Below are 144,179 nucleotides of genomic sequence, written 5' to 3'. Positions count from 1 at the left end.
TAATCAGATTCATAAAACCGTGCGTACTCACACTGCCGCGTAATTCCCCGTTTCAAAATCCCAATAATCTTGAAATAGTACGCACATGCATGAGCCTCTCATACTCTGCCCCCTTAACTCCCACAATTAACCATAGATGGCTAATGAAACGCCCTTAATGAATATCGCTATGCATGTAAATGTGCTTGTCATTCCATTGTCTGTGTGAGAAAATGGCAAAGCCGGAGCGAGACGATAAAGAGACATTTCCCCGGTGGCCTCAGTTTGGGTATCACCGGCCAAAAAAAAGTTTGTTGAGTGGCCTTATGAGCAACTCACCGCAACTCATGAGCCCATAATGACAGTTCACTGCAAATAGACTAAAGCAACAAATAAATGATTAAGGCCTGGTTGTTCCTCTGGGATTTTAGCCTATTAGAAGTCTGTGTAATTTGATATGGAGCGTAAAGAATTGATTAAGTGTAATTAAAACATTTTCCTTTATTTCACTTGCTTTGCCATCAGTCGCCATTTCACAGTGCGTCAGACGTGTGTGTACGTGTTTCGTAGAGATACACACATCCTCACATCAAGTTTGTTTTTTATAAATCTCAACGTTTGTGCGGAAAGTATCGTACGCGTATGTAACATCCTTTTTGTGCGTGCACAGCGTCTCTAAATGAGGTCCCTGGTCACAAATGATGATGTGGCAAGTCATTTACGGATACTCAAAATTTGCTGGTGTGATGGTGAAAATTTGCCTCACATCCTAGATGCTTGTCTGATTTTATGACCCAGATAATTAACACCCAAGTGATGTCAGACTGTAGATTTGCGTCAACTGCGCCAACTAATTCTAACTAGTTCTAGTTCATTACTGTCTTGCTCACATTCGTCTTACATTAAGTCTGCTGCGTTTCAGGCTCCAAGACAGGAACAGGAACAGTCATCATTCAGGTGGAGGACGTCAACGATCACGTCCCAGTGCTCCCCACCAGCGACATGGTGGTGTGTGAGAAGGACGGGGAGCTCGGCTCTGTGCTGGCTGTGGCTGAAGACAAAGACCAGACTCCCTTTTCCGCCCCCTTCAGCTTCTCTGTGGCGGAGGACCACGATGGCAAATGGGCTGTGAAGCCGTTTAATGGTAGATGATTATGATGTGATTGCTCTCGCTGCCTCTTTACCCATTTGATCTACCTTTTTCTCAGTGTGTGCCTTTTTAAATGAAATGAGAAAAGGGTGTCAAGTATTTGATAGGGAAACAGCGTTATGGTACAGTTTAAATCATCATAATGAACAGTTATTCCCATCTGTCCTGAAATATTAACTTCAATACCAAAGTACTCTGCGCAGCATAACTTTGCTATTACTTGCAGACACTGAAGGCTGTTCATAATATTTGCCTGGGCTTGTTTCCTCCTCAGACACGGCAGCTACGCTGGAGCAGACCAAAGAGCTTCCTACAGGGATATACACGGTTCCCTTGGTGGTGAAAGATCTGCAGGGCTCTGGTAAAACGCAGACGGTGACGGTGAGGATCTGCCAGTGCAGGAATGGAGCCTGCTTGGACAAGTCAAGCTCCGTGTCATTAGGGCCGCTGGCTTTACTGGCCATGCTGCTGCCTCTGGTCCTGCTCCTGCTGCTCTGTGAGTCCCAACTGCTTCACTCTCGCCAGCAGGATTGTGCATACTGTCTAGATCAGTGGTTCTCAACGTGGGGTCCGGGGACCACCAGGGCTCCTTGAGGGGGTTCCAGGGGGTCCCCAGCAAATTGATGAATTGTTCACCAATTCACCATTACTTCATTTACAAGAAGTGAACACAATTAGAGAATGTAGAAGAATGATTATTTTGATCATAGTTATCTCTCTACCTACAATACAGACAGTCATGGGATTCTGGACAAAATCGTATCTAGCAATAAAAATATTCTCAGATTTGGGTCTGAGAGACAAAAATCTCATCAAATGGGGGTCCGAGGCTCTAATGTGGACTAAATTAGGGGTCCTTGATATGAAAAAGGTTGAGAATCACTGGTCTATATTACGAGAAGCCTGTAAAGAGACAGAAGAATTTTTTGAACATGTGTAAAAGTACAGGAGGAATGCTGCAAAGTTGAAGGTTTTATTGAGGTTTCCCCATTGTCACTGAATTAGTGTATTGCAGGCCTGAAATTGTGATTTGATCTTACTCTTGTGATGCCTGCCACACGTACAGTACTGTTTATTATGAAAATGCACTTCTATTGAACTCATTTCAAACATGATGCTTGCTTCTCTATCGCAGGTATACTGCTTGCCTTTTTCTGTGTGACAAAGCGCGAGAAGAGGGAGCTTGAAGATATGGGAGACAGTGGTGGCATCTTGCTCAAATCAAACACCGAGGCCCCGGGGGAAGAAGTGGTAAGTGTCTAATAATAATGAAAGTGTTGCCTGGCCAGATTTTTCATCCTTACTTTTTTGCTTAATGTATTTGATTGTTTTGTTTGATTGTCTGTTTTTTTTTTTGTTTGTCTCTGTAGGATTCAAATCTCATCATTGTTCCCACTACTGGCATTGAACAAGTGAAGGGCTCGGTGAAGGGTTCTGTGCTGAATGCAGGATGGCTGGGGAACAAGAGCTCAAGCACGATCGGAGGCCTCAGCACTCAGGAGAATGGGCTGTGCAGGTCCAGCGGCGTCATGGTGACCGATGCGCACAACGACTACTTTGCTGGCCAGTACGATGGTAGCCAGTATGCTACTGGACAGTTTGGTGGGGGTCAGTTTGTCGGCAGCAGTCAGGCTTTTGACAGCAGACTCTTCCAAAACTCATCCGTTCATGGCGTCTGGCAAACAAACGGCCGCTATTTGGAGCAGGTAATGTTGTTTCAGGATTGTTTTTAACATATTGTGTTTTGCATATTGTTTTAACCAAACTAAGTTACGGTGAACCAAAGCTATAGTGTTTGCCTGATTACTCAGTTACCATAGTTGCAGAAATGTATGCATGAAAAGAAATAAATCTGGGGCAGGGCGATAGTGGAGGTTAGCACACAATTTGAGAGTGGCAGAATTGTGTTGTAAATGTGTCCAGATGAGCACACTTTTCATTCTCTGAGGTTTAATAACTTCTTTCCTATCTGTAAAAGCTTAGGCAATTCTCATGTGTAATGTAATCTCTTATTGTCTAAACCACAATGGTCTCGACTGTAAACTTTAATATTGCTCAACTTGTTGGTGACTTATTTGTCTGTTCGCTATGTAATATCCGCCAGTCATATCCTGAGCAATTCTGCAATATCACATGGTGCACAGTATCTCCCCTCCCATCGGTCAGTTTCCCAGGCTTAACTCCACAAGGGCTAATAACATGCTTCCTCTCCCCTCCACTTTGTCTTTGCAGAAGTTGGTCTATCTTGGGACGGAGGGGGAGGGACGCTACGCAGATGACATCCTCCACTCGTACGGCTTCGAGGGCGAGGGCTCCGCAGCTGGCTCTGTGGGATGCTGCAGTGACCAGGACAACAACGACAACCTCGACTTCCTAAACACACTGGGGCCAAAGTTCAGAACTCTAGCAGAGGTCTGCACAAAAACATAAACAATGAAGCTCAAAAAATGGTGTTTATTTTGATTGTACAGGGTGTACAGAGGCTTGCTGGATTCTTAATGCTTGGTAGGACACTGAGAAGGAAGGAGAAAATGAACAAAACAGGTTTTGTAAGAGTCTGAACACTGTACTGCTCTTGTTTTTTTGTTTTTTTTGGTAAAAGCTCTTTGCACTGAAAACTATGTAGCTGTACATATGTTGTGTTGTGTGTTACCTGTTGTTATTTGCTTTATGATTCTTTGTTTTGCAGGTTAATATTGGTTATTTGTACTGATACGGTAAAGGGCTACATGGTTTATTATAAATTAGTAAACATCTTTGGGTGTTTTGGGTATTGTATGTTCCCAGTGGTCAGTGGATTATACCATTTTGCATGTGTGCCTTTTTAATTTGTCGCCTAAATTTGAATAAGTTGGAACATGTACACTTGCCATTTAACAGTGATTTTACAACTCCATGTATGTACAACTCCAAATCCTATTTGGCATGGAAACACATACATTGTATGATGTTGCCTGTTGACTGGGTGTAGTCATGGCCCTCAGGGTCACTGAAGTGACTGAGACAGTCTGACATTAATCTTGTGAGTCAGCGGAAGGGTGTGACTGGGAGGAGTGAGGTGTGATCCACATCGCCTGCAACTGTCTGAACTCTAAACACTTGACTTCCCAGAAAAAAAGTGTTCATCTAGATTAGAATCTCAGTGAACCTGTTCTCGAGACTTTAGCGCCCAAAGTTATGCACACCTGGCATTCCTGTTTCAGAGTTGTGTTCTCTCATGTCTTGGTCATTGGAGAATGTTGGTTCACTTCGTTTGCGGTACTGTGGCAATGGTAAAGGTGCTTACTTTTAGACTCTAGTTTAATTTTACAGCAACACAATTCTTCAACCCTACTACAGTGTAATTCTTTGTGATCATGTCTGTTTCTTCCTCCAGAAAACATAGTAGTGCAACAACAAAAGTAATTGTTATTGCACAAATCATGAGCATTTTAATGTTAATTGTATCTCAAAAATGCACTTAAAGGCTTTTCATACAAGTTGGTTTTAGTGTGTACAAACACTGTACAAATATGTTTTTTTATAAAGAGTAATTTGTAAAATAAAAATAAGAGAGCTTTCTTCTGCTGTTTTTGACTTTGCCTTGTGTTCCCTTAAGAACAGACAGAGAAAGTGTTACTCATGCAGCTCAGTCTGTTTGCACTCTGGTGAATGATTCACTGGGTGTGGTTCTCTGTAGACTTGCACAATACCGAGGGTGTCATGTGCCAACCTGTTCACCCTCTAGCTAATATGTAGCTCCACTCATTGGCAGACCGCGACAGTGCACTTCACCACACAGTATTGTGGTTTGTCAATAATTATCCAATCTAATCCGTGCCGACAGTATACCTGTGGCTCTCAAGTTTAATTGTTATAATCTCTTAGACAGCATCCCAAGTTCAGACTGCACGGCAAGGTTATTATCTATAGTTTCTTTTTTCTTTTTTTCCCTTAGCCTTCCTCTTTCAAACTGTTGATCTCACAGTGACAGTAAGTTCACTTGGGGGCCCAATCAACGTCACTTTGAATAAATGATTCATAACATTGGATTTAGAATGGTGAGATTCTGTAGATAACAAGATTAGCTGCATTATGCACAGACAGCCATAAATAAGTAATACACTATAACAAATGCGTTGAAACCCAAACTCAAATTCAAATCGTAAAATCTTATTAGGCTTAGGAAGATTATAGATTATTGAGCCTATAGTTAATATAGAAAAGGCATTGGTGTTCACGAACAATGCCAATCCACAGTGTTTTCGCTTAGATGACATGCAAATCATGTATCAATTTGATGAATTGAAATCTGAAGCTGAAAATATGATTAGAGGCTCCAGAAAGGACCATCTGTCATGTGATTGTGGTGACGAGTATCAAAGATGACAGCGGTAAGCGGGAAAAGGAAATTAAATCTCAGAATGAAGCTGGTCTCTCGCTATGATCAAACATTGAAATCTTGTTAAAAATACAACAATATTATCTGCTCAGATTACAATAATACTGTCACAATTATGGGAGGATGTGAACGAGCTGTGAACATCAAGGGTTTGTTGCTCAAAATCCCACTGGGGCCAATTAGGAGTATCTTGAAAAGTCACTCAACTCAAAATAATGAAAATAAGCAGTTAACCTAAATATCTAAAGAAGGCACTCCAAGCACAGGCTACAGTTCTATAACTCATATTGCAGCCATGAATAGTTTTTGATGTCACTGTTCTCTACAGAAATAAATGTTCTTTGTATAACTAGTATTCTAGAAACCCACAAATCAAAAGTACAGCTATAATGATGCATATTATTAGATATTTCTGGAACCAGTTACATTTGTGATGCATTATATATATATTTATCATGGGTCTGGTACTGTATATCTCATGTTGCTCTTTCAGTTGTGGGTGTGGGAGTTCGTCCTTGTTACAAATCCATGACTAATGAATAGGACACATAATGACCTATTGACACCTTGCAGTCAGGGTTATTTGGACAGTAAAATCATTATTTTATCGCATTTTATTTTATTACCACTGAATGGGTGTAAAATGTACCATATAAGCTCAAAATGAAGGTGAGAGTTTAATATGAGAGCAACTTCTTACTGTCCTGACTTCACACATATTTTCATTCTGCAACTTAGTTACAGAATACACAAAAAAACATTGCTGTAATGTCTAAGAGCGACTGCACATGCTCGACTTCCCCAACAGCTGTGCGCTATAGGAGCTGCGTGACAAAAATACTTTTCCAGCAATTAAAACGACAACAAGCCAGAACTTTAGAGCGTTTCTTTAAAGGATCATGAAGTACAACCTCATGTGAGGCAATGGCACTGATAAGCCACGTAATTTAATAGAGCACTTTGTCTGTCCACTCTTATCGCTGCTGCTTGAGCCATCACTTCCAGTCACTTCTTTAAAGATGCAATTAATTCTAAAGCAGTAGCGTGAAATTAATTTATTGCTTGTAATTAGTTTTCGGCATACTGTGAAAACAATCTCTCCAGATAGGGTGTTTTCGCCCTCCACCAGAGAGTCTGAGGGCGCTTGGCTCCATCTGAGTTCAATATGGAGTGGTTCATTCAGCTGCCAAGAACGTGGAGCACACTTGAGGGCCGCAGTATAACTTCTTAACCCCCTGTTGGCTTTGGCCTTAGAATTTATGGTTGAAAATGACAAGCGCACTCCCACACGGCTGTTTAGTTGCTCATAAAATACATGAAAACAGTCATTTACTGTATATCAGTTCTGCACAGGGAAAGCACAAACCCACACCAAGTCTTCAGTTTGGTTTGTCAATAATTCAATCAGTGAATGTCAGTTTCCCAGTGGCAGCTCACATTCAAATTATTGGGATGTGTGGAATTATGAATGTTTTATATTGATTTTATATTGATTCAATGACTCACATGTCACTACACCATTCTGTCACGTATGGTTCATTTCTTCATAGTTCTTCATAGCGAGACGTTATGGATACAAGGTGTTGTAACTTTCAGGGGCACTAGGTGTCACACTTACCTCTCATCTGCGCTCGGCTCTGTTCTTCGGAGGTGGCTGGGGGGCATATTTTTAGAAGGTGGCTGATTTCAGTCAAGACACTTCCTCTGTCTCTCACGAGTGTAACTGAACACCTGAAATCACTTCAATTAAGATGTGGAGGCACGACAGCGCCGTTAAAAAGGAGTGATGTGACAGGCTGTGACAGAAGCCCCATCATGTTTGGATGTGGCATATGCTAGACTGTACAGTTATCACATGCTCTCAGTGCCCTTCATTAATGCTTAGTGTCACTTCTCTAACAAGGTCAGGCTTCTCATTGTGTGTGTGTTGCTTCACCTCCGTGTTCATTATAACTGGTGTGAGAGTCTAACTCACCTCCAGCTCTCTGGTGCCAATACACTGTATGTGGGTGTGACTGATGCATCATGGGCTACAGCTATCAACAAATTCATATGCAGAACTGAGGTTTATTTAAAAACTCTCACTTTTAGTGATCGGGATATTTAGACGGCTCTATAAGATTATTGTATTTTATACTTTTCTCTCCTCCCCGCAACATTAATCTCAGAGAATTTAGAGAGTGTTTAAAGAGGGATTATGTGATGCTCTTGTCATTTAAATGGAACGTTATTTCATTTAAAATAAACAAAGACACTGGATAACAAATAATAATTTTATTTCAAAGGCTGTAGCGACGCACAGATTCCTGGTATCCATATCACATCGTTTTGATATACAGGTATCTGGGAAATCAACTATTAGTGAAGTTGTAACATGATTAAGAGAGAAAAAAAAAAGTATTCTTTTAATCATGTTACAACCTCATATGATATGCCTCACTGTGCTGCGATCATCATAACATCTACTCTCACCTTTTGGGAGAATATGCCCTTAAATTACTTGAACATTAATTATTTAAGAGCTTAAATTTCCTGTTAAATAATTTGTTTGGGCCATCGTGTTCCTCTCAGGAGTTGCAGTCTACATCTTCCACGCTCCTTTTAAACGTGCAGCTTACATATTAATTAGATCAATCTGTTTAGCAGCGGAAAGCCCCAGTTAGAGATCTGTGTCTTAATTAGTCAAAAGGATTCAAGTGATAAACAGTCTAAAGAATATGTGTACACATTGTAAATTAATACATTCAATTCATTGGCACTGTAAGCATATTCCAGTAGAATACCTAGGCACAGTCCAAATATGCATTTCTTATATTTTTCTTCTCTCATTTGTTTTTCGAGATAAATACTTAAAGCTATTCAAAATCAATCAGACTGACTATAGTGGGGTTAAAAACAGCATGCAAAAGATTAATAACCATTAATAGCTTTCTAAAACCATGATCATATGTTTTACAACTATAGTTACTTTTTGGTATTGATGTCTGACCATTACCGGACAGGGCGCCATCCTTTCGAAAAGACTAATGTGTGGGATGACCTTCATAAGCATTGCCTGAATAAACATGTCATTTCTCTCCCTGGATTTAAATGATGAGGCTGTGTGGGTTTTACTGAACAGAGGCCACATTTCAGTAGTAATCTATAACAGTGGACACAAGGACAAGAGTGACGCAGATGGTAAAAGCATAGAAGGGGAAGTGAGAGGATGCATTGACACTGTTTAAACATTACATTTTCTACATGAAATGGTTGTTGACATTCATTTTTCCTCTAAACAGCTAATGGCATAACATAAATGGTACAGGAAATTGTGTATGTGTGTGTGTATGTAGTAGTAGTCACGGTATGTGTTAGTGAGTGAATGTATGTGTGCATGTGAATCTTCGGCCGTCTCTGAACAGTCACAAGAAATGAGTTTTTAAACGCCCCCTTGGTCTTATTTCTCCTGCAGTGATGAGAATGAAACACGCAGGACCATGCTGCTCCATTCATCAAACGTGCGCCTCACCGCCAAATCTCAACCATGGCAACAGCCCGGTGAGCGAAAAGCCTCCGACTCATTACCGCTTCGAAGGAATGGATGAGGTTGACCACTGCTGCGGCCATTCATCTCCGCATTCGCACCTCTGAACCAGCTCGCATGGCTGTTTTAGGTGTGCGGTTGACATCCGTTTATCTTTGTTGAGCAGAACTTTTGTAGTATAATAAACGAGAGATCGGGCTGCAGCACATGCTAGAATCATACAGCCGGTCCCATGTTCATTATCCTCAACCAGGCTTCCACTACAGATCACACTTTTTGTTAGGCGGTGTTGCTTTGAAGAATCTTCTGAGAGGAAATCTCAGCATGTCGTATAGCCTTACAGGTGTGAGGCTGAGAGCTGGATCAGTTCTACAACTGTGTCAAAGCACAGCGCAGCATAATCTGTTTAATGAACACACTCTCGGAGAGGAAAAGAAAAAAAAAACAGTCGCAAACAGAGCGAGCTAGAATATGCGAGAGACTGATTCCTGATTACAGACCAGAGGTGCGATCTGAGAGAGGTGTTGCTGGTGTGAGAGAGCCTTCCGAGACAGAAAAAAGTGTTTATTACAAGCGTCTCTGTCTGACTTGGTGTCTCAGAGTGACACGGTTGCTTGTCAGAAAGCACCGCACATTAGCACACTCGCCCCGTGACAGTCAGTGTCATCTGAATGAAATGGAAATAGAGGACCTGACAAAGTGTTTTCCTCTGTAGTTATCATAATCAAAGTGAGCCCTCCACAAATCTCGCTCTCATGTTTCACCAACTGCTAGAATTTCACAGTTGAACAGTCAGCAGTCAACACGCAAGGATCAGCAGAATGAGAGTTGCCTGAGTAGAAAGAAAGAGAGAGAGAGACGGGGATAGATAGACTGAGGGAGGGGGGTAAACAGGTAGATTAAGAGCATAAAGAAGAGAGGCACACCGCCTGGCACACTCGCACACACACACACACATACTCACACACTGAGAGAGAGGTGGGAGGTGTGGGACAACTTTGATGAGGGTGTTTGTGAGTTGATTTGGGGGACTGATGGAGGGCGTTCAGTCTGTGCAGAGAGGGAGGCTCACTCTGGCTCTCAGTGTGTAACCCCTGCAGTGAGGATCTATAAGGCAGATCAGACCGCCTCCTGTGTGGGCCCCTGCTTTTACCTCTCTGCCACTCTCTGGGGCTGGGCTATTGAGAAAGAAGGGGGGGGGGGGAGACTTCACCAGACTACAAAACACAATCTCACACAGGGGTTATGCCCTGATAAGCACGCAGTCTGGAATTTAATTGGCCAACTGTATATTTGACTTCGGGGGATGTTTTGACACTGTAGGTGTGTGTTAAAAACAAGCTAAAGGTTGAAGCTGTAGATACACAGTGTACAACCCAATCCCCCCCACCTCAGTGTGCTCAATGACCATAACAAAGAAATTTGCATGTTGATGAGATTACTTGGGAATTTTTGATGCCAAGAGTAACTGTTCAAATTCAAGTTCGTAAACGAGGATTGGTTGGATACGGTGAGCATACCCATTTTTAACGAAACACTATTTTCTTCTGTGTTTTTGGACGAGGATTCAATGCTTACTCCATATATTCTGCAGAAATTGTGTTGTAAATCATTCAGTAAAGGTCTGTATTGGCAGTTCCCAGTGGGATGGAATATCTACCAAAATGCATACATTGCATGTATGAGAGGGCACGTAAGAATGCAACTTCATTATCTTTGAATAAATGTACCGACGGTGGTGGTGAAAAATCCAATACTGCACAGCAGCAAATCTCTCTCTAAGCTCTGTGACCACTTTATTGTTTATTTATACCAAAGTCTAGAGAAGTTAAACCTCACCGACACCCCTTACATGTCGATCCCTTTCATGTTCTAAGACTGAGCTCAAAAGACATTTTTTTATATCCACCAGCACTGATGCTAGGGGAATACATTTCATCGATTTGCTGTCAGGCTTGGATCAACACAGTCCTATCAGGAGGCTTGGTACATAACAACACTGCCAGTGGACGGTAAGCAGAGCACAAGTAGGCCAGCAAATGATGATGTGTACTGTGGAAAATAGGGGGGTTGAACCCGCGTCTCATGCAGCTTGCTCAAAAGAAGTAGTATTGGACTACGTCTGCTGTGCTCCGCTGAGTGTTGAGTTCACTTGGCTTGCGTTCCCAGACAATCAGCAGCCTCGCGATAGATATCAGTGAACACCTGATTCAACTGAGTTAGTAAATTGGATAATCAATACAATATGAACTGAATCAGAGCAATGCACTGTACTTTTACAGATCTATCTTGTGTTCCATAATGCAAGTTGTAGCATCTACCAACAGCTGCGCTCCAAAATTGCACTGCACTATGCTGTATAATTTAAACCACATGTGGTCAACATTTTCTATCATTTTAAAGTAAAACTCAGTCCTGACTGCCAGGCAATGATTCAGTTCAGTGGAAAATTACTTTTAGGGGTTTGCACTCAAAAGACGACTGTAGATCTGCAGATGCAAATGATTTGAAATTAAATGATTTGAACGCATTTTGCATTTATAGTCGTCTTTTGAGTGCATACCCCTAAAATTCTCTATTTTACATATATGTTTCTTGAGCACAGAGAAGCACTATTTTTCTAAAAAGGATTCAGTTCAGTCTTACCCATTGTCACAATTTTGCCATAATGTGTCATTTTTAACAACTCCTGCACACAATACACACTTCTTTCACCGAACAGGCAACATTGACCTATTTTTTCTAAATGTGGGCTCAACTGTTCCCCGGCTTCTCGTCTTGCTGCGCGAGTTCATCTGTCTGTGACAAACTTCACGCTACGTCTTTCCCCTTAACTCAGGGCGAGGCTCCTTCTCCCCGGTCTTCCACCCACCAAAACCACCTCTTCCTCTTCTCTCATTGATTGCGACCCTGACATCCCAGAAATCACTCCATCTATTGTGAGTGGCAGGTAGAGGAATGATGGTGGAGGGGAAATCGATGTAGGTACATTTGGCAGTCATTCCTATTCCCCTAACCTTTCATCCTCTCCACCCAGAGGTCAAAGCGAAGCCCCATCATCAGTGATCCCTACACTTTGGAATGGATTGCTGCATTTTTTATTTAACTCAATATGAGAGGTCTCCGGACAGTATACGGGAGCTCTACATTATTGTGGCTAATTTTGCAGTATTGGAAAATCAGAAAAATGCCATTTGTGAATTGTTATAATGAGGTGAGAACTAAAATCATTTTGAAACAATCTGTCCTTCTGTTAATTGCGGTACACCTCCTGTAAACAAACGATTAGTCACCGTGTTAAAATTATTTCTAGACATGGTGATGATGCACTTACAAAGCACTGTCAAACCTCGGCAGGGACTCATTTCATATGTACATCATGATAAACCCGTATTGACTAGAAGAGCTCCTATGCATCCTGTAAAATGCAGGCCTAACAGAATGACCAACAACTGGGGAGTGTGACCTTTCAACGGCCACTGTACAGAGAGATGAATCCCTCCAAGATTGAATGAATGTATTACCTAGCCTCTGTGATTAATTACTGACAGGGCCTACAGCAAATCGCTGCCACAGATGACAGCTCGTGTGATAAGATTCTTTATCATCGACCTCCATCACCCCCAGCGTAAGCCACACGGATCACACAACCCAGGTTTGGACCCCCTTTCATGGCAGGCAAAGCTAGTTGGCAATAAAGGGGGCCATTGTTGCTAAATAACGTAAGCCTTAATAATAATAAGTAATGAGAATTGTTATTTATAGTGCACCTATCAAAACAGTGTTACAAAGTGCTTTACAGGGTAAAAAATGAAAGCAATGATAAAAAACATAAATGTGAACAAATAGATAGAAAAAGAAAAAAATAATAAAAATATTTCCCAATGTGATGAATCTGATTTTAACACTAACAGAGTGGGCATACAAATAATAACTTCAGACTTATCTGCATTTAGTTGTAAGAAGTACAGAGGCACCCAGGTATGAATATCCAGAAAACCATCATGTAAAATAACCAACTGCTTGATATCGCTTGGGCTTACCAAGAGGTAGAGCTGGGTGTCAACAGCAGGACGAAAGAAACTAATATGTTTGCGATTATATGGTTCAACGGTAGTATATAGAGAAAGGTATGGCACCCAGAATAGACCCTTGGGGGACACCGCAAGGTAACATGACCTGGACTCCCCAGTAGTAACAGAGAAAGGTCTATCCCACAGATAAAAGGAAAACCAGTCTAGAGCAGTACCAGAAATGCTGACCCAGTGTTTGAGACATTTAGGCAAGTAGGAGAGAATGATTAGTCGCCTTCAGCCCTCAGACAACAAAGCATCTCTTTTGAAAGCCAACATTCTTTCGGTTGTACAGTATATAGTCAATGTAAATCATGGAGTTTGAATATTATACATCACCTCACCTGAAGGTACACGTACAATTATCCTGTGTGTTTAATTAGGAATGCACACAATGCACAAACATACAGTCTCTAGATAATGACACTTGAAAACATTGCTCATTTGAAAACACAAGACAGATTATTCATCTGAATGATTACTGGATAGCTTAACATTATCAAATAAAGTAAAGAGGCCCTAATGTGTTCTTACATACAATGCCAGTGACATAGTAAATGGAAAATTTAGGCAGCATGCCAGCCTAAATATACCTGTTTGGGGTTTTATGAATGATGTTTGTGCCTCTGTGGAGTTAGACGACAAATGGTTGAAAAAAATACTGGGTCCCTAAGCAACAACAGCATAGCGAGGCACAATGGGACTGAGTCCGTAGGCAGTAAGTAGCCACAACAATAGTGAATGGGGCAGATGAAGGTTGCATGTAATTACACCTACCCTCAGGCTTAATTAGGTCACCCTTAAGTGAGCATTGTGTGTGTGTGCGTGCATGCATGTGTGTGTGTGTGTGTGTGTGTGTGCTAACCACCTCCCTGCAGACCAGAAGAGCACGTCCATGAGTCACAAGGTCAGGATGAATATACAGTAGGCTGAAAAGTGCCTCTCTTCCCAGATGAGGAAAAAAACCTAATAGAACATAATTATGGAATCTCAGTTAAAAGGTTAGGTCAGTTCACTCAGAATTAATAGCGCTTATACCAGTTGCAGAGAGGCTGTAATGCACTGCAAAAAATATCCACCCCAACAAGTTATTTAATCTAGTAATGTGTCTTAAAGTTTTATTTTTCTTAAAAGAAGTGAAAGAAATCTGACAATGGGGTGAGATAATTTCACTAATTTCCAAATCAACTTTCAAGAATGTTCTTGAATCATACACATCATACATTTTCCTATACTCTTGATACTAGAACTTATTTTTTGCCTTGTTTCAAAATACTGACACTTTCTATATTCCATTCAAGAACCAGTGGGAACAAATGAAATTATTTCACTTTCTTTAAGAAAAATACCATATTACGATGGACATTTGCAGTGTTCAAGTCTTGCTAGACTTCCCTACATGCTAAAGCTGAGAGCCAGTGAGTGCTAACTGTTTAGTAACCGTTCACTGTGTCTCTGTCCTCACCATGGCAACCAATTAACTTAAGGCTTACTGTAAGAGACCAGCTGGGGCCAAAAGGCCTTAAGCATCATCTGATGACTATTCAATTTGTACGGCACGGAACATGAAGTGCACAACATATACGACAGTGGCCTGGGACCTTTGTCACATGTCATCCCCCAATCTCTCCTATCTCTGTCTACTTTGAACTATCTAATTAAATGAAAATTCATCTTAAATAAACAAAACAAAGCAAAACCTAAATGTAAATAAATTTCATGTGGCATGTTTGAAGGAAATTGTTTGTGAAACGTGAAATATATGAAAATTGTGAAATGAGTAGGCTACACTGTTGGTGATAAAATGAACAGCCACAGATTGCATTGTTTGGATTAATGTCTGAAATTTTCAATCGCTTGATTAGGAGACTGGTGAGTGTGTAACCCTAACCTAGACCCTAACAAGTGGGATGCATTAATGATGTAGTTAGTTATATAATGTTATATAATCCTTTGAATTGCTGTTTATTTCACTGGAAATTTGGTTTGTGTTTGCACAAACCCCAATAGAGTGAATGGTCAAGAAATCCCTCAGGTCCTAATGTTTTAATGGACGTTCTGGTGCAGAAGCTGTTAGAATGTTGTGGGTACATCTTTTCTCATATTCTCCTTCTACAGTATTGTATTGCTGTATTGTATCACTCTATACTCATGGAGAGTTTAGAGTTTTCCACTCCTGCATGCCAGGCATCATTCACAGGTTTAGATATTCACAGCTATTCATTCCAGAAAATCATTCTATACAAACTTGAATAATATACATTATACACAATAACGAATAGAATATAAACAAAATCTTTATAAGCTCGAAGTGATTCATGAAGGATATTTTAATGAAAATATTATAGCTACTGTATACAGTATGTGCATTAACAAGAGCAGTCTGAAAAATGACCCATTGCTCCTAACATGTTTTCACATAAGGTTTCTCATGTTAGCGGGCTACACTTAACGTCACATACCAGTGAGATTAAAACTTTTTTTCTTTTGACCCACCACCTACTTGGGATTCAGTGGTAGCCAAAATATTGACCATTTTCAGATACTGTCATCACAGAGGAATGGCTAGAGCTACTCATTTAATCATTCTGAAATTATTCCAAGGTGACATTACTGCCTGCATTCCACATGTTATGCTGTTTTTTCTTCAGCTGCTTCCATTTTTCATTGTCATTTTAAACCGTCAACCTTTTGTCCTGCTCTCTCTCTCCCTCTCGCTCGCTGTGTCCTTGATACAGATACCTACTGCTTCTGTCTGAGGAAACCATTATTACCATGCGTGGCTGTTTGCTGAAAGAAAGAAAAAAAGAGAAAAGCTAATGATGTTGGCTTGAGCTCAGAGCTAATTAAAATTCTATAAATATGGTGGAGGTAGGTGGTGTGATGGATGTAGTGTGTCAGAAGTCCGGTGAGCGGGGGGGGGGGGGGGTGCAGGGAGGTGTCCGGACGATCGATACTGGCATACTGAACGCATGACACTGCATATGCATTTAATGAACCAACAGTTTTATCTGTTAATTACACGCCGGGACACACCTTAACATTCCTCACACTGCGCTAAACCTTCCTGCCCGTCCAGATAATGCCCGGCTATTTCACACAACAAATCTGCAAACGGTGGGCACATTCCTCTATTTTTTCCTCGCGCGCTTTATCTCTCCCTCTCCTGCCTGGGCTTTCATTTGCTGCAGGTAATTCTCCATGCAACACACTCTACGCTGTATCAGTAAATGTAATGCATTTCTTCTTTTGTCCTTTGTCCGCCTAGTTTAGAGTAGCGTCGGCATTCACTCTGCAGCCATTGTGTCTCAGAAAATGGCTGCGGCTTGCCAATGCACTGAGAAAATTGTACAGGCAGGTAGCGGGGGTTGGGGTTAATTGGTCTATGTTGGTAAGTTAAGATTTAAAACTGTAGTAAAACTTTATTCTTTGAACGCCCAACTTCACCGCACACTGTCCACATTGTATTGGGGATACTCGTGCAAAACTCAAACTGAATAATGCCTGTCAGCCTGTCTGCAGCTTGAGCCAAGATCACAATGAGATAATGGCTGGTAGTGGAGTGGTAAAGTATCTCCTGTCATTCCAACGCTTATATTACACCATGGTAATTCTCCCATTCAGGGAAGTTTCTGCCATTCCAGCTTATGGCTTTAAGAAATCCTGTAGTGTAAGCTGTGGTATAATCCCTCATTACAGGAAGAAGTCTTATGCGGTGGTGAATTATTTTGAGGGTTAAGCTTTGAATATTATCTCCCACAAAGTAGTCTGTTGTGGGGTGGAGAGGTAATATTGGATGCAGTAATGTAATTTACTGTGTGCATTATGAATAACGAATGGAGGTGAACAGTACATAATACATAACATTAACCTTTGCTCTAGTTTGCTCATTTCCTGTCACTCATGGTCTAACCCCAACCTTTGCATGTCATGCATCTCATCGGCGATGAAGTTGCCACCGCTGCCTACAGAGCCAGTGAAGTCTCTTTCTTTGCAACCACTCAACACTTGCTGTTCACTCCATTCTGCAACTCACTGTCTTTATTTCACTTTGAAATCACATACAGTACCATAGATGCACACAGACACACCGCAGACACACACCTCATTACACCAAGTCTGGATAAGTTCAGGTTTCTTGAGTTGGGAGAGGTAAAGTGAGGTGCACAGGGACATTGGGACAGTGACTCAGCTTTGTGCTATATAAGCCTTGGCTGTAGTCAAAGACCAGGAGGCCTGGTGTTGGTGATAAGTTACTATTCTTACTGCAATTCTTTCAACATATCTGCTTTGTCTCCCTGGCTTAGATTACCAGAGGAGTATCTTGACAGCTGCCAGAATTCCCTCACGTATGATATGAAAGCTTTCTTCGAGTTTTACATCAGCACATACTGGGCTGCAGCAGAATCCTAATCAGACTACATCAAGACATTTTTCATTTATCATTGAATCTCTCTCTGTACAGTAGGTATGCTGGGATAGGCTCCAGCCCCCCTGTGACCCTGAATAGGAATAAACGAGTATAAGAAAATGAATGAATGAATCTCTGCTGTTTTATCTGAGGTTTTCTTTTGCTTTATATTTTATACAGTGTGAGTTGTTAAATCATATAACCATCCAACACTGCTCCCCAACACTCGTAATGTATATTTAAATAATGCAATGTGTTTGATGTCAGAGAATGATGGGCATATTTGAAAGAGATTCGAGATTTTATTTTATTTGACTTTATTTTATTTCATCTTCAGGAGCTTTTTTTTTTTTTCTTTGGTGAAAAAGTTTGTTCAGGACATGAGGAAATCTCTGAAACCATCCACATAGAACATCCATCTCTCCCCCTCACACACACACACACACACACACACACACTCACAAATAGTACTGTGACCTCTGGGCCATTAGGGCGGCCTCTTGAAGCTCCTTCTAAAGCTCTCACCAACCCTCTTCCCATAAGAACAGTTGTGTTTATTTTTAACTCTAGCAGCTGTATCTTCTCTTGTCTTTTCTCCTCTTTGCTACACCAGACATGTGTTCTCAGACCGAGGGAGCAAAGCAAACATTCCTCAGCTTGATCTACTCCTAAAATGCAGCGAGAAAACTGTGATAAATTGGCTTTGTGACATGCCCAACATCCCAGCCTATAAAGTGTGTGAGTGTGTGTGTGTGTGTGTGTGTGTGTGTGTATGGGGGGGTTGTATCTACATTTTAAAGCAGTAGGACTTGTTTCTCTGACAGTTATTTCCAATGGCGCCATTAAAGCTATGGTCTTGAGAAGCTGTTCATGATGTCAGCTTGTTCAGTTTGTTCATTTCCTTTCTCCCTCCTGCCATCATGTTCCTGGAAGCCAGCTCAAAATGGTGGTCAGTGGAGTTGATAATGGATACAGCAGGCAACCTGCAGAAAAAAGAATGGGATAAGTGCCAAAGCAGGCTGACTGCACTCCATTATCTGTGAATGTGGTCCAAATTAAAATCTAATTTAAGGTGGCACCTAGATAAGAAAGTGTGTTTCATTTCTTCAATTCGCACAACTATTCCATTCCATTAGACATGTAATTTGTGCTCATCAGACACTGGGTGAAATTGGCGCCCCAAAGGAGAGCTTTTTTCACTTAAAGTAATTAGTCCTGGAGAACAGGGATGAGCAAGCATGCCTGCAGAGGCGCATGCAATTTAGTTAAGTTTTGATGACAAATATTGATTCCATTGTTTGTACCTTTAAAATATTGGAGAAGGTAAAGACAAAATCTCTGTCAGAGACAACTGATTCACTCTAACAAAGAAATGCCAGTGGCTGAACACAACAAGTGCAAAACCAGTACTATTTTTTCTTCTTCTTCCTTTCAGGTTTTTGCATTACACGTGTCGGCTCTCCCCACTCCCCTGCCTCCTTTCTGTGCCATTTGAAACCTCTCACAGTTGACACTGACAAAGTGTAAAGCCTTCAGGTGACGCTGCACTGTTGGTGTCACTGTAGGGACACACAGATAAAAGGTAGTTGAGTATAGAGCCAAATCAGTGAGATCCGCAGACTTTGTTGCATGTTTATTCGAGTCGAGTCCTGCTGTGATGACCTGACTGTTGCCTGCTCTCTTACTAAGGCTTGTTAGACTGCCTCACCCTGTGGACGAGCCCGCTCCTGCCCATTTACAGCTATCCAGAGGCTGGCCAGGCAGGGTGGCCACGGTGGGTGGTGGTGGGTTGATTTTCTCCTCTGTTCTCAACCCACCAGCACCGACTCTGATTGGCATGATTGTGCTCTACTCTGTATGAGGCTTCATTGATCAGGCCCTGTGACTCATGATATAAACAGGGAGAAAAAAAACCTCAGATCGACCAGTGAACCTTACAAATATGCTTGATTAGCCTGGGAGAACGACAGGGACTTGTTCTCTCAACAGAGGGATTGTGGTGAAGATTAGTTGTGACTGTGCTCTGCAACTTCTTTCATTCCTCTAAAACGATTACAGAAACTGATGTTGAAATTTCAAATTAAAATAAGTGAATGGATTTCACGTGTAGCATTTTTACTGAATATGACCAAAATTGCACATGGATTTTTTAGAGATGCATATAGGGATTTGAAACATATGACCCTGAAGTACAGCATGGCTATAGACAAGAAGAATTTTGCTATATTCATATACAGCAGTTTCAAGGGTTCAGATATAGTACATTCATTGGATATTTATGGAATGAATACCAAGTCTACACAAACTAAAACGAGACCTTTATCGAAAACATCATTCCAAAAACAATCCTTGAGGCAAAAGGCCAATGGCAACAGAACCGCAGTCTCTCACATTCCAAGAATGCTCATCGCTTTTTCACTTGAATGTGTTATTTGTTGTTTGTGAAGGCCAAATATGATGTTCTCCACTAAGTGCAAAGGGCATTGCACTGCAGGTAGAGAAATTCATAAGTTTTCCAACAGACAAACATTCCTAACCACTGACTTGAAGCAAAATGGTTTTGGCCTTGTTGGTCAAAAGCAAATAATAAATGATAAAAGATTCTTGCTGTGATAACACTTTTACTTTGGATACATATGGCCATATTAACCAACAAACACTTTTCTCATTACTCAGAAGTAGCCACAACTAGTAATTAACCAGCACAAATACTCATTACCCACTAATGGACAGCATCATCAGTACACTCAAGAGTGGCCGTCCTCTGGGTGGACTGTGGTGTGTGTTGGACTGACTGAGTCTCTACATGACTAGGGGAGTGCAGGAGTGCTGCGCCAGCTGGGATTGATGCACTGGGAGAAAGAGATGCGGCCTGTCGCCGCAGCGCTGATCACTGAAGAGGGTAGCGAGTGGGATGGCCGGCCACAGTGAGCAATGTGCTCAGATAACACACCCTGTCAGCCCGGGCCGCCCTGCCAGCTTGATTAGACTATGCCCATCAAGAGGAGACACAGTCTGCACCCCAGAGGCCCCGGCTAACACACGGACACGACTCTGCGGAACAGGTCAGGGGTGCACGCTGCCGCCTTTTACCATTACTGTTCACTACAGGTTTGTGTCAAAGGATACTGACACAGACAGGCAGAAGCGGTAAGATTTAAACTCCGTCTGTGGCACCGGAGCTGCGAGTGTGTGCCAGTTGGTCTGTGAATCTTTCAGACCCACTGTGCTGCTGATGAATCTCTGCTCAGCCTCCTGACTAGGGAGCGCTCCATCTACCGTGCCACACCTGCAGAAGAAGATATTCTCAAATCCATTTCCTTCTCACCCACGTTGATGTTAAAGAGTAGCCTACATCGCTCCCTGTAGAATCTCACATGATGCCTGAACCTGTGCTGGGAGGCCTGACCCAGATATGGCAACCCAGCGTCACACAGCAGCCAGCGATATCAGTAAAGCTCAACTTGCTTGCAGACACAGATAGCTCTTTCTTTTCCTGTTTCTCCTTCCCCACCCCCCCCACCCCCTCCCTCTCCCCCTTTAAAAAAGTGTAACGCCACACAAAAAGCTCTCAAGGGGAATAAGGACGAGAAGTTTGCTGAAAGAGTTGGTCCATTTGAAGAAAAGTGTGCAAGCATACACTACACAGTGAGGCAGCGGAGATATTGCTCCAGTTGTTCAGCAAATTTGTTTTCAAGCAATATATAATTATGGTAATTATGATACTGTTAGGGAAAACCTTTGGGAGAATAACAATAGTTTTAATCAACAGCATTGCTTTTAAGTGTTTAAGTCTCTTAGGTAAAAATTTGCGGTTCTGTCTAAGTACAGCATTATGCGTCTATCTACAGTGATATTCCTAACATTTCAATAGGGTTTCATCAGATCATTGCACACAGTTTCCATGTTTTCTCTATCTAACAGCTCAGAATGCAAATCAAATTTCTGTGAGAAAAATAATAAATACTGTCTGACAATATGAGACCTTTGGATCTGAGCAAACAAAAATGCCACCTTTTGGTCTGTGAACTCAAATGACACCAGGCTGCTCTTTTTGAGTTTCTCTTTTTTTTTTTTTGAGTCGGGGCAGTTCATCGAATCCATGATGAATGACCTTTGGAGAGCTTCCCTGTTCCAACACCACAGAACCTTTTTGTCCTTGAGGCCAGTTGCACAAAGAAAGAGAAAAAAAAAAAAAATGAAAAGAGACTCTCTGAAGTCAGCACCAGCGAATCCAACCCGGGCCACTCAGAATGAGAAATGCTATGGGTAAGTACGGGCTCATTTATCAGCATTAAGTCAAATAAGGAAGAGATAGAAGAGAGAAGTGGGGGAGCGGGCCGGTGGGTGGGGGAGATAGTGTGGGCTCGGTACACATCAGTAGGACAGCGGCGTTTAAAAGAGACATCACCAGATAATGACTTCATCCTCTTCATCTTGACTAAGTGTATAGTGTCTTGTGCCACCCCCCTGAGCTACCGACCGGCTTTTCTAATACTTCAAAAGTAGACAAAGGAGAAAATTACTGAAATGCTTAAGTACTATGTACACCGAAGCAAGATAGATTTTCGGAGTAATAATGTTTCTGTAAGTTTCTCCCTGCTGATTTCATTTTATCAGATGGTCTGTATTTACAAAATTAGAATAAACTCTAGCAATCAAAACACCAAAGAGGATTTCTTATGTCTTGCTAACACACAGGTTTCTCTCTCTCTCTGTCTCTCTCTTCCTTTCTCTGTCTCTCTCTCTCTCTCTCTCACACACACACACGGCTGCACACACACACACATACCGGTCCTCCGCAACAATGGAGGGACTGTCATTGATAGTGGCCGTGACAGATTTGCCAGTGGGCGATGGGCGTGGGTGAGTTGATGTAGTGTGTGGGTGGCCAAGATTTAGTACACACTCAAGCTCACTGCGGTGAGACATGATGGCACTGCTGGTGGTACAAAACTGTCGACATCTAATTAAAATCAGTAATGGATCATGGCATTTCTACCTCTTCAACTAGCCTTTGTTGTTGCTTTTGTCATAGTTATGATTTATCACTTCAGCAAGAAAAACACCAAGAAAAAGGAGAGTTTTTTCAAGAGTTGTTTGCTTAGGGCAGAGGTTCTAACCAAGTCTCTGATTTGTACCCAGTAAGCTTCTTAAAAAGTTCTTTTGATATTTGATTTTATATTTTGCCCCGGCACCTATTGCTCGCTCAGCCGTCCCGTTGGGGGATCCCTCCTTGCGACGGCCCGCCCAAGGTTTCTTCCATTTTGTTTCCTACCAAGGTTTTTTCTCAGGAGTTTTTTCCTTGTATGCAATGAGGGTCTAAGGCTGGTGGTGATGGGTAGGTTAGGCTATGTAGAATAGGTAGGCTGTTTGTCTTGCTAAAATCTGCTCTTCTTCATCTGCTTTTCTCTATGTTGGTCCTATATCATTTTGTTCTACAACTGATTGTTGATCAGTTAGATCTAGCTAGGCTCATTCTCTGTAAAGTCCTCTGAGACATGCTTGTGATAAAGGGCTATATAGGGTTAGGGTTAGCGGGTTGCTGTTATATGGAGATAAATATCGTCGCTGTTAGGTGAAAACCTTTTATCTCCAAAATGTCTACTTTTCAGGAATCAAGTACCAAGCACCATGTATTTTTGAGTTTATGAACTGGGGTTTCAAAGGGTTTCAAAAGCCCAAGGGTCGCATAATTTTCTCAAGAGGAACATGTAATCCTTCGATTGAAGTTAAAACATGAAAATCACCAAAACTGGAGTTACGAGGTTTTTACATGACAACAGTAATATCTTATAGTTCCGCGATGATGCAAGGTCAACTCTCCTTTGTGCCTGTGATGGAGGTGGCTCTCTGCTGGCTGGGGTTCCTGACACCATCATGCCAACGTTTATTCCCCTGCTCAGGACGACAGTCACCTCTCCGCCCTGCGGGGCTGCTTGTGGAGAAGACACAGAGAATAAATCACTGCTGGCAAACCCAGAGACATGGGAAGGCTGTTGACAAGTTCAACAGGGCACTGAGGTGCTGTCCAGACAGGGGGTCAAAGGTCAAAGCTTCACTGCTGGGTGAGTAGGTCAACTCGTGAATAGGTAGACTACTTGGTTCATAATGCTTGTGCACTGGCACCACTAACTGTAACACAGCTGTATTGTAACATACAATAGTGTGAAATCGTTTCATAAGCAGTGGTGGGCAACAGCTACAAGGAAATTACCACCACTGCAATATAACATAGGAAATAATCTTTTTTCTCTTTAAACCACAAACAAATATAGTATGGGACCCCATATTAGAACCAATACAGGAATTAATACAGGGACATATTATGTATATGCATTTGATATTTACTATCTTACTATGATAAATTATTTATTATCTTACTATGATAAAAGCACTAATTTGATGACCTAACCCTAACCACACACACACACACACACACACACACACACAGAAACTTAGAGCACTAATCAAGCAAGCAATGTACCAAAAGTAAAGTGGTGAAAAGTTAGACAGAGAGGGAACAAAGTGGTTCTAGTGCATTAGTATTCAATTCCTGCGTGGTGCTCATGTGTACCTTGGGTTAAGCAATGTACTATTTCTCTGTTAGGAGAAGCACTTTGCGTTGCCTCATAATATGAGTACAGTTTCTTCAAATTATCGCAAAATGATAAACAGCACTACCCCAGTGATGACACAATGGGGGTGTTATTATGGCTTTATTTTGACAAATTATAAACAGTGGATTAGAGCTTCCAGGTCCATTTGATCATTAAGTTCTGCCTTTAGACAATAGCTTAAAAGGTTTCACAGATAACAGCACATTTCCTCGAATATTCCAATGATAGCAATTACCAAGGCCTGTTTGTTTAAAAAGCCCCCCACTCTCTATCTGCAATCGGAGCAATAGCAGCAACTATAAAGCTACAAACGCTGCCCAGACATTTGTTATTAAAGCAAAGGGAAAGCCTTGCACAAACCTTTCCAGCCAAAGAAGGGATTTCAATCAGGGCCCTAATGAAAGTGTTTGAAAACGAATTCCTGGTCTGCAGTGAGACATGCATCTTCCTTCTAGTCTAATACCTGGATTACCATTTTTGAGACAAGGTATTTTTTTCTTATCAGCATGAGACAATGGGAGATAATTACGTGCCATAGCACTCCACATTCTTCAACTACTTCAATCAATATCAGTTATGTTGTGATGAGTAAACAATGCGCCTGTTTAGAAAATAGGGAGAGCGTCATGGGTGTCATTGCAGGTGGAAACATAATTCATTCCAAACTGTTAATAAAAACGCAGTGGTATGTCACAATATCAATTTCAAATCAGTCAGTGGGTGCTGTTGAGGCAGCCAGACACACTTCCCTATGCAATCTGTCTCTTTTATAAACATTACTACAGTGTTTGATAACTAGTCTGAGGTTTGAGGTGATATAAAGATAGGAGGTATTCACCCTTGAGAAAGAGATGAGACCGATGGCTTCAGAAAAACATCAAAATGATTTACTTTGGTAAACAATTGTTATTTTAATGTTGTCAATCTAACTGTAGGAATTACAGGTTAGAAAAGAATCTTGTCAGAGATTTTCTAAAATGGAGGAGATTCACCACTCTGTATACTGTGTAAATCCCAACATTTCCAAATACCATAGCTTGCATGGCTTTCTGACAATTTTAATAGATTTTTTTTTTCTAACACATCTTCCCTAGCACTATATATCTAACCAACTATTTTGTAAATAATTTTCAGTTTATTTTATTTCACATGAATATGATATTTTAATACTATCTATAAGGACACTGTTTAGAAAATTAAAGACACACACACACACACACACACACACACACACACACATTCCTCCACCCCCCAATCTCACCAATCTTAATGTAGTTTCCCTCCTGCTTCATCCCCTTTGATCAGGTCATCGCAAACATAATCTGGTCTTTCTCCAGCCTGACCTTTGACCTTCTGTCTCTCTGATATTCCTTCCTCTGCCTCAGCAGCCGTCACTAAATCTTTGGATTCTGAGCACGTGTCCTCTGGCTGTTATCTATTAGATGAGTTACTGTGGGATCACTAATACATTCAGACTTGAACATAGGAGTTTTTGATTAGTAGTGACCTTATTAATTCATGATCAATTTGTTATCTTGCTATGTGCATGAGCCTACCAAGTCTGCTCAATATCACCTTTGCTGAAGAAAAAAATACACCAGTGTCAATTCAGTAAAACTTTATTTGAAACCTGGTCAATAACACATGCTTATCACCTGAATCATAGTTTAATCAGTGATGCACAGCACATTCAGGAATTTTTATGACACTTGTGACATAGCAATAATACTGGGTAGCAATTTACTGAGTAAAAACATCCTTCTGGTAATTTATTACTTAATCTTTGGACTTGGATAAAGGGTTGCTTCATCTACGGCTATTAAATCATATGAAAGCTGACATGAGGCTTAGATTATTATTCATATATGTGCCATGTAGCTGTCACTGAAGAAGCTCTTTTAGATCGTATGAATATGTTATGTACCCATTTTCAATTAAAGGGACAGTTTTTTTGACCGGGAGTATTACTTGAATATGTCTTTTCAGCGGGTATATGTCATTTCAGAATCCCTTTTAAATGGGATTCTGAAAGTCTATAGAATATAACTTAATATAATGTGTTCTATTCATTCAGTATCCACTTTATTAGGTACACCAAGGTAGGACTGGATAAGACCCGCTTTTACCTTCTTTTACAGCCTAAATTCTTCAAGGCGTGGATTCAATTAGGTGCTGGAAACGTCCCACAGGGTCCGTGCAGGGCAAGACGCGGCTTGTGCAGATTTTTCGGCGGCACATTCATGCTGCGAAACATCCCGTTCCACCTCAACCCGAAGGTGCTCTATTGCATTGCTGGGGACCGTGCATTGGAGTAAATTAAAGTCACTGTCATGTTCCTGAAACTATCTTGAGATTATGCGAGCTTCGTGACATGTCGCGTTATCCTAGCGCAGTATATCCGTTTTGAAAAAAAGGTAGACTGGGACCATGAAAGGATACACTTTGTCAGCAGTAATGTTTAGGTATGCTGTGGCATTCAAACGATGCTCAGTTGGCAGTAAAGGGGCCTAATGTGTGCCAAGAAAACATTCCCCACACCACTACACCACCAGCAGCAGCAGCAGCCTGTACTGTTGACACCAGGCAGGATGGACCCATGGATTCATGCTGTTTCTGCTGAATTCTGATCCTGGAATCAGCATGTCATGAAAGAATCTGGGTCAGATCAGACAATGTTGTTTTTTTTTGACTCTTCATTCGTCTAGTTTTCTAGTTGACAGGAGCGGCATGGACCAGCATGGTCTTCTCCTGCTGTAGCCCATCCCTTTAAAGATTTGCCTAGTTGTGTGTTAGTTCTGAGATGCCTTTCTGCACCGTGGTACTGAGCTGTTATGTTCATACTTGTGGTCCGCCTGTCTGCTTGAATGAGTCTTGCTATTCTCATCTGACTTCTCTCATCAACAAGGCATTTTTTGCCCACAGTTAATGCACCTCTCTCTCAATAAACTCTAGACACTGTATAATGCATGAAAATCCCAGGAGGTCTTCTGGTCACAGCTTTTCCGAGAGGCTGGAGGCGTGTCTGGCACAAATATTCCATGTTCAAATTGCTTAGCTCATGTCTTGCCCATTCTAACATTTAGCCGAGCAGTAACTGAACCTCTCTACCCTGTCTGCATGCTTTATACTTATGCTTTATTTATGCATGACTCACTGTCTGGAGCAGCGAACTGTTTGCGTAAACAACTTGCCCTATACAGCTGTGCCTAATAAAGTGGATACTGACTGTATGTTTGTCTCTTTAAGTTTGCTTGTGATTTGACACCAAGGCCTTTACAGGTAGAGACCATAAAACAATAAATATTAGCCTACTTTACCCTTTATCACAGTCATTTCTATTGCTTGAGTGGTTAAATTAACTCCATTCAAAGCTCTTTAGACACACAATCATTTTCAATTGCCTATCATGTTGCATTTACCATCCACTGTATTGCCCTTGAATATGCTTATTTTCTCAAATGTCAAAGATTGCAATAAATGATGTGTTGAATTTGTAATGAGACTAAATGTGAATATCCAATCTGCTCATATGATAATCAAGTACAAACCTTGGCAGAGGCACATTATAAAATGAGGGATTCAACCAAAAAGTGGATTTGCTCTTGGTTATCATTAAAAATGGCCTTTTCCATGAACCTTGATTATAATTACTCTACAGTGACACAAGGGCCAGTTCTCAGTGCATGAACCTCCTACCAGGTCCGTCCATTTCTAAACTAGACCACTGGGGGCACTGGCACAACATAAGATGTACCACCACTATAAACATGCACAGACATCAGAGAAGCTGTGTAACTGAAACTGCACACACTTTTAATGCACAAATCCTCATGTGTTCTACTTATAAAGCCCACTCAGCCAAATATGAAATCCACTGGTGGTCCATCTAAAGCACACACATCTCTCAAGTTTGTATGAGAGGAAATTTTTGGAGAGAAAGAGAGAGAAACGATAGAGATTTTCTCCCTTCAGAATATGTTTCAAATTATCCAACAATGTGCAGGAGAATACTAAGGAGAAGCAGGGCATCTGAGGATATCCGACATGAAAGGAAAAATTTATCCCACCCAAATCATCCATGCTTCATTAAGCTGTTCTGCAAAGAAGAAACCTGCAAACTCAAATGGTGTCACTTCATCCAAGTCTGATGTATTCCACATTGCCAATTAATGTTCTCCTAAAAATGTTTCTTTTCTCAAACTAGCAAGAAGCTAAGCGTGGGCCAAAAACGGTGCATCAAGATGCTTCATATTGTCACAAAGCATTTCCCATATTGTATTGCTTGTGTGGGTTTATATGACTTGAAAATGTGTTTCTTTAAAATTGAATCCAGCGGCAGCCAAGCAGGAAGATTACTGTGAGTATAAGTGACAGGTGACATGTGCCAAATCACCAAGTGAGTGAAACTGAGTCTCAGTCCCTGTTAACCAAGCGCAAAGTTTGGGAATTCACAGTGGAGCCGTTAAATAGATTGCTTAGACATTCAAGACTTCTGAAAATCTAAGCAGGAATGCATCCATGTGCAGGGAGTGGAAAAGCAGGAACAGTCAGCCAAAAAACCTCCTTCTATCCAAAAACACATCCAGAACAACCTTGGTATGGGCAAAGACATTAACATAAACACTGATAATGACTTCTCACTGAGAAACGGGGGCCCACAACATGTTTTCCACAATAGCTACACCATCCAATTATCTACAGATGTTAACTTCACAGAGTGCTGGTTCAACACATCTGTTTGTTGGTGGGAGATCTCATTAGAACAAGCCTGTTTTAAACCCTGCCATCAAGCACTGCTTGGCACATTTTATTACAGTGTGTTGAGCATTTACAACAAACATTCCTGACTGTTGTAAAAGTTTGAGACCTTGGACTCGATGACTCCGAACAGTCAGTAAAATTCTTCTCAGCACCGAGATAAAAGCCCAACAATTTGGTTTCACTGTCAACTATACCTTTGTCTTTGTCTGAGAGTTTTGTGTCTCAATCTAAAATAGCCACAAAGATGTTTTTCATATATATTCTATGTGAATAGCCCACTGCCCATGTACTGATAATATACATTACTTGTTTGTAAAGATATGTGAGGCTGAGTATAGTTATGACTGTGAGCATGAAATCCAACAAAGCACAAAGCAGCTAAGTGGGCTCAGTGCAGTACACTGTAACTGTAACTAAACTTGTAACTAAGATTCAGATATTCCACAAGTACTTCAGTCTACATCTAGGCTACTGTATGTGCAGATGCCAGGATGTTAATATAAAAACTGCAATGATTTTTAACTTAAAATTCAAAGTGTGCAGAGGTTCTCCAAAGTCAATTAAATTCAGTGTCAATCAACATCTCTAAAAAAAAATATTTATATATATATTTAAGTCCCATCCAATGATTGGCTATGTGACATGAAAGCAATTTTCCTGAGAAATTCTTATTTTACACTTTCCTACAGGAGTTGGTGATAAGCAACATGTTTGGTTATTGTTGATGGCTGACATAGTGCAACACTGCAGTACAATATGATGCTAAAAAAGATGCAGTAACATGTACATGTAAATGTGTTGGATACAGTAATGTACACAATAGTAAAACACCTTCACATGAATTTACTGGTAGAAATTAACCAATGTTCCGTAAAACCAACAGCGAGTTTTCACAATGTGGAAGACCCCATTAGAACTTTGTCTGCTCTACCCATTACTGAACAGTGTCAGCACCTGAAATGTGAGACGGGGTTGCCTGTCCCCTGTGGAAACCGCTCAACACCGGGGTTTCTTTGAAAATATACCTCTCACCCAAATTACAGAAATTGCAAAGTAGACATTTCCAACCGTCAAGGACACAGTAGGAGCGTGTGTGTGAAACCTCTTTTATTTCATTATACCATCAGGACATGCGATGTCAAGCGGAGGTCCCATGCTGATAATATAATTGGCTTCTTGTATGGCAGAAGCAAAAGCATGACATTGTGCTCCCCATGAGAAAGACGAGGATATTGGAAGGGGGGGAGGAAAACGTTGTTGATTTGCACATGTGCATAGATTTGTGACAAGTTACAGTATTAGCAAGTAATTACGTCTACACCAATAAAATAAGCAAGAGTAAACAGTGAAAGAACGGTTTGCAGACTGTACTTGTTTATTCAGAAACACTTGGGATATGTCAATTTAAGAGTTCTTCTCAACTTCCTGGTGAGCAGACACTAACAGTGCCTTGGAGACGCCACACTGCATTTTTACAGTCCCATATTGCACACAGTCAAAACTCTGGCCCCTCAGGTTAGCAGCATAAATCACTGTTGAGTTGGAGGTTTGTGATGAATTTACATACTCAGTTTGCAAACGGTGCCCTCCATAAGGGTCTTGTGGGCATGGAGGCAGCGAAAACATGACCTTTAAAAGCTGCTTTGTCGAGCAATCCGTTCCTGCACACACTGCAGTACCCAGCCTCCATGTCCCCTGTAGAATTAGGTTGATTGAGCGTGGCCTAAATTGGATCAACCATATCTCGCATGCTGGAGCCCAGGGCCCGTTAAATGGGCTGGACTATGAGGCAAAACAAGCACTTGACTATTGGTTGGCGGGACAGTCTCCAATCCAACCATGTTTGACTGGGAGATTTATAAAGCCATGGGTCTGTGTTATTGACTGATGTTTATTGGTGTGCTGTTTGTTGCAGATCATGCTTGAATTGGACAGAGGTCAGAAGTCATTGATGACCTAGGTGCCCTACCATATCTAGAATCTGTAACTATCATTAATCACTCCAAACAACTCTGCTTATTCAAATTTATATGGCAGCATAGTCCATAAGTAACATAAATAAACAACATTTCAATCCATATTCAAATCCTTTCTTGGCAAATCTGCATTCAAATGTTTCCTCAAATATAGCTCGCTGTATAAGCAGAATTAGCTGATGTTTATGTTAATGCGATTGAAGAAATCACACTTCCCACTGGCAATGGACATCCACTGGACAAGTGTAGACAGCATTGGTGTATCAAAAGCTCTCAGCATAAGCACCCTCAAGACTGTGACTGAGTCACATTACATGAAAGAGAGCCAAATTTACAATCTCACTTGGTGTCACCCTAACAACTCTCCCACCTCTGCACGCATCAAAAAAAAACTCTCACCCTCCCCAAATGTGGCCGCTGTAGAAGCTATTAGTATCAATCAGATCTCAGTGGAGGAGGCCATTTGAGAGAAAATGAGGCACAAATCAGCTCTGCAAAATAGAATTGATGTGAAATATTGAGACTTATCGCGGCTCCTCAATGCCGCCCCACCTCCCTTTTTCTGTCTCTCTCTTGTTCTCCTCTCTCTCTCTCTTTCTCGCCTCTCACTCCACTCCCCAGTGTGTCCCTGTGCAGTGTGCTTGGGCTGGGGATGGGAAGCACTGGGTTGGGCAGACAGACAGTTGCACAGCTGGGGGCTAATGCAGAGGGGGATGGCTGATGATCCAGGCTGCAGATGGAGATGTGCCACGGGAGATTAATCCCCAGCACAGTCAGAGGGCTCCTGAGATTTTAATTATGCCCCAAAAAGGAGAGAAACAAGAAAAAAGTAAGACACACTGTCTCATTAATCATTTATAACCAACAACAGAGCAACGCTTTTTATTTTAGCTGAGGGACTGTCATTTCCCAACTGTACAGGACTTCTGACAGACCTGTCCTCACTGTGAGGCAAGATTGGTGGAGGGTAATGGTGTAATGGTGCCATACAATATACTAACGATTAGAGGGGCAGCAGGGGGAAGGGAAGGGAAGGGGAGAATAAGACTGTTGAGTTTAAGCATTATGAGGAGAATGCATACACCACAGGAGAGAGCAATCTGGTGTATGAGGGAAACGGATGCACATGGGCCGTCCTGTTGCTCTCAGGCCGCAGCTAACTTCCTTACGACGTTACCAGTCTCTCTTAATGACTGTATGAATTCCTAATTCAAAAATGACTCCTCCCGTTTTACAACCTGTTGACAGCAGAGACAGACACGTATGTAAAAGCTGACATCTAAACACATGTAATTTAGAAGGGAATATATGAATGTTTAACCATATTTTATCCCACTTTGTTGTGTCTATTGGAAAGGCGGTACTGAGGTCCCAGAGAGGCGTGGGAGTTCCTTCATTAGTTCACTTAATAATGAATTCTGGCAGAGGTAAATTCTGTAAAAAATATCTATTTGAGCCCTTGGCTGGCATTGATTACTCATCCAGTTGTTAGGGAATGTATCAGAGGGCCACTCAGCAATGAAGCAAAGAGAGGATCAGAGCAGCCGCTGGCATTCATGGACCTAAATGAAATTTATAGCTACATTATCACAGTTCTTAAAGATAGTGCATAAACTCTTTTACTTCTAAACTGCATTGATTTTTGCTTGAAATAAAATTCTGCACTAATGATGCTTAACAGATGGTGAGATCTGTGTGTAATATACAGTGCATAATTTAATTTGCAGAGCATAATTTCATATACAAGAGTGTACATGAGTGACTAATTATATTCCTAGTAATTGCTTCCACTGTATGGAGTCTGACTATATATTAAGTAAATGCAAAATGCTTTGAATTGTAAAGGCACTGGCAATATACTGAAATGGGCTGTACCCACTGCTCATCCCCTAGTGGTGTGCTATTTGGCATAGGTTTGTGAAACTAAATTGTAATTCCATGAGGAATAAATGCATGAATAAGTGCTATTTTTATACTAGTAATTTGTAATATTCGGAAGAAGCTTTCAAGTACAAATGAGCTCATTTTTTTCCCCATTGAGAAGTCACTGAAACTACTGCGCTGAGAAATGATCTTAGCATGCCTTTATTCTTTGAGAGGCTATTTGAAGCTATTCAGTTGTATCTATTTGGTCAATTACCAATAACAATTACCCTAATTGTGTTAATAAACCATCAAAATGTATCGGAGATATGCCACATTGTAGAGCGTGTGGGTTGATTGCTTAACAGCCTTCTGCATGATTTATTCCAAAGGGCAATCATGGCAATCATGCAGTAATGGACTGAGGACAAATAGACAAATAATGAGACAAAGAAATCAATAAATAAGAAATGTTAATAAAATGGGCATGAAATGAACACGCACCCACACACCCTCACACACACACCCCCTCCCACACACACACACACACACACACACACACACATGCATACAGAGCAGAGACACATGCACACTCACTGGAAGAAAAAAAAAAAAACCTCCTGACTTGATGATGACTTTTGAGTTGAGCTGGCAGGCTGCCCTATACATTCAGCAATCTGACATGCAGACTGGCTGTGCCAAACAAAAAGAAGCTGTTAGCTGGCCTGACTCATGCAGTTACACATCTCAGCCTAATGGGGGCCACCATTATTCTGCTTGAAAAGAAGGAGTGAGGCACCGGAAGGTGTGTTGACATTAGAGATACCATGTGAACAAGTCATGACTACCGTCAGCCTCTCAACAAAGAATGGAAGCTTTGGTCAGGTTCACTCACAGTTTTGTCAGCAAACTTTGGATAGCACATACTTTTAGCAGTCTTGAAAAAGAAAAGAGAGGGAAAAAAAACAGCTCTGAGGATAAGCCTACAGTATATACTGTAAAACCAAAGACAAATAATCCATGTCTGGGTGTTTTCCAGGAAGTAAAAGTAATGGGAGTTCATGGGGACTTTAAAGCCCCTGCATGTAGAATATTTGCCTCAATATATCATTCTCACATTAATTTTGATAACATAGTATAATGGCTGTAGAAATATTAGACCATCACAGTGAAATCTGGTTAATGTGTTGCTCTCTATGTGTTTATTTGTCCCCAACTACGATTTGGCACGAAGATATATGGTACAAAGATAGAACCTCAAACAAAACAGAAAGAGGACTCACTTTGAATTGCTCTGCTTGCTTGTATGGACGCCTGCAGATGCTGTCCAGCCCCATGTATTGTCAAGAAGAATGGATCCACTCTACTAGATTGCTACGCTCTGGTAGTTTAACTGCCTTTCAGTATCAGAGCATAGTAGCCTGTTAGCCAAAATATTTTGTTGGCATTGCCCAAACTTAATAAATTACACATCTAAATTAAAAAACTGCTTTGCTAACTGAATGTAGTTGTCACTGAAATATTGACCAGCAAAAATGGACGAGCAAATATCACTAAATATGAGGCTGACTGACCTGAATTTCCTGATGCATACGTCTAACTCGCCTCCTTACACAAGTCTATGTGTAAGTTTAAGTGCAATTCGTCTTTGCTACAGTGACGTAAAACACTGCTAATAAGGGACTCAAGGAGTCACCAAGGTCATCCAGTTTCAAATTCTACGGCAGTGAGATTCAAAACTTCTACACAGGGTTCATGTCTGGCCTGGAAAAACATGAAAATCGAATTTGAAATCCTTGAGGCTCCACAGATCATTTATACGTCTGTAACTTGCTCGACTGCTCTGTTGACAAATCATTCGAGGACTTCTATGAACCTACTCAACCTGGTGCAGTAGCATCCAGACCAGCGCTCCAGTCATGCAGCACGCTGTGGCAGGCAGAGCTGAATAGAGACTTTACTGGACCTGACCTCAGGCCAGGATTAGACCAGAGAGATGCTGCTTTGAATGCCTCGTGCAAAGCAAACGGAAAGGAAAGGAAAGGAAAGGAAATAAAAATTATCTAAATAAATGAAGCCAAAGGAGAGGAGAGGAGAGGAGAGGAGAGGAGAGGAGGCAGATCCAGATCCAGAGGTTTGATTGAGTGTTTGAGACTGAGAAGAAATCAAAGTGTGGTAAGAGTCAAAAGGCTAAGAGAAAGATTCGTGACCGAGTTGTATCATTGTCACAAGTGATTAGAATTCTTTAAGCACTTGATTAACAAATATCAAGCAAACAATCATACAATGACAGGAGATATAAAAATATAGACCTATATTTAATTTGATGGAATGGATAATCATAAATGATATTAAGTGTATAGCTGCTTATCAAGTCAATTTAATTGCTTTAATTGCTTTAATTGTCTTAGCATGTTAGCAAGTGAGCTGTGACAGGTGGGGAAGAACTACAAATTAAAGTTTTCCAGTAACTGACACTTCTAATGAACATGATAAGATGCTTGCCAAGAAATATTGCGCTACAACAAAATGAGATTCTTCAGATTTTTGACACTCCAATTGGCACAAAGTGAAAGCAGAAGTGGTCTAACTGGTTTGCATAAGGGTATCAAAGCACAGCAGCAGGAAGCATGTTTTTTCCCTCTCGCTTTGCCACGCTCTCTGATGTTACATGTAAAGGTAGCAGCTATTAATTTGACTGGTTGGAATGATAAAGAGCAGAGGACTCTGACTGGTTAAAGTGAAGCACCAGAATATAAATTGGTCTAGGTGATAAGATCAAGAGCAAACCGATTGGCCAGAAAGATAAGGTAAAGGGCCACTTGATTGGATGGAATGATGAGTTTGCGGTGGGAGCTGCCAGAGGTGATGGAGTGCTGTGTTGTGTATGATGGGGGGGGATGCGTCACCTGCCCCGGCTTCACTCTCCACGGGGAAAAAAACATTACTTTGATCGATTCCTTCTTGGTATTGGCTCTCTTGTTTCCCTGTCTCCGAGGGAACGGTGCTAGAGGTGGGAGGTGGTAAAGAAAGATGGCATTGTTGGTTAAACACAGTGTTGGCTGAGGGCTGCTATTTAACACACTGTTGTGTAAAAGATGCGTTTGCCATGAGGACCGTGATGGGGCCATTATGCCGTCTCCATTTTATCTTCATCGGCATTATGCCATCAGCGCTGTCATGACTATCATTATTATCATCTTCATCATTACCATCAAAGTTGTTGTCAGCTCATTTTGAAACATTATAGATGAAATACATTTCTCTTTTATGGTAATCTCCCCACATTGTGTTGCATTTACTACACAATGTACAACACAGTATTTACACATGTGAAATACTCAACGTTCTGTTGTTCATATTTACTGCATGTGTACCTTGAATTCGAAAAGGATAAAAAGGCAACTGATTGCAGGTACATCTCACAGATAATAACGCAGCACAGAGTGGTGCCCAAGCAAGCACCATGTAAAAGCCTTAAAAGGCGAGGTATTGCGAGGGAGTATTAGACAAGGCCAGCATATTCTCCAGCTGAAACAAAAAAGGAAAACAAAGCATTCCTACAACTGGGTCAGGCAGACTCACCCTACCATTGAAAATGAGTCACTGGCAGAACTGACAAAAGAAACTATTCAGAAAAAAGGTCTATTCAGATGTACACTATAATTTATAGGTCTGAGAATTACATTTAATTAGGCTTGTGACTTATGCTTGAGTAGCATCACCTGAATGTTACTCAAGTGCTTTAGTACCCCACATTAACTTTCTCTTCATTTTCTTGCTGCCATCTTTCATTGTTGTACAAAATATATATATATATATATATATATTTTGCATTTGTATTTAGCACCATCTCCCTTCATCTCCTGCACTATGAAGGGACTTCAAACGAGGCTTGGCACTCACCGAATCTTGCTTGGTTATATGAACAGTGAAATCCCTTATATCACTTGTGGTCGTATCCTCTGCTCATGATCTTTGTGGTGCGGGGGCTCATTGGTCTCCACTATTTCCAGTACCAATGGCCTGCCTCTGTGGGATGGTGAAAGCAATCTGTGCGGCCCAAAAGACCTGAGGACATCGGTTTGAACAATACTCCACCGCTGCTTGCTCCCAAAGCTCTCTGGTGAGAACCAGCCACAAACACATCATGTTATACAGTAGCCCAAAAGCAATTCCCTCCAATTGTCGAAATCTAGTGTACATTACTTTGTGTGTGTGTGTGTGTGTGTATGTGTGCGTGTGTGTCCCTGTTCTCCTGTGTGTCCCTTTGTGTTGTCAGTACCCCACAGAGTTCTGTGCTGCAGCATTTTGTAAAATGTTTTTTTTGGTTGCTGTATGCAGATGAGTGCCGCTTCTTGCTCTAAATGTCTGTTTTTCATCATTCCATCAAAATGGGAACGTCAAGGAAGGCATTTGTAGACAGGATGCAATTGTCTCGCTCCTCATACTATATGTTGATGAGAGAATTTCTCTGCTTAGGTGCGCGGGTGTGCTTTCACATGCTTTCATCACAGCATGTGGATTCCTGTGGGCCCCTCTGCTTTATTTTTCCTTGGGTAAATACACAGGTTTGCTGTTTATCTGTACTATCAACATCTGGCACCTATTACAGAGGAATGGGAGCGCAAGCTTGGATTATTGGGATTACTGGAGGATTGGTAGAAGGACAGGATTCATAGCCTGGTTAATAATAGCAAACCTTCCTTTTACCCACATAACACCAGATAGGCAGACCTGCAGGCCCTCCCTACATAATAAAAGTCTGAGCCTACCCCCACTTTTGGAATACAGTACATGAGAAAAATCCTCCAGCAATCTCCTGTGAAGCCGCTTCTCCACCAGTCCCCCAAGCGAACACGCACACACACACACACTCACACTCACACACATACACTCAAACGTTTGTACGTGAATGTGTGCACATCAGCTCACGCACAGACATACACACACAGACACTCAAACGCTCACGCACACACGCACACACATACTCTTTAACGTATACACAAACAAAACACACAATACCACTCAAATAAAACAAAGACCTCGTTCTTTGTTAAGCACACGAACAGCTTGTACACCTTTCTGTGCCATTATTACCGTTCTGCCAGTCTGCCTGTCGGCGTGTCAGCCTCTGTATCCACTACTTTGTGTATCTGCGTTTGTGTTAAGTGTGTGTATACGTGCCATTCCTCAAGGCAGATATAAAAGGACCGCTAATCCAGAGCGACAGAGGAATAAACACAATCCCTAATCTCATTTATCCCTCACAATATCATTCAATTATACCCCACCGCTGAATATGGCACCGCGCACAGAGGGAGCGGCAGCAAAGGTAACAATCTCTTTCTCTCCTAAAAGAAAGTCAGAGCTCTGTGAAACGCGGTAATGAAACACCGCGCACAAGCAGACAGACGGGCAGCTCTACACAGAAGAGGGCTGCCATGCTGCTTTATGACCATGAGAACATGGCAGTCGTTCCCCACCGGTACTTGGCGGTATCACTGGAGAGGAATGTAGTTACTGTTATCAAGGGAGGCGGGGGAGACCAGCGGTAGAGACGAGTACTCCGGGCGGCGGGGCTCTGTTGGAGGGTAAGCACTGAAAACAGGACTGCGGTGGAGAGGGATGGGAGTGAGAAAGAAAAATGAAGAGGAGATGTAAAGGAGAGGAGAGAAGGGGAATACAGAGAGGGAGAGGGGAGAGGAGAGGAGAGGAGAGGAGAGGAGAGGAGAGAGGAGAGGAGAAAATGTAGAGAGAGCTGCACAGATACATGCAGTACTAAGTGACCCAGTTTAACAGCCTAAAGCCTGCTACCTATTATCACAGGGGAAGCCTGTTTTTCTCCTGCAGCTTCGGCATGGAGGACAGACCCGCTCTGATATCAGTGTGACAGCTACAGGGCTGCTGCCTGCTCATTGATTTAGGGGTTGTGTTTTCATCCTGTTCATTAGAGCTTTCTAAGCGGTTGGAGCGCTAGTAGGTTTGTGACATCTCTGCTAGTCACATCAAAGGGTTGGGCAAGGGAGGGGGGGGGGGGGGTGCGAATGGTGAGAGAGTGGTGTGGAGCAGCTGGAGGTATGGGGGCGTAAGGTTGGAGTTGGTTGCACACACACACACACACACACACACACACAAAATAGATGAACAAGCATTCACATACAAGTTCAAGTACAAGTTTGTTTATTTCTACAGCCCTTTATCGCAAGCATGTCTCAAAGGACTGTACAGAGACTGAGCCTAGCTAGATCTAACTGATCAACAATCAACCATTGAACAGAATGATATAGGATAAACATCAGGAAGAGCAAGACACACAAAAACAGATTACAGCAAGAAATAACTACCTATTCCACATAGCCTAACCTACCCGGCACCACCAGCCTTAGACCCTCAGTGCATACAAGGAAAAACTCCCATGAAAAAAGCTTGTTAGGACAAAAAATGGAAGGAACCTTGGGCGGGCCGTGTCACCGAGGGATCCCCAGTGACAAGAACATGGGCAATGACAATGACAAGAGAAAAACAAGAGAAAAACAAGAGAAAAACAGAAAAAACAGAAGGACAGATGAGGCAGAAAGAGGCAACATGCCACAGAAGCAAGGGCAGAACTCGCGATTCATACACACTCTCTCTCTCTCTTTCTCTCTCTCTCTCTCTCTCTCTTTCTCTCATTCACCTAAAACCCAAAAAACAGGTACGCACGTCCTCCTCTCGGGCCGACGGGGACTTTCGGACACAGTCGCAGCCGGCACAAGTACCCGTTCTGCTTCTTGGACCTTGTTCTCCCCCGTTTCCCCCCCCTGTAAAGCAAATGTTAGTTTTAGAAGTTAGTTTGATCAGGCCAACATTCTGTGTGCGGGGCGTGGAACATGGAGGAGCTAGTTTGATGTATGGCACCAGATGCCCGCTGCCAGATGTTGTACAGGCTGACGTGCAGGTCTGGCATGAGCCTGCTTTTCGGGGCTGGCCATGAACTAATTAATCTACTCCCGCCCTGGTTCCACAGAAGGTCACTCCGAAAATATGCGACTTGTATTTGAGAATATCTGATTGTGCGTGTGTGTGAGTGTTTTCATGTGTTTCTCAGAAAATCTTTTTATGTCTGAGAATGTGTGTATTTCTGAGCACGGGACCGCTATTGATACACGCTTGTAAGAGCATATGCCAAGTATCTTCTTTGTGGGAGTATATTATGGCCGAGGAGCTGTCTGCCGATGAGAGGATAAATGGAAACAAGATGTGCTGGCCCCTCGCTCCTTTGAAGGTGTTCCACATCATACCTCTGAATCTGCGGAGGGTAGGAGTACTACCATAAAAGGACACACTGTTTACCTTAACCTGCCAGCGTCTGCTCGCCAGATGTTCCAAAGTTTTTCTTTCATCTCCTCACACAAACCTTATTTTTATTTTTATAGCAAGTTCACTTACTCCACATTTTGCACTGATGGGAAAGAAGAAAAGTCAACTTTCTTGTGCTGGAGGGAGGAAAGGACTAAGTTTGAACATTGTTTCATTTGCCTTGGAAAGCTTGCTGGGATTGAGCGGATTTGGGTGGAGGGGCAGACAAGGATCACCGGTCTCTCCTGCTGCCTCGCAGCACCAATGAAGACATCGATACCACGAAGAGACTATAAGGGCTGAGACCTATAAACATGGCCTCCATTAAGTCCTCAGCTTTGACAAACTCACCTACACATGTTGGACTTTCTCTCAAAGTCACTGTTATTCTAACAGAAGTGTTTCCTTCGGGGTACTTACCAGCTGATTGCTGATTGACTGCTAATAGCCCTTTTTAAAGTAATTTTCCTTGCTTTTAGCGCATGAGGAGACATTGTGAAAAGGAAGTGGGAAATGAATGTGAATATACAGTATCAATAGCACATTTATCACTTGACTTAAACAAGAATAGCTGGTAACACTTTACAATAAGGTACACAAAAACGTGCGTAGTTATCAAGGAACGAGTAAGGAACAAATCAGGAACGAAATTCTGTACTTCTCCAATGTTGGCTAAAAGTTAGTCTCCGAGCTACTTTTGGTAGCTAGGTTAGCTAAAATCCATGCTATCGCGATTTTCCAGCCAAGGTAAAGTGGGACAGATTAACAGTTACATTAACAGTGTGATTTAAAGTATGTATATAAAACGATTAAGTACAATTACTGGGCTTTGCTATTGAAACTGTTGAATCCTATGAAACATGATCATGACAGTGAGGGGAGGAACACAATGCTTTGCTCTTAAGCGTTGCTCTTGACTGTCTTCTCATATTTCTGAGTCGGAAATTATTTCACTACTGTTTTAGTCAACTGTTAAAAGCCCAACTCATGTATTCATGGATCTGATGCATTCACTACGTCTGAGGCGTTTATTAATCCATTTTAGGGATGACCACATACAGAGATATGACATCAGTGTTTGCTAAAGGAATATTCTATCCAGTCTAGAGCCTAAGCTAAAGTAATTCAGTAAGTGTTTCAAAGTGAATACTGTGACACATCAATTTACACTGTATGTGCTGTGTGTATACATGTCTTTGTATTGCAGAGGTGGATGGAGACCGACAAGAGCAGATGAGTGTGGATGAGGATCATTGCAGAGCAGATTGTTGAGGACCATGAGGGAAAGGACGTGGAGGAAGAAGACCGGCTGGATGCAGACTACGATGAGATGAGCCCACAGAACTTGAATGGATAGAGCAGTCATTCCCATTAAAATCAACATTCCCGGATGGTCAGAGCAGCGGACATTTTTATGTGTACCATTAAGTTTTTCAGCAAGGACCAAAGCAGTGGAAACCTGGCGGAGGCTACTTACAGCTGAAATAAGTTGTCACTCATGCCACAACTAGGTGTTGGTCTTTTACCAGTTGCTGCTGTCTTTTTAATTAGGTCAAAATTTTGACATCTGTGTATCTACTGCAGACATTTTAACTCCGGAACTGTTCTGCTTTATGACAGTTCAGTGTTTTGCAAGTTTATGGTTGTTTTTACATTTGAATGATGGCACGTGTAGATGTTGTCGTGTTTGTGTTTAAAAAGGCTAAGACTCAATACACTTTGTTTTTTATCTCTGTTGTCTGTAAAATGGGTGTTATTTTGTTTTTAAAATTTGTGTAGGTGATTGTTAATACGATTTTTATTAAATTTGATATTACATTGCATAAAAATGTTCATCTATACTGTGTATTAGTCATGTACTTGTCTGTTCTCAATTAGACTTGACAATTGGTATTATAAAGTAATGACTTAGTAACCAAATAGTTCACAATTTAGCCAGCTCACAATTTACAGCATTAAACTGCATTATTTTGGTGAGGACCAGTTGGTGCTTTATTCTGTTAATAAGGTGATGCTCAACTTTACTTGAGGACACAGAAATGGTAACTAATGGTAAGATAATCTTGAAGTAATGATGCATACCCATGAACAACTCTAGTAGTTATTTGTTAGTTAGGTAGGGTGATGCCCTACTTTACTTGAGGGGACAGAAATGGTAACTAATGGTAAGATAATCATGAAGAAATAATGCATTCCCTAGTAACAACTCAGTATGATGCACTACTTTACTTGAGGGGACACAAAAATAGTAACTAATATGGGGGTAATAAGGAAGTAATGATTTGTTATTGTTTACATGCCATTTAGTACCTTATTCAGAGCTAATCAGGAATGATACATTAAGTAAGTGGTCATTATGTGCGTTCACAGATATCCAGGAACTAATCATTAGATACTGGTTCATTAACATGGTATCTAATAGTCTGTTCTTAAGTAACTTGTCATTACTTGAGTCATTCAGGAACTGCTAGTGAACTATTTGTTAACTAGCAGTTCGTTCCTGATTTGTTCCTTACTCGTTCCTTGGTAACTACGCACGTTTTTGTGTACCTTATTGTAAAGTGTTACCGAATAGCTCCTGTATTAACATTCCATTTTGTTTTCAATATAGAAAATAGCTTATAGTATAACATCTCTTTAGTAGATAATTTAGCACTTACAATACCACCTACATTTTAAAAGTATAGGGTAGCCGTCCATTTTGTGCCAGCAGTGTCACCATCCCCTAAAAGGTGGTGTTACTGCCTGCTTTCTTTTTATAATAGTTCATGAAATTGATAGTTTACTTTATGATGTGGGACTGGGGTTACTTATGTTATAGCAAGGGGAATGACATTTTGATTGAAATGACTCAATGACTGCTTTTGAAATGAAGGAACATGTGGTTTGAGGCACGGTGGCCTCCGTTTTTGATATTGTTAGAAAAAAACCTTCACCTTATCCAGTAGGAACAGGCCGATGTTGTTTGTTATGCTGTCATGTGATATCGTTGACATGGAAAAAGGCAAATAAACTTGCGAGCGCGCACACACACACTGTCATGCGTCCTTTTTTGGTATCACATGATCAACATAAAACCCTTCCCACAGCATCACACGTATAAAGCAGCATGTGTGGTCCAAAAACATGGACAGTCCAATGTTGTTCTCTCAGCATAAATCATTCAAATCCAGTCAAAGATGCATTTCTGACATTGAGCACTCCACAAGAGTAACTACAGTTTGGTGGTTTAAATATTTTCAACCTATATCCTCCTTTTTAGTGTAATCAAGAAAAACACTTTTCATGGAAATTGTTGTAATTCAATTATTTTAATAAATTCTTAACCTTGAACCCTCAGTTATTTTGAACCAAAAGAGCATCATTGAAATGCAGTGGCAGTGTAGGCCAATAATTACCGAGGCCCTGTGCCAGAAAAAAAAGAGAACGAGTACAAGGTGATTCACTCCCTCTGCCTCACTTCCACTGGCTTCTCGGAAAATGAAAACAATGACTGAACAAATGCTTGCCTGAATGAAAGACTAACAACAAAGCTGAATGAAATTGAATTGCTCTTAGCCATATGCTTTATGATAAATAGGAATATGTTAATCTTCCCATGTTTTGCACAGTTCTACCATAAGCTGAAGCTGTGACTGCCTGGAAATCTGATGTTTTATTTATACATCTCCACGCTTTACCTAATTTTGTATACTTTAAGTCCTGACACTCACAGCTCACAGGAGACTGTTTAGGTACCTTTTCTCCAACGTACTATTTCGTTAAAAACATAATGGTATGATATCGGAGTGTCAAGTAGTTTGTTTTAAAGCTATCTTCAAGTTCTCAGGATACATTTTCAGGAGCTATCTTCAGTATTTTTGACTTTAGATGATGGGCGCTGATTGCGGCGAGGATGTGAGAGAAGAGCTCCTCAAGTGATGGAAATGAGATACAGTGTATGACAGATTACCGTTAATGGGATTTCCATCTGGTGAGTTTGGAAATCGGTCCCTAGCAATGATGCAATAATAACATCTCAACATGCTGGGATGTTTGAGAGAGAAGGTAATGGTAAAGTGTTTCTTACATTTCAATAGGATTTCCTATGGGGCATGTCTGTTTTCTGGTTGAAAGGTCCACTGTTTTCTCTTATTGTCCCTTATTTCAGAGAAAGGAATATGATATTAATAGTTCTGTTTTCATTTAAAGCAGAACAATTACAGGCTATTGTTCGCCCCTGATTTTCAAAGCTTAATTTGGCCACCCAAGTTTGCTTTGAATTTTTACACAATATTTTCTGTATAATTCTTACCACTTAGAGTTTAAACTGTGGGTTGTGGGGTGATAATTCCATCATGACTGAGCTACTCAATGCAGTGTTTCTCATTTCCAGGGTCAGCCAGAGACAATGTTAAGTGCCTGCCAGTTACTGCCTACATGACCACATTCAGAGGAAAACATTTATACAAACTAATTAAAGGCTCTGACAAAATGAAAACAGCCAGCGTCCACCTTGGATCACTTAATAGTGGTTGCTTAGAAGCTCACGGCAATGAATCAAGTCCATTATTCTGCGAGACAGCGTGTACCGGACGCTTCCTACACACTCCGCTCTGCTGTACATTGTTGCTCCGCTGCACGCTTCTCCACACAACACCTGAAGCAAGGCCGCTCAAGAAAAGACTGAAGAGAAATAAATCTTATCCTTCTTTTGCCCTGCTATTATTTCAGATGCCACGCCGTCCCCGCGTTCACCCTCCTCTTTCTGCCTGGATAAAAGTGACACAATGTTTTCAAAAGGTTGCTTGATTAGGTAGAGCGCAGTAGTCGCTGGGCCCTGCGGCTGTTGTCAGGCTTGTCTCTGCACCACTGCCTCTGCTGGTGAGATTTATCCTGTTTGTTTTGGTACAGTAGCAACATGTTTCTCTCTCTGAGCAGATATGCACCTTCACTCCCTCGAAGGAAAAACAACATTTTCACAGACGGAGAAGAGGAGAGGCACTGAGGCAGGCACCTGCACCGCTTCCAGGAAGGATTTTGCGCTGGCAGACACAACACTTTTGGTGTTCCTTTGTCTGCTGCGCTTTGAAGACGTTCACACACCTTTATTTATGTGGACATTGATTTGTACAGTACAGTATAACGTATATTTATACAGCACACAAGCGCACTGTCATTATATGTGCACATCTTGCTCGATGATCTCAGGTAAATCTGTGGGATTGGAAATTTTAATGTGTGTGTGGAGTGTGTGTGTGTGTGCGTGCGTGCGTGCGTGCGCGGGCAGGAATTTGCATGTGTGTTTGCATGTGGCAGTATTTCTGTGTCTCTGCATCTGCGCCCTTGTTTGTTCGCTTGTTGTTGTTTTTTTCATGTACGTTTATATATCCGTGAGGATGTGAAGCTGCTGGATATAATAGTTAACAGTCGAATAGAAAAGCACACACCATGCGAGCATTACCCTGGTTAAGGCCCTTAGCTCCCTCTGATGTGAGGTATTCAATTAAGCAGGACATAAGTGGCTCTAAATAAAGACAGCCAATCATCCAACCTGAGTCATGACCCGCAGGCCCTGGGGGACGGCTGGGCTCCAGCACCGGGCAGCACACTTATTAACTCAGCCTGTCTGCTTTATAAATGGATTCATATCCCTCAAAAGGATGTCAGACATCAGTGACGCTCAGGCTGAGTTCAACTACAGGAACATTCCTCTGGCCTCCTTATCTGCTGTTCTGTACCTTTTTAAAACGATAAGAAGAGGATTTTTTTTCTTTCCAGAATAGAGTGCATCATTTAAGGTAACTGGTTTCACTTGTGACAGCTGCTGCTAATAGGGAATCCCTCAAGAGAAACCATCTGTCCAGGCTTTCTCTGACTCTCCTAATAATCATTAAAAGACAGTGCGCCCGGCACAGCATGGGCACGCTACAGCACTCTCTATGATTCATATCACACACAGCCAGTGTCTCTCATTAATGGTGCCACCGCGGCCATTGACGCTGCATTGGCCAGGGTTACCCAGGGGCCAGCGCCTGTCTGCTCTCCGCAGGGGGTCGACAAGCAGCTGGAATTGAAGAACCGCTTCCATCCCGCGGCATGCTGATGAAAATGAACAGGAATAACTTCAATGTCTGGCACGCTCCGGGCAGAAGCTGGCACTTAGCATACAGCGGATGAATAGGAGGTGTAACGGCATGAATGGCACACATCCACAAATCCAGGACAGTGTGTAAAAGACACTGAAACTGGAGAGGGAGGAAGACAGGTTTCTCCTCTCTGTGTGGTTGATCTTGCAAGGCTGACAGTCTGCGTCCACGGTGTGTTGAATTGTCGTGGCACAAAAAGCACAGCAGCTGCTCAGCGCTAATTGTGGGCCTCAGGTGAGTTGGCAGCTGATGTTTTATCAGACACCTGAACTAAGTGAACACAGCAGAGTAAAACTCACCAGCTTCAAATGCGAGCAAATGTCTACAGCAGAACGGGAGATGAAGCCGCTGCGTTTTTTGAACCCCACATGGTCTCGAAGCAGATGAGTGAGTCAGAAACCACGACGGTTTCTGTGCATCTGCTCACGGTGACACCTGTCGTTTCAACGCCGTAATGTTTTAAAGTGAAGTGAAAAAAATCAAAGGGGTGAGATCATTTAACTTATTTCTAATAGAGATTTACTTGTTTCAAGAATTTCCTTGAATGAGTTACCTTGATATTAGTGGAGTGATCTGCCTTATTTCAAAAATATTGTCACTATTGAAACTCTTCAAGGAAGCTCTTGAAACAAGTTACACTGTATAAAAGTTGAAGTATCTCATCCCAATGGCAGATTTCTTTTGAGGAAAACAAGTTGTTAGACCGAATATGACGCTTAATGTCTTGTTAAAGTGGATATTTTCGCAGTGCATTTTTTATCATCTGATCACACCAGTGTGCATTAAGCGACAGGTGTGGATGCACAAAAATCTGATTTTGCTTACATTACTATCGGATCTTCTAAACCAGATATAATAGAAGCCAGGCTGGCTGTAGCAATGTAAAAAGATGGACAGAGAGAGTGGGAAAAGGTGATAGAGACAGAGATTTAAATAAATAACAGGCACATAACACACACAGCAGCCATTTTCAGGCCAAGTGTGGGCATAAAGTGATAAAAATATCACAGTAAAAACTCATGAACCCATCTCAAAAATCATGTCAAAACAACAAGTGTAACAGTATCCATCCTCTGTGCAGTTAAGCCAAAAGCATAAGCAAAGCGTATGGCACAAGAACTACTCATGCCACAAAACATGTCAAATGCACACATGCAGGTGCACCCACATGCTACACACACACACACACACACACACAAACCTGCGCACAGGCACACATAATCACATAATGAACACCATTTTGAACCGTTTTGAAATAACAAATTTTCCGACAAATAAATGAAATCTGAGAGAGCTGTGTACGCGAGCAAGAGATGTATAATTGCTTATTTATTTTCAAATTACATGAAGTCAAATAAATGGCGTATGCTAAAGACTATAATAGCTTTCTAATCGAGTATGACCTCCTTTCCTGTGTGTGTGAAAGAGAAAAAAGCGAAAGAGAGACAGAGAGGTAGAGAGAGGGAGAGAGAGAGGGGGGGGGGGGGGGGGGGGGGGGGGAGTAATACTGTTCTGTATCCACTCCCCTGTTGCCCCGTGGCGATGACATGGTCTGTAGGAGTTTCTCCATTAGAACGCACTGACCTAATGTAATAAACATCCAGGGCTGATTCCTCCCAGACTGTGGGTACTTTATCACAGATGATAAACCCTGTTCTGGTAAAGGCTGGAGGGGAGAGAGTGAGGGATGGAGGGGGGGACTGAGGGGATGCTTAAAGGGTGAGTAGTACAGCCATTACAAAGGGCAGAGACGGGCTGTCATGCTTTTGCGTCAGCCTCAAACCCCCTTTCTCTCTCTCCTTCTGCATTCTGCTTCAGTTGTCAGGAAAATTGGCAAGCAGTGGGAATGAAAAAAGAGGATCAAGTTGAGCAAGCGCCCAACTCAGAGGCCATGCTCCGGCTCTGAAAAAAAAAGAAAAGGCCCTCCCACTAGACAAAAAAACAAGGGAGCGGAGAAGAAAAAAAAGCAAACAAATGGGTTATTTTTAGAGCAGCCTTTACCGCTGTGGAAATTTTATACAGCAACCCGGAAAGTTGTTCATCTTGACAACATCAGAGCACCCACTCACGACCATATTCAGAGCGGTACACGTCAAAATGAGTGATGCAAAGATGACTTTCTGCGGTGAGAAGTTAAATTGCCTCGTTAACATCCACTCTGTTCAAATGGAAGAAGTATTGGACAGTAGTAGGTGTTCTGCTCTGTCCCTGGAGCAGCTAAACTGCAGGGTAAACTGTCCTCTGCATGAATGCTAATCGAGCTGTTAAACATTATCACACTCCTCATCTCGCCTTAGCGGAGTTCTCACTTCTCGGACTGAAGCGGAGACACAAAATGTGTGGTATCTGTCAGGAAGCAGGAAGCATATATCTTACTTGTGATTTTTGCCGCTATGCACAGTGAGAGAAACGTTTAAAATCTCAATACCGGGACGCATCAGCCTCTACTTTTCAGACACACACACTCACCCTTTAACACTGTAGCAATATAAAGCACCGGGCCTTGTTTTACTAAGGACTGACCCTTAGTCATGTAAAAGCTAGCCAGGTGGGCTCAGCTCAAAAACAATGGAGGATATTGTGGCGCCGTGTTGCTACAGCAACGCAGGGCTTTAGTGATTAATATACCTCCCACAGTGTGCTCTCATTTATCAGACAGCAAGTGAGAACCGTGGGAACCTCTGTAATTCGGTCAAGTACTGGACTCCTGCTGCATTCTCACTCTCATGTTAACTTGCCTTGACTCCACTCCCAAGGAATCATTAAAAATAAGGCTTAAGGAGAGATATTTTTCACAATATGTATGTCTGTGTTTTGTATCACTTGTATCACGCAGAGTAGCTTGGCGGCAGCAATTTGTCATTTTGAATGCAATCACACTGCCGCTTCTGCCGTTCTCTTCTGTTCTGAGCTTCTCCTGAGCTTCTGCTTCCTTAAAACACTGCAAAGAACAGAAGCTGTACGTTCTGGTGCGATTCACACCACTAAAATAATACTGACACGGCCAACTGACCTGTAATGGAAAGGGAAGGCTGCTGTAGAGGTAGGATTGTCAAAGGTAGAGGCTCATATAGAAGAAGAGGAACACCTACAGCATCGCCGCTTTTTTTACAGTGAACTTGAGATGAAAGGGAAAAAGAAGTTGTTGGAGGAGAAGTCTACTTGGCAGTGATCCAGTTGACATCTACTGACAGGGAGAGTGGAGCTGACAGTGGACATCCACACATTACAAACACTTAGAGCTGACACCTTACAACACCTGATAAACATCCAAGAACTACGGAGCCACTTCAAGTGTTTTCCCCCCTCAAAAGTCTGTTTGAGATGTCTAAAGGAAACCGGTGTGGTTTGTATCATTTCTGGCGAGAGCTGGAGTGGGGAGCTGGAGTAGGATGTGCCAGGTAATACATTGTGGTAAACCCATTACAGGAGCCATTGCTATCTAATTGTCTGATAGGGGGCCAAGGCCCTAGAGGAGTTCAGTCCTAATGGGATTGGCTGAGTTGCCTCTACCCTTTCTGTGTGCGTGTGTGTGTGTGTGTGTGTGTGTGTGTGTGCAGCCAGCGCCACACAGGCTAAGGATAGCCATGACCTTTCACTTCTACTCGTACACAGCCAGCTGACAGGAGGGAGATATGGGGGGGAAAAGATGTAATTAAGTGGATTGTTTTGGATGCAAAAGGTAGAGGTATGCAACATATGCTCAGGTTTGTTGATTTATTGTCTGCCTCTGAGTGGTGCTGATGTTGCTTTGTATATATGTGTGTGTGGGTGTGTGTGCGTGTGCGTGTGTGTGCGTGTGTTGTCCCTGAGGGGATTATACAACACAGAAAATTAATCAGCGATTAAAAATGCTCTGTAAAAGTTACTTTGTGCTTTGCCATGAAGGTGAATGCATAGAGACACTCCTTTTCTCTAAAAAAAAGTGAATAAAATTCTTCTCTTGCACATAGTCAACATCTTCACGTCCCCCATCACACTGGGGAAATGGACATATTGCATAATCAATATGTGTCTGTTCAACTTTTGACTTTGCAACGCAGTTATTTTTTGGGTTACATCACAACCTCATTCAAACAATACACAACAGATCAGCATTAATAACAGTGCTTCTTCTTAACTAGCTGGAGGCTCCCACTTGAAAGGTGAGCCTGAAGTTTTGCTGCACTTCTATCGAATCTGTCTCCACACCCAGAGAGCAGGGTGCACTTCCCGCTGATATATTTGCATTTTCATATATCTTCTGACAAATCCTGGGGGATCCGGGCCATTAGGAACCTGGGCTAAAGGTACTATACATGAATGCTAAATGAGCTGTTAAATAAAATCACCCCTCTCATATTTCCTATCTGGGGAGCTTGGCAAGCCCAGCGAATAGTCCTACCGCTAGCAGTGACATATTGCTATGAATGAGAGTGAGTGGAACATATGTCTCGCTCTTTGCTGAGCGGGAATGGCTTTTATGGATGCTCCTCTCGTTGTCTGTGTTGCTCGGGCGATATCTCTTAATGTTGGGTTGCCATGAGCAATGCATGGCAAGGAATTATGCATCATATGCTTAAAGTAATGAAACATCTTTTCAATCTGAGCATGTTTCCATGAAATTACATTTTTCTTAAGGAGCATCCCTGACAAATGTGCGAATTTTTGGGGGTTCCAATAGATGGCCACGGTGCCGTAGTTTGCAGGATATCTTGCATCATTGTGTCAGGTGATGATCTCATTTTAATGAATATGCATAAAAGAATAGACATTGATATCTTTCATTCCATGACATATAGGTTTTCAATCATGACTATGCCTATTGGGACTTTGGAATCGCAATGTCATCTCACTGAAGGATGAACAGGATAAGCTTTTCAAAGAATCGTTTCATGAGAGAGAGTGAGCACAGCTCTTTGGTGTCTTCTTAGTAAGACAATCTTTTTTTGCATCACACTCCAAACCTCTGAACAAAACTGGAAAAGACCAAATGTTTTAGGCGTGATACAGACAATACAACCCACTGCTTAACATTTGCAGTAGTTGACAGGCTACCCTCGCTTGCATTGTGTTCAGTGTAGGGTGCTGAACATCAATAATAAAAGGGGGCTGAAAAAGACCTTTGACGTTTTTTGGCCTTCCTCGATATAGAAGTGATCTCCAGCGACTTTTGTTTAATGCTGCTGAAAGTCTCGGCTTTGAAAGGGTGTTCTCGAACATGAAAGTGCGAGTTCAAACTAACTTGGCCTTGAACTTAATACTCCCTCCCCTTTCTCTCCCCTCTCTCGCTCTCTTGCAGCATGTCTGCCCGTCTAACCGCACATCAAAGTATGGACTGTTCTGCGCTCTGGAGGCCCACATCCACTGAGGTGTCTGCATGTGAGAAACATTTAGAGAATCACCAGGACTTTCAACCACTTAAAAACTTGTAAAAGTGGGATTATTATTTGTGATTCTCTTTTATACGTCTGAATCTGACAGCGCTGTTGGCCTGATACCAACCAAAACGACCGATTGTCGAGCAGACTGCTAACCTCAGTCTCTTGGCAGGGCCGGGGCTCGCTGAGGAAGCGTAATGCGCCAGAACTCCCGAAGAATATGACTAATCTGACACCGCCACCAGGGAGTAAAGGTTAATAGCAGCCGCATAATATCATTAGATTCATCAAGGAAATGAATAAAATATTTTTCCATCTCTTTACACCAGTAGCTTGTTTCTTGTTCGAAATGGCATGGGTTGCTTATCTTATATTTTAAAGGAAAGTGCTATCATGAACTAACCACACACTACTCACAATTAACTGATAAAAGATTATTTTATTTTGCCTGTTGCTTAACTCAGTTGAGGAAATGTCAAACCAGCCTTTGCTTGAGGCAATCCAGATACAGTTTTGGGGGGAAAAGCCCTCAAGATAGCTGCATTGCAAAAAAAATAAACACTTGTAGAACCACGTAACTGGAAGGAATCAGAACATTAAGTTCTAAGAAACATGTTTTGACAACATATGAGGATTTAGAGCAGGCTTTTTGGTTTTACACCACCTTGTCATATATAGGCACCAAGTAATAGCCCTATATGCATATACTTCAGGGATATTTGCTATTCTCTTCATTACATAGATGTATACCATTATCATACAGTATGTACTATGCAAATAACAATGTAATGTATTCATTTTTCATGGACTTATTTTAATTACCTTGACATGGTGGGGATCAAAACATGTACAAGTGAAACAAGGGAAACTAGCGACATATTAAACCCCTCATTTGTGTGCCTTGAGGCTTGCATAATTTCCATCATTTTATAATTTCTTGTTAATTGAGCTGCATAATAGTAGATTCTGCAACTACACACTGGCAGTGCTATAACAGACAAGACAAGATATAGCTTATTTCACTGAAAATCTGTGTCTGAGAGATGGACTAAGTATCATCCTCACTTTTTCATGTTTATTACACCTGTGATATACTGTATATAACTCCAGGTTAGGGGTTTGATTCCCACTGGAGCCTCTCATGCTAAAAATGTATGCACTCATGATACTGAAGTGTGCTTTAGATAAAAGCATCCACCAGATAGTATATGTTATGTCCTGGGGGACTGTGGCTTTTACAGAATCTGTGAGGGATTTATGATGCTATTGCAAATTTAGCCCTGCACAAACATACACAAACTGCAGAAAGCTTGATAATTCATATACTGAATATGGTGGAAATTATGTACATGACATTGACACTGTGTTCTGTGTGCTCTGGAAAGCTTGTGCTTGCTCACCTACGTGTTTCAAGTTGTTCTGCCATCTGTTAGGCTTTAGAGAACAACATCAGTTAGTTGACTGCAATTGTCTGTATTTTTAGACAGACAAAAAAGCCTTAATCTTCAGAATGCCCTGAGACCTTGAAAAGCCTGAGGGAATCGGTGATATTTTTAGTCATATGAGATGTGTTTTCTTCTCTCGGGAGAATTGCGAGAATTGACAAAATCGGTAAAAGGCATCCAAGGGCTTAAAGGACTTAAAATAAGGTTGTGTGGCCAGTTGACCACATCCCTGATGCTGTCAAAAGTTTTCTGATGCATCTGGAGTAGCTCAGATATTCCTTATCTCTCTTTAGATCACATCGTGCGACACATGCCCAATTTCCCCACAGGGATAATAACAGTTTCATCTAATCTAATCTCATATAGTCAGGTGAAAATTGCAAGATATTGATGGTATTGCACTTTAAACCGCAGTTTCACCCACTTCCCTTCATGAACAGGTATAATCCTGGTGTTTTTGAGTTTAGCATTGAAACACATGTTGATTGTTTAAAGTACATACATCGCAAAATTGCATTTTGAAACACTAAGAGGTATTTTCAGTTCCATTATCTACACAGAATCCAACAAGGTAATTTATATTCCGCTGAAACTCAGTGAACCTTCTCTTCTTCCTCCGGTTCAACAAGTCCACAGAAAATAATCTAAAAAGGTGGACCGCAATGAACATACTCTACAGCCAATAATTATTTTCCAAACAAATGAGATGTTGTAAGAAGCATCTGTTTGAAAAGTAGTCACAACATGGACAAAGAAATAAGAAACTTAATTAAAGAAACAAAAGCACTGAGGCAAAATGTTGTGTAGACTTATACAAAATAGAGTGCTGAACAGATTGTTGAAAATGCCAAAATAGCATATCATCCCTGCTCATTAATTCACCGCATTAAGACTTTCCATAAGCCAAAAGTATCACAGCTGAAGCTTTGCAGCTGAAAATCAGATCTTCATTTTTTTCTGACGCTCTCATCTTACCCTAAATGAAGACAGACGGTTTCATTTATTTGCATAATTTATTTCCTATATTAATTTGTTATTCATAGGATACGGGGAATTGGCAGGCATGTTTCCTCTTCTGTCTTCTGCAGATATCAGCATTTACAGCTCAAGTGCTGCAGATGTATCTGAGTTCTTGACTGAGTGACACATCTCTTTTTTTTCTTTCACTGAGGCTGCCAAGTCTGTCACCGCATTTGTCCACTTCTGTCAGCATTTCTACCAAGAGGAAAATCCTCAGAAATGTCCTTTATTGCTTGCCCCCCTTGTCATCCTGGAAAGGTCAAGCTGGGTTTCATGCGAGCCAAAGTCCATAACTGTGCTCCGAGTTTAATGATCTGGGCGCCACTGTTCTGTCACTTCTGCATAATGACAATCCAGGGTTCATCGCCATTAGGTGAGGCTCAGCTGAGGCGGCTTGTTTTTCTCTGATACTGTGTGATTCTGCCTGTTGGACTGAGGGGAATGATAGCTTTTATAGAAAAAGGATTTGACTAGAGATGTGCTTGGTGTGACTCAGCAGCAGCAGAATTAACTCTGTGCTCTGGGGTGTCAGCCTCCACGACTAAATCATTGTGACACAGAGGGAAATGTTTTTAGCGGTGTTTACATTCAACAAATTATCTTTTCTCACTTGCCTTTAGGAAAAGAAAGCTTAGCATTTACTCGAGATGTAATATTACTCTCAACAATCCTCGAAATGGCTTTTAAGTAGAAACATACGATGAATCAGGTTTTAAAATAAAATCTATAATAGAGCTTTTTCACAAAACAACACATTTTTATATAACCTTAACCATTATAAGAAAAACTTACACCTATAAAATAAAAATTAATGTATTTTTTTCTTAATGCCTGTGCACATATTTGCATGTGGGGGCTGTATTTAATAAATACTTTAATAAGTAAATCACCTCAACCTTTTGTTAGCATCTTTCTGTCGGCTACCTTGGTGCTGCTAGGTTTGCCTCAACCTCATTATCCCTTATTGAAAATGCAGTGAGAACCTGGTAAAGTTTCACCGCCTACAGTCATAAAACTTGTTGGGTAATGCGAGAAAGGCACATTCAATCTTTCCTTGTTTTTTTTTCTCTTAATGCAGATAACTGCCACGGAATGAAAAATGCAATGAAATCCAGGTACAGTAGGCAGCTGCCCCTCTTTCACCCGAGTGATAAGTCTTCACTTCATCCACATCAGAGCGCTGCCTCGGGGGACGGGGATGGGAAACACAGATAGAGTCTGTATAGTTCTTCTGCAGATGGGTAGAAATTACCTGAAACTGGCATATCCATCACTGCTTGGTTTTTTGTGCACCAGCATAAAATAGTAAATCACAGTCGTTAATGTCATGGGAGTTACAGAATTCACACCTCTCCATTTTGAGACAATTCACAAGTTGTTTTCTATCATTTTAATGACATGTGTCATTAAAATGACAAGTCATCCACTGCTCACAAAAAAAAACGACTCAATGATTAGTAGTGTATGAAAATAAAGGATTTAATGATCCTTTGTTGCGTCCTCAGAACTGATTCTTGGATAATTGTTTCACACAGCCATTTCTGACTACTGGTTACCCAGACCACTAGTTTCATATCTAATCAATCTGAATGAATTCTGAGCTCCTGTCAGCTCTGTTAGAAATATAGGCTTGACCATTACGTTTTTAATTAACCCCAAGTACAATGTATTGGAGAGCTGTCCCAGCCGTCAGCGTGTATAACTCTGGGTAATAGAATGAAATGGCTTCACATATTTCACACCGAACTTGATATCATATTGGAAACTGAATGTCTTTGGCCGGACTAGAGCGGAGTTTGTGGTACTTATCAAGTGATTAAGGCACTCTCTTTATTCGACTCTAGTTTCCATGGAGACATGGCTTGATTTGACGAGCACAGTGTGTGAATGTGTGTGTGTGTGTGCATGTGTGTGTGTGTGTGTGTGTGTAGGTGTGTGTGTGTGGACTTGCATGTGCGCAAAAGTCTGAAGTAGCCTAGAGACACAGCTGAGAGTAAACCCCAATTCCTTTTCTTAATGTAAAATGCACATCCTCTACTGTAAGATTTTAGGATCACAGTATCCATGGCAACCGAAAGTCGAGCAAGGGACAAATTGGTCCAGATTCTTTCCATGTCAAAGACAGCATGTCGACTCTAAAATAGTGGAAGGTTTTGTTCAACTAGCTACCAAACTCACTTTAATTGACTGAACCTACATGCAAACTGAATTAGACGAATCACTGGCCCAAGGCAATATACGATGTCTGGAACGCCAGATGTGATTTTACGTGATAGAGAGGTTTTCAATGCCATTTTATAAACAAAAAAGCAACCTAGAAAGACGCAGTGGTGAGAATTTTACCAGAGGCAAGTTCTGTTTGATGAATAATGCAGTCATGCTCTATGATCAACAAAAACACAGAGATTTCTACAGCACGTTTGCACACACGTTTCTCACGCTTGCCGTTAACATGCAGGGCTATGCAGTTACTTTAGGACGGCAGCCAGATTATGAAATTGGAATTGAAAGAGGCGGCATACATTTTCGATTTCCAATTTTTGATCTAAGGTCTTCAGCATGCACATGAAAAGCAACAATAGGCAGCTTCAGTAGTCTTCCGTTTTGCACACAATTAATGCATTTTTACAAGTGTGGAGGAATCCTTGGTCTATTATGCCTGTTATTACAAATATAGAAATATAGTCTGAGTGCGGTGAGCATCAGAGCCCACTGGAAAAGTGGTGTGTGTTGTCTTGAAATGCCTCCTCAAATTATACTCCTTGGTCACGGAGATGCTCTCACTGCACAGTAGCTTTGTACCAGCAGGCACAAACAAATAGTTCCACTCACTGTTAAATTGCCTGTTTTTATTGTTATTTTTTTCCTTATTTTACAGTAGAGAGTGACATTTTGTTTTTGTTTTGCAAGCTAGCAGTGGCACAGAGAGAGTGTAAAAATAGGAGAACTTGTGTTGCTTACTCCCATTTGCTGTTAGCACTGATAGGGCGGGACAAATAGGAACAACTGATTCTGTTATTGGCAGATTGGCAAATTACACAAGGCACATACATTTTTATAAATTAATAATTCATTCATATATTGTTTGTTAATTCGTTGCTCAGAGTCAATCAAAGGGCCTATTTGTAATGACTGAAGGGACTGATTCGGCCTGTGGGCTGCCAATTGAATAGCCTGTACAGCATGTTATGTTACATACACAGAGACAGACAGACACACACACACGCACACACATGCACACACACACACACACGCAAAGGCTTGGCTAAATAGACTGTGAGAGAAAGAGGGTTTGGGGACTGCCTGGGGAGATACTGAATTCGCTTGATCCTAATTGCATTGTCCTGCTGGGGAGAAAATGTACATCATTACAGCCATTAGTTATAATCATGGCCGATTAAGGCCAGAGCTGGCATGCACATGGGCCGGCCCATATCAACTAACACGGGCACTGATAGGCTCGTGCACTGGAGCCGGCTATGTGACCATCATCACATGTGACAAGTGGCAGCCCCTTGGCCAGTTTCACACACTGCAGGCTTTGATTTCTTTGCTCCCATGTGGGGATTTCATTGTGGGGTGTAGCTCAAGTATGGATGCTATTGTTTCATTGGACAAAATGATTTATGACTGCAGGTGATTAGTAGATGGTTGTCATGTGTCACAGGTTAATGACCATTTATGATGGATAGTGACAAAGAAGGGTCAAATGTTCAGAGTTTAGAATGTCTTTGAGTTGGGGAGTGAGCCTGGAGACCGGTTCTGTGGTTTTACCTTCTGTCCATACTGAAGGATATAGCCTTAAAATAGAATTTTGTCAGCTTTTTTTTTCTTCTTTTGTACAAGTGTTATTTTAGAAAATGACATGCCAGCTCCAGTTTGCCACAAGAGACCCCAGACTAATCCTCTGAGTGCTTCTTTTCTCACTAGCACATCTATTACCCCGTTCTCTCAGGGTATACGCCACAGCAGCACAGCAGCACAGCAGCAGAGGTCATGTGCAGTTCAGTCTGCAATTAACGCCACGCAATTAATGGCTGATTTCAGAAGAATAAACTGTTCTGAAAAATAAGGCACACTGTGGAATTTAGGGACTGTGGTCTTTCATGGTAGTTTAGGCTGAAACAGTTCATGTATAATAGCTACCACTATGCATTAGTATGCCATTAGGTCCCCCTTTTTGCATATTGGGTTGAGCATGCATCTTACAGGAATATATAATTAAATAAGCCCAGTGTGTTTGAATTACTGTGGAATAGGAGGGCACTTATTGTATTATTCGTCCAGGCTGCCCATTAGTTATCCTTGACTTCCATACAAATTAATTTAGCCTTCAGCACGCTGAGGAAGTAGGAGGCTATTCAGTATGCATTGCCTGCTACACTATGATTGTACAGTTTGTGTACAAGCACAGGTCAAAGGTGTAGGTCAATTAGAATCCGATCTCTAGTGGCCTAGCTTTCGAAGCCCAGGGTGAACCTGAGTTTGATCTCCAGAGGCATGGGGAAGAATGGAAAGAGGAATGGGCTGTCACACTCAGGCCCATGCTCCAAAAGAGGGAATTAGGCCTCTTTTTCCCTACTGGGGGGGGGGGAGTTTTTGAGACAGAGTCATCCCTTTACAATTAGCCCAAGGTCTGCCCCTTTTTTAGAAGAAGAAGAAAGGACACTGTTGATTAATTTAGACAGAAAATAGTTTGCAGCCTATGAACCATTTTATAAATGACATAGAAGAAACTAATCACAGACAATCCAGGAGTCTCAAAGACAAGAGAATAGAGATGACAGGGTAATTAGTTTGGTTCCAGCCTGGATCAGAATAGAAAGTACTGATGCTGTGCTATGAACCAGGGTGTAATGATGAGAGAGCTGGCATGTGATAGCCAGTGTGGCCCTGAGACCTAGAGGTTTTATAGGGAGGCGTGGGAGGAAAGACAGCCAGCCTCTCCCCTATGACTTGACAATGTTTGTCTCGCTATCTGATATTTGACATAATGAGCAAAAGTATGTGTGTGTGTGTGTGTGTGTGTGTGTGTGTGTGTGTGTGCGTGTGCTAGCACTTGCTAGTGAGTTGGGCAGGAGGTAATAAATGGGGGAAACAGAAAGTGAGCGCGGCGTCTGGTGCCAGGCACTACAAGTCGCCCTGTCAACAATCCCTAATCACCGGCGACAGGCCCTATTAGAGGACACAGACTGAAATGTCCAGCCCTCACCAGATCCCCCTCTGAGTGCAAATCATTACTCTCCATGTGTTAAATAAAGAGATAGCTGTACCCCCTTCTCTCTGTCAGCTATCGGCTCAGGTCATTAGCCAGCGTAAATATATAATGCTGTGACATTTAAGCTTAGGGATGAGGGGCGATGTAAAAGCAAACTTTACCTCGGGTAATGAGGAGAAAGAGGAACGTTATGGAAATGTTCTATGAAAATTATCAAATAAATTCATATTTTCCTGTTCAATAGAGAGAGAAGAAACAAACTTGATTCCGCAATAACCTTCAGCAATAACCATTATTATAATTACATTCCTGTTAAGGATCTGAAATAATCAGATTCAAGGAAGGTCAAATAGGATTCCCTGCTTCACTGTCAGCATTTAATTTTTCAAATAATGGACCATGGTCATTAATCACATTTTAGCATTTATGTTGTTTGTCATTTGTCATATAATTTGCAATAATTCAGTAATCACTGATTGATGGTGATACATTAGGAGCAAAGAGTTTAGTATTTGGTTGCAAATCATGAAAACAGCGTGTCATAAACCACTTTCAGATTTTGCAGCTCTCAATCTGCCTGGCTCATTTTAATATTTTAATGGTCAAAATGATGAGACCACTTTTTTCAAAGAAGCTGAATGTTTTATTGGACACATGATTATCAAGGTTGTCTGGATATTCTGATGAGACTACAAGTGACAGCTGACCGCCAGGAATGCAGCCTAGACGTCACAGTGAACAAGTATAGATCTCCACCAATTCATCAAGGAAAAAATGTATCACTGAGTGTCGATGCTTGTTATGGCCTGAAGCGATAAATGACCATAAACGCTGTGGGTGGTTTGAGTGAGAAGCATGTATTTATATTTTCTGCGCATAAACCATGGCACATAAGCCATTTTGTCATGTTTACATCAGAGAAAACTGTTGTGTTTTTGCACAGACATGATTCGTGGCTGTACAGGTTTTTTGAAGTGCCATAAAATAATGAACGAGCAAAAGAGAGGGAGATAGACAGAGAGAAAGAAAGATAAAAAAAATAATACTCTTTTCATTGCCTTTCCCAAACTTCTGGTCGATCTGGGGCTTAAAGATCTGTTTCTCAGTCATTCATGCTGTACCACTCATCAAACCCCCTACTGCGTCATACTGCTGATGGCATGCAATTGTGGAACAGAAATGCTGAGAACAAAATGCAAAATAACGTTTCTCTACGGTCTACGATTTAATAATCAAAGTAAAATGACATTTTTTCCCCCTCAGTGACGTGATGCTTCTCGTTGAGGGTAAAACCTACTGACAAGAACAGAGATAATGTAGATGACATCATCGTACCAGTCAATGTGAGCAGTAATGGCATTAAGATTTATTACATGTAAACCCCATCACAGTTGGTTTAAGTTACATAAGGTGTCAACTGCCACTCCAGAAATACATGCATTTCTCTGACTTGAACACAGGCTTGTCTGACATGCCATAAAATGGTAGGTGTTCTGGAGATATTTTCCTCACTTCTGACTGATGGTGAAAGCTCACGTTGTGACTCACTATTAGACAATGTGACCCCCATCGCCTTGGCAGCATTGCTCACAATCAGACGCCAATGTGGAATATAAAAAGATATTTGAATGAATCCAATCTGTTGATAAGATGTGAATTTTCCACGAATCCAGCGTTTCACATATTGCATCTAAATTATGCGGGAATCGCTTCTCCCGTGGCCTGAGGTCAAAAGAGTATTTTATTTCCAAAGGATCGTGATGGGATCTTTGCGCCCCTCAATGCCGGCTGGACTGTGTTTTCTCCTCTTTCCCATTGCTTGGTCAAGTCTTCCATTTAATCTGGAGAGGTTTTAGCCCAGGTTAATGTGTGCTGTTGAATGCGAGAGCTTAGTGGGTTGTGTATAAGTGGATTTAGCTGTGGCGATGGCCAAACCCCGGCACCGGAGACCTCTCAAACAACACGTCTGAGGCCCGAGACAGGCAGCTCTGACCACCTGTCAACTTAAAACCCATTAAAAACAAACAGAGCAGGGAGAGATGCAGAGAGAATATTGACTGGTACTGTACCCAGGGGATGGTGGGCTACTGTAGGAAGAAACAAGAGTAATGTCACAGAAACCTGAAGAGTGGAGACAAGGGGTGTTTTTCCACCTACTGAATTACTTTGGTGGATTGTGAGACAAGACTTTTCAAGAAAAACAGTAATGGTAGTCTCTCCTCGGAGAGACAAAGTGCCAACAACCTGGAAACCTCGCAGTCATTACAGCTTGTGGTAACAGACACTCATGTACATTGTAGTCCAGAGGATTTAGTCTATAGCACAGACTAAATCACAGTAATGGTATAGACTCTATACCATTACTGAGACGCCTCACCGTCACTCACCATATCTACTCTAAGCAATTTAGAAGGACAAAAAGGGCAGCCTGTGTTAATTCCAAGCTCAAAACTTTTAATTAGGACAAGCCACAAAACAACAACAACATTAACAATAGAATACAAAACAATAAAAGGGTAATTATCGTGAAGCCATACTCTGGCTGCCAAGAACGCCATAAAACTAATTACCAATGTCTGACAGCAGATGGTTTGGGGGTGGCAAGTAATATTGGGAAGGTATATGTGCATCAGAGTGTGTGCATGTGCATGTGTGTCAAAAGCAGAGTTGTTGATTCCAAACCAAATGTTATTTGTAGTCCTCCTGAGTCTAGGTCTTTATTGCACCAACAATGCATTGGAGTGACAGAAAAGTAAAAGTAGAGTGATTGACAGTTTCCCTTTAGAATTCAATTAAGGGACTGGGCTGCCGCTCTGCTCAGCCAACTCTAACAAGAATCACTTCCATTTTTTTTTTGGATAGGAGATAAGAGAACAGACATTGCGGAATCATAGAGGGCCGATGGGATGGGACACACTCGTGAGTTTCACAGTCAGCGGCCCTGTGGACTTCATCAATTAGTCTTGTCCGGCACATAATGAAAACTTGAAAAACAATTGTCTCTGTGCCTACATCAACACTAACTCACCCCACCCTCCCCCTTCCTATTACTGGTGACAATCACCGCCGGTAGACTTTAAGCCATTTTGCTGGCAGCACAAGTTTCAATGGAGGAAAAGAAGGTTAGGCAAGGTGAGTTATCTCATCATCTAATCTGTCAATTAAAGAGAGCTGGAACAAGCAAACATTGTTTGGTCAAAGCAAACATCCGGAGACAGATTTGTAGCGGACATAAAGCACTTTTCTCTACAGTATGTCAAACTATTAAGTCCTGTCCAGTCAACCCAGTCAACTCAAACTCTGTTCTAATGAAGACACATATTTGTGTGTGTCAGAGCAAACTAACAGCACCTTGGTAGGTCAGTGGCTATGCTGCCAAAGCCTGTTTCACTTAAATTAATGCTGTAGAGAATATATCTATCTAGCTTTTTAACATGTACATCTGTCTTTGTTCCCTACATGGCCATGTATGGCCTGTCTGTAGATTGGAATAGGGCCCTTATTGAGTTTCAGGACTGATCACTCAGACCCATTTAAAAGGCTGAACCTGGAACATGTTGAGGACACCACTTTATATTCCTGAAAGCATCATGGCTGCTTTCCAAAAGCACTGGAATAAATGTAATTAACAATTATGGTCTGCTCTGCTTGACATCTCATTATTTGAGCTTTCCTGATGTCCTTCGCCTTTCCTGCCTGCATCTCTTTCTCTCTGTCACGGAAATGTATTAGCCAGTCAAAACACACAATGACAGTTGGGGGGTGAGACAGACAGGAGTCTAAGGGGATGCTCGTGTTTAAGTACATTTTTGGCTTGGGCTTCAAAAAGGGGGGTTGAAAGAACTTCCAGCAAACAAGTGGATTAGAAAATCCATTTGTGAGCCCTGACACTGTGCTGCCTGCTGATATTCTGACATAAAAAGAGTAGGCGGGTATGTGGTATGCACACATCAAACACACAGTCAAACATGCCTGTCTGAGGTGAGCCATTAGGCCCAGGTGAAGTGGCTGATGGATGATATCTCTGTCTGCCTTGAATCATTCCCTTCCAGCCTAGTCCACTGCGTGACTGGGTGAGGTCTTGTAGAACTTCTCAAAGTCATGGAGTGACTTGACTCACCAACTCAACTAGCTCACTTCTGAGCAGAGCGACATGTCTTTTCATGCTGTGGTACTGAAAATGCTGCAAGTTCTTGCTTAACATAATGATATGCTTCAGTTTTACATATCAAACACATCCAGGATGTAAAAATGGATTCAGGCAATGTGGCATCTACATGTACAATGTTCTCTCAGCTCTTAGTTCGTATATTTAGCCTATTTATGTACTTTCTCACTTTACCGTCAAGGATGATATGATGTAAGATAGTACACAAGGCAAGCTGGAGGATTGTCAAAAATACACAACGCATACTGTAGCAACTTAAAAGCACCAGAACTGTCCTCCTTTGATGAACACATCATCAGAGGACCCTTGATGAGAGGGCTAGCCCGCTGAGCTGTCTGCAGATGAAGAACGGCCTTGTCACTCACTCAGTGACCCAACATAAAGATCAGCCAAACATCTCATGATGTTGCCCATCGTCTACCATGTGCATCAAAGAAAAATTATGCATGGCTGATGAAACACTTACAAAATGAATTTTAAACACACTTCATTGATTTGACAGCAAGTAGTCTATACTTGTATCATGGCCAAAGAGAAGGCACTCCAGACAAGTTCGCTCTTTGATTTTAGGCAATCCCACTTAAAAACAAAATTATTCAGTCTTTTCTTTGGGAAAATGTTGGACCTTCAAGAAAGGACACACACCATGGAGTACATAAAAATGAGTACAATATTTTTTTTCAGACAATGGTTAAGCAAAGTGGTTGTGAGGAGTCCATTACAGAATTAGTTAAATTCCTTTTCACTGTCAAACGTCTATTATCATCCATAACTTTCTGCCATGTACTTATCAGGTCTTTGCAATGTGCTCTTTTGATTAGATCAAATAAAGACGACATGAATCCTACAGATATTTCAGTGAGACTTTACAGTTAGATACAGCATTAATTACCAGCAATGTCTTCATTATTTTGAAGAGCTCAGTAAACTCAAGCACTGTGACTGCAGCCCAGTCCCAAATTTAAAACGTAATTAGGGCATCAAGAAATGTATGTCTTTTTCAAATAGTTTTCAGCAATTCAGCTGTGAATTATGGAATAAAAGGCATACAAGCATACAATATTATTTCACTGTGGTGCTGTGCCGCAAATATATTTACCTGCAATGCATCAGTTTTACCATTCCGCTGTAACATTTCAATGTTTACAGCTTGTCTGGAAGGAAGGTGTGTGTAACAAGTGTGTGTTCATGATCCCAGATAGGTTTGGAGAGGAGTATTTTCCCTCACTGCTCCAGGAATCTCTCCTAAGAGAGAAAAAGAAGCTACACTTAACAGAAATCGATACCAGCCCTGACCAAAGTAAAATGGATGATACATCTGGCCTACTGAACTTGTTGGAACGAAAGTCAGGGCTTCATCAGAGCATTCGTGTAAGATGCACACAAAATGGAGAGAGCAAGGACAAACCTTCAGAGGCAGCATGTTGCGGGCTCACGGACCGAGCTCAATACTCAAGAAATGTGGGAAACCAGCTAGAGAAGCTGTCCTCTATGGTTTTACATTGTAATGTGCTTGCAAAGCTAATACATCTCAGTGAATCAGCAGGGAATTCTCTTGAAAAAAGACCAATCTGAATTGAATTGTTTTGTTATTCTACTGTGCGTTATTTGAACTTTCTTCCTGTCATATTAATGTATTACACTGCTGCCAGTCTGAGTAATTGTCTCTTAATTGATTTGATAGAGCCTGTTCATGTACCTTTTATTAAACATCCTCATTGTATTGATCAGGTGAAAATGTACAATTCCCCTGCTCTGCTGTAAGAGAGGAATCACTCAGGGGAGACTGTCCTATAATTAAGAGCCTGCCCAAAACCATTAAACTACTGAGTAGCTCAGGCCTCTCTAGTTTGGTGTGCACAGCCTCCAATAGTCCATTACTTTGATCTACAGGTCACAGAGGAACAAAACTCAATACAGAGGCTTAGATGGTGTTATGAGTTATATCAAGATGAGTTCGGCGTCGGGTGGAAAACCATGACTTTTCTATATCATCTGTAATTTCTCAATACGATGGAGAAAGGAGATAAAATAGCTTAAGACTGTCACAGCGCATCAATTCAGTAATACAGCTGAGCGGCTGGATGGTGACGGAATACATGAATAGGAAGCCCCAACTCCAAACAGCTCCATCTAAATCCCCATAAAAAGATAACTGCATTCCACCACATTTGAATTTCAGTGGGGTATTTGCTGATGGGGTGCCATACTTCAAACGATAAACCGAGGTTCTTGCACAGTGAGGACATATTGGCAGAGCACTGGAAGCCATATCAAAAATTTAGCATCAACTTTTACCATGTGTACAAAAAGTGAAGAGCCAAAATCTACAGTATGAAAGAATGAAAATATCAACACATTGCTAAGACCCCAAAGTTGTATTTTAGCTAATAAAATGTTGCTGTAGATCCAGTAACCAAGAGTTACTCCTTCTGCAAGTCATGACCCTGTCAATGAAGCAATAGTTAAGGGTAACCTATGTATGATTTGTTTTCTAAATGAATCATATCATGTCAAATAAATTGACATAACAGCCTTCTCAATTACCCTCTACAGCCCCAGAGCTGCTTTCTATTGATAAATTTCATTCCTTCCCCTCTTCACTGCTATTATTTCATTGTCCATTTCATAATGAATAACGTTACTACATTGACGTTCTTTTGCTACCAGCTATCCAACTAGCTAGCAAGGCCAACACAGCCTCATGAATTACATGAAATTAGCACAAACTCTGAAATGCAGATTATGTGTTGTGGACACGAATTATGTGAAGATTACGTTTCTTTACCACAAAGGAATTATGTGACAATAACACAAACTGGACAACCCATTTTCACTTGTTTGTCACATGGAAAGAGTTTATGGTTAAGTTTAGGCAAGTAAAACAACTTTGGTTAAGGTTAGGGTTAATGTTAGGGATGTGTTTAGTCAACTAAACCTTTGGTTAAGGTTAGGCAACTTACCTTACTTTAGGCAACTTACCTCTGCATGCTTGCATAGGTTTGATGCAGATAAAATGTATGATTGGCCAGTTTTGTGATGCACTGCTTATGGAGAGCCTACAAAATTTGTACTTTGTATAGCTCTAATCATATAGGATGCTTGTTGAACACGCCTGCACCTTTTCTTCAGTTATTTTCAATGGTTTGGTCGCAGCAGGTGCCTTTCTTCCAAAATATTCAAACCCCACCAAACGCAATGTATTCACATTGGAGCCACAGCCACCCCTTCAGACTGGATGCTTCTGGGCATGTCAACTAGTGCGAATTTTTTTTTTTTGGAAGTTTGTCCAATCCAAATAATTTGATATTACAAAAGTTTAGATAGCTGTGTAATTTTTTAATAAACAGGGCATGGAGTTGGAGAAGTTAGAGTCAATCAATCCACATTAAATGAACTACTGCTAATGATTGCTGAATTCACTGGTAAATCTATGTTAATAGCATAGTATAGCTTGTATAGACCCATCAACAACATCTACCTTCTTCATCCAAGCAGCATATTTCCTGCCAGTGTGTACAGAGAGAGAGGTTATAGAGCACAGCTATAATTAATTTGCCCACAAAAGACATGTTTTGACAGCTAACGAGAAAGTAGTGGGCGAAAGCTGGTAGAAGCATTGCACAATCAACGTCAACCTCTTTGGCCAAATGGAGTGGTTCTCACATGCTGAACACCGTGTTCATTTACATAAAGTTGACTGAACTTCAACTTTTATCCCACCGCTTTCCCCACACTGCAAGCTTGGTTCGCATCACAAGCTGTCCCATCATCGCGTTGTAAATCACGTTTGGTGGAGCCCGGCCGTGAGGCTCTCCTGGGCGCTCCAAGTTGAACATGTTTTAACTTTAGCTGCACCGTGCATTACATTAATGTCAGACAAAGAAAACATTCTCCAGCACCTGGAGGGAAGTAAGCAGCTTTGCAGTTTCCCTGTGAGTAGCATTAACTGTAGCTCCTCCTTTTCAGGATGGGCTCCTCATCCTCTTATTCAAAAGTAAGCAGAGCGTTTGCGAACTTTCTGTTGTCCATTTTCGTTTTCAGCGTTATCCCCTTGCTAACTCAGCTAGCTAGCTAAATAGTTACATCTCAACAAGCATGATGTAAAGCTTTTTTGGACCCTTTAGGCTCTTGTTCTCTCTGTTGCTCGCAGCTGCACTGTGCATGTGAGCATGAGAAAAGTGCCCTAGTTGAGCACAATCTAATGGATGCAATTTATAATACTTAAGCCAAAACATGCTTTAGAAATGGCAAAATTACTGACTTCAAAAAATACTCAAAAATTACACCCACAAATTACGGTAACGACAGTAGTCCACCCTTGTTAATTTCACTGCACCATATTAAGAAGATCTCACATTTGGCATAGTGTAGCCTAATAGTAATTACTTACATCAAATAGGTACTGTAAGCAGGTACCGTACTGTCACTGAGTGATTACCGTTAGCACATAACTTATGATATACTATCTTGAATCTTATAGTGTCTTATAATGTCATAAAATCTGACTATGCTTTTGAGAATCTACCCACCAACAGCAATTCACATGGTTGAGAATCTGTCTGCATGTGTAGCTATAGCCCCAGTGAATGCTATAATGTGCTCGTAAATTGGTTTCCCGCTTTCCATGTGGAATTCAGTTAGCATGTGCTCCAGTGATTTGTCTCTGTAATTACCACTGCAATTCTGCAGTAGTCTAAGAAACCTCCTTGGCCTCCTGCACAACAGTACCATTACAATGTCTGATTTCAATGGTCTTCACACACAGGTAAGTGGTAAATGATGGCTGGCTGCAGACTTAGCTTTCCTACAGAGAGAACACTGCTTAATACTACAATGAATTTGCAGAAACCCTTGTGAGCTCATTATCTTATATCTCAAAGTAAATTAATCTCAATCAGCCAGCAAGAAAACCATAGCAGCTATAACACAACTATTTCTGGTCTTTCTCATGTGTCCCCTTCTATCATTTTAGTGTTATTAATTATCACAGATTTTGCACAAAAATAAAGGAGTGCACAGTATTCCCTCTCTACCTGTGATGAAACAGAAAGCTGCTTTACAGTCTCACGTTTGGTAACATGAGATATTTGTTCATTGCTTTGGAGAGAGGGGTGTGTAGCCAGTTTTTAATGCATATGCATATCAATATGTCCTGATTGAATATTCAATATCGTCATTTAGGAAATTTAATCACATCAATTATTAGGTGAATAGATTTACCATGTCAGGTGTACAACAAAATCCTTTTTCGTGATAGCTCCCTCTAGATTCCAGCTGTCATTGCATGTGACAACAGCACCGGTATCCACAGCATTTCAGTTTGAGAACATATTTTTTCGTAACACCTTTATCAGTAGTGTTCAGTGACAGTTTGACACCCAAAGACACTTTGTTTCTCTTTTTAACAAGTCCTTTTCTCCCATCAGCATCCTCTGTTTGTTTCCCCTGTCAGAACGGCTTTGATGGTAATCGTGCTCAACTAAATTTAGGCATCAGAAAGATGCTTTGCTGCTCCTTTGAATAAGCTACATCTACTCACAATATGCAATAAGCAATGGAGGTGAATATCTCTTATCTCCAGGGGTGGCCAATCCTTTCGTTTGATGTTTAATCTGTTCCCACGTACTACGATGCCATATCAGCCGCAGTCAACTCTTTGTGAAAACTGTATTTTAAATGTAATTTTTACTCAAAGAAATGGGAGGTGATAATCCCCATGATACAATGCAATGTAACAATTAAAACCAGGGATTAAGTGCAGTAGCCCACTGATTTGTTCATTATGCTTTCTCTAGCTGTTTTGTTGTCTTTGTGTGTAATGAGAATAATGATCTGTGTGAGAATAGATGTAAGAGTAAGAGTGAAATGGGAAACACGTAGAGCCTGCCACTAATATTCTGTCACTATCGGCTGCTTTGGTGTTAAAAAATATATATATATATTTTTTCTTTTTTTACTTGTGTGCTATGGGCTCTATGTCATTATTACATTCATATGAATAAATATCCAGACCATCGTTGAACATCTTTTTACATTATTAACATATTTTTCACCCATTTTCTGCTGATTCACCATAGTCTACTATGCTACCCTGAGGCGTAACTTTTTTATTTCTTTTTAAAAACTCCATTGTGTTAGTATAAGATTGAAAGATAAGGAAGAGGAGACTGACTCTGAGGCTTTCCAGACGCTTCTTCATAATATATTCAAGGTTATATTAGTCACCCTCTATGTCATTACATACCAGCCAGTTCTGGAACAGTTCTTTGAGTGCCTGTTTGTTTTCCTTGCACTGCCCTGCTGTCATAAAACTGAGCTAAAACACACGACTGTCAGCAGGGGCAGTGCCAGATCAGGGGGGATGAGTCACTGCCGATACTCAGGTCCAGCTCTCTCCTCCCTGATGTCCAGTGCGGCACAGTAAAGTCACCCGGGGCAAAGGCCTTTTGAGATATATCAGGGTGTTGGCGCAGAGCGAAACCGAGGAGTTGCCAGCACCATGGTGAAGTCTCATATGTCACTGAAGTAGTTTCAGCCAGAGCTCAAATGAAACCTCAACAAAAGCCGGGGCAGAGGTGTTGCATGTGTGTAGTATTTATTCAGCTTATCTGACTGTGATTACACACCTGTTTGTTTCATTATGCCCAGAAGTTTCATCGTTTCAGGGAAGCAAAGTGAGATTAATATCAAATATTTAAATCTGGAGCTTGTGAATACAGCAACTACAGAACAGTGTAAACACACACTGCAAAGGAATACCCTTATCTGTACTTGTACAATTTAATTCCACTTTTCCACCGCAGTGAAGGTTGACAGGCATTTCAACTTTCAAGACAAAGGTGAATGGAAAATGTTGTTAGTGTTGCTATGTTACAAAATTTAATTGGTTGATTTCCTAATGGGGCTTGTGAAGTGCAGCCCCGACTGACATTGCATGTTGACCAACTAAAACCGCAGTGGGAAATCGTCTCCTGGAGGTCAGTTGTGCAGCGAAGTCAATATGACTTAGCATGAGATTAGCTCTTGCCTCAAATGCCTCTGTCTGACCTTGAAAGTGTGGTTGAATTATGCGAAGCATTCCCTCCCTACACAGGACTATTATCTACTGCCGTATCTTAGGGCAGTCCCGCAGGCTAAAAGAGGCTAAGAGAGGTGAAATAACAGGCCATCCGGTTTCTCTGTTTGTGGCATGGCATGATTCACCAGGAGGGCCTGCTGACCAATTTCCACTGGGTGAGTTTCACCCAGTGGAGGCTGAGTCACCCTCATTCACAGAACAAATCATTTGCCAACATCGTTGCTCTCTTTGTGATAACCTGTATTGTAGGCCGCATGAACTTGCAACACACCTTTTCATCCGTTAAACAAAATTAACTTGATCAAGCAAATCAGCTGTGCGCCTTTCACTTACACTTTCATAATGTCTCCATCTGATGACCACACATAATCTGCCTTGCACAAATATGGAGACGCTGTAATAGAGGTCCGTTAGCGAATCAGGGGTGATTATTGAAAGCAATGATGTTAGTTGCAACAACAGTATGCAAATTCACCAGTCAATTTGTTAGTGTGCCAGCATTAGTGACATCCTATTTAACAGAGCAGGAGGTAGGAGCAAAACAAAACAACCACAGACCCTCGCTTGGCCCGACTGGACAGGATCTGTCAGCATCTGTCAGCATCTTAGCCACATTTCTACCAACAGAGACACAACAATTTGGTTAAAAATAATATGGAAACCTAGTTTGTCAGTCTTACCTCAACCTGTAATCCTCTGCTCCTGTTGAAAAGGAAGACAGATTAATTTTGTGTTTGTGAGTTAAGAGGAGGGGTTGAGGTGGAGATGCTGACGAATCAATACTGCTGACAACTAATTTGTCAATTTGCCTCATATGTCCTGACACCCTTCTGCTCGGTGATATGGCTGTAGGAGATGATTTGCGTCTTAACTTTTCATCAAACGCTGGTCGAGTTAAGAGGCAGTAGAGGCAGAATGAGAGCAACAACTTATGTGGATTTCAGACTTTAAAGAAGCACAAACTGAGAATAAAATGTTATTAAATAAGATCTTCACCAACATTGATATGAATGGTGTAGTTCTCAACAAAGAAGTTAACCCACCATAGCAAACACTCTCTGTTAAATCAATATATGCTGCTGGAACTGGCCTTTGTCTTTTTGACTGCACAGCATTTATCCATTTTAATGTCACTGCATATTTGTTAATACATCTCGTAAGCCCGCCTCAGCCGCTTTAAAAAGACTCTGGTCCGCAAATGAAAAAAAAGAAAAAAGAATTCAGTCTGTTTCTTTGGAAAAGAGCCTCTGTCCTCACGCTTAGCATCAATAGATCTATCAAGGCAATAAATTATTTTTGAAATTCTGTTCTGCACCAACACACATAGAGCAAGAAGTCTCAACGCTGCTGGCAGGATTAATGGTGATCATAAACATGAAGATGGCCCATGAAGGACACTGGTAGGAGAAATCTGTTTAACATGTCAGGATTCACATATGAAATCTAATTAGCCATTATCAGATAACACATTTTTCCTATTTTGCATGCAGGGAGATATTCACGTGTCGGATTGTCCTCTCAAATCCTTAAATGAGGGTAGAAATTGAATTAACATCATAATATTGCAAGGGACAATTTCCAGCATCCTATTAATAGTGTTCATTATGTTTCCCTCAGCATCAAGGCTGAAGTGAACGCTTATGATGGAACGCATCTCAAATGTCTGATGTGTTTAAGAAACAGAGGAGACGCACACTAATGCATGAAAGCAGAATAAAACACGCTAGGAGGAATGTGTTTTGGCACTAGATGTGGGCATGTTGCAAATCTTCAGCCACGTTTTCTGGCTTATTTTATCAAAATTCTCAGTGAAGGTTGGTAAAGGACAATAAAGCTGTCCAGCTGGTTGGCTCGGAGCTTTGGCAGGCCCCAGATGATGACAGGGAGCCACGAAGTTGCTGCTCTGCTCTGCTCTGCTCAGCTCTGCCTGTCTGACATGAGGCATCCACTCATCACTGCACTTCAACAGTGAATCATAAAAAGGGCTTGCAAAAATATTTTAGGGGGATCAGGCGTCAAAATTAACATGGCTTTGACGTAAATCATTTGGCTCCAATAAAGTACTGGTAACGTGAAGTGGTAAATCTCGGCCGGCGTCTTTCTCCAACCTACCACCATATTGCGTGATATCCAACGAGACAAGTAGATGCCAGAGGGGGAGAATGGATGTCAGAGGCTTATTCCGACTTCATGCTGTGGATGACTGAGGTTTGATAAGCACAGGAGCTTATAGTTTTGAGCCTATTGTTGCTGTGTAACATGGAGGCACAATGCATTAGTCTAAATCATATGTTTTCGAATATCAAAATAAAGTGGTGCTTATGAGTTTACACGTGTCTATCCAAAGAAACTGAAAATGCCAATACTGAAATGGGAGATCATGCGGATCGGGTCTCTGGTTTTCTGACCGGTTCCGGGTGAGCAGTGTGAAACTCTGGAACCTATAACTTGCTTGGATACGCTGGCACTTCCTCCTCTCAGTACTTCAGTAGCGGAAGGCTATCGGAGTGAGCGGTCCCATCTGCTGACTGCCTCTCTCCACCTCACTGCCACCTTGTTTAGCCCGATCCGCCCATCTTCGCCAAGCTAATGCAAGATGACACTTTGTCACCAGAATCCTAAACTCTACCCAGTATACAATTTGTCATTGCAGTCAGGAATCCATGACATTCGTAAGAGCTTCTCTGTCAGTATCCATTTCAGTCTTGTTTTAAGAGGTCTGAGCCCTGGCATTCCCACCAACAGATGCTCAAACAGCGTCCCCAAGGTTCATTTCTGTTGAGTAAGCCAGAGCGCCCATGGCCCCGACAAACAGCTGGTCGCATCCTTTACATAATGTCTGCATTTCCTCCATATTTTAGATTCCTCCCTGATTTAAACTGTCATTTTGACATGCAAACCCTTCAATGTTTTCTTTGCACGCTGGTAAGAGAGACACTGTAATTGAAACAATTAACATATTTTAAATCGTACAAATTAATTTCCCATGTACATCTCTGATTCCTATTGCAGGCATTACTGACCCATACAGCTAAAACCTTGTAACTGCAACCTCCCATCAAGGTGACGTCTGTCCAATTTGGCCCCCAAGGCAAACCTGAAATGAGGACCTATAATGATGCATTTATGAGAGGTAATTTTTGACTCTCAAGGAAACAGACTAAATTAGGTACAAGGGCATTAACGTTTGGGCTCTTGACCTAGCCATCACTCTGCGAACATCGACCGCACTGTACTCTGTGTAGTATGAGAAACGTGAAGAAAGGCATGAATAAGTTGTAGAGGCATTAATTGAAGGTTGATGTAACCTTTTAATGTGTAAGGTTGGGTAATCAGTCTTAATGCAGGGGGGGGCAATGCTCTGTTAACCTACTCAGGTTAGATCACATCTAATATATCTGTCTTTTGCAGTATGCCTGCATTTGAAAAGCAAAGTAATGAACTAAACATGAAACCTAATTAAAAGTTGACTATGAATCTGTAAGTCAAAAGGTCAGCAATCTGTCTTACTGTATGCTGGGCCTCACAAAATTAACCTTGTCAAGTTAGATTAGGTTAAAAATATCCATGACATATAAAGAAACGCGAATATAACCAACTGTTCAATGAAATCGATGTGGCTTTTAAAAGGTGAAGCCGTAACCCTCTGTAAGTTACTGCTTCCCATGGCGAGGCCTGGCAAAGTGATTAATGTTTCTATTTTTAGATTATTTTCCCGCTTTACTTATTTATTTCTTTATTTTTTTTAATGGAGAAGGCAGACGGCAGCTCTGCCAACAGAAATACTTTGTCAGCAACTTGATTGCATTTACATGGTAGAGTGGAGCCAAAGCTGGAGCAAATTAGAGAACTGAGCCACAGGCTCTGCAGAAACAACATTGGCACTTCAAGAAAGGCCATGTGAGGAGACTTTTCAAAATCAACACCTCAGGAATCTCACTTTTTTTTTTCTTTTTTTTGCTAAACATGCCCCGAAATTAAAACCACTCACCCTGATTGTTTTACAAAGCATTTTTTCCTCCGTCCCTGCGCTTTCATTTTCAGTTCTCAAGCCAGTCTCTCTCTATCCTAAAAATACTGTAAGTGCTAAAGGGAAATGAGAAGAGGATGACGAAAGCCGCGGGAGCAAATGCTCAGTGTTATATTCACACACAAGTGAGAAGGCAAAGCAGCCTTGACAACCTGCAGAATCCTAAAGGAAAAATCCACCCTCAGATACACAATAACATTGTGTTGTTTTATGATGAAGTGTTGTAATTTACCTCTTAGGTTTACCCACTACCACAGCCTTGTCAACTTCTAGTTCAGTTAGTGATTTCCTGTTGACTGTGAGTTCCTGACTTTCGACAACCTCCAGAGAACTTGCTGCTTTCAGTCAAAGGTGGGTGTATGGGCAGATAAATATAACCAGCTAGCCAAGTAGTTCTTGAACACTGGGGCGCGTCTATGAAAACACAACATGTCTTGTGGCTGCATTGCATTATCGCCTACTGATGGTTTAAAAATTGGTATCTCTTCCTCTTCTACGATGGATTTCTCTCTGTATGATTGTTGAATGTCGGTGCAAATTGGTAAGTCTAGAAAGAAGCCCTTGCTCTTGATTCTGAGGGACTGACACCAAAATCTGATGTTTACTGTGGATGTTTTGGATAGCTGAGAAATTTCTGATATCAAACTCCATCATAGCTGCACTGGAAATATCTTGACGTGACGTGACGTTGTCAACTTCTGGGCAGCTGTCCGCAGGAACAAGAAAAATACAACACCAAACAACATAATGGGCCCAATAATGCAAGGCACATCACCAATGACTGTTTTCTCACAGTGTTAAAGTGTTTTAGGGTAGGATTTCTCCTTTAATCATAGCAGAAACCAGCTCATCTTAATCACAACATGCCTTCTGTAACATCACCTTCACATGTGATGAATCTAACATGCATAACCATTATCATGAGAGGCCATATTCACAAATCAGCTTAGAAGTAGAATACTGATTTGAGACAATTTTGCATCTTAAGTCATAGTGGAGTGTATGTAGTCATGTGACTTGCTCTTTGATCCCAGATTAGTATTCCTATGGATAGAAGATTTAGGGCTGCAGGCTCTGATGTTTAGCGGTCTTCACGATACAGTCCAAGAATGCTGATTTGCCCATCTTGCCCTGTGAAATTTAATAATGCGTTGACAATTAAACAAATCTAAGGTCATGCAGATATCAGTAGCCTATGAAAGCCTTAATCAAGCAACACAAGCACAATTTGTATCGCTATTTTGGATCATAGCACTATGAACACAACAGTAGTGTGAAGCTGATTCATGTAATATCCTCCTCTCTCTGGCCCCAGAGTCCCGCTGACACAGCAGCTGTGAGCAGTGTGTACGTGCATGTGGGTGTGGGTGTGTGCGTTTGTGTGTGTGTGTGTGTGTGTGTGTATCTGTGCAGGTGGTAAGAGGGAGGGATAGCAATGCCTGTGATCTGAATAACAAATCTAGCATGCTGCACACCTGAGGAGCTGTCACTGTCATAATCAGCCGTTTATAATGCATGGCAGAGGGGGGACAGGAGTGGAGAGGAGGAAACGAGGACACAGTTGGTATCAAAGCTCCGTCTGTATTATATCCTTTTCTTCTTATCCCTCCCTATTGCTGCATGCAAACTCGAAAAGGTGAGGGTTTCTTTTTTTTTATCTTCCGCTCTCAGCTTGGATCTCCTTCAGGTTATTGCCTAGCTTTTCTCTCAGCCGCTGAGTCACAGTTGTCACATATGGAAAGCTGGAGCTCTACTTTCTCTGCCTTCGTTCTCCCTCCTTCTTCACGCCCCGTCTGGCCCAGCAGGTTTGTGTCCGGACGCCTCCTCCAGAGAGCTCAAGGTGACACATGGTTGCTCAGGCACAGATGAGTGGCTGCGTCCCCGGGCCTCGTGACACCAGCCAATTGGCCCCCGCGCTCTCTCCCTCTTCAATCGGACGAGAGTCCCTGAACAGCGGGTACAAACACCAACCCCAGAGCCTTTTGTTGTTTTGGTGAGACGCTAATCTACTGCTCTGCCGCGAGGGCTACCGGAGCGGCAGGTTGACTCTGTTCCAGCTCTCTGACACAATCATTCACAGCTCATTGTATAGGGAGTGTTGGGGGAGTGGCGCAGGAAGAGTGCTGTTAGACGGCCTGGCTGATGTTTTTCTGCAGGGTCAGCAGAGACTTGGCCAAGCCAGCATCATGGAGTATAAATCAATGAAACCCAATTAGACACCAAGAAAAGCCAAGGTGAGAGAGGAATTGAACGGCTAAAAAAGCACAGAGTGAAACTAGAACTGATCCTCAACCTTTTCCCTCTGAGCAGCGTTTTGTGAAAATACCTGAGAGTGAATCAAACTTCTCTGTTTCACTGACAGATGCTGTGACCTAGCGCATTGAAGACCTGATGACGGCATGTAAGTCGAGATAGCGCTATATATACATTAAAAGCAGTGCAGCCTGTGAAATATCTGCAATAACTACAATGAGATTACCATATCTGGAGACAGATGCACTCATGTCTTGTGGGTGAAGTGGCAAAGCATAATGTGGAACTGTATGCTTTGTGTGTGCTGTGTGTGTCACAACTATGTGTCATTCTGCTTTAGCTGAACAAAATCAAACTCTGCAGACTGTAAAGAGCATCTGATATTATAGTCAAAAGATAACTACTCCAAGTTTTCAAAACAACCATTGGGAAACATCTGAAATACTGTAACTAGAAACTGTCGAAATCAGACATTTTGCTGGTTGCTACTGACCCTTTGATATTACAATCTTGCACAATTCCCTAAGGGATGAAGAATGCAGTCATGTGTCCATGTGGAGGGCGAGAGTAAAGGCAATATGTCTCATGATCACCTCCTGAGCGAGCCAAATGAGGCACCCTTCGCTCCCAGCAACCTGCCACTAACATCTGCTGCTTTGGCCGCATATGCCCTTCTAAGTTGTCTAAACCCCGTCTGCTTCTACTTTATTAGTTAAAACCTTTGCTGCACACACACACCTAGCAGTATCACTACAGAAATGAGGTTAACAACTTCAAAGAAAACAATATACTTATTACACATAATCCTTCTTTAGTCTTTGTAATCACATATATCGTGTTTCTGGATAAGCGGGTCCTGGCTCTACTAATTACTGAGACAGTGAGGACAAGCCAACAGTGGTGCTTTCATGACTGTTAAGGTTGCGAAGTCTTATTTCTGGGTGCAATGCAGACAGGATCACTACGAATAGCAACAATGCACTTTGCATGCACCGTCTGTTGTGCAGATTATTACTTTTCTGTTGTTGTTGTTGTTGTTGTTTTTTATTTCAGCGAATGCATGATTCAACTGGAAAATATAGATTTTTTTTTCAGAATTAATGAAAGAAAAATAGCGTTTGCAGCATATGATAACCTGCTGACTGTTAATGAGCTGTTGAGAATAGCATTATGCACCAGATAATAATCCTGTTCACGTTGACAGTAAGGAAAAAACAGATACCCACAGGCAAGTGTGTATGAATAGGTAGTATGGCAATTTCCACTGATTAGGATCATATTTTTATCTCATTAACACAGTACATTGTGTGTCAAACCAGCAGTACTGTCTGGTCTAAAATGCATATCATTGATTAAATAAAGTCAATAATATTGTTACTTCGGCTATCACAAAACCCCATTAAGAATTTCCATCTACAATGTTTAAATGTACTATGTTTTAGATAAGCTGGTTAGCATGCCATGATAAAAAGGAAACTTATTTTTTGATACAGTAATAAGGTGCCTTAGTTGTTATATTTGTTCATAATGAATTTTATCCCTTCAGTGAACACATTCTAGCTCTTTATACCATCTTACAAACTCAGAGAGTATAAGCCAGCCCTTTGCCACTTTCTTAAGCCCGCAGTAATTATTAGCACAATGTATTTGTAATCAGGGTTCTGCACTATTTCCATGAAAGCAAGTTAATAAATGTGAAAACTAAACTATCCCAGCTGAAAACATTAAGACAGCAAAAAAAAAATAATCAAGCATTTATTGAATGAACTTCTAATCCCATTACCTCTGTGATTAAAAAAAAAACAGTGCTGTTTCCTGACTGCCTCTAAAATTAAGCTCTTGATAAGAAAGCCCAGTGTGAGCTGGAGGGAGGCAGACTGGTGGATGATCAGCAGCAGCAGCCTTTATATAAATCCATCCAGGCCCCTGTGTTCAGACAGGCTGATGGTCCACTGCTAAATCAGACCGGCCAGGCTGTCATGGCCAGACAGCTTGTCTTCTTGCAGATCAATAGTGATAAGGGGAAATAGATTTCCAGCTGCAAATATCAAAGAGGTTGCAAAGAGATCCATATGGATGTATCTTTGAATGGTATGGTGGGAATATTGCACACTGGGAGTGATGATGATGATTTGGTCAACTTTGTTTATCAGAATATCAGTAAAAACAAATTTCAGCAGTGCATCACTTTGATCGTCTCCCTGGGACAGACTTGTCATAAAATCTTTTTTTTTCTTTAGGTTTCCATATTATGCACATTTTGATTTTGCTGTGATGGTGATGCTAGTTTAGTGGAAATGAGGTTGTGACTGATCACACAGCCCAAAAAATATTATTCTAAACCATTCTAAAATGTGTACTTGTGTGTAAGTGTAAGTGTAACTGTATGTGCCTGTGCGTGTGTGTGTGTGTCTGTGTGCATCCATGCATGTGCTGTGTGTGTGTGTGTGTGTGTGTGTGTTTGTGTGTGTGTGTGTGTGTATGTGTGTGTGTGCGTGCATGTGTGTGTGCATGTGCACTCGACCATCTGACCCGTAATGTACAGAAGCTCAAGCCATTTATATAAAAAAAGGTTTCCGGTTTCACTCTGAAACCTGAGACAACAGCAGCACAGCCATTTATTATTTTCTCATTTGGTGTTGAAAGAGGGAGAAATAGAAACTTGTTCAAATGCTTTCCACTCCTCATGTCCTACTCTGGAACACTGACTCATAGCAATCTGTGGAGTGAACATTTTCAGACAGGAGAGAACAAATTAAATTCTTCTGGCGTAGACGATACAGTAGAATTTTTTGGACCACAACTAAATCACTTAGTCCAATAGAATAAACCATAATATTCTGTATTTGTTTTGACAAATTCAATCATACATACACAATTTTTGGTATAATTTTGTGTTGGAATAATGAACAAATGGACAAGAAATAATTAACACACAAAATAACCTATGGGACACGGTCTGTTACAAAATACATGACATCAAATGAACAAACAATAATTGAGACAACAGCTTTTTGTGGCACATGTGCCATTAAAAATCAATAGCCACACTTTTATTGCATCACTAAAGATGCTTGCCTCTCTCCTTGGGTTGCTCTGGAGTTCAACACAATTTGCCTTAATCAGGCAATCAATCGCTATTAGATCTCTGTGCCACGCCAGCACACAGCAGGCAGATGTGGCCCCCAGCTAAAACTACAATCCCTAAATTGGGGCAGACATTCACTTGTGTGAGCCGTGTGACTCAGTGGAAGATGAGGGGGATTGCCAGAGCCAGCAGAGCAACATCCTTCCTTTATTTGTCGACAAGGGGGTGGCACTCAGCTGCTCCGATGAAATGTCTTTTCACAAGAAATTACAATGAAAACATTCAGCTGTCTCTAAAACTATTTTTGGATTCGCACACAATTGAGTCAGACCATCAAAATTTGTCAGGTTGCACATTCATAATTTTCTGCAAAGTAATGAATAAAATATGTTTGTCTAACCCGTATGCATTAGAAAGGATGGCATGCAGTGATATTGCTAAAACATATTGAATACCACAAACAAGTCCCTGTAGCCAGACAAGTCATACACTCTCACACTGTACAGAAACACACACACATGTGTGCGAGCATACGCACAGACACACACACAACTCTATTTGGCTCCATTGTTCAAATGGCATAAAAGATTGAATGAGCCGATTTGGCACAAGAGGAGAATAATCAGAGCATTACTGTGGCCCTTAGAGATCCTTTATTGAATGCATAACAATGAGGCTTGATTGGAATTGATAACGCTTTGAAGGCTAGGTTGCTCCTTTCCATTCACTAATTTGTTCTAGAGCAACCTTTGACATGCATGGAATTGCCAATGGCTGACAAGGTAATTAGCCAACTGTTGAGAGGGGTCAAAATATGTGTGTTCATACTAAAAGAGCAGACGTATTTTCTGACTGATTGAATGCTGAGGGACAGTGCCATTTTAAAATACTGCATCTCTCTGCGACAATTTACAGTAGCAGTCTGGTAAATTCACAGAAGGAGGATGTATCTATGCCTATATGTAGCAGCATGATGTCATTTATGTTCCGCTTTCAGAAGAAATGACTGAGCTATGCAATCCAGTATGTGTGTGTGTGTGCACGGCGAACGGTGTGATATCCCTGTATCAACACAAAGTCAGCATGAAGAAGTGCCGCGGATGTGAAAGTGCTGCTGACCTCGTCCATTTTTCTTCCAGTGCCATCAAGGCCACCATGCTGCAATGCTCCGCGCTGTGTTCAATTGTGCAGAGTAAAAGGTGTGGAATCAAAGGCTCCTCCAGGCCACCAGCCCTCGGACACCTGCACTTATGAGAGTCAACCGGCGTGTCAGCGCCGCGGCCAACATGCATCATACAGCAGCCTCACAGACGCCCGGAAAACAACGTTATCTTTCCACACTTAAACAATGCAGCTCTGAGAATATATTGGCCATGCACTGCACAGTGACCTCGATCGGGACATTTCTCTTTTGACTTCATGTTCAAAAACAGGCATACAGCCCAGGAGAAATTTGCTGCACACATAGTTCTCAGGGGTTCAGATTGGTTTTATGAAATATGAAACATGATATTGTTTGATTGAATGCACCAAGTCCTAATTGGATTCCCTCTAACGCCTCCTCCCCTCCCTGCCTAGACAAGTACTGATGAGAGATAACCGCTTCTGCATTAATCAAAGAGATGGAGCATTTTGATCCCACTCGCAATTAAATTAGATTACGTAAACTTAACAATTTGTCGAGAATGCGATATGAATTATCAACAGGTCATCCAGCTTGATCTTTTGCCCAATTTTGTCACAGCAAACAACTTGAAAAATTGCACAGTGAATCTCATTCCCTTGAGAGAATAAAAAAAACAAAAAAACAAGATTATTTGCATGTTATGCTGTTATGTTTCTTCATTGCTGTGAGGTAAATGGAGTATATACAGTCTTGGTTTTCATTATGTAAATACAATAACAGAACAATAAAAACCAGTCTGTACTTCATCTTCATTTTGTTGCACTTTCTTTTGCTGCATTCATTTCAATTAATCAGATGGTCTCCAACTATTATAGAATATGTATGATTACATGTGCAACTCAATGAGAAGACTGTGAAAATGAGTCATTCGTGCCGTTACAGCATAATTTACATTGTGTGTCATGAGAACTCTCAGTGAGCACTTTGAAAAACTATTCAGCCCTCTCTCTTCCTGAGTGTGCTGAGCCCTAAGTCAGATGTGATAGTGCCTCCTGTTTGTTCAGGATTACAATAGACTCTCTGGAGCGGATGGTTTGATTTGTAGAAGGAGGGGAGCAGCATTGCTCTCATCACACACTCCCCTGCACCTCAAAACACCAATAACTTGGAAAACATCAGATTGCCCAGGAGGAGGTGAAGCAAAAGTCAGCCGTTGTTTATTATTTGGAGAGGGAATAAGTATTTGCTAGTCTAACCAAACTAAAATATCTGTGAGCCACAGATTAGATCTATTCCATAGAGCTATCGCTTGATAGTTAATTAGGTGTCAGCAGCACAACTGAGGTAATTTAACCTTCATCAGGCTGTATCACATGAGAAGATAATGTAAGGGAATTATTCATTGCATATTTTAGAAGAACATGAAAAAAGGCTTTACTTACAGATTCTAGGCTTAAGTGAAGATGAATGAATAGAATGCAAAATTTAAAATTCCATACTGAGCGGGACATTTGTGAAACAGAGTAGGCTTATTAGACAGCTCCGAGGGAGTCACACGCACACACACAGAGAGAGAGAGAGTCTTTTTTTTTTAGTATTACACACCAATCAATTGACAGTTAATAATCCTTAAGATCAAACGTGTAGTAAACAATTATCTGAGGGCATTGTGATCAAAGTCTCCCATCTACTGATCAATAGAGCCTACTCTCTTTCTCTTTGCAGGTTGAGAGGCATGATCAAACTGAAGCCTGAATTACTGAAACCCATGACCGTCGGAGAACATTTTTCCTAATGGAGTCTGTAGCTGATAAGAATATCAAGAAAATTAAATGACAAATAGAATTGGACATACATACATATATACATATACTGTACATACAATCAGTATATGATATAGTGATTGTATGTATGTATATGTATGTATGTCAGATATACTGTATATCTTAATCTGAAATAGTCCACTACCAAATAATAACCTGATGATGATACACTATCATCAGACCATCCACAGTTACTGCAATGTGACCTGCAGTGTATATTATGATGAGGTTTAGATCATTTGTATGATATTCACATACAGTAATGGCTCTTTTGATGATTTAGCTCTGTTTACTCGGTATTCCTATTTGAATGTCAGGCGAGAGCCTCATATAAATCAAGTGTATGGGCAGAAAGGCAAGCCTAAGTGAAACCAAACAACAAACTGACCTTAAAGTGTAGAGAATTACTGTAGAGTGTAGAAGCAGTCTGGAATGGTACAACCCTATCTTATTGTGTAAGATAGTAATAACAAAGAGCTATTCTAGTGGAGCGTAAAGCCACCTAAACTCATTCTATCCACCTTTTTATTTGCAGAATAGAGTTTACCCACCTTTATAGCCTGACATGACTTCACACACATCATTGTAAGTAGTTTTAAACGAATCTATAATATTTACCACTACATCCCTCATGAAAAATAACAATAGTAACCCTATAATACATTTCAGAAGGACAATATAGGCTACAAATATCACAGCCACCCTTTAAAATACCATACAGCTACTATAGGTCCAAAATTATACCACAGTGAATCGATAAAAAAAAAAAATGCCATGAAGTACGATAAGGTCACTCTAAACTCAGCAATGAGTACCACCGACACACCAAAGGAGAATATTATGGGAATACTATAGTGCTCTTTTGCTTGGGACGATCAACTTCGGATGATAACAGAGGAGATCCGCTTCATCCGAACAGTGAAATTGGCTCTGTGACCAGTAGGGAGAGACAGTGAGATGGGCGGTTATAGCCTAGTGGCCGCTTTTTTTTTTTGTTTGTGTTGGACTGGATGGGAGGGAGCAGCAGCCTCAGTACCAGGCAGTGCTCTCTCTCTCAGTACTGAGTGCAGACTCCGACTGGATAGATAGAGGAGGAGGCTGCTGCTGCTGCTACATGCTGCCGCCGCCGCCGCTGCTGCTGCTGCCTTTGTCGTAGAGGGACCTTTCTTCACCGCAACCAGACTTGAGGCAGACGGATATTTTTCTTTTATCGCGGATTCCGAGGGGGGAAATTAAACAGTCACGGGCGTACCCATGTACTTACTACACGAGGGCAGGGGTCTGCTTCTGCTGGCGGTCTTGGCAGGACTGCAGGTAAATGTATTTTTGTCGGCTGTTTTCAGCGGAGTTACACCGGACAGTTCGGGGTGCTTGTTGTTCTGTGGCGATGCTGCTGACCGTTGAGTTACGACTCCGCGAGCCTGTCCAGCCGTTAGCCTTGTAAACATGCTACACTTTACATGTTAAATCGTGTTAGCACGCAGTTTGGGAATCAACCTATGCGATGTGTGTGCGCCCAAATTTACGATTTAACGGGTCTAGCAGCACCGGGTAGATATATTGTTCTATTTTATACTGACGAGATGCTGTGTTGTAAAAACTACGAAAAAACATTTTGAATTTGAGCGTTTTCGATCTCAGTGAATCTCTTTTTGTAACGACTGGCGTAGCTGTTAGCCTAATTAAAGAGTTCATACCGCTGAAGCTTTATTGTCTGGAAGTTGAGCGATATAGGCCGACGTTAACCCAGTAACGTTACTCATCGGTTATATTTAGTTTAGGTTTGTTAATATTTATGTAGATTGCTTCAACACGTTCCCTGTCTGCTGGGGCTCTCTTGTAAAAGCCATTACGAACAGCCACGGGAAGTAGCCTACTCTTAAAATATTTTAGTAATAGGTTACATACAACTAAAAGGAACAATGCTGAGTTAACGATTGTTGTCGACCCCTAAGGATGGAAACTGTCTCGGTGGTATACAAGGCTTTTGAAGCACAATTCATTTCCTACAAATTGTCCTGATTTATTTTCCTGGCTGCACTTGGTTTAAATTGTGTAGCTTTACAGCTTATAATTTACAAGTCCCCCGTTCCTTCAGCAACGTGTTTTAATATGGATTCTCCAAAGAGTAGCAGTCACTCAGCAAATAATAGACATTTTGGCAATTCAAATAAAATTAAATCTGGAGCTGTTGCACTGGATCGGCTCATATGTTAACACAGTGTCCAAAATTTGTGCATTGTGGTGCCGTTGTTGTAACGTGCTTGAAAACCAACTCTGCTCCTCCCCCCTCTCTGAGCATTTTCCCATTTAAATTCCACTGATTAAGAATGGCAAGTGGCACGGATACCCACAATGCTCTTTTTCAGCGGGACTCCTCTCCTTTTACATTCTTTTGAGGGTGCATGCAAAGAAATAGGGCTAGGCCTCTGCTCTGGGAGGTGGGTTAATGCTGATGCTGTGTGTTTGAGGAGATTTAGCACATGCTTCTACTGAATCAGTGAATCTAGTCCATCTCTGCTTCAAAGTAGTTTGTCCCATTATTTACTCCTGAATTCAATTTATTATGCTGGTTACTTTGATTTTAAGATCTAATGTCCAGAGATTTCCAATTTTCAGGCTTTTTGGACACACCAGTCCCAATGATTCCCAATGGATGTATGTTTTTGTTTCTCTGCAGTTTCCCTATTATTCCCTGATATGTTCAGTGTTGAAATGTTAAGCACACAATTTCCCTTTACAAACACTAGATAAAGCACAGTCATAGCTATGTACTTCCTTCAGACAGACTGTTTTATATGCGTGATTATTCAGCCATTCGCACACAAAAGGTTTTATTGCCACAACAGTGGATCGTTAGTATTTTCTTTATTTCCTTGTTCCTGTAGGCTACTTCAAAGTGGAGTGTTTGTCCAGAGTAGTGTAGTGATCACAGGGGCCGGCCGGGGGCATTGGCTATAACCCTAGCCCGGGCCTGGGCCCCTCTGGGGGACAAATGGAGCTTGTTCTTGCCTAGCCATGCTTTTTGGCTAATGCTTAACCCTTTTGGCCTCATTATCCTAATTGCGGTCCCTGCTATAAAAACAACAGATGCTTTTGTACAACTGTGGGGACTTCAGAACGTGACCGAGAGGTTTCTGGATGTATCAGACTGCATTTTTGAGGGGTGATTTATTGCTCATTCTCGCCTCCCCCTCTTCCCACCACGCCAGATCGCAGCAGAGGGCAGGGGCACCCCTCCATGCAGGCCAGGCTTCTCTGAAGATGTATATGAGACGGTGGTACCAGATATCACAGAGAAAGGACAGCCCCTTTTCAACGGTGAGTGGTGAAATTCTCTCAGTGCTGTTCCACGCTGCATGCTTCTTATGTGTGTTTCATCGTGTGTGTGTGTGTGTGGGCACGCACATGCATATGTGTGGGTTTCACTCCATGTGTTACATTGAGGGGAGGATCGGAACAAGCCTGACATATTTAAGCAATTAGCTCCGGTGTAGTAGTGTGGGATTACGAGTCATGTAGTTTGGCTTGTAAACCAACTCAGATCTGGTTCAACTTTATACAGCTTCTGTCCATTTTGCTTACTTTGTTTTTTTTCTTTGAGAAAAAACAAAAGCATAAACAGATTGTTACTTAAATGCTAGATCATACATTGTGGCTAAAGAGTTTGTGTTGTTACTGCAGTTTCTATTTTCCTGAGATGGACATTAATTGCCTGGCTTTGTCATCAGAAGTAGGAAAACTGAAGTGAAATTTAATCCTTTGTCGATTTCACTAGGGACACACGTTGCAATTAATAGAAATGAGTCACACACAGATAAATCTTTGTATGTAACTTTAATCAACCAAATAACCTAGCTATAATATTCTGTGCAATGTGCTGGTGGATGGAATGGTTATGATTATATTACGTACATGTTTTGCATTTGCTTTGCATTAACCACACAGAACCTGTAGACATATTTAAACAGTATGCAGTAAGTGTTTCTGTCTGTTAGCTTCTGCTAGAAAAGGCCCTTTCTACTGTTTCCAAGCCTGAAGGGTCCTGGTAGGACCATATTGGAACGAGTTCAGTTGCAATGCAGTTTCATACTACTAAGCCCACTCATTGGCAGTAATTCTCCCTTACAGCAATTTAAGTATCTTTTGTTGGAGCAATAGTCCTTCTGTAGGAAATCCAACTATAGTGGGTTTTGATTTGTTTTATTTTTCCAACCTATAACCTGCTTCAAAACAAGAAGGCGAAAAATAATGATTTTTTTGCAGTACGCCATTACATTGTAGAAGGCATGACCAATACTGCCTCTTTGGAGTTTAATATTGGCAAAGTGAGGATGCAGCTACCGTGAAACGGTGCTAAGGCCTACAGACGGTAATAAAAACTGGAATATATCACCAGTGTGCCATTAGAGAGGTTAGAGCCTTGAGGTCATTTGGACCAGAAAACATTCTCACTTGCTTTGGATTTCACAGTATGTGCCTAAAACTCACACGCAGCCGTTGGTGTGAGTCAGAGAGACGGAGGGGGAGGTAGCAATGACGGGAAAGGAAAGAAGAGAGTGATAGACGGGAAGAGGGGGCTTAGGTGGGTGGGTAGAGCTTTCACTGGGCCTTACCTTGTGCACAAGCTAACGTTTGATCCTGTAGGTGATGGATTTCCCTCTCTGTTGGCTTGTGGATGAGCCGTGACCAGGGGTAATCAGGTTCCCTTTTGTTTGCCCCCCTCACTGCACCCTCTCCTCTTTTCTCTGCCTTCCCCTCCCCCAGTGAGTTGCTCTGTGGAGGGTTCCTTGACAGAAAGGCACTCCTGTGTCATTGTAATGCAGCAGGGCTCAGCAGCGTGGGATGATGTTAATGAAACTCCATTCGCTAATGAAAAGCTCCTGTGGCATGTTTTGAAAGACAAAGCTCCCACAGTGTGGAGAGTATGCCCCAAGTTTTTCAACTTTGCTTTCACCATGCTGGTTTTGAATATTGTTTTTGACCAGGAGCTGAGGGCTTTTTCAACAGGGTGCTTCTATAGCCGCATGCAGCAGGCTAATGCTTTATGCCACCATGCGTTACTCTGAGAATGCCTCCTTGCATTTCATTATCTTTCTTAATTGTACCCTAAGGCCTTAAATAATGAATGGATAGGGATTGAGTGAGTCTTGCTGGGAGTCATTCTATTCAACATACCTGAGTGTCCATGCACATTACAGCAGAAAACCTTTTCTTTGTTATGGTAAAAATAATCCAGTCAGCTAATTTCAATATGCATAAACTATGGCCGGGCAATATGGTTGAAATAATAATAATTCTAAGGATTTTTTTCAATATCTACATACGTATATAGCCTATATCACATGTTAAATAATGAAATTTATGTTCCTTGCATTGAACTGTATGGTAATGTTAAGTGTGATGTCAAACAAAGCTCAAATAATATGACTTAAAATGTTTTATACCTCATTTTGTCAACGTTTTTAAATAAAATTTGCTTGTTATCATCAATTTAGACAACAGACTTGTGAAACAAGATATCAAAATGTCATATCATCACGATAATTTTGAATTTTTGCCTGGCGCTAGCATAACCTAGCTTCTAGCAATAAGTGAGTGGTTAGCAGCTCTCTGCAGCCTGAGTAGTTTGCTTGTTTGAAATGGGATCTGTTTGGAATATGAGTGTAATACTATCAGTACAGTGTATAAGGTGACAGTAATGTGACTCCATTGCTCTTGCTGTATTGCTGTTGACCCCAGATATGCACGAGAAGGGGGTTGGGCTGTTAAATATCTCTGTCCATCTAATTGCAGGCTCCTCTTTGTTATTGATTAAGAGAATACACATCCTGAGGTCTGCAAAACTTGGAAATAGGAGTCATTCAGATGCAAACAGTTGACATTGTATGCCCTAAATTAAGCACATCCTGTGTATTTGATAACGACAATTGTAGCCAGCACAGTTAACGTAGTTATTTGATTGTGAGATTTAATCACATTCCTGGGGGTGAATATCCAGACTTAACTGTTAGCTGGCCAAGTGAATGCCCCATTGATTTTCAATAGAATTGTTAACGTGCATTTTTTCAAAGTTGCTTGGCAGAGCAGCAGAGAGGAAAGCCAGGGAGGACAATTATTTATCTATGAGACCTCCTCTCCAATGATCCGTTAAAGGGAGGTTTAGCTCATTGTTTGCAGATGCAAAACCACATGAGGCTTAGGAGGTTTCCCACTGTCTGCCCTCTGGGGCCCGTGTGACCTTGCCTTAAAGATTGGAATATTTGCTCTGGGCTGATAGTGAGTGCAGAGAAACGACCAAACACGGTTATTCATTTCCACACCATTCCATTGTAGCAAGTGGCTAAAGTTCTTAAACATTCATGATGTGCTTCCTCTTATCTTGTTTAGTTGCTTGATAAAGTGACTCATTTCACTAAATTGTATTTAATTTCAGGTATACTGCGGCTGCGGGCGCTTTGCCCCTGGGTGTCTAATGGAATTCTGGTGGCTTTAGAGAGCTGACACACATTGTGCTGTTTTTTGAGATGAGGCCTTTAAAGCAGGGTTGTAAAGTGAGTCAGTCTGAGCATTATTCAGCAGAGGCTTCCCTCTCCAAAACTGGGTTAATGAAAAGCCCAAAAGCCTAATTGAGCTTAATACACTCTCTTATGCTGCTATTCTGCCATCCCTACCCCCAACCATCTATCCTACTTTCATTTTTCTTTCTTCCACCCCACAGCCCTCTGTTTTACTTCTTTTTTTTTGACAATGAATGCATGCTCTAGTGGTGAAAGAGAAGTGTGTTTCTAGCCTGCTTTAACCTTGGTTCAAGTGATTTTAATGCCCATGTGTCAAGAAGGTCCAGTGAGCTGGCGCCACAGATGAGTTGGGGGAGGGATTCACAGTTGACCAGTTTCATTATGTGGTTGAAACAATTAGTGTCAGCATTACCAATGAGAACATATACTGAAAGGATCTCTCAGGCAAAAGCTATCACAAGATTTTCAGTTTATCTGTCATTAAGTATAATTACCTCTCTTTGCTCTATTTGATTAAGGCAAACCTTTAAAACAAACAACGATTTGACCCTTTTGACAAGAAAAACATTCTGTGAGAGAAATCCTACATTTTGTTTTGACTCAGTCCATTTGCATGTTGTTGTTCTGGTTCTCTGCGCTCTGTCAAGGCTCTGATGGCCCTTGGTACAGCTGGGGCCACTCTCAGATGTGTTTGAGAGGCCCCAGTGTTTGGTCAGACGTGACCCGGCTCGACCCTCTCCTGTACACTGGGCCAAGTGCTCAGCAACAGACTCAACCCTTTTTACTGCTCTACGATTGGGGATGAGGATGGTGGGGGTTTTCTGGCATGCTCTAGATGAATGGAAGACCAGCCAAGGGGGTCCTGACCCTCACCAGGGAGGCCCCAAATGCACAGCACCTCTCAGCACATGTTGTCCTGACCTATGAAGTTGATCATCTATCATTGGGAAAACCAGAACCAAGCCAAATTTTAAACCTGAGGTTTACAGGCAGTGTACAGGCAGCGATGCAAGTTATATTATCTTTGACTTTGTCCTCCACTGGCATGGTGAATCATAACTAACTACTATGGGCCTTGTAGTGCAACATGGAACATTGCAGGATTTTGTATAATTTTATGTTCTCTTTTTTTGAAGCTTGAACAAGCTCTGTTTCTCTGTCTGTTTCTTGAAATATTCAATAGACAGATACACATGATCGATATGTTTGAGGAAAAGGTTGGAAGGTTGGACATTTTGATGTTTCTTCCAGTGTTATACAGTGGCACTGGTAAAGAGTCTTTAAAGCCTTTCGCTGTGCTGTTGAGGTCTTTTTGTTTGAGGCATATGAGGTGAGTACTGATGTCTGTGCCATTGCTGAATAATTCAATAGTCAAACATGACTTCCTTAATATTCAAATCCCTGTTTAAGATGAGATCCATAAGCACAGAGGAGCCATCATGCAGTCAGATGAGAAAAACGAGAAGAGCAGCAGGAGACACTGAGAAGCCCTTCCCTTTTTTATATGATAGGGGCTGCTGTGTGTTTCACATATTCTCTTATCTCCTTCTCATAGTGGGACATCAAGTGTAACCCTATGACCGTGCTTCTCCGTTTGATGGGGTTCTAAATCCCTCTCTTCCTCATTTTTTTTTAAAGCAGAGGCAGCACTTCCACTGTAAACTTGTTTGTAAGACCAGTCCATTGCTCTCCTTCTCACCCCCCCCCCCCCCCCCTTCTTTTTTTCTGGAAGTGGATCAATAAATCCAGGGTCTTTGTTTGGGCTGATCAATATGTTGTAATGAAGGCTGCGCTCCAATTCCCTGCTAAAGCATCACTGGCAGGTTTGGGTTGAATTTGCTTTATTCTTTATTGTTATGAGCTCCTATAAATTTTCGTTGCCCGTCACTGTTGTTTTTTTCCTGGGAACGCCATGGCCTAGATAACCGCCACATATTGTGCCAGCTGATTGGATCTTGGTGGTATGTGATTTTGGAACACAACCTTTGATGCAATTTTGCCTACAATATTACAAGGAAGTAGGGTCGTCCAGTGCTAGTGGTAGGGCCACTACAGTCATTTGTCAGATGGTCATGGCTCCATTGCAGTCCTAAGGCCATATCATAACAATGAAATAATAATGTTGTTAGCGTATTAAAGCAAGTTCACCCGTCTGTGGCTAATTTGTGGGGGGTGGCGGTGGGTGCTTTTAGAGCCTGCTGGGTGGTGTGACAGGAGAGGACATATTTTATTTATGTCTGACCTTTTTAGCCAGCGCCTCCTTATCAAACAGGTAGTCTGCATATTGTCCCTCCACATTTGGAGGCAGACAGGGACTTGTGAAATGCCTAAAAGCAGATAAAGTATTTTGTAGAGGGGCTGACATTGCCCGGCTGGCTTCTCAACGCTTCTGCTCCTATCGCTCATATCAGCCTCAAGTCCTGCCCCCTGCTATTGGCGCCCGAGAGTGTGTGTGACTCTGACATTGGGCAGTAGTTAAGGTGCCTCTCTTTTGTGCCTGTGAGTGTGTGTGGGTGTTTGTCCTTGGCATATAATTAGCCTGTTCAACCCAGACAGCTCCTGGTGGTGGTGGTGGAGTGTGTGTGTGTGTGTGTGCATGTGTGTGTGGGGACTCCTTCAACGGACGCTCCTGTAAGCCCCAGCTGTTGGTAGAGAGTATGCGCCCCAGACCACCGCTGTCAACACAAGATTTAGCATTCAAATATACAACCGACATTCAGACCATGCTGTATAATCGGACTGTAAATGGTTAAATGTAGATTGTTTTTTTGTCTCTCACAAGGTTGCGTATAACCATATCTGCTAATGAAAATTTCATAGTCTGTTATAATCCACAGCGACTGGATACAGAGTTGAAAAGCAGGCCTTTCATAATATTGCTGCTTCACCCAGTCATGTGAAGGTTAGGGGGTTTTTATAGGTTATTTGGTTCTAGATCACACCTGGGCCCCTCCAGCCTTGACGCACTACTGCTAAGGTTTTGAAATTGATGTTTGCGCTTCAATCTAAAAGACTGTCAAAAGGGAAAAGATTAATTTCTTTTTCTAAAACAATCCTTTCCTGTAAGCACTTGGTCATGACATGAGAGGGGGCTGGAATAATTCTTGCCGATTGTGGTGTGGTGTGTCTCTGGCTCTGGTTCAGTTGTGAGTTTTATTTAACATGAAAGACATCCGGAAAGTGCATAATATGACCCCACTATGTAATGAGGTCATGTATAAATAGCAGTATTGACCTGACTTTCTGCATATATGCCTCCATATAACTAGGCTAGTGTTATTTTTCACCAGTGAAACGCCAGTACCAGTGTGGAAAAGAAAATGCCAGCTTGCACATGGCAGACAATAGATCAACACCGTGGAGTGAATTGTTTATTTTTCTAAAGGACTTATTTGTGGGTTTCTTCTGTGGGACAGCCTTTTCGACTAGCAGAGTGAACAACTCTGTATCTCTTCCACTGCTCTACAAAGAAAGCCCTGTTTGCAGTGTTGCCCAAGCAGTTTATTGAGCAATATTCAGACCCCCTCTCAATTTTGCCCGCCTCCAATTTGCTTTCTCTCAGCGCTGTGCTTGTTTTTCTCATTATGTTAAGCTAGCCGAGGGTATTGAGCCTAGCCCTCACGTTTTCCATTGCATCCCTCATTGAGACATCGCCAGGCATGTAAGAGGAAAAAAAAGCCACTCCCAGTCTGTACTACTTTTCTCTCTAGTTTGATCTTTTGTTCGTGAGGGGATACATTTAGCTTCAGCTTTGTTGCTTTTACACATGGGTGTGGTCTGTTGCTGCCCAAATGTTTGATTCAGCAGCAGTACCTGTCTCACATAGCTGTGAACCAGAGACAGTGAGCAGAGGCAGTGTAGTGTCCTCTTTGTCTGCAGGGTCAAAGAGGGAAACTAATACTCGGATGAATATATTAATGAGATAGTTTGAGCAAATGTAGAGAATATTTCAGTGAGACAGAACTAGCCCCATGCATGTTTAGCCTTATGCTGCGTTTTAGTGCCATGCACAGCTCACGGTTTCGAGCCCCACGCTGTGCTCAAGAGGCTACATGAATTGGCACACCATTATTCCTCTGACAACAAAAGAGAAATTTGAGGCAGGGATACATTAATTGACCCAGATACTGTAACCATGTTCACAAAGGCCAATATCCTGCCTGGGAAGAGACGGCTACCTCCTGCGGGCCACGCCAACTATTGTGTTCCAGCAGAGGCTTCAATTTCAACGCACCAGCGCTTCTCTGGACTCTAGCCTCTGATGACTCGCTAGGTCGTATCTCGTGACATCCTTTATGCATCCTCCCTTCATCCTCCCCCCGTCACTCCCTTCCCTCCCCTCCCCCCTGCCACTCCTGAGCTTGAAGATGGAGGAGCCCCCCCGGCCTCCATACAATGATTGATGTGCTTTAATTGAGTAATGCATCGACGGTATTGAGGCATTTAGTCCTACATTCTACGTGCCCAAACAACCCGGTTTTGTTTCTCGGGGTGACCTTGGCTGCTTTACAACTTCAGTCATGTGTGTGAAGCACTGTTTTAGTGGTGTTGGTAATATTTTTGATAGATGGCCTTCAGTTGTTTTGAGGAGCTGGTGTTTTTGATATTTCCCTCTGGCAAGGTTTTTTTTTTTTTTTTTAAACCTGTGTCTGAGCCCGGGGAGAGACAGGATGTGAGTAAAGCTGAGCGCCATCCACTATTGATTGATCGTATCGTTCCGGGGACCTGGTGAGGTGACGGTCATTGATATTTGTTATCATGTCTTTGGAAAAAAACAACCACCAAAAAAATTAATTATCTTGATTTATATTCAATTAATCTCTAGCTCCCACCCAAACTGTTTGCTCATCAGATGAGTGTATGTAGCCAACCATATTACCAGGCCTTGCTGACACCAGTGCCTGCCATCACAGCACGGATATTATGATTGACCTGCAGCGATTTCTAGTCTCCATTTCAGCGTACGTTATGGCAGCGAGCAACATATCGCTCTGCGGCCTACGTTGTCTGGGTTTATATTATCTCTCTCTCCCTCTGTCGATATTTACTGAGGCATTAAAGAGCGTGCAGCATGTCGCCACTTTATTTCCTGTAGCACTGCCTGCTCAGCAGGAGAGGGGCTGGAGGGGGGCTAGAGGGTTACTGGAGGGTATAACTGCTGCTACAAGCTGAAGGTCTGTTCAGTGCTCCATGCATGTGGAGCCTGGCATGCATACAATAATTTAAGTGTGTTATCCACCAATTGTTACTGAAAAATGGCATGATTGTGGTCATTAATCAACTTGAGTTAACATTTTGTTCAATAAACTGACAGAAATGTCAAAGCCCACCCTATTGATCTGCTGACTTTATCTCAAAACACTATGCACACTCTGTTTGTAATGTCACCAACAGTAACACAGGTTTCCAGGTGCTTTCCAGCACCCCACCCCATCTCCCAGCTTATTCCACCAGAGAGCAATACACTCAATCTTATATAGATTCTGTGTCAGCCCTTCACTCTCACACTAAGTGTTCTAAGCACTGTGACCTTTGTAGAAGATAAGCTTCCTTCGGCTGACTTGAAGAGTTTGGAATAACGGCCTCAACCATTAATTTATGGCATTGCTAACCATATGAGGGCTATGAGCCAAGGTTATTGACCTTTCACGCCTGTCACCAGTGATAGAGGGAGTCAGGCCCAAGAGGAAAATGAATTGGGCTTATTAAGAAGCTGGGCTTTGAATCAAACCTAGGGGGCAACTTTATTCTCCAATTTTCCCTTTCAGTGGAAATTTAAATCATTACTTTTTTACACTGTTTGACCAATTGTCTTCTGCCAGAGTAGAAATTGAGGGCACATACAGCAGGAGTTACACTGATTCACAATGCTCCCCTGCATGTGCGGTGTCTGTGAGAGATCAGGGTGAAATGCGTGAACTGATAGAAGGATTAACACTTGCAGCACAAACATATTACAGCAGCTCATGTTGAACCGAGGTCATCATTATCAGATGAAGGATTTTGTGGATTCTAAATCACTGATCAAAGTCTTTATGCAAAGGGGATTTAAACTGCTAGAGTGGCTTCACAGTTTTATTTCAATCAGAAATCTTTTTATCCATGGTCTTTGCTAGTGATTGATTTGTACATTTATAGCTGGAAGACAAAGGAGGAAAGCTGAGCCAGGCCAGAACATCTGAATAAAATGAAGTATGTAAAGAATGCTGTGTGGACTAGGGAGCAACAGAGCCATGGATAGAGGAGATTGACCACATGTTATTTCAGCCCTGTCCTCCCTCAAAGCTCCCAGTCTGTAAAACCTGGTGGGAGGCAAGGGAGGCATGCATTTATATTGGATCAACATGCTATGATTTCATTTTTCCAACTTCACTACTTGTGTTTGTAATCACACTCTGTCCCCAATGGGGTTCAACTAAAACCATTTTTATTGACTCTGGAGAAGCTTATCTGAGCCTGATGCATTGTTAAAGTGTTTGTATATAGGACCACTATCACATCCCGGTGGAAATAAGCAATAGATGAAGAAAAACAGAACTGGTGCTATGCCATATCTGTGTGTTTGTTATTAGAGGCTGTCCCTGGTGAGGTCCAACTTAAAGGACATTTTTAATAATGTAGCGGAAGCTTAGGCTGTTCCTTTGTTCAGTGATTCATACATATACTTCAGATATTACAAGTGGGCTTAGCTATAGCCTCATTTGGAGAGCAAGAACAGAGACACAATCACTGATGCTGGCTCAGCCATCCTCTGTGGTATTCATTTAGATTAGCTTGTTGAATTTTTCAAGTGTTTGTTTATTTGCAACCAGATAGCCAAAGGATGAGGTAAAATGACTAATGTATTAGGATGTTGTTGTGTGTATCCGAGTGTGTCGTGTGTGTATACTGTATGCCTGTGTGTTGGGGGAGGTATTTGTTTGTGTGTGTGTGTGTGTGTGTGTGTGTGTGTGTGCTCAGGTAGACTATACTCATTAAAAATGTATATACAACATGGAAAAATATTATCTTTGCCCATGGGTTGCAGAGGTATGCATGGGTGGGCGGTCTATTTTGGACCTCAAAAGCTCCATATCACAGAGCTCATTCCTCCAGCAGGGACTATGGACAAGTGGGTGCCAGCTGATGGGGTAGCATACACTTAGATAAATCTGCTCTCCCGTCCTTTAAAGGCTCTATATGTTGTGGAGGACTGGCCGAGAACATAAACCATCTACTTGACATGGCATTATTATTTTGGTACCGACTGTTTGCTTAAAGCAGACCCCCTCCATGACACACACACCTACCTACACACACACACGCACACACGCACACACACACAGCTTGTCCTTTAAAGTGGACCTTATTGGATGAGTGGAAAGACAACTGTGAACCCATTTGAATGTGAAATGCTTGTTTTCCCTCTGTGTGCTACCAAGAATGTGTTGTCCAGGACGGCTGAGGTCAGAATGACACAAACAAGGCATTGTGTTGCATTTGCCAGCCACTCTGTGCCGAGTGACTGTAGTGGGCAACACTGGCCATTGTTCTTTTATGCATCCATTGAATGATCGACTATTTGAAAATAAATTAGATTAATGTGATGTAAGCACTGACAAATGCTGTATAGCAATTAGATTTTTTTGATCACACTTTCCTATCTTTTGGAATAGAAATATATTGACTTTTTGCATTTTTGGAAAAAAAAAAAATTTCTTCTCTACACAAGAAGATCTATGCTCTGTAGTCCAGTAATACATATTGATGTGTAGCGAGGATCTGTGGCTTTACAGTGATAGATTTTTGATGAATACAAGATGGAGTACATTCCACAAATCCACTTTTGCGTTTGATATTCTAGACTACGGATTTACATGCGAGCATTCAACCCTGCCCGGATTGTCATGCCTGCAGCTGTGCACACTACCCATAATTCATAGTGTTGAATCATACAAACGGCTGCACTTCCACAGGGCTGGTACTAAAGTAGGAACTGCCTAAATGAATAACGTGAGTGCTAAGGCTGGCAAAGTGTTCCATGATGACGATGACTTGTCCACACCCACCTGTCACACACTACTTGACTCAGTATAATCTCACAGGCAAACAATATGGCCATTGCTGCTTTTAATGATAATAAGTAGCTACAGCTCCGGAGGCCACAGCTCCCTCATGCCTGGCACCTTCTGACAAGGCTGTTGCAGACATTAAAGGGGTGGCGTGTGCAGTATTAGGTGTTGGACCCCGCTGACAGCTGGAACAGCATTCCATGAAACTTGGCCACAGCTGATGCAGTGTGTAACCTCTCCTCAGCCTATCCCCTCCAATCCCAGCCTCTGATTATCCCTGGCCTTTATTTATTGGTCCGTCCGCAGCACGCTTGGAAAATGTGATTGCACCACCATCGATTTGTGTCTGTTTGAAATAAGGTGGTCCAGACACTGGGCACACGCATAAGTGGGAGTTTTTCCCCTCTCCTTCCCTCCCTCCCTCCTTCCTTTCTCACTCCATTTCCTTCGCTATCTCACTCGCCCCTCCACTTCTTGCAAATCCATCCTCAGCGTGCCATACAGGCGAGACGATGGTTCCTCAGCCGCTTATCATGCCTCGCACCAGACCACCAAGGGGTCTAAGCATGTGTATGCAGGCAGCTGTGCACCACTGTTTAACTCCATTCTGTGTGGGATAAGTGGGGATTGGCATGTTCTCTGCCCGTCAGAGCGGGTTTCATCTGCTCAAAAATGCGACAGCTGGGCAGAGCTTTTGCACTCCTCCCATATGAGAGACACAGAAATGAGACACAGAGAGACGGAGGGAGAGAGGGGGGACCATAAAGAGAGGGGTTGCCACAGCTTCCTGGCTGTGGCTTGGAGCAAAACAAATGTTGGCACATGTGTTATGAGTTAGCGCCGACATAACTGTTTTAAGAGTGGCCTAACACATTAAAGATGTGTGGCTGGCTCCTTTACTTTCTTTCTTTACTCTCTATGCTGTAAACACTGAGCAGTAATAGGAGGAAGGGCATAAGAAGAGTAATTTATGTGCGGAGGAGAAGCCTGAGATGAGCCCTCCCTCAGGGATTAATGGGAGTCTCTGTCTCTGTTCACAGGAAATATGAAAGGCCCTTTGTTGGTAGAGGGCTTGCTGCTGCCAGCAAATAACTACCCCCTGTCATATCGAAAATCCCCCAACCTCTAAATTCATTGCCTCCACTGCTGCTCATCCTTCAACCTTATTTTTTCTCTAAGCCTATGTGTTTTCTGTCAAAGTCGCTCATTTATGATTCTGCGCCGTGCCTGCCGTACGGTGGCCCAGGAGACACTGGCTCCCGTTGTTAGTATTCACTGTCACTTCTAGAGTTCCGGCCATTGGGTGAGCACAAGGAAGACCGGGTGAAATAGTGCACAGGTGGCGATTCATACTCTTAACCTGTGATTCCACGTTTAGTCTTTCTGCTGTTTTCTGTTTGATCTATTTCATTACAGGACTTATACCATTCAGTGATTAGCCAGTTTTGTGGTTGTTAATGTGCGAGCATTGCCTGTGCTGGTGGTAATGGTTTATTTTTAGTGTCGGTGACGTTGTGTGTTGGTCTAGGTGGTGGCTAAACATACCTCCCAAGGCTAGGCTAGATAAAGAATGGCCTATCAGTGAGGGGAAATGACTGTTTGGCACTACACTGGCAGTGTGTCTTTCATCAGGTCACACCTTGGTCTCCTCACACCTGCGGCTCCGGACAGGAGGGTGAAAGGCTGTTGGTAGGTGTTAATTGCTAAAAAAAAAAAAAAAAGGACACCTGTTTAAAAAGACTCTAGAAAACAGGCTAGCATTTATATTTTTTTGTCCTTTCTGTCCCTCTCTCCTGTGCTAATATTTCACACTCCTAAGAATAATCACAGTTTCACAGTATTTTTATTTTTGTGTGTCTCGACTTCAATGGGAGGAATAAAGTATGTCAGATGGGATTGTTTTGTTCTTCTCTGCCTGCCTTGCATTGGAATTTGCTCTGCGCTCAGCTTGTTAAGCACTTCAATACAGTACACAGATTAACGTGTTTATACAAAAATCCTCTTTTCAGTGGCTCTGAGCTTACCAACACTCCTGAAAAGAGTTCCATTCTTTTCTCTCACTACGTGTCCAGCTTTTCTTTTCAGCATGGGGGCTCCAGAAATTTTAATTTACTTGTCACATTGCTAGGAAGAAAAAGTTCACTGGGACATTTCTGTAACACCTTAAAACGTAGAAGCCAACTGCGTAAAACCGAACACGCAAGTGGATTATAAGTGGGTTGCATACATTTTGACTGAGTGTATAAAGAAATAGCTGCTGAATTATTTTTCAAAATACCAGGTCTGCCCAAAAAATAATTTCTCTCTAAGATAAAGAATTGTTTGAGTTGTTTTGAGCCGTCCTTGATGGTTTCAGCTCTACTCGCCTTTCTAGCCTCAAGGAGTTCCACAGTGAAAGCAGAGAATCTATTGGCTCCATATTGACTTCCCCAGGCCGTCTCCAATGGATTTGACATGGATAACACTGTTGTGTTTGTAACGAAAGGGGGAGGGGGCTTAATAAAGGCAGGAGCCCCCCAAATGAAAAAAGGGGGAGGAAAACTGGAAAGAAGAAGAGAGAACTAAAATGAAGAGGGCTCAACTTGGCAAAAGCCGTGGGTTGTCAGGGGCAACTAAAAGGGCCCTGTGTAACCTGCCTCACTCCCGCCCCCCCCTCCTGCAAGAAAGCTTGACTGCAGGCGTATATTCAGACTGAATACGAACCAGACATTGAAAAGCTGAAACAAAATACAGCATGCATGCACACATTGGACTCCACACCCACTTTATACATGATTTATAATTAAGTTTGTCCAGGCCCTGCTTGGAGTGTAGATGGAGTAGTGCTTTAATGAGCTTCATAGTTATGTTATTCTATGCTTTAATTGTAATAGTGAGGAAGCCATTCATTTGTTTAATTTACTAGACTGGGAGTTGATGGCTAGGCTGGCATGGTAGGGGGGAGTTTAATGGCCATCCTCTGGAAAGGATAAGGCTTATTAGGTCTGATGGGCCTCCTGTCTCATATAACCTAATGTGCCCATGATAGACGGAGGATTCTGGGTTTGGATACATTGGAACTATAAATCGAAGCATATTCCCTGGCCCTGGAGTTTGTAATTGCCCATTAAGGGGCATGTTTGTAGATGGAGGGGCCAGATGTCCCTGATGTGGCTGAGGGTCCACAGTGAGATGTGAGGCAGAATGCAGTTAAAGGGAGGAGGAGCATGGGCTGGACACTGTCCCTCATTAAAGTGACCTAGGCTCTGCTAGCAGGGCCATAAAAGCCCTTTAATGTTCTTACCAGAGAAGCTCCACAATTTGCCCACAGCTCCACAGCCATAAAAAAGGGACTGAATTCCCTAAGAATTCTCTGCTGTCATAGCCCTCGGCACCAGCTGTCTATCCATGTTTAAATCTAACCCTTGGGCGCCACTCCCTCACAGTTTGGTGTGTGCCATATGTAACATTGATCTTAAAAGGTTGGCTCCCACTGGTCTACTCAAGAGTGTTTCTTCCAAAGAAGACCTCAGACTGATTGAGTAGGACATATGCAAGGACAACATCAAAGATTTCAGTATTTGGTGTAATATCACATGGCCCTGTTGATATTATCATGATTGATTTACGATGCAAATGGGGTTTCTTATGTTACCACTTCTCTCATTTCTTCCCCTTATTCTTTTTTTACATAGATAGTAATGTGTTCTTGGTTTTATGTAACTATTTGTTATGAAATGGCGATTTAATTTACTTCAGCTGCTGTGCTAGGGATAGTGTGTCAGATAGTGTCATATATGCATGGCAGCACCCGTCCCTCTCTGAACACCCTATCTCTTGTTTGTGTTTGGGCCCTAAACCCCATGCACAGCTGCCACGGGGGCATGTCTGGGGGTTGCTGTAATGGTGATGACCTCCTAATGTGGATTCCAGTGAGGCAGAAAGGCAAATGTTTGTGGTTCCAGGTCCTCCTGGTATCCCGGGTCGCTACAGCTGTCATGTTATCTCCTTCCTGCCCGGCCCCTCTAGCTCCGAATGCAACACAATATCTGCTAGCATCCCAGCTGCAGACACTCTGAGATATCCGCTAATATTCTGACAGAAGCCTGCATACTTAATCGTTAGGCTTCCGGCACAATAGTCCGCTTTGAGGCTCAAGTCCCAACCGGAAAACAACAACTGTAGATTTCAAGGAAGAAATCTGATTTAATGCCCTCGTAATGCCATGCTCCCCTAGTAGGGCTGAATGAACTTTGTATGAACCACACATATTTAGACGATTTATACTTAGGATGCCGTTCAGGGTAAAAGGTGTACTCTCTGCTTGGTTACGCTTGGTTACTGTGCAAAAATGCTCCCTCCCACCAAGTCTTTAAATTCATTGTTTTCCTCCTTTTGTGAAATGTTACGGCCTTCTTTGTATGCTGGCCATAATGAGTGCCAATGGAAATCTTATTTACACTAGCTGTGTTAAGGGGTTTTGGCCAGTGCAGTGGAAAGTGTCCCCTCTTGGCCAGTCAGCAGGGATCACACTGAGCTCTGTGTCTGACGGATGGGTCTTTTTTAATGTGACAACTGAAAGAAGCCCCATGGTTTCCCCCTGGACCAGGACACTACAAAACAGCTACTAGCAGAGCTCTGCTTTTACCCCTTCCTCTTTGTTTCGGGTGGCATTTCATTCTGCCTTATTATTCCCTCTCCCTCCTTCCACCGCTCTCCTCCCTCTTACTCTCGGTTGAAAACTGATATGCAAAAGACTGCTTCGGGTTACAGTGCAGGCTGGAAGCTACTTTTCAAAAGGTAAACTCAGTGAATAACGGGATATTGTAGAGGTGTGGGCAGGGACGGAGGAACGCGGAACTGAGGGAGGAGCTGCTCTCCCCTGGCGGCTAGGCCGAAGGCATTCAACTGCTGCCCATTGTGAGCCCTCACTCAAAGGGATTTGTGATGGGGATGATCTTTGACCCCTCTACGCCCACATTATGTAAATCAGTGTACAAAGGAGAGGGATGATACAATCATTTTCCTCCACACACACACACAGTTTATTTTGAGTGCGTGTGTGTGTGTGTGTGTGTGTTTGTGAGTTTGAGCATTTGCTAAACTGTCTCTCTCTCTCTCGTCCCTCTCTTTCTCTCTCTGTGTGTGTGTGTGTGTGTGTGTATGAGAATTGGTATTTGTGTTTACTGTTTACAAATCAGTGGCCGGAGGCATCTAAACGGCCAAGAGAAATACACCAGATGAACTTATTGTCATGAAACTGAGCTTCCTCCCTGTGTTATGGCATTGCTAGGGAAGGTAACCAGATCCCCCACTCGGCCCTGCAGATCCCCCTCCCAAAAGCTGTTATTGTCCCAGTACATAAAGGATGGGGGGGACCTGTAACACAAGATGGGGCAACGTGTTGAGGTTCACAGACAACGCCCTTTCCCAGATTGTATCCCCTGCTGACCATTACTGGTCCGAGGGGTTATAGTCTCCACTGAGCAACTCAATAGCCTTGAACTGCTCCCATGAAAGCAAGTTAACATTCATTTGCCATTCTGCTGCCTTTGCTTTAACCAAAGCCCGAAAACATATGTCTGCCCGTCCCTTTGTGTGCAGGCGTAATGCATATGAGAGTGCTGTATATGACACCTCAGTAATGGAAGCCGCACAGGTGGACTTAATGGCTGTCGGTATTTAAAGTTGTCTTTTGTGCAACTTCTCTTCCGCTTTTATGTTGATTCTGCTCAGTAGAATGAGATGCTTTGAAATGGAAAAAGGAGACGCATGTCCTTCAAAATCAGGAACCCTTCCGAAAGTTTTAGCTTCAGCTTGATTGGCAGCTGTTGGTTATTGTATGTGTCTGCGTTTGCAAAATGTGCAAGGCTGTGTTTATTTGTTCCCTTTTCAAGTCTTTAAACAATCTGTAGCCCAGCAATAAAAGCTGTATAAACACAATGACTACCTGCGCTGCTAAAAATGGGCTGGGATTGCTGTACGTTGTTTAAACCACTTTGATGTTTTGAACATTCCTTACCTGAACAATATTTTTAGAGGTGGAAATAAGTGTGCCCAGATATTCCAATGGCACATCATGGAGTCAAAGTCTTGATTTTAAATGCACAGTACTGTGCAGTTGTAGGGACCCTCATTTTCAAACATTACTCGGACATCTGCAGGAAGTGCAGTTGGGAAAATAAATTTAAAACAAAACAGCTGATGGATTACAGTGTAACAGCTCACTTACATTTTTTTTTTCTCTTTCCAGCTCCATTTGTAAATAAATAAATAACAGCGTCAATATTTTAAGATGCATGATATGATGTGTTTTTCAATTTATTTATTTAATCAACACGAGGTTTGCACATATGTGGGACCTTTATGTGTTTTCAAAACTCAGTATGATTCTGGCGCATGTAATTCAAACCATCTGTTGAGGGGGATTGAAAGGGTACCACAGCATCAACAGACTAGGCTTGGCCTGCATTCTATGACCTCATAGGACTGTATGCCATATTTTGCAAATACGCTTTGCTAACTTTGCCAAAGCCCTACCTCTGGTAACTAATTCTGTGCCCTCAGGTGCCAAGTCACATACTGATGGCTAACCTTCAAAAATTATCAGTGTCATATTTTCCTGAGAAAACAATAGGAGGTGGTGAATCAGACAGTGTTGCAAAGTTTAGGGTTCCAGAGGCACACTGCTGACATCATAGAATTGGTAAGCCTGTAAAACTGTCAACCGAATGTGTTATTTATGGACGCCGTGTCTGTGTTTTGGAGGAACACCTCTTCAACACTGCCATATAGTGTTAGTGTGAGAAATACAGTCTGCAGTGGCTGTGAGGTGGCCATGGACAGTGAGTTACAGCCTCACTGCCCTCAGCACTGAAGATTAGCAGTTCTAACACACTGGGATATTAAAGTTTGCTTTACTGCTCCCATCAACAACCATGCAGGGCTATAGGCATGTGTTATTGAATTCATATAATGTGAGTTATTAGGCCGTACATCTTGAGTGTCCATGTATATTGCTGGATGTGTCCAAGGTGGTCCTAGAGGAAATAGAGTAGCGGAGGAGATGATATTGGTTAAGCAGCTGTGTCATACCCTAACCACAGAAGATATTAACAGGAAGGGGAAAAAGGTTGTGTTATTATCACACATGGATAACTGATATTCTGAATTTGTACGTGCATCTGAGCACGCTCACGTACGTGGTCCAGATAAACTTTGCTCAAAACGATAAAAAGATAACATTACTTTTAACAGGCAATAAAAGCAATGAGCTTAAACGAGTAAAACACATAAGTCCTGTGCCCAATCCAGTGAATCAGAGGCCTGTAGGTAAGTGCAGGGAGTCAGCCTGAGAGGAGGAGGCTGAGCAGCAATCTAAGTAATAGGACTAGCCACAGTCCCAAGTAATGCAGACGCCCATCGTTCCTGTTCGCCTGTTCACGTGCTCTAAAGAATAGGATCAATCCCAGTCTCCAGAATTGCTATTCTTATACCTGGAGGCCTAGCAGGGGACTTTTGAAGAAAATGGGACGCCACCTGGCACAATTTAATCCTCCCAACTATTTTCAACATAGAAGCAATGCTGTACCCTGCGAATGTTATAGATGCCTGCCGGCCAGTCGTTGCCAACTTTAGATTTCCCCGCCTTCAGCCTTACCTCAAGAATGAAAAAGCAGACTCAGTATCCATCAAAACCGAAAGTACATTTTGTTTTTCAGGTTGTTTCGGAGCTTCTACTGTTAGCAAGTAAACTGTAATACAGGAAGAGCTTCACAACTTTGTAATAAAATCTCACTGCCTCTTTCAAAGACATCTTATTGTAGGTTTAATTCTAAATAATATTTTGTTTTAGCTTTAATCAGCATTTGCCAATACTTATGTGTGAAGGAAGAAAGCAAGATAAACGGGGGGCCATATCAGGAGTTGGGTGGTGGATTAGGGTGCAACAGTGTGGTTTGATGTTTAATCACTCCTTATGCGTGAGCTGTTCAAAGAGGAAAAGAAAGGCTTTTCAGTAAACACAGAGCAGCTGTAATGGCAGTGGGATGTCTTCCTGGTGAGTCTTGCCTCTGTTGGCATAACATGCTGTGAACCTGCATCTTTGTTTGCCTGAGAGGTAGCATTGAAGCAGAATGACAGGACAGCGCCGACCAAACATAGCACCTCTCTCTGTCTCTCTCTCAGTCGGTCTGTTAGGGTGACTCAGGTGGAGGCATCATGCTTGCTTGCATTCTTGAAATCTGAAAGCCCACTTAACAACTGGGTAAATGCACTGTCAGGCCTGGCCTGAAAGCATTGTATAATTGCAGAACAATTACCCTGCTTAATAACAGATCAGGCTGCTTTGGTGATATTTCAAAGCAAGAGATTTTGCAAAAGGGAAAAATAGAAACAGCAGGAAATCAGCATGTTTCTTTCAGTATAAACGTTAATTTTTCACTCAGGGTCATGATAAGAGAACACTGATTGTTTGCTTGGGACACACTGAACGCCAGCAGCTGTCTGTAGTCATTCACATTTACACCAGCCACCAGCAAGTACACCCTGACTTGTTTGTGGCACCATTGTAGATGTTACTGTGACCCTGTCGAACGTTGCTATCACCGTGAGGCGACAGACAATTCCCACGAGTCCTAGCTTTAAAAACCCACGGTCTGGAAACATTTCCGCAGGCGGGCCGTCCAAGTGGAGACAGATTTGTACATGGCCATGCGTGTGGTTTGGTGTTTTAGCTGAAGACAAACTGAGGACAGATGTGTTTGGAGTCATTTTCCCCTTTTTCACTCCCCTCCTCCCCCCTGATCCTGCCTCCCCCCTCCTTCCAGTTCCCCTAATCTGGGACTCATTGTGTCTGTAATAAAGCACAGCTGCACAGATCCTTCTCTGAACCCACTCAGTTCAGCTGATTACATGGGGGTAAGAGGGCTCTCCTCTCACAGAGCCCAGTCATACAGTCATGCTCCTGCATGGTGATGCCCTACTATTCCTCTACCAGTAATAATGTTGTATGTGATTAGGGAGACTCACTTGTGCCGGACTGTTGTCAGCCAGGACTAATTATTCACACCTGTTATGATGCTGCATTTGCACTGGGCATCACCGCACCTTTATAGTGCTTGGATAGCTATATCCATCTCTGTGACGCGTGACACAGAATTTGCTCACATAAGCAAAACTATCCTATCATTGTCTTGTGCATGCTCCACCAGTGTGAAGTATAAAAAGATGTATTGCAGCCTTCCTGATTGCATGTGTGCATGTTTATTTTTAAGTCTGCAGGCATCTTGAAAAAGATAAAATGTGGTCCATTTCACTTGCATGTTGGAATGGAAAACCTTTTTGAAATGATCAAATTGTTTGTGCAATTTCAATGAGCAATAGCTAGCTGCTCACACTGCATTATGTGAAGGCGAGCCTCACTCCTCCATTGCAGTATGTCAATTTAGTGGGTTGGATTGTGTCAAATTGCTTCTGCTCAGAAGTAAAAAGAAGTCATGCATATGAAAGTGAGCAGCCCTAATGGAAAGATGTGTGTCTCTTACAAATTGATGCTGCATTGAGCTTCAGAAGCTGAACTTATGCATCAAAGACAAAAACAGTAAAAGTGATCTATAACAAGCCTGATTTGTACCTGAGATCTCTGTATCACTTCCCACCAACTTTCCCTCTAACTCCGGACAACCGATTTTAGTTCTCAAAGCCCACACACTGACAGTATCCTAAACGGCTTTTACGTGGGATTTCTTTATTTGTCTACTGCACCAGACTGTCAGTGCAATTACACAAGTCTGTGCTATCAATTTGAAAAGAATATGATTAATTCAGCCTTGAGATAGACATTAATTGCTTTGCACAGATGGATGTTATACTACCCCCTCCATACAGCAGTTCCCCTTCCCGTCACCCCTTCCTTTCCATTCCACTCAGTTGATCTCCTTTGAGCACCAACTGTGTGTGGGGGAGGGTCAAGCAGGTCAAAGTAGGTTAGTAGTGAGATGCATATATCTCAGTTGCGGCTTGATATCTTCAGGAACCAACGGCATACAAAGGGATTAGTTCAGTCGACACATTACGACAGCGTTTGTAAATTCACACAAATGGATGCTTTCCTCTCTATTTGCTTTCTTCAACTAGAGCGGCACATAACAAGCTGTCATGTGTCTGAAAAGCTGTGTATGTGTTGAATTTGAAGCTTTTGAGAGGAACGTTGTGCTTGTCTTTAATCTTCCTTATGTGTATTTTTCCTCATTTTCTTTAAGCACGGGCTAATTGTGTTTCAAGCGGAATTTGACACCTATTGATTCAAATGTGCAGTGGCAAATGCGCACACCCTGTGTATTGGCAGCTGCCCTAATCCCTCTCTTTGAAGAAGCCTCTTTCCTTGGCGTCATTGTTTTGAGGACTGTTCTTTTCTGTTTTCTCTTGCCTTTCAGAGCAGGCAGGTTTCTAAACTCAGGGCCTTGACAGCCTTTAGTTTATCTATCTACTGGTTGCTTGGTTTGCTTTATTTAAGGAGTTTTGATGAGAGATTTTCTAGTGTCCCGCAATGTGTGCCATAGGGCAAGGGAGTAAATTGGAGGTTGAGGATTGTTAGCTTTAGGTGACTAGCAATGATCTGCCCACCATGGTGAGTCATTTATTTTGTTTAAAAAGAAATATTTAAATATCTTGGCCATTTCTTATTCTTATTCTTTTTTTTTCTTATTCTTATTTTTAATATTCTTTTTGGATAACATTTTAAATTCATTTCTGCATCCATGCCTTGGGTGCTTTTTAACTGATTACCACATAAATGTCCATTTGGTCAATTTACAGAGGTTGGGGTAAGCAGTGAGGCAGAATAAATGAGTATGCATTTGTTTTTGTGTGAGTGTCTGTGTGTGTGTGTGTACATGTGAGGTGTGTGCATGCGAAAATTACTCAGTAAATCAGTTTTCCCTTTGAGAGAGAAGCAGAACTAGCCGCTATCTTACAGTATAATTGTCTTCTCCAGAGGCTGTCAGCCTCACCTTCCTTTGTCTGCCGCTTTATTTCCTAGCCAAAGACGATTCGCATGCATCCCTTTCTATTCTCCCCATGCCTCGACTTCTCCCAAGGAAAAGGCAGAGTGCAGGAATTCCATTAGCTTTGCTCTCCAGAACTCAGCATGAACATGCAACTTGGTGCACAATGACATAATGGCACAGCGACTGGTCCCATACCCCCATTAATTTTTCGATAGCTTTTATAGTACGTTATGGCGAGTGCATCACCGCATAAAAATTAAACACATCCCCCTGAGGATTGTTAATTGGTCTTTTTTATCGACACTGTATGTTGTATAAAATTGCTCAATTTTCGCTTCTGCAATTGTTGCTCTGTTTAGTTTTGAGCATGCAGAGGTACAAAGGGAGTGTGTGTGTGTGTGTGTGTGTGTGTGTGTGTGTGTGAGAGTGTGTGAGTTGGAGAGAGAAAAAAAGAAAGAAAGCGAACAGAACCTGCATGTTTGTGTGTGTGTGGTTAGTTTTGTAATTGGATGCAGTGGACCGTATCAGTCTTTACCTGTGCTAGTCATTTGCATGGGTTTGATTGACAACAGAGCTATGCAAAGCAGGCACAAATATTACTCCCTGTGAAAGCAGAGAGGCTGCACAAACCATGCCTTTTTCATTAGCTATCAATTTCTAGTTAATTAGTATTGAGTCATTATTGCTGGAGATTTCACTGCATTTGGACGAGGGTAATATACAGAAGAGCAATTGAAAAATAAATTTGAATGAGTTTGAATTTTCTTATAGATAAAGGAATCTTAAGTATAGAAAGTGTAATTGCCTTTCTTTTTTTTTCTTAGTTACTTTCTACTGTAGTTATTATTTCTGCTTATAGTCGTCATATTCAGGGTGGGTGATGTTTTATTTACACCCACTGTAATAGGCTGCCTTGACATCCATACTCTTGTGAATGTGTGAATATGACTCGTTAAACAGATCGTGGGAACTAGTGCATGTAAATTGGAATATTCATATTCTGTCACACTGCCTTGGACATCATGTGATGTCCGGGCCATCGTGCAAAGTATGAGAGCAGTGTGTGTGTGTGTGTGTGTGTGTGTGTGTGTGTGTGTCACTAGACAGAAAGACATTAGGATTGGTATGATAGCATTAAGCCTATGTTGGATAAATGTGTGTGGGGAGTGTCACATCTGTATGATTACAGGGGACCTACCCCCGTCACGTGTGATGGTTATTATTTGCAGTGGCTAGAGATGGCTCCTTGCGGCGTTTAATGAACTGCATGTTGGAGCAGTGGCGCAGGAGGTTAGACAATTTGTCAGAATTTAATCACGTCCTAATATACAGCCGTGTTAATTTTATCAAAATTGATAACGTACGAATAGCTTCCTGGCCGGTCAAGCTCCTGGGAAATGTCTTTGTCTTTTTGCACTTTAATTTCCACAGCGTTTGTCCAGTGCAAATCAAAGTTCTAATGAACTGTGTGGTTTGTTTTCTCCCATTAAAGGTTCTGTCTCTGTCTGCGAACTGCCTCGGGGCACGTTCCAAAGTTGAATCGGCATATAAGATAAATTGTCCTCATAATTAAATCTTTATTCATTTACATTTCTTGATCCAAATTCCCATTACCATTATTACGATTTCTATGGTGAAACTCCAACATAGAGCAGAGGCTTTTTAGAAAATTTGAGTATTCAAAGTTTTTTTTAATTATTATTATTATTATTATTATTATTCAAATTTGATTCTCAATTCTCAACCAAGACAACCAATCATTTAATTCTCAGCACTCACCAGGCATTTATAGCATAAGTGACAAAATGATCCCTCGCCATCCCAACTGATTGTTTGTTGTGTGAAGTTTCCCTGTCCTGTAGGCATCTTAAGAGTCGCTGTGCATGAGCATGGCATCGCTATAACACTCGGGATGGTATCTGTCTGTGGCAAGTGAACAGTCACATTTTTAAAATTCACATGCTTACTGAACGAATGTGCTGAACACCCATGTCTACTCCCACGCTAAAATCCCCAACAAGCTGCTGAGAGGTGATTTGAATTGGATGGCGATGCATGCCACGTCTGGAAGAGCCTACAGATACCTCCGACCCGATTCTATACTTGTTCTGAAGGAGTGCTGGGTTGGCCTAGGAAATACTTTATAAATTCTTTGGACAAATTTATAAGAATACCTCCAAGTGTTTTGGCGATATCAAATTTTTCATATCATGATATTTTCTCCACAGTATTGTGAAACTAATGTCCCTGGGACCCGATTCAGTCATAATGCTATGCTTGTATTCGTAGACGCTAAATTCCTGCTACATCGTCTCCCGCCTGTACGTGGCAAAGCCTGGCTGCGCTACATGGTTGGAAATCTACTGGGTTCTTTCCCTCGCTCAAGCTTTTAATTTCAAGCTCGCCTGCTGCATGTCTTAACGTCCTGAATTAGGGGTAAATTATTAATTATTGGAGTACAGACATGATGAATTAATGTTTTATTTTGTCACCAAAAGACATTTACAGCTCTTGTTATTCAAAGAGTTTTAGTTTGAATGTTTTTCAAAGCGGTGGGGCCTAACATCAGCATATGCTTCACAAAACTCATCAAGTCTGACATTTACTTGAGTCCACAAAGCCTAATATAATCAACACAGGGGTAGCAATGAATTTAAAAAATAAATGACATGATAAATTTACATGAACAACAAATAACATAGCTTAACACACTTCTTAGTTCCAGTTGCCTAACTGTTTTTTATTAATTCGCAGTGGGACCAAAAATAGTAAAAAAAAATTTAAAAAAAGATCAAAGTTTAGTGTGTCTAGTCAGCCAAAACAAACTGAACAAATAAGATCACTGACATCACACAGAAACAAGGTTTGTGGAATTTGCCTTGTTAGGATGTGATGGAAATCGATCACTTCCATCAGCTTCTTCTCAGGATGTGATGGAAGTCAAAACATGCTCAAATTCAACAGAGCTCCAGCCGAGTAGTGTTACTACGCAAACAAAAAGCAAACACATAACATTCTAATATAGACTAGTATACCTTTACTTGTCTGGCCAAAAAGACAAGCATGTTGACTTCCTGACTAATGTGTGGAAACTGACAGCACTGGCAGAACGGAAATGACATCCCAGTACTGAGTGATACATTGAACATTTTCAAAGAGGCTGGTACGCAGTAATTTACGGACCCAAACCTAAGGCTGCCAACAAGCAAAATTACTTTTTGACTCTGGCCAATATTGAGCTGAACTCGCCTAGGTGCTCTCTATCTAAACAAGTGAGTGTCTTGATGCAACAACCTGTGAGGTTGTTTTGGAGATTTTTGGTATGAGACATTCTCCGTAAACATGCACCGAACTCTTCATATTCTAATGAGATGCCAGAGGCGCTGTGCCAGTGGCGGGCCACGCAATGTTTGATAGATAGGGTGCACTAAAGCAGGAGACACTGAAAGAGGAGTGCATAACTCCAGCACTATTTTAACACTATCAACAGCTTCCACCCAGTGATAGGAATATGAGACACTGCCGTCATTGCTAATGTCAAATATCCTGTTTTTTCTATCAAACCCCTGGGATAATGATCCAGCATTTCCCTACGGAAGACAGAATGGCACAGTGCTGGACGGAAAGCACTATTTCTGTGTTTCTTGTAACTCTCGCTGACATGTAGCGATACGAAGACTAGTCAGGCCTGCGGTGAACAACAAGCCAGAGACAGGCGCCATTCTGCTGCGGTGATAAAAAGTCTTACAAGACCCCATGAACATGCCTATGGAGGATACCTCACTGCCGGTCACTGGCTCTCTCTTTCTCCCTTTGCTTTTTATGATGGTATTTTGACAGGAATGATCAAGGGGATGAATTAAATAGCTTTGAGGCTGTGGTTTGGAGATCAAAAGGACCTTCTAATGCCCCATTACAGGTTGCACTCAGGCAGTTTAGTGCCCAGCCCTCGTGATCCAGCCTCCTCAGAAAATATCCTCAGCGTGGCACCGAAGGTCTGGAGTTCATAGTGATCAGCTGATAAGGCTATTGGCTGCTTTTCTTTCATGCTTTTCTTACCTCCTGGAATTCTATTGAGGTAATGTTGAAGGCAGTACCTGTGGATGCAGTGAAATACCAACATATAAAGGACTATATACACTGAACAAAAATATAAACGCAACACTTTTGGTTTTGCTCCCATTTTTCATGAGTTGAAATAAAAGATCTAAGACTTTTTCTATGCACACAAAAGGCTTATTTCGCTCAAATTTTGTTCACAAATTTGTTTAAATCCGTGTTAGTGAGCACTTCTCCTTTGCCAAGATAATCCATCCATCTGACAGGTGTGGCATATCAAGATGCTGATTAAACAGCATGATTATTGCACAGGTGTGCCTTGGGCTGGTCACAATAAAAGGCCACTCTCACTCATAGAAAAAGTCTTAGATCTTTTATTTCAACTCATGAAAAATGGGAGCAAAAACAAAAGTGTTGCGTTTATATTTTTGTTCAGTATATAAAAGGGCATCTTCTATTTTAGCACAAATTACCCCCGCCCTCCCCTCCCCCTCCCCCCATCACACACACACACACACACACACAGAAACACTATAGATTTTAGGGGAAGTTACAATTAACATGCCCACCATCACCCTTCTAAATTTAAATAAACCTGTAAACTGTATATAGGCCTGTGTTTGATGCACTACTGTTCAACACGTATGGCACTGGAACAGTTACAATCTAAAAGTGATTGAATGGATGTGTTTTTTGTACTGAAAAATTGATTTGCATTTGTGTGTGAATCTGGCGTGCATAATGCTTGAGGTCTCTATTTTTTTGCAGGACTGTCTTTGTTTTTGTGGCATTAGCGGTATAACAGAAGTGCCCAATCTTTACTGTTTCATATTCATGGTTATTTCTTATCCCACCAGAACCCCAGAGATAGGTTAGCTTGTGTCCAATTGGAAATGCCTCAGAGGCAATAGCACTGTAACAGTAGTGTGGCACAGCAGAGATGGATGCGGGAGGCAGTGGAGCATTTCCCAAAACACGTATTACTGAACTGTGTGGTCACCAGAAAATGGCCTCTGTAATACACAGTACAGTAAAAAGTGATGCATGTGGACACGTAAAATGGCTTATTATTCACAATCTGATTTTGAAAAGACATCTCCGTGTCTCAACCCGCCTCTGGCCTCCAACCTCACACAGATTGCTTTTCCGTGCTCCCACCCTCTTTTGTTCTCATTTCTCTGCGTCTCCATCCCTTGCTCCCTCCCTCCCTCGACCACAAAAGCCAGTGCAGATTGAACAGAGTGAGCAATGCCAGCAGTTATAAGGTGAATGGGGGGATAGAGAGCAATTAAAAACCTATGACCTTTATGAGAGGGCAGGGTGAGGTTAAAGGACAGCTGTTATGGACATGAAGTTCAACACCTCATTTCTAATAACGTTGATTTACATCTGAGGGGTTCGGCCAACTGGGCGTTGCCCGCTGTAGACAAAGCCTGGGAAGAGGAGGCTATGTTGGTTTTATATGGCCACACTTACCTATCACTTAGTCCCATCAGGGTCTACAGTAAAAATTACTGCTTTCATTCTTCAAAAAATATGTATCCATTATCTTCCTTTGATCTCAAAGGGAAAAGGACAGTGAAACATACTGTTAGGTGGCTATTTCTCCCACATTAAGCCGTCTGCTTTCGTCATTGTAGCTGTTTGAATTACCAGCGTATTAATATGATGCTCTTGATAATGAGCTTCACCTGTATGCACTTGCAGGGTCCGTATAGCTTTACTGAAAGGCATCATAAAGAGTAAGAGAGTATTTGACATCCTGGTAATGTGGTCAGTTTAATGCCCTACTAAAGCCTCTGTATCAAGCCACTCGTCTCGATAGCTCACAGAACAAAATCCCAGTAGCTATGCGCTGATAACTGCAGAAGGATGTAGCTTAGCCTTATCAGCTCTTGGCTCCAGTGACACAGTAATCCACACAATGCTAGGCTGTCATTGCACTGGAAAACACAGAATCATTTCATTTACCCAACAAAGGCCATAGACTTATTCCGACATTCCCCTGTGCTTCCCCTTCACTACTAACCCACAGAGATTGCTAATTTTTGAAGGCCAAGTATTTCTTACTCAAAAGAACCCAACTGCTATCGTCCATTCATTCTTCGCAGAGAAAGCTGTTCTGCCACTTAAATAAGAGGCTCTTACTGAATGCGAGTTTAGGAGAGATGGTTGAGGACAATTGCTACCGGCTAGCTGTTGCTCAGTCAGAACCCAGCAGGTACCTACCAAGCTTGTAGATTATGTGCAGACACAAGGCTACCAGAGGAGAGGGCTAATGCTAATTTCCTTGCGGCTAGCCATTGCTCAGGCAGAACACACAACCTTTGTACGCTAATAGGGAGAAGTTTTGGCACTCTGAAGGAAATGGAGGTGACTCCAGGCCTGGTGGGGAGTCAGTCTGCTTACCTTGTTATTGTCCTTTGAATACAATGGCTGTCAAACAGGCTTGCTGCACCCTGGGAGAGCAAGTGGCCATGTGCTAATGTGATAGAAATGCGAGTGTAAAAAGAAAAGAATGAACAGGACAAAATCACGTCAATGGTGGAATGTTATTTCTTTCACCTAAGGGGCCAATCTGCTATATAAGGAAGCTTAAAAATCCTTGTCTGAAATTAAGCAAGCTCATGGATATATTGCTGGTGCTCATGTTTTTTCAGTGTGTATGCTAGTGTGGGTGGGTGTGGTAAGGGGAGGTGGTATCAATGCACTTTTTGGGGCCTCTTCATACCTCTCTAATTGAAGCAGCAGTTTCAGGCAGGACAAATGGGTCCAACAATATGCATAAACTACACAAGCTAAGTGCTAGGGGAATTGGTCACTGCAATCAAGCTAAGAAAATGAGCCAGCTGCCTGTTAAGTGTGTTTATGCTCTGATGCAATGCCTCTTTAGTTTTCTTAATTGCCAGAGACACTGAACGGGGTACAAATACTGCATGTTTCTTTCATGCAAATCCCTTACATATTTTAGGCCCAGCTATAAATGCATGGAATTCTTTGCGCGTTTGAAGTGCAGTGCATTAGTAAAACGCCTTCAAGGGCTTAGTCTGGCAAAAGGCAGCATCATCATTCCCAGATCCAAGCTTCAGCTACAAACAGTTTACTTTCTCTGAAGAATACCCTCCTTACTGAAAACAAGAATGTAACTGCCTAAGCCTCATCTCTGCATCTCTGCATCTCTGCATCTCTGCATCTCAGCATGAATTGAACATGTCTTCGATTCAATCCAGAAATGGACCGTAGCATCGCCTCTGGTGCCAAGATTGTCCCTCTGCCAATTTTACTTATTTTATCTATATGGATTGATGACACTTTTTCTGTCTCATATTTATTGACTTAGCTCTTAATACAAAAGGGGCTAACGGTATGACACCATATTATGGTGGCATAAGTTCCATACGTTTTGTAAATGGTTTGTTTACGTGTGCATAGTTTATAAACACTGGGGAAAAATGGACCTGCTACATTAATACACCCATAATTGCAATATTAAAAAGATCCCTGATTGTGATTTTTAGTTGAATAATGTGAAAGTAAAGAATAACATTAGTTGTACAATGGCATTTGTTTACTTATAGCCTTGAAGCTGTAGAAAATGTATTCATATTAAAAAACAAGCATGTTTAGAAAGAATAACATATGCATGCACAATTACGGGGAGCATGCAGCTATCCTGTTTTAAAAGCATTAGTATATTGTGCTTTTAGCGTTTTGTGTAATAATTGGACAATTATAGAATATTCTGTGAAGGTTATTTTTGTGGGCAGGCACAACGTCTGTATGCTGTTAGAGAATGCTGACCTTAATTTAGCACATTCTCCCCCAATTTTGAACAGGATTAGAATTTCATATCACAGCAATTTGAATTGAGGTACCAGAGTGCAACCCCCACTGGGGCTTAACAGGATCTTATAAACAGTGGTGCTGGCATGGATGTCTCCCACAGCCCATTCAATTGGAGCCCCTGCTTCATATTGCATTGTCTCATTGCCAGTGCGGGCCACTGTACACAACCTGGTCACATGCATTGTGAATAATGCATTTTGTCAGGGGTGTCGTACCATTTGCCCGAGGGGATTGCCACTGGGGTATTTGCCTGGGTCTGCATTTCTCCCCGGCTACTGATGAAACACCTATGCTGAGTATTTCTCAACTGTCAGTGACCTCACTTTGCAGAGATGAATGATGGTATATATTAGGATGAGCTCACATGAGGGGCTTCAGTCTTGTCACATTTACAGCACATTAGAGGGACTTTCAGCCTGCTCACTTACAGGCAGTGTATTGGCAGGCAGGCATAAAAGCAGAAACTGTGGAACATTTTCTTTGCTTCTGTAAAATCACAGGACTCTATATGCGTTTCCACAATCCATGTTCCAAATTAAATCTCTCTCTCTCTCTCTGTCTCTCTCTCTCTCTCTCTATTTGTGGCTGTCTGAGTTAGAGTTATCACGTGACGCAGCAGACAATGGAGAGGCACTTTGGCACTTCGGAGAGGTTAGCCTGGGTTTTTGTGTTGCTTGTCAGTGAGGGGGGCTTCTAAGCTGTGAATAGGATCATTGAGTCGGAGGTAATTTTGGGCCCCGGTGCAGGGCATTAGTTGGACCGGCCTTTCTGCTGACAGGCCTGTTTTCCTTTTTTTCCCCCTTTTTTTTAACTCCCAACAGCCCCCCTCTGCTGCATCGGCGTTTCTGTCCAAACCAAAGGCCTTTATCTTTGTGTCCATGACGACATGTCTGATAGGGCGTGGCAGCCAAGATCTCTTTTAGCCCTTTACCTTGGGGAGCCAATACATCTAGATATAGATAACTTGCAGGAGCCAGGTTTTAAGCAGTACCACACCATACATTGCTGTGGTTTTATAAGTCACCAGAGTGTGTGTGATAAATGAATAGACACATGCTGGACATCCCCATTCATTATCATTGGAAGTAGTGCTGCCTGCTGGGAGTTTGTGCAGTGATTGCCATGGGGGCTGACTGCTGAAGGGCCTCCCAGAGGCCAGTGGCCAAATCTCAGGCACTGCTAAAGAGCCAGAGCTCAGCTCAACAAGAGGCTTGGCTACAAAGACTCACAGGGGAAACGCTGCAGTCAAGTGCACCACTGCTATTACACACACGTTCGCAAAGATGTGCAGTCAAAGGTGCCAATAGAACAGAGGATAGAAACACATGGGCTGCACCCTAGGGGGCCAGGAAGGGGGAATGTCTTTGAAGCCAAGTCTCGACAGAGCGGGGGAACGGTGCAGCAGTAGCCGGACCTGGCACACACTAATTCATCTAGTGGTGGTCAAAGCGAGAATTACTCAGTTGATCACATCAGTTGTTCTATCCGTTTCATATGTATATCAGTGGATACACCCACACTCTCATTTATTGCTTTTGCTCACACACACTTAAGCTCAATATACGTAGTAGACTGCTGGGTGGCCCTGCATCCTCTAATTGATAGATTGAGGTGTCAGGCCAGTCCTCAAGTACTGCCCAAGCACTGCCCATACTTACAGCTCCAGGCATCGTAGCCTAGGCTATACATTTTTTCTCAACTAGAATTCAGTTAGATAATACACACACACAATGCACACACATTTGTAGAACACTGTAGATGATTTTTATGATAAACCAAGCACCTCATTAGGGATAGTCTGTGTCAATGAGATTTCCTCACCTTCAACATTGTGAAGCTTCTCAAATCTATAGACTGTCTTCTGGTGTATTGTGAGCTGAGTTATTTTGACAGTCCCTTACTCTGTATTCTACCTCTGTCTGACTATCTGCTGACTTGGGCCGGCTAGGTGATTGCCTGAAGGCTTTGAATTTACAGACGGCTGGCTTGAAGGCAAAACCTTCAGAGAGTGAAGGTCATCTATCTGATGTTGGCTTTGCCTGGTTCAAACAGACAAAGAAAAAACTAATTGGTCAAGGGCGATTGAACAAAAGCAGCCAGGAAGCAGATGGTCAATATCAAGTGTGTTCCAGTATAGAAGAAAGATCCTGTCATCTTATATCTTCATTATTTAAACTCCTGGTTCTCCCTCAATGCTACTGCACCTTAGGCAAAACCCTTGTGTGCTGTCCATCAGTATTGAGATGAATGGCAGTTCCTCAGGTAAAATGGACCAGCATACAATACTATATTCTTGTTTGTAAATTGTTCTGTTTAAATTGTTTGTCAGGGTGTAATGGAATGCACTAGATTTGTTCTCCTCTGTTTGGGTTTTTGATAAAGTGGGGCAAGATTGTATTTTCATTCATCATGACGAATACATTGTGAATACGCTGCATGTCGATTTTTAAACCTTCCTCAATTCTCTTCTCTCTTTCTTTCTTTATTTATTTCTGTCTTTCTCTCATTCTTTCTGTCTCTCTCTTCCACTTGCATTCTACTTTTCTACTTTTGAAAACATGTTAGTTTGTATGGGACGCCTGCCTGCTAAAGACTAGTATTTGTATTTTCCACTCTTTTCTTTCACCATATTCACATTTCAATAATAGGTTTTTGTCAGGGGGAAGATTTGCCATGCCTTTCCTGCTGTGCCGCTTTCAGCCAGTCTGCCTTTCAGTGCTCAATGAAAAAACAGGAACAGGTACATTTTGTCAGTGAGGGGGCCAGATGCATCCTAGCTGAAAGAGGTCTGCTTTGCCTGCTGTTAAAATCAGCTAGACAAGTGTTAAATTCACCCTGTCATCACTGAGAGATTTGTTAGTGGCAGGTCATGGTACATTGTGGAGTGTTCGTGCATGCCGGTGTGTGTGTGTGTGCATTTGTTTGGCTGCTACCATTTTTCCCACCAAATTGGGCCTGGGGTTAAACTTTTGAGTTCTTTAAGACCCCAGGCTGAACAACTGCACCCTCTCCTCAGACCCAGAGGAGCTCAATGTGCGCTGACTGTAGATGATGCTCTGAAGACATGGTTGTGTCCCCAAGGTAGCAGCACAAAGGAAGATTAGGTACCCTCCTTCAAGGCTTTTGTTAAGTAATTCCACATCTGCTTTAATAATTCAAAGCGGCACCAGCAGAGCCTCTACAGAAGCGATATATCTTAACGTTGTGATCTCTGTGGCCGGGAGGAAGTTCACCGTTGCCTTTATGCTGTTTTTGTGTGCCATAAACATGAGGGGGGCCTGCCAGGGAAACATATCCACACAAAAAGATCAGACGATGAAGCTCTTAGGTGTTGAGGTGTGTGTGTGTGTGTGTGTGTGTGTGTAGCTACGTAGGCTGTGCTGTACTGTCACTCACCTGTAACATGAACCAGTGTTGTACCACTGCCACTGAGGTGCCCTGGGACTGTGTTTGAGCCCCCATGAGCCACCTGTCTGCTGTATGTGTGTATATGTGCGCACGCATGTGTGTGTGAGTTTCTCTGTGTGTTGTGTGCCTACGTACTGATGAAATAAACATTACACACACACACTCTTCTGCCTCCTGAGGAGCTGAGGATCGGTAGCCATCCACGGAAGGCATCCCTGTATGTCATTGGGGACAAAGCTAGCATGCAATGGCCCGCGTCGAAAAGAAAATAAGAAAAGACGAGATCTAGCGGAATTAAACGTATAACCCAGACACAACAAGGCATTTAGACACAGACTAATTTACACATCAGGTTTTAAATGTAATGTTTTGTTATTTTAGGTTTTTCTGTAACAGCCCTTAAGGGCCACGTCGGTTTTTTTTTTTCTTTATAGTTTTCTCTCCCTCCAACTCTCTCTCCTCCACTGCACCTGTTTTGAGCAATACCTTTGGGGCACAGCTTGGAGTGAATAATGTATGAGCGAGAGGAAGAATCGGAAAACCTTTGTGGACCCTCTGTCTGTTTGTCTGTCTGTCTGTCTGTCTGTCTGTCTGTCTACTCCTTTGTCTAGTTTTTCTCTCCTGTTATTTTTTGTTTTTGTTTGTTTTTTTGCTAATTCCCTCATCTTATATCTCTGTCTGTGTCTCTTGCAGTGAGGTTTCTGGACTGTGGTCGAGGCGGTCTGGTGCGGTTCGAATGCAGTAACCCATCTGACTTCCGGATAGAGGCCGACGGAGTGGTTTACGCCGCCAGGAGTCTTCGGCTCTCTGCGCTCCGATCATCGGCAGTAGTGATCAAGGCCAGGGACACCGCCACTCAGCAGCAATGGGAGACCCAAGTCAGGCTGACACCCCCCACACATTCCAGCCAGCAGGTGTGTAACCCTCATCCACTTATCACATTTTTGACTTGTCGATTGTCTGACTGGCGTTGCTGCTGTAGAAAGGTGGAATAATCAATTCTGCCCTCGCATCAAATAACTTTCGCTTATTAGCCGCACTGCACATTCACAGATGACTTGTTCCCTAAATTGTAGCAGGTGTTCCGAGAGACTGGATGGATGCTTGCTAATTAAAACTTAATGTGTCAATTTACTAGGAGCACAAACATCTACTCAACACGGTCAGTGGGTAGCAAGAGCAGATGCAAAATAGCTCCTCATAAAGTTGATTTCAGCGAGCCTGTCTCGTGTTAGTGAGGTTATTGCCTTATCATCCAAAAGGGGACACACCCCGTTCGGTGCTTTGGAAGATGGGGAGCATCTGTCTCAGCTTCAGAGTGTCGTTTCAACCGTTCCACTGGACGCGTTGCGCAGTCATCTGCAATTAGTTAGAATGACCATGTGCTCATGTGTCAACATTGTGGTTGGCCGCAGATCAGAGGAAGTGCACTAATAAAGCACCGCACACATGTCCCGCCCCCTGCTTTGTAACCAGGAAATGAAAAGCAGCTCTAACGGCTGTGTTATTGTTGAGGTTTTAACTTCAGTGCCAGTGGATTAAGTGATCCTGCTCAATTAGATAATATCTGTTGCTTTAAACTTACACTGTCTCTCTCTCTCTCTCTCTCCTCTCTGTCCTCCAGTCTCTATTCTGACCCTGTTTGTCGGGTTATAAGTGAGTCCATGTGCGATACGATAGTGATCATTGCAGTAACATCTTAGATCATGGGCCCTCTCATGTCTTAATGAACATCCCCAAATACAATAATCATGTTTGTTTTACAAAGAGCACAGTGCCTTTTCTTTTTACCTACAGAAATATAGACTACTTGTCAAATGAACGGCACGAGATTTCAAAATGTAGGCCTACAGCACGCCAGGTAATCTCAGGAAAGGTGGACGTCGTATTTTATGTGGGTGCAGATTAAAAGTTAATGCTGACAGTTATGTCTAGTTACTGTCAATGCTGCAGGCGCAGTGGTCTGCTGGGCTGAAATTAAACTTCTAGCAGGGAATGATTTACCATGGCTTTTCAAAACACCATCGTTAGCCACTGACACTCATTTACTATAGGGACTCCTGCAGGTATGTGATTTTAATGATACCATTAGTCACTGTTGTCGTTTGGTCAAAGAGAAATACATACTTGTCCCAAACAGATAAACATAGGTTTGCTACAGCTTTTTTAAACAGAAGTCAGCACGCCACATTGGTTAGCATATTCACATGTATATAGAAATTCAATTATTGACTCCACCATCAACTGCTATAATTGTGTGTTTCTCTAGACAACAGTTGGTTTTGCCTTGATTTGTTTGTAATGAAATTAGGGACTGACTTTCCCCTATCTTGCAAGTTTATGAGGTCATGAGCAGTTATCTCTCTCCCAGCACAATTATTGTCATGAATCATCATGCATCTCTTAATCACATCAGCGATTAGATTTTTTTATTAGCGCTGTGAATGCATCAGCCCCGGGGAAACATTTTAATCAATGACAACCAAACAATATCCTCATTAGCATGGGAGTGTCCTCCTATACCATCACCACCTCCCACTGGAACTTCCACTTCACCACAGTCCGTTAGGATAAAGCATTTCAGAATGTGAAAGAGGGAATTTTCTAAGAGAGCAAATACACACACATACATAATCCCTCTCACACACTCTCACAAACACTCAGGCCATCACTCAACCTAACAATCTCTTGGACTGAAGTAGTCTCCTAGTCAGAAGATGGAGGGGGTTTGGAGAGTGTAGATGGGTGCAGACCTCCAGCACTCCACAGATAGATGTGTGTTGGGCTGAACAAACCCACCATGCCATTCATCATTCCAGACACAGGTCGCAAATAATTACTGCTCTCACTCGCGCCCATTTTAATAGGGTAATAGATATTTCTGAAGCATGCTCCATCGCTATCTGTCCGCTTGCCTCTCTGCATTTCAAATGTGTGAAAGCAGTATAATCGGATTTCAAACATGATTAGTGGAAGCACTCCGACAGTTCCCCAGATGTTATAGGAGGGGGAGAGCGGGATATGGGTCACGTTGTAAGGTGGCTAAGTGGTAATTAATTTCTATGTTTGCACAGGAAACTTTTCAGTAGTTTGTCGGACTTGGCTACTTTGTAACCAAATCAACAGTCAGTAATTACAGGCAACAGTAAAGAAGAGACTTCAAGGGGCGTGACTATTCCACTGAAATTCCAGCTGTCATTCACTGACATTGACAGGTTTTACATATTGTTTTTCTGTTTTCTCTTCCTTCCTGCCTTGTTTTGTTCAAGGTTATTTTAACTTTCTCTGGCACTACTTCAGTCTTCTCAGTCTCTGGAGCAGCATAGGCAATTTGAGCCATCTGTGTGTTTAGTGTCTGGCTTGCAGGTACCATCCTCCTTTGTTTCAAATCTCATTCATTACAGCCGAGGGAGGATGGCAGATCCATTATGGAAGCCGGTGTGTCTGTGTGGGTGCATTTTATCAGGACATAAGAAGAGGTCTGCCATTTAAAGCGAACCAGCGCTCGTGGTGGGGGGGCTGCCGCAGTAGCCACACTAAAGCATTTTCAAACACTGGCTTAAAGGCATATCATCACATGTATTACTGGAGATATTTTAGGCTACAAAGAAAGTCATAAAAGAATGGATCCTTTGAATGAACACGCATTTAGAATTGGTATTAAATGACATTTGGAGAGTTTATTAGGTTTTGCAGAAAATGGCAGTCTGCCTTTATCATCACATCAAATTCCTTTTGTGCACACAAAATAGGAAGGGTCATCGGTCACCTACCATCCTATTCATTTCAGCTAGGCAATAAATAGCATTCTGCTATTCATTTGCTGTAACTCAATCGGTACACTATCAGGATTAGGGCTTTGATCCCCACAGGGGGCAGAGATACTTAAAATGTACGCACTCATGGTATTGTATGGTGCTTTAGACAAAAGCGTCGACCACATGGCATATGCTGTGTATTTACTGTATAGATGTGACCACTATCCAGTTCCTAAGCTAATTTAATTTCCTTTGCCAGGTCCAGGAAGTTGCCGTCCCTCCAGTCATGTCCAAGGATTTGAAGGAAATAGTGTTTCCATCGCGGCACACGGACAGCCAGCTCAAACGCATGAAGAGAGACTGGGTCATCCCCCCAATCAATGTCCCGGAGAACTCACGAGGCCCATTCCCACTGGAGCTTGTCCGGGTAAGACGCAGAGCGCGCTCACACACACACACACACACTGCTCACGACTTCAAAGAAAATGCTTTTTGGCTTGATATGACAACCTTGTAGCTCCCCATTGCCCCCAGCTCCCAGCTCCCACACGCTGGACCACAGACATCAGACTTGTGCCTTCAACAAAATGCTCCATATTTACCACACTTTGCTAAAGGTCAGGATTCTTTTTTCCTGCTGTATTATTGTTTATCTTTTCTTTCTGGGGCAGTCAGTACCAATGCAGCCTGGCATTATTTAGAAGCAGAGAGAAATCTAAAGTGTTCACCAGTGCGATGTTTCCCAGGTTGCCTGTTGAGATATTATATTCCTTTTATCATGGCTCAAGGACACACTCTGCCCCATTCATTTTGCTACCATTCCCTGGTCAAGGCAGGGTGTGGGTGGCTGACAGAGGACAAGCAATCCTTCTCATGTCAGTTAAGAAGTAGATCCTTTTTCAGCATAAGCTGACTTCCTGACTGAGTGCTAAGTCCTGTATATACCATTTGTATGTATTATATTTAATCCAGCCATATTATGGGGGATGTTTCTGGGCTTTATTGGATGATACCAGGATGAAGAAATAGTCTGTTTGCTCAGCACGGATCCAGGGTGTAGGCACAGAGGGTCTTGGCTTACAATGTGAAGAGGATAGACTGCCTAGCCAAGACAGAACTGCTTAAATACTGCACACACACACACACACGCACGCACACACACACACACACACACACACACTTCATGTGCAGTCCTTTACTCAACAGTATTGTTACATTGCATTAGTTTTAGCACTGTTTTGGATCTGTAATTAACACACACTTAATCCTGGCACAGATCCGATCGGACCATGACAAAAACCGGTCCCTAAGATACAGTGTGACAGGCCCTGGCGCTGACCAGCCCCCCACTGGCATCTTCATCATCAACCCAATCTCTGGAGAGCTGTCTGTCAACAAGCCCCTGGATCGAGAGCACATCTCCAACTTCCATGTAAGTCTGACACAACAGTAAAGACACACGCTGGTTTGAAAAGAAGAATGGAGGAGAACTCCCTTCAGTGATTTGCCTATATTTTGCAAATGGTTTTTCCAGCCTGCTTTATCAAGAAAAATGTGTTCTCTCTGGCTGTGCTGTACATTCCTGCCAATTGGCATGTGCTCAAGGATCATGTGCGGCCCAAACAACCCCCTCAGACTCAATAAAGACCGGGGCGTGATGGTGGTCTCCCAGGAAATCTGACTTATCCGTCTGAGAATTTAAAGGATTCGATTTGAGGCTTTTGAGTGAATTGAGTGTGTGTGTTAAATACATTAAGATAACCTCCAACTCCTAGGGCTGCTTTATTCACTAGCTATTTTTCCAACAAATTGCATTGGTCCTTAAACTATATAGTATTTAGCATAGAGTGCTATTCATTCATGTGCTTTAACACAATCAGGAAACTTAGTAGACATTAACCAAGGCGATACAGGCGGAAACTAAATGATTGATTTCAACAGATGTTTGTAATAGACTAGAAACAATTAGAAAGTCCACAGCGAATGTCTATCAAACCATTATTTATCTTTTACTGGGAGTTGCTGTGGGAAATATTTGCGCTTTACAAAAGCAGAGCTCCAGCCCTGCCTCCTGTCTCAGTCTCAGTAAAGAAGATGCTCTTAACTCTTTGGTCTGCTACATACAGTTAAGGACTTTTAGTGCTGGTTAATGGAGTTGATTGTCACAGCAATTTAGTGGGCAATTCGTCCGAGTATGTTTTTTTTATTGTATTCTTTTCTTTCTCTCTGCACACTTGAGATAATAATTGCCCTTGTCTGTTTGCAAATGCCTGGTTTGCTTGAACAGGACTACAGTCCAAATTTGTTTATATATGGGTTTTTTTCCCCAGCTGAGAGCTCATGCAGTGGACCTGAACGGCAACCAGGTAGAGAACCCTATTGACATTGTGATCAATGTCATCGACATGAATGACAACAGGCCAGAGTTCATCCATCAGATCTGGAACGGGACCGTCCCTGAGGGCTCCAAGCCAGGTAAGATCCCAGACGAGGCCAGGCCCAGTAGGAGCAGCGGATCAGGTGTAGCCTGCTGCCACGCTTTTAGCAGATCAAACAGCATTGATGGCATTCCTGGGGTGGCCACTTTGTTAACTTGGCTACTGTTAAGTATCGAAGCGATCTATGCCATTTTAACATCACAACAAAGTACCTTGGTTGTACTGTATATATTACAAAGCTTTAAATCTGGTGGAGTTCAATACAGCACAATTCACTCTACTTTGAATATGTTCTGATTGCAGATGAGAAGTGCAGTAGCATTAGATAACTGATAGAGAGAGAGAGACAACAAACTGTGTCTGTGTTGCTAAAAATGGTTAAATGGAGTATTTGCATCTTGTCTCTATCTTGTCTCTGTCTATCCCCTAGGGACGTTTGTTATGACGGTAACGTCTGTTGACAAAGACGACCCGAAAACAGCTAATGGGATGCTGCGTTACAAGATCCTGTCTCAGAATCCCGAGAGTCCGACCTCCAATATGTTCACCATCAACAATAAGACAGGAGGCATCATTACAGTGGCAGCAGGCCTGGACAGAGAGGTGTGTCTCACTTTTTCTTTCTTGCTTTCTATCTTTCTTTGTGGCTGTCTTTCTGCCTGACTTTCTTTCAGTTTGCCTTTCTGTGAATGTCTGTCTATGATTTTATCATAGAGAGACATAGTCCTAAACACCCTTCCCTCTCCTCTCCTCTCTCTCAAATACTGTTTTTGAATGCAGCCATATAAAAATCATATTGCACTGGCATTTAAGTTACACTCTCATTAGCACAGCCATCCATTACATGAATTCATTTTCTTCTTTCCTTTGCCGCTTGTTGCAGTTCTACATGTGTATCAACATATCTCTATGTTTACATAAATGAGCCGTGCATTTTTTTAAAATATGAAGACAAAATAGAGCTTTTTGCTAATATCCAGACCTAATAAGAACTAATGAGCCACACTGAATGTTGCTGATTACCAACGCTAAATGAGAAGTAGAAAAGGACTCAGCCGCTTCACACTTATTTACTCTTATGTGGAGGTACCATGCATCATTGAGCAGCTAAATGTTTATGGTATGTTTAGAAGCTTTACTTCTGTGTTCTTTTTCTCTCTTTCCTGTGCTATAAATGGTAGCACTCTTTCATTTAATTGGATGGCATGGCTGTCTGAGAAATTAAAAAAAAAGAAAAGAACTAAATAAATATATAAAGCTGGAGCCAGTTGGTGCAATTCTAGTGAGGGCAATCTGGCTAGGTGGCTGCTCAATCACTTCCGCCCTGGGGCCGCTGTTTTATGTCCGCCAGTTGCCACCATGAAAGTAATTTGCCCGATTCTCATTACCTAGCAACTGGTCCGTCACCTGAGTGGCTTTTAATGTGAAAGGAGTCATTTGTTAGCTTCATGATGGTGTACATAGTAGAGGTGTGAGTTTCACACATGCATTCAGAAACTCACATCCTCCCCCCATAGGGAATAAATGGGAACATATTACTTAGAGAGCCACCATTAGTCATCGCAATTAGGAAGCTAGCCAGATCTGATTTGAATCATATTAGGTCAACAGCATTATACTGTATATGTGTACATATATATATATATATATATATATATATATATATATATATATATATATATATATATATATATATACACATCCATATTCTCCAAACATGGCTGTGCCATTGTTATTGTTGTAAGGTATATGAAAAGTGTTTTAATTCTGCTACTGTTTCTCTTCCCTTCCCCTCCAGAAAGTGCCTCAGTACACGCTGATCATCCAGGCCACTGACATGGAGGGCAACCCCATGTACGGCCTCTCCAACACAGCCACTGCTGTCATCAGAGTCACTGACATTAACGACAATCCACCAGAGTTCACTGCTGAGACGGTAAGAAACAAACTCATATCTGTGACCTCAACACGGTAATCTTAGCTAAAGCACCAGAAAGACCCCATTTTCACCCCAGCGTGGCTATATGCACTCAACCGTCACTTCTGCTCACTTCCTCAGTTCTGCTTGCCCAGCATTTCTGAAGTCATACAGACATACAAGTAGCCAGCCATGCGTAAACTGTTATATTCCCCCATCCAAATGTTGACACATGCAACTACTGAGATGGCGAGTCGACCAGAGTGAAGGAGGCACTTAGAGTGCTTGTGAATCACTGAAATGTCTAATGCTGTTGTTGTGCTATCAGGGGAGGAAAGGGAGTGAGATGACCATGACGACATGATAAGTTGCCGTAGATGTCTATTTACTTGGGATCGGTCCTGCTGGGCTCTGAAGCAGAGCTCGGTGTATTTTCTGCTGCCGCAGCAGTATCACTAACAGCTCGCTGTTCTGTACGTTCATGGTTTATTCATGCAGTTCTTCGGTGAGGTGCCTGAGAACCGTGTGAATGTCATTGTGGCCAACCTGACGGTGACTGACAAGGACCAGCCCAACACGCCAGCCTGGAATGCCGTCTACAAAATCACCGGGGGCGACCCCACCGGCAGGTTCTCTGTGCCCACTGATCCCACCACTAACGAGGGCCTGGTAACCGTCGTCAAGGTAAGGCTGCCCCTCCAAACTCCACCCCTGTATCCCCTGGGAGATGCTTACCTTGAATACATAGTACATACACAGAAGTCCAAACCCTTAAGATGAATAGTTTATAGCACTTGTTAGTCCGCTACACTGCACAGTATGTATGCTATACTAAGCTGTGCTGCAGGTCAATAATTTCTGTTTTCCATAAAGTATGGATTGAGTGGCAGAGGGGCACAGATCGGCCCACATCCATGCGCTTGTCTCATGTGATGCCGGCTGCATTTTGAAAAAAACTTAAATGATGTGGCTATCCATTAAGATCTGGCAATTACACCATATGGCGGGAGTGTATTTTGCAGCCAAACTAAAAAAGTCTTCTGCTTAGCCTATGATGAATTAGCAGATGACTCCTTCATCTTTGCCCTCTCAGTTTAACAGCTTAGTAATCTCGGTAATGGAGTCAAGTAATTTATTTTGTGGTTAGATAGATATTTCAGAAATGCTTTAAAGTACATTTGACTTGAATGTTGTTAGATGTAATGTTGTGTTAAGCCCCCCTCAGTGGGCTGAACAGACTCTGTCCCACAGCCCAACTCTAAGAGGACAATACTGATAAAACAGAAAAAAACCAATCAATCAATCAATTCATGCCACTGAAATTACGAAATTATTGCAAAGCTTCATTTTCCGATGATGATTACTTACTGTTATCTGTCAACAACGAGTTGACTGTTGGCTTGTGTTCATTTTCTTCTGTTTAATTAACTTTGCTTTTTTATTGTGCATTTTGATGTGTCAATATATATTGTCTGTTTTTGTTTTCTAGCCTATTGACTACGAAATCAGCAGGACGTATGTACTGACGGTGGAAGCGAAGAACGAGGTTCCCCTGGCCAGAGGCATCCACTCCCCTCGCCAGTCCACCGCCACTGTCTCCATCAGGGTGATAGATGTCAATGAGAGCCCCTACTTCGAGCCCAACCCCAAACTCATTAAGCTGGAGGAGGGAATGATGCCCGAGTCCACGCTGACCACCTTCACTGCCCAGGACCCCGATCGCTTCATGCAGCAAAGCATCAGGTACATAATGAAAAGAACAGCAGGAGGGCGAGTACATAAAGTCAAGTCACAAAGTACAGCCTAGTGGAAAAATTATGCATCTTCAAAGGGAACAACAAGAGTCCAATTCACAGGCGCAGAACGTTTAACAAATTTCAGCCTCATAAACTTCCTCAGGTGGTGCTCACTACTCACAGATAATCCCTTACAGAAAATTCAGCATAAAGTTGAATGTTGTTTGAGGTCTAAATGAATGGTAAGGATTATGAATTATTGTTTAAACCTCTCTCTTTTTTTTGTCTTCTCTCAGATACTCCAAACTGTCGGATCCAGCCAACTGGCTGAGGATTGACCCTAACACCGGTCGTATCACAACAATTGCCATTCTGGACCGAGAGTCGTCCTATGTGAAGAACAGTTTGTACAATGCAACATTCCTGGCTACAGACAGCGGTACGTAACCGTTCAAGTGGGATTGAAGCTGCCAAAAATACCTTGTTTGAGTTCCTGTGATGCACTGGCTGCATGTTTTAGGTGTTTTTATCCAGGCTCTCACACTAGCACTCACTAGCACCTAACCCAGGCATATTACTGGAGCATTGGAACAGATAATGCTGCCTTTTTGAAAGGTAGCCTAGAAGGTACCAATGTATCCTGCCTTTCGAAGGTCAATCTTCCACTCAGCTCCAGACTACTTTTGTGATGTTTTGTACAAGGCAGTAGTGCACAAATGCACAGAATCTGTAAAAAACTGCTTTCCCTTACTGACACAAAAGCAGCCTCCATGCTTGAAGGTCAACCTTGTACCAGGCACTTGGCACGTCTGGTACAGTGACCACCTTAGTTGAAGGTTAATGTGCTAGCAATCCCAGAACCAGCCAGCATGTGGATATATTCACCTCTTCCCTGCACTGGCAGGATTTACCTCTGTTCAGGTTTACCCTGTTCTACGGACCATATCTCAGGCCAATAGGCTTAAAAACTCTACCAATAAAGAGGTTTCTCAGCATTAATGGGTCAGGATTGGATGACTAGCTCCTTTGAGCGTGGCCTGAATGGTAAAAAAGCCTCTTAGCTCGGTGAATACATAGAGGAGCCTGAGAGGAGCGACAGTGGGCTCTGTTTGTCTGCTTTAGTATTCCCATCCCGTGTCCTTCGTCAGGAAGACGTTCTTCAGACACACACTCACACACACACACTACCCAAATGTTCTGATATCTCTCTCTTTCTGTCTCCCTCCTCATTTGAGATTAGATTCTCAGATCAGTATGCAGTTTGGATGGGGTTTCTCCCACTAGAGCAAATAGCTGCGCAGAGTGCCCTATTTTAGCATGAGACCAAGAGAATAAACTTTATGCTTTGCTTTTCTGTTGACTGCATAATGGTTGTATGTAATGAATGAGAGTGGGCATTTCAATAGTATAAAACCCTATCCATATGTAGATTTTTAAAAATCAATATTCTCATAAATATTTATGCTGTGCTGTATGTGTGTGTGTGGGTGTGCGCTCATTTTTATTTTGTCCCATCTAGGTGTGCCTCCAGCAAGTGGCACTGGAACTCTCCAGATCTTCCTGCTGGATATCAACGACAACGCTCCACGCGTGTTCCCCCAGGAGACGGAGGTATGCGAGAAGCCAGAACCGAATGCCATCAACATCACTGCACTGGACGGAGACCTGAACCCCAACGCTGGGCCATTCGCCTTTGAGCTGGCCCATAAGCCCTCAGACGTTAGGAGAAACTGGACCATCACAAGACTCAGTGGTAAGCTAAGCACACTGCAACAGGTAGCATGGGTTAGCTTCCTCTTTTTGAACAGCGATTTCCTATATAATATAAGAAGTCCCCAGATTTTTTCACATCAAGGACCCCAGAATAGATTCACATTAGGCTACATATGCATTTGATCAAATTTTGTCCCAGGGATCCACCATCTGGGGAGATGTTTGTTGCTAAATATGATTTTCATCCTTTGGGCAGCACTGGCCTATATTTCTTTGTATTTGCTATTGGAAAAGCAAAAAATTGTGAATAAACCTTTTAACCAATTGGTGGCATTCATTGATTAGATTGTTGAATCATTGATTAACAGGAAAGCTGGAAAATCAGTAATGTTACGGATATCATTCAACAGTATATTGGTTCGAAAAGTACTAAAGTACTTTGTTGTGATCTTGACATATCGTCAACAGCAGTCAGGAAATTAGTGTGAATAGCACACTGCATAGGGTCAAGTACAGCTGGGACCCACTAGACAATGTTCTCCATATAATATTAGCCTTACCAAACAGTCATTAATTGTTTATGCTAATTGGAAACACAAATATGGGTGGAAGGACTCATTTATTGTGTGTTAGCGATTAGAGTTGAAACGCAGTGAATATATCTTAACAGGATAATAGGCATATGGATTATAGCAGCTGGGAATTTAGCCTAAGCAGCATTATCAAAAGGTATTCAGTAGATTTATAAGCTGCAAATCTAAATCCTGACCGTATTTTGGATTAGATATGCTGACGCAACTTCCAGGTAGGAATTCACGCTGCATATTTGTGGTAATAAGGTCATAATCTTACTGTGAACATAGTCCATACAAATGACTGCATTTGGAGTTTTGATATAATCCCCTCTATGGAAAATGTTTTCTCAGGCTTCTCTGCTGAAGAAACATGGCATTATTGTATTTTTAAGCACAATAGTAACACTAAAGTGCCTCTTTCCCTCCGGACTCGCCACTTCATACTTATTTGCTCTGACAAGGAGGCAACATGCATCACTGAACAGTTAAATGTTGCTTTTTCCTCGCTCATCTCTCTCTCTCTCCCCTCCCCACCTCTGTCTCTCAGGTGACTATGCCCAGTTGAGCCTGAAGATCGGCTTTCTTGAAAGCGGCATCTATGAGATCCCCATCATCATCACAGACTCAGGCAACCTGCCCATGTCCAACACCTCCTACCTGCGGGTCAAAGTGTGCCAGTGCGACATCAACGGAGACTGCACCGACCAGCAACACATCATGGCCGCCGGTCTGGGCACGGGTGCCATCATCGCCATCCTCCTCTGCATCATCATCCTCCTGAGTGAGTGTCTCACTGCCCCCTCCAGACAGCATGCCACACTAACACACACACAGGGATTATAAAGACAGCTAAACATCATCCGAGATACCACTAGATTACTGCAGGATTACCAAAAAGATAGCCCTGATCAGGCCCCCGTCCAAGCTCTAAAACACGGGATCGGATTACATTTGTATGAAAATATGTAAGTTATTATGCCTTGTAATTTGAGATCCTCTTTCTCTCTCCCTCTTTCTCGCTCTCTCTCATCAGTTCTCGTGCTGCTGTTTGTGGTGTGGATGAAGCGTCGCGATAAGGAGCGTCAGGCCAAGCAGCTTCTCATTGATCCTGAGGACGACGTGAGAGACAACATCCTCAAGTATGATGAGGAAGGTGGAGGAGAGGAAGATCAGGTAGAGTGGTGTGACACACACACACGGCTGGGGAACGATAAGGAATCAACATTGATAAAATCTTAATGACTCTTTCTTAATGACTCTCTAAATGATTTCATTTAAGATTCCCTTATTGGTTGCTTTCTTATATATTACCATTACCATTGTAGCACCGCAAAAATACCAAATCTGAAACTGAATTAATTAAAATACTGCTTCCAATCCCAACTTGGAAGGAATAAAAAAATATGAACTGCTCATACATACAGTTTTATAATTCTGTTACTTATAATAATACCCTTACTTCCAAACTGACTCCAACCGCCAAAACTGTCTACACATCACACAACTGTACACTGTGTGTGAGGTTGTGACATGAGGAGAGTGTGTGTTCTCAGTTGGGTAGGAAAGTGTGTGTTTAGTTCTCTTCTGTGCAGCACATGAGCAGTTTCCTTAGAGGAAAAACTAGACAAAGAGGACAAACTAGACTCTTTTTTCCATCTGTTGTTTCTAATGTTTGCCATGCTCGCTATGCTGCTGTACGTTTGAGCTACGACAACGGCTCCTGTGTTGTGAAGAACTGAAACAAACACACTCTGCTTTCTTAGCCTCCCTACGTCTCAGTTCACACACACAGCAGACCGTGGAATAATGGGGAGTGAGACAATTTCATAGCGAATTAAAAATTGCACATTTTCTCTTTTTTTCAAAAACAAGCTGGAAAGTAGCTGGGAATTGAAGATGGGAATCGATAAGGTTAAACGTGTTTCGATCCAGCCGATTCTGGAAATATTGGACCTGGTTCCTCAGTGGAACTGGGTCCTACACACATACACACACACACACTTAATACTCCACACAATAGAAATGCTAGAACAAGCTAGGCCACAGGGCATCTATAATGGTACATCTCCATACCACCCTATTCAGACTGCTGATCAGGAGCACACACATATACACAGACACACACACATACACACAAATTCAATTGTCCTAATGACCCCTTGTTAGCAGAACGGAATCATTTCATAAAATGGGCAGCAATATAACAAATGGGCTATTTTCTTGTTGCTGGCTGAAGTGGTCCAGTGGCTCAGGTATGGCAGGAATGAGTGGGAGACCCCAGTCCGACCCAGCTCAGTGCTAAATTAGCCTCAGAGACTTGTAATTGGAAAGCTGATGTCATTTAGAGACAGACATCTGCTGTGGCGTAATAATGAAGCTCTGTCTAAGGTAACAATATGACTGGAAAGCCATTACACATCTGCCAGTGATTAGGCAGGAGGGAGAGCAGGCACTTGTGTACACACACACAAACACACAAAACACATAAAACTCGCACAAAACACAGTTGGTGATTTTGAAACTGTTGTGAAACAGACCTTGTTGAAAAGGAAACTGTTGCATGATATAACACCCCTCACAGGCAAAGGAGCGGGCGCGCAGATTTATTGAGGGAAAACGAGCTTCCATTTTGAGTGGTGCAGAGGAGGGCAGGGCGCCAGGAGAAAATGGTCTTGTCTGTGGAATCGGGGAGTCAGTGTTGGGTAAAAAATGGACCTGACTTTCCCAGCGATGTGGTCTTTATAATGCCCACCTCTGTTCTCCCTATCTCCCGCTGGGGAGGAAATTGAAGTGTCAGACCATTGGTCGCTCTCCGAGTGTATGATTTTAGTTGCTGCTGCCATTGCCCTGGTTTGTATTGGTTTGTGAGGCACTCGTTTTGTCAAGAGCAGACAGCTGATCAGGCCGGGCTCGCCAGACATAGAAAAAGTAATGCAGAAATAATGTCAAATTGCTAAAGCTGTTGTGCAGACGTTTGTGGGTAGAAAAAATACTCAGCACGGAGATGAGTCCCTCTTCAAATGACTTCACAGTAAAGTGATGCACATTAACCCCAGATGATGTGGTTTTGGAGGCATGCTTTGAAAAAAAGTTTTTTGTTTTTTTATAATAAATGACTCACAGTTTTGTTGTAAAAATCAAACCTCTTTATACAGAAACTATACAAGTCTCTTTTATTTGTCACTAGAAATATAGAGAAGTTTCACTTGTTGGAGGAACTGCAGGGCGACACTTCAAACTGAATTTTTCACCTTATATTTCAAGTGAAGTTTCGGGCTTCAAACTCTCCCCTGGCATGATGAATTCACTCAGTTCTGTTGTTTAGTTCCTCAGCCGCGTCTCTCAAAGGGTGACGTGCATGAGGCTGTGGAGCGTCCGGTCTCCAGTGTTTGAATGTGGGTCATGCGTGCCACGGGCAGCGATGTCACTAGGCCAGTGCATGTGTGAAGAGTCGATTCCCTGAAGGGGCTGGTATGTCATTGGACGTTTCTGCCTAGTTCAGCCATTATAAGGCTATGTTGCAACTGCTGTCACTAACTCCTGGCCTCTAGTGAGACCCTATGGAAGGTCACACAGCGGTCTGCCTGAAATGGACCAGAGATGACAGACAGCTTCCTGCGTGATGTGTGATGACCATTGTTCTTCTCCAGCCAGCTTGAGGGTTGCTTTTATTCCCCATGAAATCAAATTACACATGAATAATCAATGTGTTTGTTTTGGATTTGAGATGATACTTATTAGTGTGAAATTGAGTAGGTGTTTGTCAAGTGCCTGCGCGCTCGGTTGTGTTTGTGTGTCGGGGTTGTTTGTGCATCATCACAGGGTTTATATTTATTCTCATGTTTATTTTTATATCAGTGTCTGCGGCTTTTTTTTTTTTTTTTTTTTTTTTTGTTCTGGTGAGTGTGTGTGCGCGCGCATCTGTGTGTGTAGGTACATGTGCAACTGAGCAAAGACAATTTTGAAGGGGGATATTAGAGATGGATGGATTACCGAAAATCTTCTAAAGAGGGACAATCCATCATACACGCTTATTAGGCACACACCCTGATTCTCAGATGGCATTTTCTCTATCATATCTGCTCTGTCACCATGATGCCATCCAGTCCATTCAGCTTAACTCTGCACTTCACCACAGCTCATCTCTCTCTCTTTCTATGTCTCTGTCTCTCTCTCTCTCTTTCTCTCTCTCTCTTTCTCCTCCTATTTCCCTGCCCATGACTTTGCACAAACTGCGAGCCATTCAGGTTGCCTTGGTAATGTTAATAGGATTAGCAATGGCTTATGCATATCCACCATCCCGTGTCTGGGCACTGATTAGAGCAAAACAGTCGCCTGCACTCCCTTCCTGCAGCACACCTCGCAAGTACAAACACCCTGCGACTTATGATTTGGTCCTTAGCGTGGACCCCCTCAATGTTGGCTCTTTTAAATGCATCAAATTGTCCCTGAGCTTGTGCTTCACAAACAAGCAGATTAAAGTTTTCCCTCATCCTCCTGTACTCTCCGCTCAGATTAAACACTGCTTTCTAACTTCGAAACCTTTACCCTACACAAGTAAACTTTTCTCTTCCTTGTATACCATCATCTGATATTGAAGAAAGTGTGTGTCTGGGTGCGGTTCGGGGTTGTGTTCATGCCAAGCCCTTCCATCAAGCTAGTTTGGGGTCTTGGTCTTGTTCCCTGCTAACTCCCATCTGTCTCTCCGCCCCCCCCCCCCCCCCCCCCAGGATTACGACCTGAGCCAGCTCCAGCAGCCGGACACGATAGAGCCCGATGCCATCAAGCCCGTCGGTATCCGCCGTATGGACGAGAGACCCCTCCACCCCGAGCCACAGTACCCCATGAGGTCAGCAGCACCCCACCCTGGAGACATCGGAGACTTCATCAACGAGGTAAAAATACCAGCCGGCACCGACACAAACACACACCTGTGTATGAGACAGAGTTATCGAAAGAACTCCCAATTGTTTTCCTGTATGGTGAATGCAAATCAAAAGGAAACGAGCTGAAATGAAAGGATCAGTGCCGTTCATTTTCAACTTTGAATGACTTTTCTTATGACAAAGTCGTATCTAAATAAACAATTTGATTCATATGAAGCAAGTTTAATATCTCGTGGCTGTGCGCTCTCCTGTAAGCAGAGAAAGGGAGTTTAAATTGAATCAATTATTATCCAACTTGTTTTCATCATTTCTCAGCAGCAGGAGAACATTTCTCATCTCGCACATATCGGTTCAGACATGTACCAAGTCAGAAAAAGTACATGATACTAACTCACTAAGATATAATTGTTTTTCTCCTCACTTTCCACCAAAAGAAGAGCAGAGTTATAGATGTGTCGGCATAGAAATAGGGGATGAGAGGAGCAATACATTGGCTTTCCGTAGAAATGCGCTGTTCAACGCGCCCTCGTTTGCCTGAGGCCATCATTGACTCCAGCATGAAGGGAGAATGTAAAATGAAAAGAACGGTCATGTATTTTTCACCAGCTCCAACAGACACGAGTTTCACAGCATTACAAATGGAGTCCTCTCACAGTTTTTGGATCGCTCCCATGTTTTTAGATTAGAACTTGCCCTTTCAGCTCTGCTTCTCCCCCACCATATATCTCCCAGCCCCCACTCATTTTCTCTCACCGACCATCTTCAACACACCTAATACACTTGTCATAACAGCTGATATTGAGTGAGATTGAATGTTTTTTACTGTTCTATAAAGAATGCAGTGCAAAAACACGCACCATTCTTCATCAGACTGGTTTTTACATGTTTTTTTTTCTTCCCCCCCCCTCCTTGCGAGACCCTCAGGACGTTTCAAGTCTGAGCATCCTGACCCAGAAATTCACATTGCAGCCAGGCAATGTCGGTCTGTTTTTAGTCCCAGATTTGAATGTCGCTAAAGCTCAGTCATGGTAGATCCGCCGCTTACATGGAGCTGGAATCTGACCTGACCAATAAGGGCTAGCTGCCAGAGGAGCTGGCTGGGAGGGAGGGAGGGAGGGAGGGAGGGCTCTGATCTTCAGCCTAGACTGTGCACACAACCCCATGCCCCTCCTGCCTTTGGCTCTTAATTAAATAAGAGGGACGGAAAAAATGAAGCATAGGTTTGGCATACGGACTTTAACCTCTCAGAGGGGCAAACAAAAGTCTATTATTCAACTCGTAGTCTGTTCCCACAGAGGGGGGTAACATTTAGTACATTAGCACCAACCTGACACAGCCTTCCTTGGTCACAGGTAGACGGGGAGGTCACACATTGCCACAGAGGCAGACAAAGATGAAGTGATTGCATTCATTGTTTTATGTAGCGCCTTGTTTCAAATGGACTTCGACGCCTTGGCAAGGACGTCTCTGAATGGGGACGCTAGTCAGTTTGATCACAGATCTCTATTGTTATCCATGTGAGTGATGCCAGAAACATGAATTGAGGACAGTTCACTATTTGACTAAGAGAGGCGATTGTCTCCAGCACAGTGGATGACTCAGTTTTAATGGAATCAAGGGGGTGAGCTGTGTGATTGACTAACCTTATGAAAACGCCGGTGGGGTGTTGGTTCTAGACGGAGGGGGCTATAACCAGCAGAGCAGTGATGGTTGTAATTGTAATGAACGATCCATCTGTCATATTTCGCACCAAATTATCAGCACCACAGCCCAGAGCAAACATTTAACGAAGGCTAACAAGTGGAAAATAATCACTAAGTGCCCAGGCACTTTATTTCAATCCATCTTTTCATTTGAGAGCATTGCAGTGCTATAACGGCAGGGCAGAGGAACCTATAAATCTTTGACAAGTTCCCAATGAGCGGAGGTTTCGTTTCTCCGTGTGTTGTTGCTCTGCTTCTTTAATTCAGTTATTATTTGTTAGGTGTCCTCAGTTGTGGTGATAAGAGAGAGGAACCAGATCCAAAGCGGTTCATGGCCAAAGCACATCTCCACCGCTAGATTAGCAATCCATCAAGTCTCCCGAGTCCTGTTAAGGAATGAGGCTGGAAATCAATAGCAATCCATAAGGACCTCTCATGACGCTATGAGGGCTTCTGGGAATGTTAAGCACAATCTTCAAAATGGAAACACGCCCACCTCCCAGAGCCGCAAGATAACACATACACACACGCATGCGCGCCCACACACACATGCTCCTCTCATCCCTTCCACAGTCGCGGTCAGTGCTTACTCCTAGTTTTGCACAAATATGAAATATTAAAGATCCTGTTGCCATCCAGACAGTAGATGTGTCAGTGGCAGAGTTTTGCTGCCTGTGCAAGACTTTGAGCAGAGAGGATGGGAGGCCAGACACCGGGGTCAGAGGGGGGAAGGGGCTGCCTCATCTGGGGAGAGGATTCCAGTGATCTGAGGCTGCTGGTCATGCTCAATCTTGGCTTTTGATCAAGTACGGGATAATCCTCCATCCCAGAAACATCAGGAGAATCCCCACCAAAACACAGTGGAAAACTCGCATGAACATTAGAGCCTGATTAATCCGGACAAGGACCTGATTTCCTGAACATGTACAGAGGGAGAGCCGCTGACTGGGTTCAGAATAGATTAGCCTGTTTGGGTGGAAGCGGTGGGGGCGGCGACGTGTTGTTGATATGAGTCACTTTCCCGTGTGCGGACGTGGGATTAATCTCCTCATCTAACTGTGTTTTTATTTCCTTGTGCGCAGGGACTTAAGGCGGCAGACAACGACCCCACCGCTCCTCCCTACGACTCCCTGCTGGTGTTCGACTACGAGGGCAGCGGCTCCACAGCTGGCTCCCTAAGCTCCCTCAACTCCTCTAGCAGCGGGGGTGACCAGGACTACGATTACCTCAACGATTGGGGCCCTCGCTTCAGAAAACTGGCAGACATGTACGGCGGAAGCGACGACTAGGACACACAGCCTCCACCCCCCCACCCCCCCCCCCCCGCCCATATTGAAGGATGAGAGAGAGAGAAAAAAAAATGATGAAGAAGGAGGAAAAAAAAAAGGAAAGATTTCTTTTTTTTCCCCTGTTGATGGACGTGGACAGCTTCTGATATACCGATATTCCCCGACAGAGTGATGGAACTATGACAGAAAAGAAACAAAAAATAAACATGATTCTGAAATTTTTTCAAAAACAACCAACCTAGGCTTATTGTTGTAGTCTACGCATACATATGCTTGTTGAAGGCTTAGGCATAGGCTGTGGTCCAGTTTTGGAGGAGATGGGAGGGAACATTGGTGGACTGTCACCGTTTGGATCGTTGGTATTGAATGCGCTCAGTTACACTTGAATTTCACAGTACAGAAGCACTGGGATATAATGTGCCTTTTTGTACATTTTTTTGGATCTGAATGATTAGTTTTATGTTCAAGGCTTTAATGGTACTGACTTTTGGAGTGATTTCAAACATAAAAAAAGTATGTTACACTATGGTATGCTTCTACATGCTTTTTTTCTTTGGTTACACAATGCTCCTGTTTGTTGGAAAGGATTATTTAAATAAACTACAAAGATGAAGAAACGATGAAGGATTCTTTGTTAGCTTGGATGGGAAGAAACAATTAAGAACAGCACTGTACAGTACGCTAGACTTCTAGACTTTTTCACTAAAAAAATTAAACTTATGCAGCTGGTTGCAAATAAAGGGAGTTATGAATCATACTTTTGTAGCAGAATAAGTTTTTTTTTCTTTATTTCTGAAGTGATGTAGTATTTTACAAAAAAACAACTGTTTTGGTCTAATCCATGTACACTTCATTTGCCTTAGTCATCATCTGATATTTTCAACTTTTACTTCACTGTAAAAAGATGTGTGTACATAATGTTTTTTTTTTTTTCTTTATCTTTTCTTTTGATGTAGTATATGAAGAAGTGCAAAAAGTTCCAAACTTGTAAATGTATAATTTGGACTACAAATTAAAGTTTTTTGCATGTTTTTATCTTTTCACAACAACAAAAATGAGAACTGTTGTTTCCAAAATTTATTTACAAAGTGAAAAAAAAATAAAAATCCGGGTGACATTAAATGTGTAGAAGTTAAGAGAGTTTTTTGTATAAAATATGGATAAAAAAACATCTGACCAAAAAAAAAATAGAAAAAAATAGCGATCTTGTCAGCACAACTGTTTGAATTTGTACCAAAAAGGGGGGTGGGATGGTATGACATGGTAGGCACTAATTACTGAATCAGCTTTAAGACTGGGAAAGGTTTTGGACTTAAGCCTTGTGGATAACCATATGTACTGGAATACAAATTATACATCTCTGACCCCAACCATCCAAATAAAATGCTAATTTTGGAGCTAACAACTGCCTCTTTATTTGTTTTTTTCCTCAAACTCAGCATTGTTTCAGAGGCTTAATTAGATTATGAACTGTGCAATCTATCTCGCAGGACAATAGCTGTAAACAAAAAACAGTTAATTGTACATTTTTTTACCAGAGGGGAAGAATAAATCATTTCTACCATTATTTATTATCAGTTTGTTGTTTGCACACATTGTATAGCAATACATGCTAAGGGCTCATACAAATCCATAGATGATAATTTGTGTGGCTGGAAGCTAAGAAGAAAACAATGAGCTCGTTTCTGCAGCGCTATCTGTGTGTCTCTAAGCTAACTGAAGGTCAAAAGGCCATGGCAACACCAAATCCATCCAGCGCCCGGCTGCTAGCAGGGATTTGGAGCGTACAGTACAGCGGTCCAGAGTGGACTTGACCTCGAGATGGAGGATGCCCCCAAAAACTGGCCCCAGGGACTCTGCATGTATCTGGACTCCTGGGACAAGTGGAGGGGTGAAAAGGCGTATGAGGATTGTGTGTGTGTGTGTGTGTGTGTGTGTGGAGTGGTGGCAGCGGTAACGATCTGCTCCAGCGGTCACGTGCGAACCGTCTTTCGGATGCTGAAAGTCACAGAACGTCAGCCGTTTAGCCTTCACCTGCCCTTCCCCCTCCTCCGCTCCCCTCCCCTCCCCCCCCCCTCCCCCCTCTGCTGCTCTGGGACTCCCACTTGACGGAGCCACCGCTCGCACCCGGCTGAATAGATGTGGACATGGCTTATTAATTCAACCAAATTAGACAGGAGCAAGTTTGCTTTTGTAGTCCTCGCACAAAACACAATGAATGGCTATTATAAATCACCGCTGAACCATAGTTGCCTTTTGTTTTTCCAACTGGTGTAATTAGCTGGCCTGTGTTAATCAATTCCCCATACCGCTCCAAAATATCAGTATATTTTCATACTTCCCCCACTTACATGACCTGAGGAGTTCTTCTTCTGAGTTGTTTTCAGACGGCCTTGTCCGGTACGTATCACTTATCTCAGAATGTGCTTAGCCACGCACTCCATTTCCCAGAAGAAACACAAAATTTGATGTTGCCAAGTCAGATGTACCGCTAAACAACAAACCGCCTGACCCGGAGGGGGATTTTTCAACTGAAGCTGAGTCAGATTCACCAAAGGTCACTTCCTTTAACTTTGATGTTTTCAATGTGGTTCCTGTGGTTCCTTTTCCCTAATATAAGGGAAAAGGAAATTTCTCCACTCCAAACCTTTGCCTAACTACTTTCTTAGCTTTGTTCTTGCCCCAGCAGGCACAGATGTGGTTACAGTGACTCACCCTCTCAAAACAGCTTTATCAAATCCAGAGTTCGGTCCACCTTGTTTTTTATGGTTTAGATGTTTTCAAAGGTAATGTTTGTGGACCGGGCAAGCAGGACAATTTTTCAGAGGTGCATTTTATACCAGTAAATTATATACAAAACATGTCACAGTATGCAGCACTGTGCTACAGTATAGGCTGTGTTCTTAATGCAGCCCCCTCCATGGCTGTGATTCGTCCACAGTCACTCACTCCTGCCCTGCCGTATTGTCATCCTGATGCTCAGATTGCTCCAATGGCTTCATATCCGCAAAGCACTGAAGTCCCGTTTCATTTTTTAACCCTCAGCGGGGAAAAAAAAAGAAGAAAGAATTGATATTCCAGCACTGCACTTCAATTTCACGTCATGGATTATCCCCGAAGGAATACTGGCAGTCTAAGAGAGCCCAGGACATGAAGGCAGCTGCTACACCGCTCCTTCACTCTCCACACCCAAAACATATAGTTGTGTAACATTTAGAGACATGCGGTGTTAGGGGCTGTTTAGCAATGCAAGAAAAAGCACATTTCTGTCAGGTTCAATTAGAGTGAGACATCCTGGAATATACTTTCACTTTTCAGGGAATTTTAAAATGACAATATGTTTGGAGGATTATAATCTTTGACTTGGATTGACTGGACAGTAATTGGAATGGCTATTGTGTGAGTGGCACATTTTCATCACTTCTTTGCCATATGGTCCAGCAAGGATGGATAAATTAATTGCTCAAAACAGTATCTCATTTGCACATTTTAGCTAGCCGACAATGGATAAAAATAGTAATGCAAGGGAATTTAAATATGCAGAAAATTATTTGCAAAGCTAATTAAGTTGGATGGAAATGACATCAGCGTTATCTGCCAGTTTACGCGGATGTCTTTGACATATAAAATGTTAAATGCAAATGAAAAAAAAAACAAAACGAAAAAAAACACCTCAGGAATACAAAATGGTAAATAAATAATGAATGTGTGATCATTTGTTGGCTAGCGTTGTGAGCTTTGTTGTCTATCCTGGAGTTAAATCTGGCTCTGGTGCAGATTGCATTCCAGTGACTCCATGTCTTCTCCAATTTGATACAATGCTGCACAATGTGCTGTGGAGATTGTTTTAGTTATTTTTAGTTGTTTTTTTTTTAATGCAAAATATTAACTGACAAATACAAGGAGGAACTCAACTTACATCCCCCAAATGCTCCCAAGATGTTCTCTTTGGGAAAACGGCTGTACATTTCTGCTCTTACAAGCACCCCGGGGCCCCTTTTATTGACTGTGAAACATCGCTTTCACCAACACCCCCTCACCGTCCCAGATTTACTAGAGAGCCATCCCGGCTCGGTGTCTGGATGGCTGAGCAAGTGTCACATCCGTGGCCACAGAGCCACCCCGCCACCACGGGGGGACTGTCAGCAAACACGCAGCATACAGACTAGAATCAGATGCAAACCAGCGGCTAAGTTATGCTGCTCCTGACCTTTGGTGGACTTTGAGAAGATGGATGCTACCCGGCCTATCGATATAAATTTCTGGCCCGCAGCGGCGAGAGCATATCTCTTATGGTATCCCGGGCCTCTGCTGCCGCGCTACCTTTTTCGAATGAATAAGTAAGCAGGCCGGACGAGGAAAAGAGCGCACGCAGAGGGCACACGCACCCTGTAATGTATGTCTCCGTATACGCCTATTCACTTATGCAGAATCAATCAATTTCATTTCGACACGATTGCCTTCTGACT

The 144,179-nt window shown here is 42.2% G+C and overlaps 2 protein-coding genes across 2 annotated transcripts in view; both read left to right on the top strand.

Annotated features, from left to right (window-relative positions):
• LOC139925589 (desmocollin 2-like protein) overlaps window positions 1-4,689 on the top strand; it is a 9,279-nt gene extending 4,590 nt beyond the window's left edge. Inside the window, exons 12-16 of the mRNA XM_071917029.2 lie at window positions 902-1,123; window positions 1,404-1,625; window positions 2,265-2,380; window positions 2,500-2,835; window positions 3,362-4,689. Coding sequence (XP_071773130.2) covers window positions 902-1,123; window positions 1,404-1,625; window positions 2,265-2,380; window positions 2,500-2,835; window positions 3,362-3,559 — 1,094 coding nt within the window. The 3' untranslated portion in view covers window positions 3,560-4,689. The remainder of the gene's footprint in view (window positions 1-901; window positions 1,124-1,403; window positions 1,626-2,264; window positions 2,381-2,499; window positions 2,836-3,361) is intronic.
• A 79,238-nt stretch (window positions 4,690-83,927) lies between these two features.
• cdh2 (cadherin 2, type 1, N-cadherin (neuronal)) lies at window positions 83,928-139,724 on the top strand. The gene is made up of 16 exons (XM_071917003.2): window positions 83,928-84,135; window positions 86,034-86,142; window positions 120,388-120,608; window positions 123,712-123,879; window positions 124,729-124,884; window positions 125,783-125,927; window positions 126,321-126,493; window positions 127,689-127,826; window positions 128,307-128,492; window positions 129,298-129,551; window positions 129,841-129,983; window positions 131,064-131,297; window positions 132,380-132,613; window positions 132,866-133,005; window positions 136,563-136,727; window positions 139,504-139,724. The coding sequence occupies exons 1-16, from the start codon at window positions 84,076-84,078 to the stop codon at window positions 139,708-139,710; spliced, it is 2,733 nt and encodes a 910-aa protein (XP_071773104.1). The 5' UTR covers window positions 83,928-84,075; the 3' UTR covers window positions 139,711-139,724.
• Window positions 139,725-144,179: the final 4,455 nt, after the last annotated feature.

Source organism: Centroberyx gerrardi, chromosome 13 (assembly GCF_048128805.1).
Source record: "Centroberyx gerrardi isolate f3 chromosome 13, fCenGer3.hap1.cur.20231027, whole genome shotgun sequence".
Taxonomy (NCBI): domain Eukaryota; kingdom Metazoa; phylum Chordata; class Actinopteri; order Beryciformes; family Berycidae; genus Centroberyx; species Centroberyx gerrardi.
The sequence above is the reverse complement of the archived record's forward strand: the minus strand, read 5'-3'. Positions and strand labels throughout refer to the sequence as shown.

Excerpts from the sequence above, each read along its gene's own strand:
- cdh2 (XM_071917003.2), top strand. The coding sequence starts at position 84,076 with ATGTACTTACTACACGAGGGCAGGGGTCTGCTTCTGCTGGCGGTCTTG. Across the intron at positions 86,143-120,387 it reads AGGACAGCCCCTTTTCAACG|TGAGGTTTCTGGACTGTGGT; the intron begins GTGAGTGGTGAA and ends TGTCTCTTGCAG. Across the intron at positions 128,493-129,297 it reads GCCTGGTAACCGTCGTCAAG|CCTATTGACTACGAAATCAG; the intron begins GTAAGGCTGCCC and ends TTTGTTTTCTAG.